Genomic DNA, 115,824 nt, shown 5'->3' on the forward strand with positions numbered 1-115,824 from the left:
CTGTGCATTATCATGCTGCAACATGACGTGATGGTTGTGTGAATGGCACAAAGGGCATCAGGATCTATTCAAAATGCAATCATTTGAGTTCATTGTCCATAACTTGCACCTGCTCATACATAACCCTATGGGCCACTCTATCCACAACACAGCAAACTCTTCACCCACACAACACCGTACACGTAGAACAAGTGTGCACCTATTCAAAGTGCCAGATGACACCAAAAGTGAGTATTTACCCACTCATAGTAGGGTTAGATATACTGTCTTTTTTACCCTAACTCTAAACTAAATATTTAGTTTACACAAACTATTCTCCCCTCTCTCTTCAGGCAGGAGACTACAGTCCATCCAGACCCACACCTCCCGCCACCTGAACAGTTTTTTCCCCTCGGCCATCAGGCACATGAACAATAACAAGATCTGATAGCTCAGTTACAGCTCATGTTATTCTATTCTGTGTTATATGTGTTTTATGTTGCATGATTGCGCCAAGTAAAAGTCCTAGTTTGTGAACCTGTTCTCAAACAATGGCAATAAAAACTCTTCTGATTCTGATCTACAAGGTCCACAACTCAGAGTAGGGTTAGAAGGCTCAAATTGAACCCATTTAGGCCCTAGAGGGGTCTGGGAAAGTCCCAAAAGAACTAAAATGGTCCCAATGATAAATGAGGTTGCACCTAAAAGGGCCCATTGCCCCAGCCCTTGACTCTTTGGTACAAAAGTTCAGTCCTTTTTGTGGTACTTTGGGACCTACAAGTCCTTTCTTCAGACTGTTTCCAGTAAAAGTCAATAGGCCCCAGAGAGGGGCCATGTCTGTTAAAAATAAAAGAAACTTGTCTTTACCACACTCAAGTCGGCGACGGACTGGAGTTGGAGACCCCCGATAAGGGTAAGAAGCATGCAGATTAGCGAACCTGAGACACTTTCATTTGTGCAAAAATGATTTGGTTATGCAAACCGATGTTTGCAGCAGGGTAGTCTCAGACATAGTGGAAGTGAACGTGCTGGATGTGGAGGTTGGATGTACTGTTGTAAACTCTTTAAAACACCTTTGGAGACGTCTTATGATAAAGCTTTGATAGACATTCCCGCGGTCCCTATTGCACACTCCCTCAACATTTGCAACCCCTGCGGTGGTGGCCAAACTCATCAGATCTTGCTGTCCAATCAGTGTCTTGCACCTGTGAAGCAGCTGATTATTTCAGCAAAGAACAAGTGCTCACTAACACAGATTTAGACAAATTTGTCAACATTTGAGAGAAAAAGGCCTTTTGTGTACATACAAACAGTTTAAAATCTTTCAGTCGTGCTCATGAAATATTAAAGCAACAGCAGGTGGTTTTGTTGAGTATAAAAAGGGCTGTAGACTTAGATGTAAGATAATACATATTATCTATACATATTGTAGTCAATAGTCATTTGGTAGATTACCTGAACCAACCAGATCCCATCTTTAGTGTCCTCCACTAGTTCATAAAAGTGCATCTCGCCACTGAAATGTGTGCTGCTGATGTCTCCTGCCTCTGTTTGCTCCTTTTCTTTCTTGATGGCAGAGTACAGCTCCCCGTGTGTCAGCTCTCCTTTAAGGATGACAAAATTATTTTGGTTTGAAAAGAAACAATTTTAAAATGTACAGTATAGGGCTGCAGTTATCGATTATTTTAATGGTGTATCAGCATAAACGTGGGGATAAGTTGATTGGCAACACTAAGTTGGCCCTAGTGTGTGTGTGTGTGTGTTTGTGTGTATGTATGTAGTCTGTCAATCTGTATTGGCCCTGCAATGAGAGCGCGACTTGTCCAGGGACGGGAGTGGAAGTGTCAAAAGATGGAGCTAACTGTTTAAATGACATTCACACTTTACTTAAATCAGTAAAGGAGCAGCATCTCCTCATCCGGAAACATGTGTCCCGTGAAAAACTGTGACCGGAACTCTAATAACTAAAGTTTCTTGGGTGAATAATGTAAACTCACGACACAGTTATACGTTTTAGCGCTTTCATGGCGAGTTTACTGACAGATATAAGTAAGAACTTTACACTACTTTATATTAGAATAGCAACAGCCGAGGATGAATGCCCCATAACAATAAGATAGAGAAAAAGTAGAAGCCTATCGACTATGTCGTCGGTACGGACTACAAAGGCAGACGCGCGCAATTTTTCAGGATTTATGAAGATCCCAAATATAGATCAGCGGGTACCAGAAGGTAAGAAAAGTTGCTTTTGCATAATATTGACAAACAAAACGCCAAATAATATATCTTACCTTAAACACACACCATAATAATACTCGTATGTTTAAAGTGCCGACAATCCACCAAGCAGAGCGGCTTCCTAGCTTACCAAAGTCGTACTAAAACATTTTGATAGATTTTTGAGCGCCGTGTGTAATGTTCTATATTTTCAATGGAACATATAAAATGTTGGTGTTGCTTACTTGAGTGATATTGCCATCATACCTCTTACCATGTATCCCTTATGTTTGACTGCCATCTACTGGTCACACTTATCATTTACACCATGCACCAAATAAAATTGCTTCGAGGTCGGTGAACAAAACCAGAATTATTCCGTACATTAGGCGCACCGGGTTATTGGGTGCACAGTTGAGTTTTGAGGGGAAAAAAATGATTTTAAGTGCGCCATATAGTCCGGAAAATACGATAATTATGCGGAGGCCAGCAAGTGCAGCTGTGCCATGTGTATGTTGGTAAACCCCAACCCTTGTGTGGTGTTCGGGTCTGTGGGACCCGTTTTCATTTTTTATTAAAAGAAAAATGATACAATTAATTATTTTTTCAAACTGAGACTCACTGGCTTTGGCTCATTTTCTGTGAAGAACATATATCAGAATACAAATGTAATGAACACACACCATACACCCCCCCCCCACCCCTACACATTTTTATTACATATAAGATGTCCGGGTCTACTGGACCTGGGGCTAATAGAAGTGTGGAAATTGATGTTCTGTGTACCACACGCACCCACACACAGCAGGCATAGATAGGAGGAGGACAGAGTGTAGGTACACAGAACATCAGAGGGTCAAATGTGCGAGAAAATGAGAGCAGACAGTGTTGACAAACAATGTTGCAACCTTGTGTGGGAACCGCAGGTGCAGAAACACAAAAGAAGAATCCCTATGGGATACAGAAACTGGCAGAGAAATTTCCATGCAACGTTCATATTGTTGTTACTCAGCCAGTGTTTGTGGGTCTGATGGACCCGTTGCATTTTGTGGCTTTTAATGCCTCACAATCAAACACTTTTATGTTAAAATACTGAACAGATGTTTATTGGGATAAGGTAAACTTCTGTTAGTATTTTAACATAAAAGTGTTTGATTGTGAGATATTAAAAGCCACAAAATGCAACGGGTCCATCAGACCCACAAACACTGGCTGAGTAACAACAATATGAACATTACACAAGGGTTTAAGAGCTGGTGTATGACACCGAGTTAACAGATCAGGCTTTTAGCTCGGTGCCTAGCACGCTAGTCTTACGAGGATCCAAATTCGAGTCCTGGGCGGAACCAGGTGGGTTGCACAAAGCTAATGAATAAAATTGTATTTCACTACCAACTCATCAGTAAACACACAATGAACTAAAGGTTTGAATAAATCATTTTTAAACTGTATTTGTAAGATATTTTGTTTTCTGAAATAAAACAACAATTCCTGCTTAAAGTTTGAAGAAGATGTGTTTTTTTTGTGGTTGTGAGAGTGATGCATGCAGATGGTGAAAATGTTTGATGTTTACCTGACTTCTCCACCAGCTGGCTTACATCTTTCTTCTCTGCCAGTCCCGTGTAGGACAGCCCTCGACATTCCAGGATGGTTTTGAGCTTTTTGTAGCTGAGAGACACTGGATCCACCAGCTGCGTGGCGAACACGCCGGTCTCATACCAAACCACAGCTTCGAATATCCGCGCTAGCATAAACAACAAGACCAAATAAAGGAGCAAAAAGAACAACTTGAGCCACATCGTACAGACGCTGAAAGCAAGATGATTCTTCCGTTAGCTTGCGTGGACTTCCAGACATGAGCTTGGGATTTTCTTCATTCGGCAGACGAATATGATGTCAAAATATGCTCGGGAGAATACCCCCTGGCAACGCTGCGACCCCCGCCCGCGACCCTGTGAGGGACAAGCGGTAGAAATGGATCGATAGCAGTCGCTGTAGCACAGAGCCTGTTAGCTGTCAACAGCTAGCCCATTAGCTTAGCGAGCTAGGTCATTTCAGGGCCTTGGTGACGTAACGAGCCAAACGGACCACTTTAGTGCCACTTGTCGGCAGCGGCAAGTGGCGAACCGCAGCAAATGATTGGGAACAAAAGCAGCCAAAGTTGAAGTCGCAGCTGTTGTCTACACACTAAGTACACTCGCTAAATCTCAGGTACGAGTCTGCATCGATCAGCTGGCCTTATGCAAGTGACGTCACATCCGCGACACGGTTGCATAAAAATGTTACAAAATAAAAGACGAGATTACAGCCATGGATTTATATCCATCCATCCATTTTTTATACCGCTTGGGGAGTTGAAAAAAAAACTATGTGTTTATTTTTATTTCATTTTGAAATACAAAAAAAAATATTGTAAAAAGAAAACTTTCTTTTTCTGTGTGTTGAAAAGCAATAACTACACTTAAAAATAGTTTCATTTCCACTAATATTTCATAACAAAAATTGTAATCAACAAAACAAAAAAACGGACCAAAAACATACCGACACCGCAACCTTATTTAAAGACGAGACTGCGACTGGTATGTTGGAAGAAACAATTCTCTCTCTCTCTCTCTCTCTCTCTCTCTCTCTCTCTCTCTCTCTCTCTCTCTCTCTCTCTCTCTCTCTCTCTCTCTCTCTCTCTCTCTCTCTCTCTCTCTCTCTCTCTCTCTCTCAATCATCAATCGATGTTTATTTGTATAGCCCTAAATCACAAGTGTCTCAAAGGGCTTCACAAGCCACAACGACATCCGCGGTACAGAGCCCACATAAGGGCAAGGAAAACTCACCCCAGTGGGACGTTGGTGTGAATGACAATGAGAAACCTTGGAGAGGACCGCCTCTAGGGGAGACCGAAAGCAATGGATGTCGAGTGGGTCTGACATAATATTGTGAAAGTCCAGTCCATAGTGGATCTAACATATTAGTGAAAGTCCAGTCCATAGTGGATCTAACACAATAATGAGAGTCCAGTCCCTAGTGGGGCCAGCAGGAAACCATTCCGAGCGGAGACGGGTCAGCAGCGCAGAGATGTCCCCAACCGATGCACAGGCGAGCGGTCCACCCCGGGTCCCGACTCTGGACAGCCAGCACATCATCCATATTTATTTATATATATATGTATATAAACATAAATATATGTGTTTATATCTGCATGTATATATATGTGTGTGTATATATATATATATATATATATATATATATATATATATATATATATATATATATATATATATATATATATATATATATATATATATATCCATTGCTTTCGGTCTCCCCTAGAGGGGGGGTTACCCACATATGCGGTTCTGTCCAAGGTTTCTCATAGTCATTCACATTGACGTCCCACTGGGGTGAGTTTTCCTTGCCCGTATGTGGGCTCTGTACCGAGGATGTCGTTGTGGCTTGTACAGCCCTTTGAGACACTTGTGATTTAGGGCTATATAAATAAACATTGATTGATATATATATATATATATATATATATATATATATATATATATATATATATATATATATATATATATACATATATATATATATATATATATACACCCCTACCAGGAGGATCGTCATACTTGTTCGAGTGACCGCCGATGACTCCACGACAGGTCTTCCGTGATCTGGATGCCCAGGAACCTGAAGTTAGATACCCTCTCCACATAGTCCACGTTGATGTACAGTGTTTGGACATTTATAGTTTTTTTCTTCCGGTAGTCCATGATCAGCTCCTTCGTCTTGGTGGTGTTAAGGACCAGGTTATTTTCCCTGCACCACCCAGCCAGCTGCTCCACTTAATTTCTGTAGGCAGACTCATTCCCCCCAGAAATGAGTCCCACTACTGTGGTGTCGTCTGCAAATTTAATAGTGATACAAGCAGTCCTGCAACGAGATAGCATCTACATAGCAGCTAAGCACACAATAGCGCACAAGCTAGAGATGCGTAATAAGTGTTCTTAATTGAACAATATTGCCGTTTAAGAACAAGTATCACATAATTATAGTTGCATATTTCTTACACATACAAAGTCTCCAAGGCAGAAGCGTATTAGAAAGTATCCAGTATCAAACATGTCCGCATCATTCAACTTATTGCGTCATGAGCTTAACTTCATGAATTATTGCGACCACTAGGTGTCACCAAAAACAATTACCACTGCATTTCAATTTAAAGACAACTTGAAACCATTGGCCAGCTAACGTTAGCTATCATGAAATGTATATTCATGACTGGAAATTGTTGGTTGTTCTCTTGGACTGTTTTTGTGTATGCACGCGCTCCCTGACAAACAAATTCCTTGGGCTAACGGGTCATTTTTATTCAACATAATGAGTAATTATGAAAATGATCAACACTTTAAAAAAGTACACGTTCTGTTAAAGCACTAATGGTAATATAAGCTAGCAGGTGGTGTTTTGTGGTTTGAAAAATTTGAACTTTGTGCAAGTTGCAAACAACCAGTTTGAATGTGTTAGATTTCTTAATAAAGTAAATACCCGTGGTTAAAGGGGACGGGGTGGCGCGGTCGGGAGAGTGGCCGTGCCAGCAACCTGAGGGTTCCTGGTTTGATCCCCAGCTTCTACCAACCTAGTCACGTCCGTTGTGTCCTTGAGCAAGACACTTCACCCTTGCTCCTGTTGGGTCGTTGTTAGCGCCTTGCATGGCAGCTCCCGCCATCAGTGTGTGAATGTGTGTGTGAATGGGTGAATGTGGAAATAGTGTCAAAGCGCTTTGAGTACTTTGAAGGTAGAAAAGCGCTATTCAAGTATAACCCGTTTACCATTTAAAGCTAAAAGAGGTCCAACTTTTTAAAAAAAAATTAAAAAAAAGAGGAGTCATTGAGCCCAGTGTGTGTGTTTGTTCTTGTATTTCTACCTTCTTGGGACATCACCAAGGAAAAGTACCTTCCATATGAGGACCGGTGAACAAGTTAGGACCGAAATCCTGGTCCCAATACGGAAAACCATTGCATCTAATAGAGAATGTCTCATTTGCACCCCAGGTGGTGAAATCTATCAACATTAGGGTGGTCCCAAAAAGGAGCAATTTGTCATAATGACCGTGTGTCGGTTTTAAAAGTGCTCCCCCTCTGGTCAACATATGAAATAACAAGTGTGTGTAAACATTTGAAGTTCTCCCCCTCTAACAAGTGTGTGTAAGAAATTGAAATGCGCCCCTTTTGGCCAAAATTCATTAATATATATATATATATACAGTATGTATATAGAGACATACTGTCATAACTTGAAATAAATAATGAATAATAAAAAAAACAATTCCAAAAAAAACAAAAAACTAAAGTCACATAGTGTCGACTTCTTTCTTATAAAATTGGGAACAATTTCTCATATTCTTTCTGTTTCTGTAATATTGCACTATTTTCTCGTAAAATTATTACTTTTTTATGTAACATTACTTTTTAATGCAAAATGGTGTAATTTTTTCATATAAAATTCTGACTTTTATCACAATATTGCCAATTTTTTTGTTGTTCTTGTAAAATAGTGACATTTTTTGAGTAAAATGATGACTTTTGTCATCATTTTTGCCAAGTAAAATGCCGATTATTATTATAATACTGCCAACATTTTTAAAGTTTTCTTATAAGATTGTGACTTTTGTCGGGTAAAATTACGACTCCTTTCATAAAATTGCCAAAATCTTAAGCTTTTCTTGTACAATTGCGACTGTTATTGAGTAAAAATCCAACTTTCATCATAACATTGCACAAATGTTCAGTTTTTCTTGTAAGATTTTGACTTGCGCTGAGTAAAATCACGACTTTTATTATTATACTGCCAAAATTCAAAGTTTTTCTTGTGAAATTGTGACCTTTTTCTTATGAAATTCCAACTCATTTTTCCACAACAAGCTTTTTTATGTTTGCATAGTTTGTATAGTGTGTATATATAACACACTATTACAATTCTTTATATATCTAGAAAGGGTGGTCCTAAAGAGGTAGGTATTATTCGGAGGTCCCAAGAAGGTAACAAATACAAGAATGTGTGTGTGTGTGTGTGTGTGTGTGTGTGTGTGTGTGCGTGTGTGTGCGTGTGTGTGTGTGTGTGTGTGTGTGTGTGTGTGTGTGTGTGTGTGTGTGTTTGTGTGTGTGTGTGTGTGCGTGTGACTGTGTGTGTGACTGTGTGTGGGTGTGACTGTGTGTGCGTGTGTGTGTGTGTGTGTGTGTGTGTATGTGAGAGAGAGCGAGAGAGAGGGAAGGAGAGAGGGAGCGGGTGTCCTCCAGCCAGTCAGACGCCACAAGTTCTCACCTTCTCTGTTTGCTTGCACATGCTGCTACTTCTCCAGTGGACCTGGCTGGACCTCTTCTACCTGTGCGGACCCCTTGAATTCACAGCATTCAACAGTTAAAAGTTTCTCTTCAGTGAGGACGCCATCATTTAGAGCTAAGTTTGTTTCTATGTTGTTAGTCTGACTGACAGTCACTGCCGGTTGTCATCACGTCTGATATTTGTCACAAAATTAGTTTGAGTTAGTTTAGTTGTTTGTTTTATGCGTGTTTTTCTTTAAAAAAAAAAAAAAAGAAATTAATCTGTGCTGTCATCTGTGCAGTTGCAGTGCAGTGTGGTGTGCACAACAGTGTGGGTTATTCACAGTGCTGCTATGCAGACTGGCTGGAGCCACGCTCTCACTTGAGTCTATATTCGCCCTGACTGGAGCATTCTCGCAGAAAGAAACAAAAGAAAGCAAGTAAGAAGTAACAAGTTGGGATAAGGGGGAGCAGAGGGTGTGTGTGGGTGTTTAATCACAGATGTTCCACAGGCTTGTGTACAAACGGGACTTATTCAGGATGCTGCAGTGCAGACCGATTGGAGCCACACAAAACCTGCTGCTAAACTTTAGGCAGTGTTCATGATGACATGATAATGTAAAACATAATATCGGGTTTCATTTTTTCTAGCTGAAGGCCTGATGTCATTTGTATCGCGTGACCTTTAAAGAGGTTGTTTGCATCTTGCTCAAAAAGTTACATAAAAAAAAACAAGAACACCACCAGCTGTCTTATATGTTACCATTAGGGGTTTTAACAGAACTTTTTTTTTTTTTTTTAAATGTTTATATTTTCAACAGTTACTAATTAGATCGAATAAAAATGTGTTTGGCTTGCACATCAACAGAAGCGGTCCAAGCAAAAGCAAGTAACAATTTTAAGTTGTTATGATAGAACGTTCAATGTTAGCTAACATTAGCTAGCTAAATCACTATCATTGCTAACAACACACAAAGCTAATATGTGTGTAGTTTGAGTCATTACATGCTAAAAGCCGAATGAAGGCGGGATATAACTAGGGGAGCTGCAAAAATTGATTTACATCCGAATCACCATTCTCATTTATTCCGAATTAAAATCAATTCACAATCTTTTTTTTAACAAACAATATTTTAAAAGACGTTTTATATGCCATCTCCAGCTTACTCGTCACGCGTTGAAGACGAGTAGCAGCCAAAATAAGTTTTTGCAATCTGAATCGAATGGTCACCCCAAGAATCGGAATTGAATTGTGTGTTGTTGTAAGATTCACATCCCTAGATATAATTCTTGCGACACATTGGAAAGTTAGCGCCCTGTAGGCATCCGCGTAAAGGTTGCAAACAGCCCTTTTAAGTCGTATTTGTCACAGTCATCAAACACACAATTCCCACTGTGTTGGGGTGCTGGGAAACAAAAATCTATTCACATCCGAATCACAATCCTTAGTTCCTATAATTCTGATTCTAATAACAATTTGAGGTTCATCACATTAAATTACTGTATTCTGTAAGATTACTGTTCATACCCTCCAGCAGACAATAGGGCTTTTGTAACCTTTTTTTAAGTTTTATTATCATTTGTAATTATAATTTTGTTGAATCGATTCAAATTTGAAACGATTTCCCAAGAATCCAAATCGAATTGAGTTGTTGTCAGACTCACATCCCTCACGCCTTGTGTTGCTGTTTTCGCCGTCCTAATTACGATAGTTGGTTGAAGAAAAATGAAGGACCCTCACCCGCTTACCAACAACTGGATCGATTCCACCAGCAAAGACCCGGTGCTTCTCTCCATGCAAAGTTCTCACAAGAAGTTCAAGAGAAAGTCTCGTGAACCTAAAAAACTTTTCAGTAGCTGCGAACCTGACAGCATGAAAAGTTACGCGGTGGACACGACAGAAAGCAACACACTGGAGGACTGTAGTGTCCGCAGGCTGGCTCCACTCCACAGACACCTCATCGTGTCCCAAGAGAGCACCGGAGCCCTTTCAGGTGTCATGGCAGTACCCCCACAGAGCGGGGCTATTGACATGAGGATCGGCAGTGCTGTCACTTCTAAACTGTCTCAGCCACCAACGTCCACCTTCTCCAACCCAGAGATTGTCCACTGGCCTTCAGCCATTTCCCAGCCACTGTCCAACAGATTCAAGCTGGGCGCTCGCTCTAACTTCCCCATAACAACATTAGCCAACCAGCACACCTTCTCCCTGGACCCAGCTGTATCACTGCCGGGTCAATCTACAGCGCCACCTCTTTCTGCAAACTCCCAAGGCCATGAATGCGTCATAGAGCATCAGGAACACACACCTGAGGTGAGCATTTTGGAAGACTCCACTCTCATTCTCCATTCTATGCCCAATTGTTTGCAGTTCTGTAAACGATGCACACAGTAACCTGAGTTGAAGCAGTCTTGGGTTTGTGACTTTGCTGACGTGATGTCGTCTTCTGGTAGGAGTCTTTGACGCAGCAAGTTGGAATGACGCCGGACGGAGCTCCTCGTTTTCCGGAAGTCAAAGCCATCCAACAGACCAGGAGGCTCCTAGCTAACGCCCGTGAGAGAACACGCGTCCACACCATCAGTGCTGCGTTTGAGGCCCTCAGGAAACAGGTCAGAGACACATTGGTAATAGCAAACATTCATACCTTCGGTCGCTGGGTGGACACCGCTTTTCAGTCCTTCCAGCTTTTTTTGTGATTGTCGCGGTCAAAAATGTCGGATTTTACGGCAGCATTTTTAAAAAGTTGCAGCAAAAGTTGCAATGTTTTAAGGCTTATTTCATTCAATAGCATTCCATCTGATTGTGATTTTACGAATTTGTAATTAGTGTTTTACATGTATTTTATAACCTTGACCACGAAGAGCACATGATTTTAACAAATCTAACAAAATCTGCTTTATTTGCAACGCTTTGGAACATTGACAGTAATTTATCAGCCTTGATCTCGTGGGCCTTTTTTGAGATGCCTAAATTTGCAGAAGTTCTTCACAAAAATTGCAATATAAAGTGCAGGGTTTTTTTAGGTGTTTGTTGCAATATAATCGCTGGAGAAAGTGAAACTTACAATAAATTGTTGTGATTTTGCCTCTGGACCAGTGTTGGGTTAGTTACTGAAAACCAGTAACTAGTTACAATTACTAGTTACTTTATTTCAAAAGTAACTCAGTTACTAACTCAGTTACTTACACCAAAAAGTAATGCGTTACTGTGAAAAGTAACTTTAGTTACTTATTTTTTTCCCCTTTTTTTTAAGGCTCCCATTAATGCCCTTTTAGCCTTCATTTCAGTACTGTTATTGCACTGGAGAATAATACCATCTGTTGATCAACTTGACATGCATTTGCATCACTGAACTCAGAAAGCAATGTGCTCTACATACAACACACAAACAATGTGGTCTACATACAAAGACAAAGATATGTTTCAAAGGGCCAATTTATTTCAGGCCAGAAAAAATTGACAAAACTATTTTAAATAGCTGCAACATAATGGCACTTTAACTTTAACTCTAAGTAGATAGGATCTTTGATCCAAGACACAACTTACATTTAACTAAAATGTTATTTTCTTTGTGCTCGACAAAAGAAAAGTATTGAGAATATCTCCATGTTAAGAAACTCGACTTGATGTCTTGTCAGTTGTTATGAGAGTAGCGTATGTGTGTGTGTGTGTGTGTGTGGCCCTTTAAGATATGACAACATGTGAGGTGAGTGACGTCAGTGAGTGAGTGGGCGAGAGAGGTGAGGGAGCGGCGACAGTGAGTGCGTGTAGGTGCTCTAGCTTGGTGGATGGCTGCATCCAATAAAGTCACAAAGTTGCAACAAACCGCCGGTCTCGTCATTCACCCTCAGCTGTAAAGACCCACTTCCGGGTAAAGTGAAGGTTGTTAGCCCCGCGGGGAGGCGTGCTTTCCCCCACCCACAGAAAGCACGCCTCTTATTTTCCACCGGAGCGCTCCAATAAAACACACTCAGATCTTCTGTTTCTAACCGATACTACATAAAAATAACGTAAAATAACGCAGTAACGCATCATGCAGTAACGGTAACTGAGTTACTGCATATAAAAAATAACGCGTTAGATTACTAGTTACCGCCGAAACTAATGGCGTTACAGTACCGCGTTACTTAGTAACGCGTTAGTCCCAACACTGCTCTGGACCCATAATGGGGACATTTGCTGAAGAAAATGTCATTAATGAAAACATTTAAACAGAAAGACAGACAAAATCTGACCAATAAGGCACACAAACATTTGCAAAATAGGATTCAATTAGCCACAACAAAGTACATGTGTGTACTAAACGATACTTTTGTCTTCACAAGAAAAAAAATACAAACTTTTACAATTAAAAATCATAAATGCTGAAGAAGAGTAAACCATTCAAATAATCTTAAAGGACATTACTATTTAAATGCCACTTTGTATATTAGCTCTGCACTGACTACTCTAAAGTATATCCAAGCTTCATTACTAGTATTCTCCTTTGAAAAATATGTACTTTAGTAAAAATGGTTAAAGGGTGTACTCACTTTTGTGAGTTACTGTATATGTACATATGCCTAACAAAGTTATTTTCAAATTATTATTTTTCATAAAGTGTAAATTTAGACTTAGTGTATTTTTTACATATCTGAAAGAACAATGTGCTTCATCTGCTAGCATGTTTATTGTTTACACAATTTACAATTTGTCGTGCTCATGCCTGCATGTTTTACGGTTGAAAGTCGATCGGAAACTTTTGTTTACTGTATGTTCCCACCCATTGCATTTAATTTATCCTCACTTTCGGTGAGAACATTGAGTAACTGTTGAGACCGATCTATAGTGATAATTTTTGTTTGTATATGAGTAGGGATGTGACGGTATAAACATCTCCCAGTACGATATTATCACGGTATTAAGGCCACGGTACGATATTGTGGTTATAAATGTTATAGTGTGTAAAATAAAGTGGCAGGAATGTGTAGGATAAACACACTTACTGTAATTGAACACAAACATAATGCTAAAATGTTCCAATCGTATTCATTGCTACAAACATGTATTTTTAAGTGCAAAGAATTGTGCAAGAACATCTATCTTTCAGGCAAATATAAAACAAACTTACAGTTGATGTCTTTGAAGTAACAATGTAAACATCCAGTGTAAAACAATAATGTTCACTTTAACGTCCTTCAACTTTTACTTTCTGAGAAGCAGTGTTCTTTACAGTAGAAATTTTTATATCAATTTGGAAAATGCTCTTTCTCAGAAAAGTGAATTAACAATTTAACTTTTAATAATGTAAATACCTCAAAAAACTATGTATGGCTTCGCTGGCTTAACATATGTTTTCTGAGACGGTGACTTGTCCAGGGTGTACGCTGCCTCCCACCAGAGTGCAGCTGGATATTTACATATATTAGCACATGAACACACACAAAAATAGCGAAAATTGGTACTTTTTTAGTTCAAATGTGAAAGTTTTAAAGTCTTCAGCTGGAAAAGCGATGAGCTGATGAAGTGTACGTTTTGTTCATCGTTCAGGAATAATTTTTTTTCATTAGGATTTTTCTATGCCATACAACAGAACATCTCTCTTGTATGTGAATAATATGTGATCAAAATGCTTGAAGTTTGAGCTAAAACTCAATACAGGTTGCAAAATGCAGGCTATTTTTTAGCTACCGTTTTTTTCGGACCACAGGGCGCACCGGATTATAAGGCGCTTTAAAAGAGTCATATTATACTTTTTTTTACATTTAAAACACTTCCTTGTGGTCTACATAACATGTAATGGTGGTTCTTTGGTCAAAACGTTGCATAGATTATGTTTTACAGATCATCTTCAAGACGCTTTCTGACCTTCTCTTCAGGATGCGCCATTTTGTGGGCTGGTCTTATTTACGTGGCTCCACTTTGACAGTGTCTTCTCCCCGTCATCTTTGTTTTACCGGTAGTTTTTAGCGCTCCCATAGCGAGTTTACTGACAGATACAAGTTAGAACTAAACGCTACTTTCTATTAGAAATGGCAACAGGGGATGATGAATGCCCTACAACAGGAGGATGGAGAAAAAGAAGGAGCTTTAGGACTATGGTGTTGGCGTAGACTGCAAGGGCGGACACGCGCAAGTTTATGCAGACTTATGCAGATCCCAAATACACATCAGCAGGAACCAATAGGTAAGAAAAGTTGGTTTTAAATAATAGGTTGAAACTAAACGCCAGATAATAGGTCTCCTAATAGGTGACATTTTAGCATGTTTGACTACGATAGCCGTAATGCGCCGACTATGCATCAAGCGGTGCGGCTTCATAGCTTACCAAAGCCGTACTAAAACATTTTGACAGATCTTTGAGCATCGTGTGTAATGTTCTATATTCTCAATGGAACATCAAAGTTTTGATCTTGCTTGCTTGAGTCATTTACTGAGCAGGCGTTTACCTGCAGTCCCCATGTATCGCTTATGTGTGACTGCCATCTACTGGTCACACTTATCATTACACCATGTACCAAATAAAATAGCTTCGAGGTCGGTGAACACAACCAGAATTAATGCGTACATTAGGCACACCGGGTAATAAGACGCACTCTCGATTTTTGACAAAATGAAAGGATTTTAAGCACGCCTTGTCGTCCATAAAATACGGTGTTTTTGTTACTTTGCTTCCCAGGAATAATGCATTCTTTGGTATGCAACATTTTTTACCATTTTTTTTTTTTTTTTCACAAATTGAGCACTTTGTTGATTCATGTGACATTTCTGAATGTAACTTGTGCCCAAAACACATAAACGATTTCCTTCTTCTAGGTGCCTTGCTATTCCTACGGGCAGAAGCTATCCAAGTTAGCCATCTTACGGATAGCTTGCAACTACATCCTGTCGCTGGCTCAGTTGGCTGAGCTGGACTACAGTTCAGACCACAACAGTCAAAGCTTCTCTCAGTGTGTGGAACAATGCACTCGGACCCTGCAGGCCGAGGGCAGAAGCAAGAAGAGGAAGGTAAGGAGGGTTCAGTCATACGCACTATAGTCTTCTTTAGTGTCACATATGTTGTGAAAACTGAAAAAATTCTCAACCTCTATTTTCGATTTTAGCTTCTCCATAAATGTGTGTTTGAAAGTCAAAAATCTCTTTGAAAGTTTATGTTGATATTGCTCTGGTGATACAGAGACTACATAGCAAATGTACAAAAGTCCTTGGAATTTCCAATGTTGAACACAATCCATTTTGGGACGCTGATTAAGATTTTGAAACATATTTCCTATAGGAAATATCAATTAACACCAACATCAGGAAAATCATCAATAACTGTATGGGCAACATTTTCATTGTTAAGTGTAAAAATTAGTTCACCAATTTAAAACATTCAAACAAGTGTCAACAGTCGTTGTCAGAACAAACAAAGAGATGGGAAGGAAAGAGCATTAGCATTCCTAAAAATCCCAAAATACGACACAGGTGGATTACAGACAAAAAACGTTCTAGAAGCTAGCAGGAGGGGTGCAACGATTCGTCGAAAATTTGTGCTTTAAAGTAAAAGAAAGCATCAGTGATTATTTGATATTCAAACTACGGCACTAGAAGCTGTCAAGTTATCAATAACTTGAGATAATTAAAATGCTACAATCCCTGGCATCAGTGGTCACATCAACAACAACTGCTAGCTAGCAATAGCTTTTGGAAAACATGAAGTCATAAAATTTGTAAAAAAATAAATAAATACATACATACATATACCTGTATATGTATATATATATATATATATATATATATATATATATATATATATATATATATATATATATATATATATATATATATATATATATATATATATATATATATATATATGCTGACTCGTAGAAGTCATTTAGAAACTGTTAAACTTTTTAATATTCAGCTCTTAATTATTCGGTATAGCTCGGTTGGTAGAGTGGCCGTGCCAGCAACTTGAGGGTTGCAGGTTCAATCCCCACTTCCACCATCCTAGTCACTACCGTTGTGTCCTTGGGCAAGACACTTTACCCACCTGCTCCCAGTGCCACCCACACTGGTTTAAATGTAACTTAGATATTGGGTTTCACTATGTAAAAGCACTTTGAGTCACTAGAGAAAAGCGCTATATAAATATAGTTCACTTCACTTCAAATGAGCTCTGTAGATCTTTTTGCATCACTTTGTTTTGTTGGGAACGGTTGAGTGTTTGTGAGGAGGTGCTCAATTTCCCTAGAAAAAAAGTTCTTCTCCTTACGAGGACAGCATTTCACTTACATTACGTCAATTTTCCACAACGTTTTGTTTTTAATAGTAGAATCCATTTGTATTGGCTAATAAGTCACTTTAGGAGGATGACGTAGGAGTGACCCTATCTGAGGAGAGCTGGACAGAGATTTTAAGTAGAGTTCATAAGTATTCTATTTGTGTTAGACACAGCCATATTCAATGCAAGCTAATACATCGTACTTATTACACCAAGGTACGGCTGGTTAAGATGTATGATGAAATATCGGTATTATGTGATTGGTGTCAACAGTCTCCAGCTGATTTAATACATATGTTTTGGCTTTGCCAATCCCTGTGCAGTTATTGGACTAACATTTTTAATACTTTGTCTTTGGTAATCCTCTAAGTGGACTATTTGGGGTAGCACCTCTTAGTAAATTCAAAAATACTTTGGTAGCATTTACTACATTTTTGGCTAGAAGACTCCATCCATCCATCCATTTTCTACTTGCTTGTCCCTTTTGGGGTCGCGGGGGGTCGCTGGAGCCTATCTCATCTACAATCGGGCGGAAGGCGGGGTACACCCTGGACAAGTCGCCACCTCATCACAGGGCCAACACAGATAGACAGACAACATTCACACTCACATTCACACACTAGGGCCAATTTAGTGTTGCCAATCAACTTGGCTAGAAGACTCATTGTGCTAAATTGGAAGGGAGCAGCGCCTCCTTGCCACACACGCTGAACTGAAGATGTTCTGTATTTTATCAAACTGCAGAAAATAAGGCTGACATTGAACGGTTGTTCTGTGAAGTTTCAGGAAGTTTGGGGTGGTTTCCTAAAATATGTGAAAGAGACTGATCTCAAGTTTAACCCCGATTGATAAATGAAAATTAAAAGGTAGATCATTGATGAGCCTTTTGTTTGCTTTTGTGTATTGCTGCACCGTGTTGCGGACATTCAGGTGCACAGTTGTCTGTGGCTTCATGTCAATATTTGCCTGTACTTAATTGACTGATGCATGTTTTTTTTTTCCAAGTTTATTATTTTTATGTTATTTTATATGTAATTTTTGTAGGTTATTTGTTTGGGGGAGAAAAAAAAGGACATGTGTTTAATTGTATTTCTGGATGGTATATATGAAAAATCCAATACACAAATGTTTGAAAAAAGATAAAAATTCTTAAAAATCGATTTAAAAAAATATCAAAAAACAAAAACGTGTAACATGTAACATTTATTAGTAGCCAGCGAGAAGGTATATTTTTTATGTGACGGATTGTAAACAGAGGTCACAATACAGGAAGTATATTACCCGAGGGGGAGTGGCTACAGGAAAGAGTTGCCAAATGGAAAACATTTATTTGCATGCATGTTATAAAATTATATGATTATAGAATTTTACATTACATTTACAAGGATAATAATGATAGTAATGTTAGTAAATTATCTACTAATGAAGCTGCAAACTCTATGTTACATTACATGGGGCATGTGTCTAAAAGACAGCCAAAGAGGTTGGTAAATGAGAATTAGTCTAAAAGTAAAACATTGTGTTCAAATTGCAAGAACTGTAGTCTAGATTTTGTAAATTTTCTTTAGGGGTTTGCATGGCAGCACTTTGTGCTGATACAAATGTTCTTTTTTTCTCAAAGAGTGCTCACTTTCCTGAACATATAAAGGTGGCTCTTTTGTCAAAATGTTGCATGGATTATGTTTTAAAGACCATCTTTAAGGCAACTTCGAACCTCCACTTCGACAGCCATCTTCTCCCCGTCATCTTTGTTGTACTTTTTAGCGCTTCCATATGGAGTCTAGTGACAGATATAAGTTAGAACTATATGCTACTTTGTATTAGAAATGGCAACAGGAGAGGGAGGATGCATGTGCATGTACGAGTCAGTCTGCCCCACAACAAGAGGATATAGGAAAAAGAAGAAACTTATTGGCTACAACGTCGGACCACAATGGCGGACTCATGCAAAGTTCTTTGGGTGAATCTCTATCATATATGGACATATCTGCTGACATGTGGGGAAAATCGTCACAAAATGGAGGCAAGTTCCAAACAGCTCGTTTAGAGGAAGTATGAAAGAAGGCTAGATTGTAGAGATGTCCGAGAATGGCTTTTTTGCCGATATCCGATATTGCGATATTGTCCAACTCTTAATTACCGATTCCGATATCAACCGATACCGATATATACAGTCGTGGAATTAACACATTATTATGCCTAATTTTGTTGTGAGGCCCCGCTGGATGCATTAAACCAGTGGTCCCCAACCTTTTTGTAACTGCGGACCGGTCAACGCTTGAAAATTTGTCCCAGGGACCGGGGGGGGGTGTTTTTTTTTTTTTTGTCATAAAAAAATACAATCATGTGTGCTTACGGACTGTATCCATGCTGACTGCATTGATCTATATTGATACACTGCAAAAACTTAAATCTAAGTAAGATGAAATATCTCAAATAAGGGTGATATTTGCTTATTTTCTGTCTGATAAGATAATTCTTCTCACTAAGCAGATTTTATGTTAGAGTGTTTTACTTGTTTTAAGGGTTTTGGTTCTAAATGATCTCAGTAAGATATTACAGCTTGTTGCTGAGATTGTATTACCTATATTGAGTAAAACATGCCTGAAACTAGAATATCAACTGTTGCAAAGCTGTGTCATTAACACTCACAAGTATAAGACTACTTTTTTAAAGTAATAATTTCTTACTTCAAGTATGAAAAAAAACTCATGATGTATGCATATCGTTATGTCAAGACAATGGCACTAGCACTTACTTAATTTAAGAATATTTTTCAACATATTGAGCAAAAAGGTCTCTTTTTTTATACCGAGAAAAATGCACTTGTTATTAGTGAGAATATACTTATTTTAAGGTATTTTGGGTTCATTGAGATTAGCTAATTTGACTGGTTTTGGAAAGTCTTGACAAGCCAAATGTTCTTGTTCTATTGGCAGATAATTTTGCTTAGTTCAAATAAAATACCCCTAATTTTTGTATTTTTTGTTCTTGTTTTTGAACACTGACTTTTTGCAGTGTATATAATGTAGGAACCAGAAATATTAATAACAGAAATAAACAACCCTTTTGTGCGAATGAGTGAATGAGTGTAAATGGGGGAGGGAGGGTTTTTGGGTTGGTGCACTAATTGTAAGTGTATCTTGTGTTTTTTATGTTGATTTAATTAAAAAAAACAAATATATATATATATGTATATATATATTTGTTTTTATTTCTTGTGCGGCCCGGTACCAATCGATCCACGGACCGGTGGGGACCACTGCATTAAACAATGTAACAAGGTTTTCCAAAATAAATCAACTCAAGTTATGGAAAAAAATGCCAACATGGCACTGCCATATTTACACTGCAGGACTGCTTATATCTGATATTATAAATGCAACAATACATATAGTTATATCACACATTTCACACGTAAGCTCATACAGTATAATTCCATTCTTGTTTTTTTTATATCAATATATCCACGTCTAATTTTTCTTTGTCATTTATGTAGTCCAAAGAAAATCAGTGGTACTAATTTACGGCTTTCTTTAAATGGATAAAAGTTTGATAGTTAATATTTTTTGTAGCAGTCAAATGAGCAGCACAGTAACAGTATTAATACATATTTATAAAGAAAGTGTTCATCTTTATTGTTAGTTAGCTAATGACATATATCAAGCTAAATTTAAAAACCGATGGCTAAATTAGAATTACTTAATGTGTACGCTTCATAATCCAATTAGTCAACTAATTGTTTTTTTTTTTTGTTTTGTTGTTTTTTTTTTGTTTTTTTTTTTAAATGTCCTGCCCATCTTCTCAGGCAAATCATATAGTAGATGTAGATGCCCATATCGGCTGTTCAGATTTACTTTACAAAAGAGAAGTGTAGGATACTTCTCTTGTTGCCTTATTTGTATTTTGACTTTATTAAATGTATTTATATTATCATTTGGTGCAGCCGGGCCGGAGCAGGAGGGGATAGAAAGAGAAAAAAAGGAAGACAGAGGGGGGTATTGTGGGGACAAGAGGGGGATTAGACAGAGAGACAAAAACAACAACAGCAAACACAACAACAACAACAACAACAGAGCAACATCAGCAAATACGACATGTACAAATATGATGGTAAAAGTAAGAGCAAATAAGCAGTTAGCGAAAATAAAAAATAATACAGAAATGACAATGAGCATTATTACACTAAAAATGGAGCAATATGAATACCAATAGAAATAGTGCTATTGATAATAAACAATACCAGTACTTTACCTTTATTATCAACAATACAATTGTTCAAATGCAACAATACATATACGTAATGATAACTTGAGATACGAAAGAATGCAGAAAAATGGAGGGGAAGAAAGAGAAGCAACCTACATTAACCTTGTAGATTGTTATAGTAACAATAGGATAAGCTTTGTCAGTGTGCCATGTGTTATACCCAGTTTACCCTAGGGCAACAACGTTAATATATGTTTGATGAAACGTGATTATGTGCATGAGTGTATGTATGCATATGTACTTGTATATGTACAGTATGTGTATATGTGTGCTTGTACAGTGAATGTATATGTACAGTATGTGTATACAGTATGTGTGTTTGTACGGTGAATGTATATGTACAGTATGTGTATAATGTATATGTATAGAATGTGTATGTGTGTGTTTGTACAGTGAATGTATATGTACAGTATGTGTATACAGTATGTGTGTTTGTACGGTGAATGTATATGTACAGTATGTGTATATGTGTGTTTGTACAGAGAATGTATATGTACAGTATGTGTATGTGTGTGTTTTTACAGTGAATATATATGTACAGTATGTGTATGTGTGTGTTTGTACAGTGAGTGCATATGTACAGTATGTGTATATGTATGTTTTTACAGTGAATGTATATGTACAGTATGTGTATACAGCATGTTTGTATAATGAGCGTGCGTGTGGATGTACGAACTTTGAGTGTGTAAATATGTACTGTATTTGTATATGTATGTGGGAGCGTAGGTACCTATGTATGTGTGTATGTATGTGTGTGAGTATATGTGAATTTGCATGAACAATACATTTGACTCCCAGTGTGTGCAGGAGCCAGAGTACGGCCCCAGTCAACTAATTGTTAAGATGGTTGATGACTAGTCGACTATCGAATTAGTCGTTAGTTGCAGCCATAATTTAAAAGTACTATATTTTCCTGAGAATGTTGGTTGAATTGTACAGGAAGAAGCAGAGCTTATTGAGTCCTACCTTTTTTCTACTTCATAGAAATTAGAGTATTAACACATACGTTCACTTCCTGTTCTTCATTTTTACATCATTCACATCATTTCATTCTGAATACAACCGTTCTTTCCATAAATAATTTAGTCAGTTATCATTCACATAATAAGATGAATATCTTATTTTCAACAAGTTCAAGACGTTTGTCATAATTCTTCGTTGTACTTTGTAAACACTTGTAGTTTGAACAGTTTTTTAAAGTGGATCGTATTAGTACACTAATTCGCTACTTTACTTAATCCATTCCATAATTTAAAGGCCTACTGAAACCCACTACTACCGACCACACAGTCTGATAGTTTATATATCAATGATGAAATCTTAACATTGCAACACATGCCAATACGGCCGGGTTAACTTATAAAGTGCAATTTTAAATTTCCCGGGAAACTTCCGGTTGAAAACATCTATGTATGATGACGGTTGCGCGTGACGTCGATGGTATTTGGACACATTGTATCACAATACAAACAGCTGTATTTTCATCGCAAAATTCCACAGTGTTCTGGACATCTGTGTTGGTGAATCTTTTGCAATTTGTTTAATGAACAATGGAGACTGCAAAGAAGAAAGCTGTAGGTGGGATCGGGGTATTAGCGGGTGGCTGCAGCAACACAACCAGGAGGACTTTGACTTGGATAGCAGACGCGCTATCCGACGCTAGCCGCCGACCGCATCGATGATCGGGTGAAGTCCTTCGTCGCGCCGTCGATCGCTGGAACGCAGGTGAGCACGGGTGTTGATGAGCAGATGAGGGCTGGCGTAGGTGGAGAGCTAATGTTTTTATCATAGCTCTGACGAGGTCCCGTAGCTAAGTTAGCTTCAATGGCGTCGTTAGCAACAGCATTGCTAGGCTTCGACAGGCGGCACAGCATTAACCGTGTGGTTACAGGTCCAGTGTTTGGTTCGGTGTCTCCTGATAGTAGTATTGTTGCTCTTCTGTCTATCCTTCCAGTCAGGGGCTTATTTCTTTTGTTTCGAATTGCATTTAAGCACAATACTATCACGTTAGCTCCGTAGCTAAAGTGCTTCACCGATGTATTGTCGTGGAGATAAAAGTCACTGTGAATGTCCATTTCGCGTTCTCGACTCTCATTTTCAAGAGGATATAGTATCCGAGGTGGTTTAAAATACAAATCCGTGATCCACAATAGAAAAAGGAGGAAGTGTGGAATCCAATGAGCCCTTTTACCTAAGTTACGGTCAGAGCGAAAAAAGATACGTCCTGCACTGCACTCTAGTCCGTCACTCTCACGTTCTTCATCCACGAATCTTTCATCCTCGCTCAAATTAATGGGGTAATCATCGCTTTCTCGGTCCAAATCGCTCTCGCTGCTGGTGTAAACAATGGGGAAATGTGAGGAGCCCTTCAACCTGCGACGTCACGCTACTTCCGGTACAGGCAAGGCTTTTTTTATCAGCGACCAAAAGTTGCAAACTTTATCGTCGATGTTCTCTACTAAATCCTTTCAGCAAAAATATGGCAATATCGCGAAATGATCAAGTATGACACATAGAATGGATCTGCTATCCCGTTTAAATAAAAAAAATTCATTTCAGCAGGCCTTTAAGTCCACATGCCTATATGCTAAAAGTTCTAAGTGTTGTACGTGCATACACATGTTTTAAGTTACATTTTTCTCTAAGGTTATATTTCTCCTATTTTGTTGAGAAGAGTTGTTGTACATTCTTGGGTAGCATGTTATAGTTTGCTTTGTGTATAATTTTAGCTGTTTGCAAAAGCACCAAATCATTGAATTTCAGTATGTTTGATTCAATAAATAAAGGTTTTGTATGTTCTCTATATCCAACAGTATGTATTATTTTAATTGATATTTTTTTGTAACACAGTTAGTGAATGAAGTGTACTTTTGTAATTATTTCCCCATATTTCTACACAATACCTCAGATATGATAACACTAGCGAGCAGTAGAGAGTATGGAGTGATTGTAGTGCAGAACATATTTTGCTTTATTCATTATAAAATTATTTCTTGCCACCCTATGTTGTATATTTTTTTCCAGTTAATTTTTTCATCTATTTTCACACCCCAAATAATTGATTTAATTTACTCTCTCAATGTCTACTCCGTCTATTTGTATGTGTGTTTGACTTTCTCTTCTACTGTTACCAAATAGCATCATGTTCGTTTTACTGAGATTCAAAGACAGACTGTTTTTGTCAAACCATCTTTTTAATTTGTTCATTTCTTCTGTTATTATTTGTATTAGCTTCTGTGTGTTCTCTCTTGAAAAAATCACAGTCGTGTCATCTGAAAATGGTACTAATTTTAAGTCTTTTGTAACTTTACAAATGACAAACGTTACAATCGTTTAAATAAAGTTTGAACAATTTTGGTCCCAGTATTGTTTCCTGAGGTACACCACAAGATGTATTTAGCGTTCTAGACGTGTGTTCGCCTGGCTTCACGTATTGCTTTCTGTTGGTTAAGTAGCTTCTTATCCAGTGTAAGACCAGCCCTCTTATTTCCATACCAATCTAGTTTGTTGATTAAGATATCATGATTGTGTCAAATACCTTGTTAGATCCATAAACACTGGTTTAAATTGGTAATCTCTTCTGTTATTTAGATTATTACCATTGATGTTGAAATGTTGGCTCTGTAACCGTATTGATTCTCTGCGAGTGATCTACTTTTGTTTATAAATTTGTCTAATCTGTTATTAAATCATTTTTCAATGATTTTAGAAAATTGTGGAAGTAAGGAAACAGGTCTGTATTTCATAAATTGATGTTTGTCTCTAGTCTTATAAATCAATACAACTTTTGCCATTTTCATTTAGTCTGGGAATGTGCCTGTTTGAAATTATGTTACTGATATACGCTAAAGGTTCTAAAATTCCTTCAATAACTCTTTTTATTGCATTCATATGTATTCTGTGGCAGTCAGATGAGGTCTTAGATTTTCATTTCTTTACAATTTTTGTCACGTTTTTGAGGAACATGGAATCGGGGTTTTTATCTATTGTGTCAACTGACCGTTTTTTCAAATGATTTGCTCTAGATTGGTTCCAATATTTACGAAGTCGTAATTAAAGCATTCTACTACTTTGTTCATATTGTCATTTTTTGTATGTCCATCTGAAAAGTATTGGCACCATTTTTTATATTGCTATTATTTAGGATGCCCCAAGTTTTTTTCATGTTGTTTTTGTTATTGTCTAATACATGACTGCAATATTGTTTTCTATTAGGATGTTTGTTGATGTGGTTGTTGTCTTGACTACAATGACAATGCAGCTATAATACAATACATGTCAAATTTCATATGTGTCGAATGTCATACCTTTTCAAATTCCAGCAAAATAATTGTCGCACAGTTTAAACATAGTTGTTTTTTTTTATGTTTATAGTAAGCAGGGCCGCCCCGGGCTAAATTGGGGCCCTAAGCAGAATTTCATTTTGAGACCCCCACCCCTTACCCATTACAAAATGTTTTCCCTTTTTTCATGTGAAATAAATGTTATACTTTGTTTTGGTTTGTACTAAAACACATAAATAGTTTGTACCAGTTCAGGGGAAATTATAAATGATATTTCTATCACTGACAGAGCAGGAAGGGGCTGAGAATACTTAATAACATTTCAAATGAAGTGCCCTGTCATTCATTAATTGACAGAGTTACACTTCTTTGTGCAAAATGAGGCCCCCATGGATGGTAGGGCCCTACGCACAACGCGTGATCTGCGTATAGGGAGGCGCCACCCTGATAATAAGCAAAGTACATGCTTACAAAGCTACTATAACAACAATAACATTGATATTGAATTGATTTTGGTTGATATACAATGCTGCAGAATTGGAATCAGTAGGGATGAATACCGAATTCGGTACTTTTTCGGATACCGATTCACGTAAAATCAGATATTTCAATACCTTTGCTGTACTCAAGCACTCAGAGCGGACTCAGTCGGATTGCAACAATTGTAACATTACAATTGTTCTTACTAACACAACAAGAAGAAGGTGCTGAAAAGTACAATAACAATCCTTTTTTTCCATAATGCGTTAGCTCAATGCTAATTTACATTGGATTTGTTATAGACATGCTACCGATTAGCATTAGCCATTTCATATGGCTATTTCAACACCTTCAAATTTGCTAATGAAAACTACAATTAATATCAAACAGCTGGGGTATAATTGGTTTTAATTTTCCTGAGGGAACTCTCCTGAAGGAATCAATAAAGTACTATCTATCTATCTAATAAATAAAATACTTACAGTATAAACATTTTTTTGGACTCATCAAAAGACAAGTGGCACATTGAACTTTATGGCAAAGATTACTTCCTGACTAAAGCAACACATCAGTCTATATATACACTACTGCCATCTAATGTCTTGGAATTGCAACTGCATGCAGGGTGTACTATATAATACAGTACAGTACTTGCAAATGAGACACAGAAGTGTAGGACAGCACAACTCAGTGTTAAATGTTGAATGGAAAAAAATAGAGATTAGAATGAACATATTTTAAAACATATGAACACACAAAAAAGTAAAAAATAAATTGGTACAGTTGACTACCGGTATTGATTTCCAGGTGCCGGGAAATGGTATACCCGTATCGATTCAAACATGAAAAGTACCCATGCCCAAGTATCAGACATGAAAAAGTGGTGTCATGCCATATTTAATAAATAGTGGTAGCAATGTATGTGGTTTACTGAACATTTTTTATTAATATTATTAATCTTTCAGAAAATAATAATTTACAAAAATGTATTTTAGTTTTTTTTTACCTACAAAATATTAATTTGGTAAAAAAAAAAAAAAACTGTATAACTGCCCCCCCGCCCATTATTCCTTCTTCTGCTGTCTTTGCAGCTGCTGCTGTCTAACAAACTGATGACGACTGTCTTTTCCTTCTTCTTTCAAAGTATGAAACAGATGGCTTGGACAGGCAGAGTGGGGGAATGTGTTGGAAAGGCTGCTGGAGAATGTGCCAAGTATGCGTGTGTGTGTGTGTGTGTGTGCATGTGTGTGTGTGTGTGCGTGTACGTGTGTTTGTGTGGTTTCAGTTCGCGTGCCTTTTCACTGCCCTCTGCCCTTCATGGCGCCAGCTCCACTTCCCCTCCACTCTAAACATCTGGTGTCTGGGACTTTGAGAACACACACACACACACACACACACACGCACACACACACACACACACACACACACACACACACGTGCACGAAGAGAGACAGTCTGCTTGAAGGGAAAAAGCCCTCGAAAGAGTTTCCATCTAAAGGAGTAATGTGTTTAATGTGAAGTTTTAAAAGCTACAGTCTTTACTAATGATTTTGGTAATAACACTGCAAGTGGTTGGCTAATATCTGACGTCAGCGATTACCTACCAGTTGTCACACTCTATGAAGGAAACTACAGGAAGAGGAACATGGTTGACAAAAAAACATTTCAAAGACTTTGCACCGAGAAAAATGATCTGAGGAAACAAGGTTGGGACAATGTGTACAGTGAAGATGATGTAAATGAAACATATGATCATTTCTTTAATACCTTCTCGATGCTGTGTGACAACATTGTCCATGGAAACTATTTAGTAAGAAACATAAGAAGAAACGTGGATGACAAAAGGGCTGACAAATACATTATAGAACATTTATGGCACAAAGATCTATAGATTCAGAAAATAAGTACAAAAAATATAAGAACAAGCTAACCTGCGTACTACGAACACAGTTTGTACGGCATCTTGAAAAAACATTTATTATCGCCTATTCTCCGTATGTCTCTGACGGAAGTCTCAAGTAAATCAAGCAATGGCTAGTTTTGGTAATGTCGACAACCACTTATGTCAGCAACCACTGATGTCGATATGAGTCTGCCGCTTTGACATAAACGTGTTTGTTTATATTTTTATTGGTTCAAACTAGTGTCTTTTATTTGCTTTAAGGTAGTAGTAATATTTAAAAGTTAAAGTTAAAGTCACAATGATTGTCACACACACACTAGGTGTGGTGAAATGATCCTCTGCATTTGACCCATCCCCATGTTCACCCCCTGGTAGGTGAGGGGAGCAGTGAGCAGCAGCGGTGGCCGCGCTCAGGAATCATTTTGGTGATTTAACCCCCAATCCCAACCCTTGGTGCTGAGTGCCAAGCGGGGAGGCAATGGGTCCCATTTTTATAGTCTTTGGTATGACTCGGTTTGAACTCACGAGCTTCTAGTCTCAGGGCAGACACTCTTACCACAAGGCCATTGAGCAGGTTAATGCCACTATCTTTGACCTGTTATTCCACTACTTACCCTTTTTTGATTGGCTGAGTAGTATCACTTTGATGGCTTAACTTGGTCGGTGGTTTTCCTGATCGGATCACAACCAGTATGGCAAAATCTATAACAGTGCAGGCCAAAATATAAGCGCCCCGTGAAAAACCTAAAATTCTTAAGTAATTCTTGAGTACTGTATATACCCAGGTCCATATAGGAGGCTGCCTAGGTTCAGACTCAGACCGCCTGTTAGTTTGAATTTGATCTAAATCTAATCCTTTGGTTTACTAGCAAAGAACTAAGCTCCTGAACAAGTGAAATAAATGAATAACATGAATACAAACAGAGCTGACAGAACACTAAGTTGCTATTTTCAACAGATTTTCTTAATTTTATAAAGCAGGTGCTAACTTGGGAAAACTGCATTTGTCCAATCACTTCTCATCTAGGACACTTAGGCAAAAATTGACATTGTCAAGAAATGAAAACAAATCAGTTGGTATGTCAGTTTTTACAATATGAACATTTCATATCACGGTTATTGTGGGCAAAATTATCACATTTATTATTACCCCAGGTATTTTTGAATGTGTACAAAAAAGTTTTTTATTAAATGTACACTAATAAAAATCTGCTCAGACAGTAATGTGTTTGTACATAGTTTAAAGATTTGGGTATGTTGTTTCTTAATGGGGAAAACTACTAATGTCTCTTGTATTAATGTTAGCCATTAGCGCACTAGTTTGCTTCCCCAAGAAATGAGCAGTATCACCAGTGCGTGAGTTTATCAAAGTGCGGTTATCCATCACGGATTTACGATCATTTTCATGTAAAACGGTAATACAAAGCGTCAGGAGTTTTACAGTAGGGAAGGGAATCATGTGGCCCCATTCCTAGGTGGATCTTGTCTGAGAGGAATTATTCATTTTACAACGCAGTCTGCTGAAAATAATGGAAAGCGCCACTATACATACTATAGCAATTGACGCTGTGGTCAATGTTGGAATTAGCCACCAAACACATTTTAAGATATTTAACACCAGGGCTGCAAAGTTTCAAAAAATGACAAGAGTGACACTTTGGTGGCATGATGCATTTGAAAAACTGTTGACCTTTTATAACACCGATTTGGCCTGCTTTAATGTCGATGTATACCGTAAGACTGATGTCCTCATTTCAGCAGCTCTCCCTGCACTTTGGTCTTCTAATGCTAGTTTTAATTAACCAGAAATTAGAAATGAAAATCATCTCCACAGTTTTCTCTTCTGGCTCTTCTGTCTCATCCTCTGCATCTGTGTTCTTCATTTGTATTTATTCTACATCTCTGTCCTCAATCTCTTCTGATCTTTCTTCATTTTCCAGTGTTGCCAAATCCTCAGTAAGTAAAGTAGCTATTATTTATCATAAAAGGATGAAATGGTATGGTATATTATTTATTTATGTATTATGTATTTGTCCACTGTTCTGTTACAGAGAACAAGGAAATTAGATAAAATTGCTAAAGTATGAAAAGGGGTAGGATTAAATAAGCCCTGCTTCTTCCTACTCCTTTTCGGACGTGCTGTAATGAAACAACTGGAAATATGTGATGCATTACATTGTATCGTATGCATGTTCGAAATAAACTGAAACTGAACTGAAAGTTGTTAGAAGTGGATAGATGACATCATTGCCTGTAGAAGAGAGGAATAACATAGTGGAGGACATAAAAAGTCAGTTAAAAATGCGAGTTATTGTTGGTTTGACCTGAGTGGGGTGGGCGTTTCAAGGGAAGGGGTGTGAAGAGTTCAATGACTTAAAAATGGTACTGTTTCGACTTGCACTGTTTTCTGTTTAATTGAAAATGTTAATAAAAAGAGTTGGGGAATAAAAAAATGCGAGTTATGATTGTAAATTAATTTTCTTTTGTTGATTCTTAGTTCAGTTATATTTTTCTTTGTTCTACATTGTTAACGGTGAGAGTATCAAATGTATTCAAAAGACTGAATCTATTGACTGGCCATAACATGAACAGTAGGTTTGTTTTTATTTGAAGCGTGACAGTGATGAAACATTTACATTAATCTCACTCTGTAAAACAAGGCCGAAACAGCGGCAATTTTGCACAGAGTAGGTGTGTGTCTCCTCTCTGCTCTGACTGGAATGGAATGGAACTTTATTGTCATTGCACTTAAAAATACAACAAAATGTGTTTTCAGTACAAACTATCTAAGAGTAGACATTCAGTAGCCAGCCATGAATTTACCATGAATTGATTAACGTGGACCCCGACTTAAACAAGTTGAAAAACTTATCCGGGTGTCACCATTTAGTGGTCAATTGTACGGAATATGTACTGTACTGTGCAATCTACTAATAAAAGTCTCAATCAATCAATCAAAAAGCCTGTGAGGAAAGGCTCAGCTGCCGCTTGTACGTTGAGGACATTAGAGTGATAAGGGCTTTCATGTCTCCAAACATCCAAAAAAGTGGCTAGATTTGTCGCTAGTCGCTTTGGAGAAAGACTTACACTAGATTTAGTTAGAAACTTGCCAAGTTGACAACACTGCGCTGTGTGTGTGAAAGGTAGAGACCCCCAAGACCTGCCTTAGGTGGCTTTTGATTGGTTGACATTGCGTGGTGCCTTTCGTGGTTGGCTAGATTTAGACACAAGAATTTATGGATTGGTCTGTGATTGGTTCTTTGTGATTGGCAACATTAAATTGGCCCTAGTGTGTGAATGTTGTCTGTCTATCTGTGTTGGCCCTGCGATGAGGTGGCGACTTGTGCAGGGTGTACTCCGCCTTCCGCCCCAATGCAGCTGGGATGGGCTCCAGCACCCCCTGCGATCCCGATAGGAACAAGCGGTAGAAAATGGATGTATGGATGGTTCTTTGTGGCAATCAATCAGTACTCAAATTACGACATGTCGCGAGGAAAAAAGTCATATTTAAAAAATATATATATTGAGTGGTGAATGGGGAAATATAAGCATGAGAAATGTCAAGTGGGACCAAGCGTTAAATTGTGTGACTGTCACACTCAAAGCTTGAGGCCTGGTAGCCCTGTTTAACACTCTACTGACATCTGGCGGCTAAAGTTGATATTGCACCCCCACCAATTCGTCACATTTCAAATTGCAACAAATGGAGCCTACTGTACCACAGATTATTTTTAATACCATTAATCGTTTTATTACATCCTGTATATTTTCCCTATGTTAATGTTTTCTTTATTGAAACAATGTGTGTATTAATGAGTGATCATTTTTCAAAAATGCTTTTATTTCAACAGGTTGGAAGGATGACGGAGGACGAGTGACATTTTAAGAGGACTGCAAACTGAAGTATATGTTCCTAATACACACTCTATTGTTATATGAGGGTTGTGGTAACAAACAACATACATTCGTATTTAACAAATGCTATGAATGAAGATATGAACAAAATGACTGAAGTGTTTTAACTACGTATAATATTTTGCTGTCTGTAACTTGTGTTATCTGCTCGCTAGCGATGAGCGGGATGATAACTAATATTCTTTTCTTTTCTGTGGAAAATGAGTTCAAACATAGTTTGCAATGACTAGACTTAAGAGTGCAGTGTAACTAAATTACAAACAAAATGTTCTCTTTCAACAAAGTACTATGATAAGAACACACCTTTTTACATTGATGATGTGACATGTATTTTGATTGTTCCTATTGTTTGGCACTTAAGAAGAGCATCCTTGGTTGGTTGCTGATACAAATTCACGAATAAATGTGAACTTTAAAAAAAATCTGAACAAATGTCAGTGTTTTTTAATACAGTGGTATCTCGGTTTAGGAGTATTTTCAGTGGAGCTGGCTAACTTGGTGAAGCAGTTGGAGCTTAGTACTGTGAGTCTACACCAAACTGAAGCAGAATGAGTCCATAACACCAGCCAAAAAATTAAGTAATATCTAAATGGGGGACATTTTTTATGAAAATATGGAAAAGCTGCTGATAGTGTGTTTGATGGAGAAACAGCTAAAAAGCCATACTGTAGAAATCCACTCTTCCAGGTAAATACAATACATTACCATTACATTACTACTGCAGTTGTTTGTACCACATTCTATTGTACTGTTTTTATACAATATTTATTATCTAAAAGTTAGTTTTTCTTTTTAAAGGTCGTGTCACGTGTTAAAATTGTGACGTTTTGGAGGGACAAGCGCCAAATACATTTATTTAAATTTATTACAATTGGCAACGCTGATTTGAGATACAAGTGTATTGAGTTTTAAGCTGGTAAGGTGAGGGACTACTATTTGAAAAAGGTAAGCAAATAATAAAATGTATATACTTGGCATTTGTTTCTCTATTCACTTTTATTCATCCATCCATCCATTTTCTACCACTTGTCCCTCTCGGGGTAGCAGGGGGGTGCTGGAGCCTATCTCAGCTGCATTCGGGTACACCCTGGACAAGTCGCCACCTCATCGCAGGGCCAACACAGATAGACAGACAACATTCACACACTAGGGCCAATTTAGTGTTGCCAATCAACCTATCCCCAGGTGCATGTCTTTGGAGGTGGGAGGAAGCCGGAGATGCAATACAAAATTCAATACAAGCTGTGCCTCCCCAGCTGCACAGCTACTTCCCAAACCCAGTGGGTCTGCAACAGACGGCGCCATCATCTCCGGTGGGCCGGCAGACGCCACCATCATCTCAGGGAGGCTAGCAGGAAACTGAACCAAAATAAGAGCGCTTACAGGAAATAAAGACCGACACAGAGGAAAAAGGGACAAGCCTGACAGTGTTTCCTCTCCTCCATAACCCTCTGAGTCCGAGCAGGTGAATGAGGGAGCGATTAGTGACACGACGCTGTGTTGGGCTTTCAAAATGAAAGCAGTATCAAATAGATTGAACTTTATTGTCATTGCATTTAAAAATTACAACCAAATTACATTGCCAGTACAAACCTGTTCAAGATCAGACATACATTTACTGGGTGGACAGAAAAAGAACACTGATCGAGTCCATAAAAAAGGAAGGCAAAATGGTAAACATGGGGGATAGAGGAGAAAAAAATCAAGTCCCAAACTAAACTCCTGGGGGGTTAGTTAGAGACTAGAATAAAACCCTCAAGCAAAGCACATATAACTACATACAACTCCAGACTTGCAGCGAGGGGGAAAATGGGGCAGGCACCTGGCCCGAAGCTGTCGCCACCTGGGGTGCTGCCCCGTTTCCTGTCTTAGCACATGGGGTGGAGCGTGGGATGTGGGGTACCTGTGTGTGTGGTGTGAATTTTCCTGGACGTGAGTGTGTGTGTGCGTGTAAGCCTGCAGAGTGGCTGTATTCCACGGTTTTGGTGCTCTCGCAAACGGGCTAACACAGCCAGTCTGAATTTTTGTCCTTCGCAGTATACTTTTTAGGTGGGACAAATGTGTTTATCTCCAATTTTGTCCACACCTGTCGCCATCTAATGACAACAGTGGGGTCTTCAACACACACTGAAACTCCACGGGAGCGAAGCCAGTGAAATGAAGTAAAACGAAGCGTTCCGCTGCAGCAACCCCAGTGAAAGTTCGATTCAAAAACGATTTTTTCCCGATTCAAAACGATTGATTCTCTATTCATTCAATACATAGGATTTCAGCAGGATCTACCCCAGTCTGCTGACATGAAAGCAGAGTAGTAGATTTTTGTAAAAAGCTTTTATAATTGTAAAGGACAATGTTTTATCAACTGATTGCAATAATGTAAATTTGTTTTAACTATTAAATGAACCAAAAATATGACTTATTTTATCTTTGTGAAAATATTGGACACAGTGTGTTGTCAAGCTTATGAGATGCGATGCAAGTGTAAGCCACTGTGACACTATTGTTCTTTTTTTCTTCTTTTTTTATAAATGTCTAATGATAATGTCAATGAGGGATTTTTAATAACTGCTATGCTATTGTAACTAATATTGATACTGTTGTTGATAATATTCATTTTTGTTTTGCTACTTTTGGTTTGTTCTGTGTCGTGTTTGTGTCTCCTCTCAATTGCTCTGTTTATTGCAGTTCTGAGTGTTGCTGGGTCGGGTTTGGTTTTGGAATTGGATTGCATTGTTATGGTATTGCTGTGTATTGTTTTGTTGGATTGATTAATTTAAAAAAAAAATATATATATATATATATATATATATATATATATATATATATATATATATATATATATATATATATATATATATATATATATATATATATATAAAATAAATACATAAATAAATAAAAAAATCGATTTTTTAAAAATGAGAATCGATTCTGAATCGCACAACGTGAGAATCGCGATTCAAATTCGAATCGATTTTTTCACACACCCCTAATGTTTATATTGTGCTCACGACAATAAACGCTTTCAACCTTAATCCTCTGGAGTGGACGGGCGTGCTTCACAGAGTTGTTCTCTGCCGCCGTGGTTGTGAAAGTGCTCGATGATATGCAGCGCCGCTTTTTAATGTTAATATCGATGAGAATCACCCTCATTTAATCGTGGCAACCAAAATTTTAAAAGTGATTAAAATTCAAAAAATTGTCAGCCCTGGTACATACTTAAATTATTTTGTAGTGTGGAATGTCATAAATGTTGTGTTTTTCATACCTACAATTGTAATTTCATTTGATCAAACCTTTTCTGACAGGTTTATGCTATTTTTCTTAGTGTAGATTGTTTTTTGATTAATGATTCATTACAGTTAACTGAATGACTCAGTAAATTGAATGATAATGATAAATGATAAATGGGTTATACTTGTATAGCGCTTTTCTACCTTCAAGGTACTCAAAGCGCTTTGACAGTATTTCCACATTCACCCATTCACACACACATTCACACACTGATGGAGGGAGCTGCCATGCAAGGCGCTAACCAGCACCCATCAGGAGCAAGGGTGAAGTGTCTTGCCCAAGGACACAACGGACGTGACTAGGATGGTAGAAGGTGGGGATTGAACCCCAGTAACCAGCAACCCTCTGATTGCTGGCAGGGCCACTCTACCATCTTCGCCACGCCGTCCCCATGATGCAGACACGTTTGTTACTGGATACTTTGTAGTACGCGCCTTGAAGACTTTGTATGCGTAATATGTAACTGTAAGTATTTAATACTTGTTTATAATGACAAATGTGCTGTTTTAGATTGCAATGTTGTTTAATTAAGGACACTTTCTACATAGGTCTAGCTTGTGTGCAAAATACAAAAAACAAGAAAAAAAATACCAACATTGTGTGCTTATTGGAGGACATTTAGATGTTAACTGGCAGCCCAGCTTTACACGAGTAAATACACTGCAGGACTGCTTGTATCGGAGATTATATTACACATTTTGCAGGCAAGCCAATATAATCCAAAAGTTGTTTTTTTTTGCTAATATTAGACCAATATCCGATATTAATATTGGCTCGGGACACCCCTAATTATAACTTACGCTGTCAAACTTTAGGATTTAACAACAGTAAAGTAAGTGTCAGAAAACAATAACAGAGGCAACAACCATTTAACAGGGGAATATAAACAATAAAAAACTTCTTACCAGGCCATAAACATATGGTGATGCTTTCAGACAACAGAATAATATGTTAAGACCAGCGTTCATTTCATAGCGATGATGTGTGTCAGCGTACCACACACACATCCAGTATACAGAATTTGGCTCTACATGTGGGACAGGGGACTACGCTGGACAACCAGGTCTCAGGTCTTTGCTGGTCTTGGCGGCTGGCAAACCACCGACCCAAACAGGACAAACACCACATGGGTCTGCAGAAACACTGCTCGCACTCTGAATGAGCTCCTACAAACACACAGTGAGTACAAAAGAGTCATACCACAACAAAAACTAGTGATGGGTTGATGAGGCGTCATGAAGCGTTTTGACACATTGCAAAACTGTATTGATACTGTGTCGATACTGTGTCACTAAATACTGACATCTGCTGGACATTAAAAATCCCTACAGGCAACCTATGGACCGACTCAACTGACACTGATTTTATGACCTAGTATATACAATAATATAAACCAAGTCATTGTATTTCATTTAGGATTATTTCATATCTTCATTTAAATCAAAATATATTTTTGTCTTTTTTAGATACAGTCAATAAATAATGTGAACATGTATCATAACATGGAAATCTAAGAGAACGTGTTGTGAATGAGGATGCTTGTGGACTGGGAATTTTTTTTTTTTACACATTTTTATTTAAAAAAAACAGTTTTTCCAACGTATTACATTTTAGAGGATTTCTCTTCTTAGTTATTATTTCTCCGGCTGTAGAAAAGACCCGCTCACAGGGCCGGATGCGGCCCGCGGGCCGCAGAATGCCCAGGTCTGATTAATGGATGCATAAAGTAACCCCAGCCTCTACTGTAGCGTCTATTATATGTGCCTTATAACGCGGTGCGCCTTATATATGAACAAAGTTTTAAAATAGGCCACTCATTGAAGGTGCGCCTTATAATCCGGTGCGCCTCATAGTGCGGAAAATACAGTAGTATCTCAGGTAACTAGGACTTTTTAGTTTTTTCTTTTTACGGAAAAAATTTTGAGATATATATCGTATATCGCCATTCAGCAAATGGAGCGGAAAACACAACCAAAAATTGTAGGCTTCTTCACGCGACGAAGCCGGCCTACTTCACCACAGTCTGTAGTCTATTGAAACCCAGGCTGTGGTGGCAGCGACGAGGTGGAGACGTGATGGCGACAGGCCGAGTTACACCAACCCTTACACCCACCCACCCCCTTCCCCAGTCTGTCCGCCGGAGAGACACTACCTTAACTAACACATTTTCTAGTTGAAACACTGCTCTACTTCTGTAAATAAGTAGTAAAAGGGCAAGCTATTGTTACATAGTTTCTGTTATGTTTTTAAGAACTTGTAACACACCTGCCTCTGATGTCCTGATAAGAGTGTGCTTTAATGTTTATCATTACTGTATCATAGTTAACTTGTTTTGCCGTAACAATGTTTAATTGCAGTACAATTGATAGCAGTTTGTTTTTATGATTACAGCAGTTTGATCCTGGAACACTTTTATTCCAATTTTGTTGTTTCCAATTCAAATAATTTCTTTGAATTGTCACTTAAAAGGTGGTTTGACCTTTAAGCTTTAGCACTCACACATATTTACCTTCTTCAGAGCAGAGTCTGATGAGCTTGGTATTTGCTTGAACCTGCATACAGCCAATACAAGGCTCCAAATCCTGTGTAAGGACAACAAATAGGGTAAGATAGCCTCTTCTTGCTTTAGACTCAGAACAGCAGCTGTACAGTAATCAGTAGCAGAAGTATTATACTGTACCTGTCCACTAGGGAGTGAGTAAGGCTGGTTGAGCTCCACCTGAGTCCGGAATGTTTCTAGGAAAAGTTCGCTAATGGTTCGGTGAATAACTACATTTGCTGAGTTCCTGATGGGAGCGTGGAGCTTCTCCCTGAGCTCTGCATACTCTGTGGAGTTCAACCTGGAGGAAAAAAACTAACTGATACAATTGGACTTTGTGTATGGTCCGTGGAGTTGTTGTCCTGACAGTGGATTGTACCTGATATCAAAGGGTCCCACAGCAGGGTTGGTGCTGTGCACCCTCAATGTTAGCAGCTGTAAGGGCGAGGATGAGTCGGGGCTCAGCTGGTGCTGAATGGACTCGGTCACAGTCACATGACAGTCACTCTGTGCAGCCATGTACACATGATAGGTGGTCACCTGCCATGCAAGTCAGATTAAATGTGACCCTTTGTCTACTATACCTATAACTTTTATGAGTTAATGTTTATACAAAACATATATATAATCCTTAGAACCAGTGTCCTCTACAGCAGTCTAAACTAAAACTACTGACTGGATCTGAAGTTAACAAGCTACAGCAACACCTTACTGACATAAATCACATTAACAAGAAAATAGGTAACTGCCAAAAAGGAGAGGACTTAAAGTGGTGCCTTGAGGAACGCCACAGTTATGTAAATCACAAGTTTGGACCCCAGTGTTCTATGTTTGCTAGCAAGGTTAAAAAGTCAATGCAAGGACCTGCCAATGTGTTTACAGTGGTCCAAGTTCCTCCACGCAACAGGAGCACTCTAGTGGTTTTAGAAATTTGCTGCAAAATGTTTTGTCTCCCAGGTGTTGAACTGAATTCGGGGGCCGGTATGGTATCATTCCCGGGCCGGATTTGGCCCCCGGGTCACCAGTTGAATAAGTTTGCACTACATAATGCAAATACAAACACACCTTTAACACCCAGCTGTCTGTGACAATAACTCTGGCTCCAGGTGCCCCAGTGGCAAACTTATCGATACGTCTGAACTCTGTGTTGATGCTTCTGGCCACTGAGCCCCAGTTTGAGTGAGGCGGCTGCACATGGGCCTGCAGAGCTCTGCTCATCGGATGGTTGTACCAGTGATGGCGGGACCAGTAGAAGATGAGCGTCCAGCTGCCCAGCAGGAGGCACACGGAGAGACTAAGGAACATTCTCCAGTTGTCACTCAACTAAAAGGACACAACACATTAGACACATTGAGATATTACCAAACAACATGACTCAACATGAATTTTTCAAAAGACAATCTAACCTGGTGAACATATGTCAGATGTTTCTCTGGAGCAGCGATACACATGCCCAGGTAGTAACCTGCAGATATGGAGAACAATACAGCATGTTTAGAAGTAGTGACACCCATTGAAGATATTTGCCATTATGTACATAAACAGTACACACACACACACACACACACACACACACACACACACACACACATATATACAGTACAGGCCAAAAGTTTGGACACACCGTCTCATTTCAATGTGTTTTCTTTATTTTCAAGACTATTTACATTGTAGATTGTTACCGAAAGCATCACAACTATGACACCTGTGAAGTGAAAACCATTTCAGGTGACTACCTCTTGTAGCTCATCCAGAGAATGCCAAGAGTGTGCACAAATGTAATCAGACCAAAGGGTGGCTATTTTGAAGAAACTAGAATATAAAACATGTTTTCAGTTATTTCACCTTTTTTTGTTAAGTACATAACTCCACGTGTGTACATTCATAGTTTTGATGCCTTCGGTGACAATCTACAATGTAAATAGTCATGAAAATAAAGAAAATGCATTGAATGAGAAGGTGTGTCCAAACTTTTGGCCTGTACTCTGTATATATATATTGTTGCAATAAAAAAATATGTGGACTCTTTGGGATTACTTGTATTTCTGCATAAATTGGGCATACAATGTGTTGTAGTCTTCATCTTAGTCACAATAATAAACAGTTTGCTTAAACTATCACTGCTCAAAAAAGTACATTTTTTCATTTTCCTATTGAACACAACATACAAACATTCACAGTGTAGGGTGGACAAAGTATGTAAACCCCTAGTTTGATTACTTTCTCCGAGAGCTAAGTGGAGCCAGTTATTATTATTTATTGAGTTTATTACATTTTATCTATTAGTATCTCTCCTCCCTGGAGAGGGGGGGCACAGATTAGTTGACGACAGACGACGCGCTAGCTGTTCAAAGTCGGGACCCGGGTTGGACCACTTATATGTGCATCAGTTGGGGACATATCTGCGCTGCTGACCTGTCTCCACTCAAAATGATCTCCTGCTGGCCCCACTATGGACTGGACTCTCACACTATTAACTAGACCCACTCGACGTCCACATCTGCGGTCCCCTCCAAGGTTTCTCATTGTAACCCCATTGAGTTGAGTTTTTCCTTGCTCTGATGTGGGATCTGAGCCTAGGATGTCGTTGTGGCTTGTGCAGCCCTTTGAGACACTCGTGATTTAGGGCTACATAAATAAACTTTGACTGATTGATGATTGATCTAAGGTTGAAGTCATCTATCTATCAGTTATCAGTGTCAGTTAGCAGGGAACCATCCAGAGGTATAAAGTAATAATAGTAATAGATGTTATTTGTAAAAGCAAAAGTGCATTTCAAAGTGCTACAGTGCATTAAAGTGTAATTACTGTAGTCAGACAGGCAACATTGTGTATTACCCACAATAATTAGTTAGATATGGGATGTTTACATGTGTTGTGTTGTCATGGAATGTGTTGATAAACAATAATGTACTGATAAACAATGTGTTCATGTATTGATATAGAATGTATTGACGAACAATATGGTGCTATAGAATGTGAAGTGTTGCTGTATATCAGTATATCACTGATATGCTCCCACTATATACGCCCTCTAGATCACTAAGATCTTCTGAGACCAATCTGTTAGCGGTTCCAAGAGTAAACTCAAATCAAGGGAGATCATCATTCAGTCACTATGCAACACATAGCTGGAATAAACTTCCTGAAGATGTCAGACTCTCCCCAACTCTCACTACTTTTAAAACTAGACTGAAGACTTTTATGTTCACCTTAGCTTTCAGCTAAATCTTTTAATCTTTTAACTTTTAACGTCTGCACTGTTTTTATTTTTATTGTCTGCATTTTAATTTTGCTTTTATTTTCTTTCATTTCACTTTGTTGTCTGTGAAGCACTTTGAGTCTGCCTTGTGTATGAAAAGCGCTATACAAATAAAGTTGCCTTGCCTTGCCTTGCCTTGCTGTAGAAGGTATAGATGAACAATGTTGATGTTAAAGAGTAAAGAGTACCTAGTGGCAGTGCCGAGTGGACCAGAAGAGTGAGGCTGCTCCTCCTGACATGATATTGTACAAATCCCACGTCCTCACTTCCTAACCAGGAAGAAAATAAGTTCTGGATCGTCAAACCTGCCGAACGGAACTCGTTGGGCGTAAAAACAAAGCAGAGAGAGAAAACAGTGTAGGCTAAAGTAAACGTTAACTCCGGACTCTCCATATTTTGTTCAGGTAAAAGATTCAAAACAAGTTGCTCTACTTCCTGCTTATATACTTATTCGTTGTGCAATTATGTGGAAACAAGCATGGAGGCCTGATTGTACTGCCCCTATCGGCACTGTTTTATAGTGCTTGGCATTGTCACCCTCTAGTCTAGTGCAGTCTTTTTCAACCACTGTGCCGCGGCACACTAGTGTGCCGTGAGATACAGTCTGGTGTGCTGTGGGAGATTATCTAATTTCACCTATTTGGATTAAAAATATTTTTTGCAAACCAATAATTATAGTCTGCAAATTATGTGGGAGCTCCACTAACCACGTTAAACCCAGATTCCGATCTATCAAAGGTCTTAACTCATTCTCCTTCTATGCCACATCAATATGGAATGCACTCCCAACAGGTGTAAAAGAAAGGGCATCTCTATCCTCCTTCAAAACCGCACTAAAAGAACACCTCAAGGCAACTTCAACCGTAAACTAACAAACTTCCTTTCACATCCTATCTCCCCGGACTGTAAATAATCAAATGTAAATAATCAAATGTAGATACTTATTCTTATTCTTATGCTCTCTGATCTCTATCTCTATGTCCACTACTTGCTGTACATATCCTACCAAGTCAGTCCTTGATATCGTGTTGATATCAACCAAACCTAACACCCCCCCCCCCCCCCCCCCCCCCCCCACACACACACACACACACACACACACACACCCCGGATTGTAAATAATGTAAATAATTCAATGAATATACTCTGATGTTTATCTTGTGTGATGACTGTATTATGATAATAGTATATATCTGTATCATGAATGGACCCCGACTTAAACAAGTTGAAAAACTTATTCGGGTGTTACCATTTAGTGGTCAATTGTACGGAATATGTACTGCACTGTGCAATCTACTAATAAAAGTTTCCATCAATCAATCAATCAATGTTGTTGTTGAGTGTCGGGGCTGTTTAGAGCTCGGCAGAGTAACCATGTTATACTTTTCCATATCAGTAGGTGGTAGCGGGTAGCTAATTGCTTTGTAGATGTCGGAGACAGCGGGAGGCCGTGTGCAGGTAAAAAGGTGTCTAATGCTTAAACCAAAAATAAACAAAAGGTGAGTGCCCCTAAGAAAAGGCATTCAAGCTTAGGGAAGGCTATGCAGAACGAAACTAAAACTGAACTGGCTACATTGTAAACAAAAACAGAATGCTGGACGACAGTAAAGACTTACTGTGGAGCAAAGACAGCGTCCACAATGTACATCCGAACATGACATGACAGTCAACTATGTCCCCACAAAGAAGGATAAAAACAACTGAAATATTCTTGATTGCTAAAACAAAGTGGATGCGGGAAATATCGCTCAAAGGAAGACATGAAACTGCTACAGGAAAATACCAAAAAAAGAGAAAAAGCCACCAAAATAGGAGCGCAAGACAAAAACTAAAACATTACACACAGGACAACAGCAAAAAACTCAAAATAAGTCACGGAGTGATGTGACAGGTCGTGACAGTACACCTACTTTGAGACAATTAAGAGCTGTAGTTATGCATGCTTGGTTATGGTTTAAAGTCATATCCAACAATTGCGACAAATTTTTACTGTCAACTGAGTTCGTTTTTTAATGATTTCTGCTGGTGGTGTGCCTCCGGATTTTTTCAACACAAAAAATGTGCCTTGGCTCAAAAAAGGTTGAAAAACACTGCCCTAGTGAACCTAACAGAGATCAACAACTGTGCTCCAAATTTGGATTATTTATGGAACTTGTGTGAGCCTATGGCTTTACGCATGTATATATTTTGCATTCTTCTTTAGTTGCTTTATTGAGTTTACAACCCCCTGGTGCTGTTTTGTTTTGTACTGTTTCTGTACTTGTTTTGAGTATTATTATGTATTTGATTGTATGTAAATGTAGAATATTATAAAGGTTTTGAAAATTAAAAAAATTAAAATAAATATCAACATCTTCGAGGCTCTTAAAATAAGTCGGTCAAGCCCCAGTGAGTATAACATATTCAAAACAAAAATGTAGGAAAAAAATAAGTTTCCATTTTGATCATAAAACTAAATGTGAAAAAATAATTACAAAACAAATATTCTGTATCAAGACAGACGTTAAATAAGCCCTTTCTGAACAATATATAAACATGGAGACAAAAAATGAGGGGTAAAAGGTGTTGCTGTTTTAAGGTGAATCAAGAGCTCAGAATTCAAGTTTTTAAACGCTAAACTCCTAAATCACAATGCTGCTATAGATCTTTCTTGTTGAAGGCCAAGGTGTCAGAATTTTCCAGTGAAATTTGGCAGCAGCCGGTCTCTGGAGGTTAATTTGTGTCTTTATTACGAAAGCTTTTTTTGGACACTGAATTTATGTAACTGAATTTTTTGTGTTTGCATTTTGTAAACTGAATTTTTTTTACATCAAATTATGCTGACAGTTTCATTGAAATTGACAATTTCAGTGTTTTAAAATTCAGTGTATAAATGGGTTATACTTGTATAGCGCTTTGACAGTATTTCCACATTCACCCATTCACACACACATTCACACACTGATGGCGGGAGCTGCCATGCAAGGCGCTAACCAGCACCCATCAGGAGCAAGGGTGAAGTGTCTTGCCCAAGGACACAACGGACGTGACTAGGATGGTAGAAAGTGGGGATTGAACCCCAGTATCCAGCAACTCTCCGATTGCTGGCACGGCCACTCTACCAACTTCGCCCCGCCGTATAAAAATTATATATTTTAAAATTCACTGTATAAAAATAATGTTAAAAAAATCTATGTATAAAAGTTCAAAATGCGGTTTTGTAAGACCCGTGTCACATGTCTTCAAACTTGACACCTCATTGGCTGGTTCTGAAACAAGATCGATTGCTTCAGTCTTAATTTACCAGAAGTGAGTCTTGCTTTTTGAATCAGGGAATATTTTTAGTCACTGAATTAATATTTTTATTTTTTTTAATTTAATTTTTATTGACATCCAGCATCAGACATTCCTATCCTTTACATCATATTTACATACATCATACATCTGTTGTCTGCCCTAAATGTCCAAATATTTTTTTCTTTATATCCCAACGATGCCACGCCTCCTCCCCAAGAAAGAGACAGCAAGAAAACAAAATAATATTATTTACAGATAAATCAATTAATTAAAGAAAAAAGAAATAATAATAATAATAAATTAATAACAATAATAGGACAAAAATACAAAAATATAAACAGATAATAAATAATAATTTAAAAACAAATATATAGACATTATAATCCTTTTTTTTTTAACAGTACAATAACTAAATCGAGAAATTAAAATCAGGCTTATGGGGCGTGAGATTATTGACCCAGTTTTCCTAGTATGAAGTAAATTTCTGCAATTTATAATTAATAAAAGCCGTTATCTTCTCCATTGTATATATGACCATTGTGATTTCCATCCATTGATTCAAAGTTGGGCTCTCTTGGGATATCCATTTCCTAGTAATGGTCTTTTTACAGGCCACTAGTAGGATATTCATTAAGTGTTTATCTTTTTTTTAGCCAATCCTGAGGTACATGTCCGAAAAACAGAGTCTTACGTTCAAGGGTTATTTCACATTTGAAAATATCCTGTAGAGCTTGGTGTATCTCTTTCCAATAATACTTTATGGCAATTTTTATACACTGAATTATTTTTACACTGAATTTTAAAACACTGATTTTTTTTCTTTAGTTAAATTGTCAGCATAATTTGATGTAAAAAAAAATTCCATCCATCCATCTTCTTCCGCTTATCCGAGGTCGGGTCGCGGGGGCAGCAGCCTAAGCAGGGAAGCCCAGACTTCCCTCTCCCCAGCCACTTCAAAAAAAATTAATTTCACAAAATTCAAACGCAAAAATTAAGTTTCAAAAAAAGGCTTTTGTAATAAAAACACAAATTAATCTCCATACCGGTCAATCATTAACAACTAGTGTCTATTATTCCAGTAAAAAAAATACTAAAAACAGTACTTGATGTGGAAAAGCGCCATAAAGCAGGGATGAAACAGAGCGGAAACAGCTGGAGAAATGACTGAAACGCTTCCTGCTCTCCAAAGTAAAAAGGCAGCTTCACAAAAGACTAGGAGGATGATTTCATAATTTGCACACAGCGCTTCAGTTTTTCATTTGTAAAACGAAATGTATCATTTTATATGTACTTCACAATTTTGTGTTGACAGTCTTTTACATGAAATCCCAATACAATGTTTGTAGCCAGGAAAAATTCAAAGGACAAAAATAGTTATTTCATCCATATTTAGTTATTAGTGCTGTCAAAGGCCAGCGCATTAACTCGTGATTAATCACAAAACATTATCACATGAATCATGTACAAATTAATTGCCCAATTTATTTTGAGGGCACATGCTTCTTTACAATACCCGCGGATGGCTACCTGAAAGTTGCAGCAGGAGCAGGTTGTTGTTTGGTCAGGGATCAGATCAAGAATCCTGGTGTGCTCGCTGGAAAATGTCACTTCACATAAACCCAGTTGGGACTTTGTTTGAAACTGTTAGCAAGTTTTCAAAAAATACAAGTAAATTACATGCATTCAAGTAAAAATAAACCTTTTTTTTTTATTTTTTTTTTACGACATTCTGATAACATTACGATTAATCATGATTAATTAAAATGCGAAAGTTGGATTATTAAAAAAATAACATACTCCTTTGACAGCATGAGTAATTATATCAGTCCTGTCCAACAATTAATCTTCAAATCAGAGTAATCACACTTTTGAATTTTGATTATTCAAGTAAATTACTTGCATGCATTATTTAAATTAACCTAAAAGAATGATACAAAATGTTATATATTTAAATCAGTGGTTCTTAACCTTGTTGGAGGTACCGACCCCCACCAGTTTCATATGCGCATTCACCGAACCCTCCTTTTTTTTTTCAAATTCAAGACAAAGTTATTATATGTTTTTGGTAACACTTTAGTATGGGGAACATATTCTAAGTAACAAAGACTTAATTTAGAGTTTTTTTGGACACTAGGGGAACATATTCTAAGTAACAAAGACTTAAATTAGAGTTATTTGGTTAGGGTTAGGGTTCGGGTTAGGGTTAGGGTGGTAAGAGGGTTAGGGCCAGGGTTAGAGGGTTAGGGTTATAATAAGGTCTTGCCGAATAAGGTATTAATAAGTACTTAATAATGACTAGTTAAGAGCCAATATGTTACTAATTTGCATGTTAATAAGCAACTAATTAATGGTGAATATTTTCCCCATACTAAAGTGTTACCATGTTTTTTTACTGGTGCACAAAATGAACCGTGCATGAACATCACCTTGTTCAAACAAAACCAACACAGTGCATAAAATCACAACAAATTACACACCTGCAAATCAGTCTGACTTTTGCTGTTGCCGTATCCGTAATACGCCGATAGGGAGAAGTTTTTATTTACATGATGAGTCGGGTGTGTTTTGACCTCCGTCGAACCCCTAGGGTTCGATCAAACCCAGGTTAAGAACCACTGACTTAAATAAATATATTTTTATTTTGCTTCAAAATGGACTCTGACTGGACTTTAGATAAAACTGTTAGCATGTTTTAAACAAATAAATGACATATTTAAAAAAAAATTATGTATGACATTCTGACAATACAATTGCATTTGTGTCAAAATATGAACATTTTTCTATTTTTATTTAAGACATGCCTACAAGTAATTTATTGTGATTACCATGAATTGATTTACATGGACCCCGACTTAAACAAGTTGAAAAACGTATTCGGGTGTTACCATTTAGTGGTTAGTTGTACGGAATATGTACTGTACTGTGCAATCTACTAATAAAAGTTTCAATCAATCAATCAACATTTTTGAGGTACTTTTTTTGGTTATAACTTTGGTTGTTACTCCAAATGGCATGATGTTTTAGTTTTTCTTAATGTTTAATTTTACTATCTTTATTTTAAACATTTAAATATATCAACGATGTACTGGGAAACATTTTTAGCCCAATAGTAGCAGGGAGTAGCAAAAGGAAGAAAAGGTCATAAGGGAATTGAGTGTAGAAAATAATTTTGGAGTCAAAAATGCATTCAACTTTTTTTTGCTCATATCTCTTAATCAACTTTATTACTAAATAAAAACTGCCAACATGTGATGTTTTTACAACCCTTTAAATGCCCAGTTGATGCAATTATGTCAGATTTGTTATTTTTCAAAAAATTTGATAAAATGAGTTAACCATGTAGTAAATTTTTAAGGACTGAGGTGCAAAGATCAGGCATAAATATGTGTAAGATTAGTAATAAAATAACATTTGATGCATTGTTACATATTTCTAGGACCTATTTCAAACTTTACCGCAGTTTAGTATCACAGGGAGAAAAAAAAATCCCCTTTGATTACCATTATAACAACAATTTCTAACTGTACAGTCATTACACAATATAACCATGCATTTTCTAATTTCAGGGTTTCATTTTGGAGAAAGAGAGTACACTGTCATATTTACGGTTTGGAATTAGATAGGACTATTTTGGTCAAGTGTTTCTCACAGGACTTCAGGTGGTAGGTGGTGTGTACATAAAGACATGATGACGGCCATGACGCTTTAAGAATGCAATGAGAAGCAAAGCAAATAATTAGGACATCGAACAAAGTTTCGTCTGTTGGTTTATTTATAGCTTGCAAAAATGTTTGTCCTGCACCTGTGGAGACTGGCACTGCAAATAAATGTTTATTAAAAAAAATACAAAAAAATAACCTTGGCTACTGAAATTGTGCTCTTTTGGAATAGAATAGTTAAAAAAAACAAAAAAAACCTATGAGGCACTTAATTACAATTATCTTGCAGAAACTATTTAATCATACATTGAAACCAACATGAACGTATTACACTGCAGTTATACTCAGTATGTGACCATAACATTACTGCTTTATTTGACAGCTGAAAATTCAAAATTTCCTGCATTGCTGACAACTCTTAGATTTGTGTACTGCATACATCATCAGCTGTAGCTAACGACACAATTTATGACATGTAATCCACAACTGTGGATATCATACATGTTTGACAGTACTCAGAGGTACTGTATAAAACATGAGCATGAAGTCATCGCATGCTACTATTGTGTTCATATTTTGGTCAAATCTAGTTTCCAATCATATGTGTAAATCGCACAACATTAAGTCTGTTGTATTTCCAAAAGTATGTTCTTTTTTCTATTCTTTGTTATTTCTTTTGTATACTAAGTAGCCACAGGCCCTGCAATGAGGTGGTGACTTGTCCTGGGATAGGCTCCAGCGCCTAGTGGTAGAAAATGGATGGATGGAAGTAGCCACACATTTTTGAGCAAAGTCTCCTTTTGTGAGAAAAACACCCTACAGAAATTAAGATCAGGTTATAAAATTAGGTCACTTATTTGCCATATTTGTTGATTGCTCCTTCTGTCACACACAAACAAAGAGGACAGCCAAGGTTTTGTGTGTTAATAACCTCACCGCAAACCCCTTTGTGTGTCTCGAAAAGCGCTTTAAAAATCTAAACCATTATTATAATTATTATAAACACATCATCACGCTAACATTTTTGGCTGCATGGTGTAGAAGACAAAACATGTCTTCCAGTACCAACATGACAATATTCTTGTACTAAATAAAGGGCACTTTAGGGACATAAGCTCAGCACTGAGAACAGGAGAGGGAGGTTGATCAGTTCTAAGTCATCAAAAAGCTGGAAAATAAGACATAAGTTTAAGAATATGATTTAAACAAATGTCAGATATTTGAAGTGAAAATGTTACCCACCTGTATGGGTAGCCATGATACTTTGCTCTGAAAATGGACAATAACCAGCTGAAGAAGAGCATCACCAAAGCGATACCTGCGACACACATAACTGACACACATACAATTACAAATATGTAGGATGATAAAAACACTGTTGCTTCAGGAACAACCATGTCAAAATTATATATTTGTTTATCATGGGTTTCATGGGTCATTTATGCTTTATTGCTCAAGGTTTTTACCGTATTTGAATGTTTGTGCTTTTTCATACTTTTTACAGAATTGTTCTAGTTTTGCTAGCTCAGTATGAGTCCAAAAAAAGCAATAAACAAGGGATGTGTGGTCTGAAACATTCAGGAAGTATCCACAGTGTTGTCAACACTGATGCTAATAAATAGATGCTAATGGTCAAAAGAATGTGTACATACTCTTCCTCTTTCCAATGTCGATGTCAGAGCAAGCAGCCTCACACAGCAGCACTATTCCCATGGTAATAGCAGCATCTTATCAGCAGGTCAAGGTCCAAACACTAATCGTAATTCCACAGTCAAACCTCCATCTTCTTTTGTCTTGTTGTATTTACCAGACGTCAGGTCTGGCTCATTAACTATGCAAGTTTTGAGGTGGTGGGCCAGTAAGCGTTTCTTGTCATAGCGTTCTGGGCGGCATTATGCCTTTCTCAAAGAAAAATGTCCTACGCTTGCTTTGTTTTCGTCTGTTCAAACCATTCAAATCACGAAAAGGATAAATGTTTATTCATAGTTCCTCAAGAGGTAATTAAGAAGGGTGAAAGACGATGACAAAAGTGGCACACACTCCAGTCCAAGAAGGCAGAGTCGAAGAAAGCACAAGTTTACATTGATCATTTCGTAAAGGATTGTTTGATATACTTTTCACGTTTACTATTTCCCATTTACTATTATCGTTTACTATTATCTTGATTTTATTTGTATTTTATCTTGTTTTGGAGTTCTTAAAACACATTTTTGCCACAACTGTTTCGTAAGGCACCAACTCAGCGAGTCTAAATAAGAAAAATCGAATGTGAGCAAAACTTAAAATGTTAAGCTTTTACCAAAGGTAACAATCATATATGAAGCTTTCAGTACATACACAACGTTGAGGTCTATAGTTATATTGTAATAAAGATGGGGAAAAACATGCATACTCGTAACGGCGCGTGCAACAACAACAAAGCAACTAACATGGCTGTATACGCATAGGCAAATCATGAAATGCAACCTTAAAGGCCTACTGAAATGAATTGTTTTTTATTTAAACGGGGATAGCAGATCCATTCTATGTGTAATAGTTGATCATTTTGCGATATTGCCATATTTTTGCTGAAAGGATTTAGTAGAGAACGACGACGATAAAGTTTGCAACTTTTGGTCGCTGATAAAAAAAAGCCTTGCCTATACCGGAAGAAGCGTGACGTCAGAGGAGGAAGGGCTGCTCACATTTCCCCATTGTTTACAATGCAGCGAGAGAGATTCGGACCAAGAAAGCGACGATTACCCCATTAATTTGAGCGAGGATGAAATATTTGTGGATGAGGAACTTTAGTGTGAAGGATTACAGTGCAGTGCAGGACCTATCTTTTTTCGCTCTGACTGTAACTTAGGTAGAAGGGTTCATTGGATTCCACACTTTCTCCTTTTTCTATTGTGGATCACGGATTTGTATTTTAAACCACCTCGGATACTATATACTCTTGAAAATGAGAGTCGAGAACGCGAAATGGACATTCACAGTGACTTTTATCTCCACGACAATACATCGGTGAAGCACTTTAGCTACTGAGCTAACGTGATAGCATCGGGCTTAACTGCATATAAAAACAAAACAAATAAGCCCCTGACTGGAAGGATAGACAGAAGATCAACAATACTACCAAACTCTGGACATGTAACTACACGGTTAATGCTTTCCAGCTTGGTGAAGCTTAGCAATGCTGTTGCTAACGATGCCATTGAATCTAACTTAGCTACGGAACCTCGACAGAGCTATGCTAAAAACATTAGCTCTGCACCTACGCCAGCTCTCATCTGCTCAACACGACCCGTGCTCACCTGCGTTCCAGCGATCGACGGTACGACGAAGGACTTCACCCGATCACCGATGCGGCCTGGAGACGGAGGAAGTCAAGGTGAGGTCGGCGGCTAGCGCGTCTGCTATCCATCTCAAAGTCCTCCTGGTTGTGTTGCTGTAGTCCGCCGCTAATACACTGATCCCACCTACAACTTTCTTCTTTGCAGTCTCCATTGTTCATTAAACAAATTGCAAAAGATTCACCAACACAGATGTCCAGAATACTGTGGAATTTTGAGATGAAAACAGAGCTTTTTGTATTGGATTCAATGGGCTCTGAATACTTCCGTTTCATATCGAAACGTTTTCAGCCGGAAGTTTGCCGGGAAATTTAAAATTGCAGTTTATAAGTTAACCCGGCCGTATTGGCATGTGTTGCAATGTTAAGATTTCATCATTGATATATAAACTATCAGACTGCGCGGTCGGTAGTAGTGGGTTTCAGTAGCCCTTTAACCATGCAAAAATGGTGCATATTTATACGGGAGAGTTTTGATTCCAATATCCTTGACCGACCCACACACAAAGAAGTTGTAGGACTCCATGCTATTCAAGTTTCCATCTGTTTTGCTGTGTAGAATGAATCTGGAGCACAACATACTTTGACATGTCTGGCAACGCAACCGACGGAAAATCATTTTTTGATAGAGTATAAGGATCTATTCCATTGCATGATTTGTATTTTTTGCTCGTAATTGCATTTAGCGGTTGCATCTAGGCCCCTTGCGTACTCAGATAGTTCGCAGTCTGTTTTCTGCACAGTCACCATGTTGGTTTGGTGGCCCACCACTTCGTTTACAAATGTCATGTGACTGAATACAACCCATTACAAGACTATACTATCAAACAGAACTTTAGTAGCAAACATCTGTAAAAGTCAAGAGTACAGTATGCACAAAGGATACTGAAAAGTAGTACAATGTGCGTCTCAGCCACAAACTGAGCCTGACTACTGCCATGGATGTAACTCTGGAAAAAAACAAAACAACATAATTAGTTGATGCAGAATTGATACAGGTATAGAGTAAGTCTTACAATTTGGCCAGTGTTAGGGTTCTTGTGTGCATATGGTGGTCCTCTGATGTGGTTCCACATCTGGCCAGAGGTCATGATCAGGACAAAGCACTGAAATCAAAGGAAAAAAACATCAAATAAGAAAGACAGATAATAGGATTTTTACTCCATCTGAGCCTGGATCCCTTTTGAAGGAATCTTTCACGCGAGTACAATCTTTAATCGCGTAAACACCGAGACGCAACTGTGTTAAAGATCAGCTAGGCTCGGCAGCTCACCCGCCATTGCCGATCATTTAAAAAAGGCAAACATCTTTAGCATCAAGCTTGCGCATTTGTTTTAATGCATTTCTTGAATGTTAGAATGTCACAGAGTAGTTATTTTGTATCTCATGTAAGTCTAACTGAATTTTTTTTTTTTTTTTTATGTTAAAAAAAAAATTGAAGTAAAAGTCTCTAAAAAGGCTCCCAAATCGAGACAATCTTTCAGCTAAGTCAGCATGAAGAGACATTATTGCCAGCAGAAAATACTGCTTGTATCAGAGTTCTTACTGTAATAGGATGTTTTAGATGCAGGCCAATATAATTCAGTATATGTTTTATTTCTGTTTGATATTTGATCAGGACAACCTCCAAAGGGGTTGTATTGTTGTGTTGATTCCACATTAACATCCCTAGCCTCGATTGAAATTTAAATGTATTTTTTAAAGGACTATAAAAAAAGAGCAAAGGACTGTACTAAGCGCCAAAATATAAAGTACAGTACATTAGTACCTAAATTCTTTATACGCCTTGCTTAAGGTAAATAAAAATAAAAATATATGTATTCATATAAACAGGACTCTGTTTTTCCTGCACTCTCTCAGTTATTCTGCATGGAAAACTGTTACTATTCTACATGTTAAACTGTATTTATTCTCTATAAAATGTGTTTTTTGTTTATATTGTTGCTGTCTGAAATTAATTAACTGAATTTGGATTATTTCTTTTGAGAAAAATGTTTTCAGTGATTGTACAATTTTGTCTTTGTCAGAACATTTTGAAGGTAGTAATAATACAAACTAAAGTAGTAATTTATGTGTATCACAGAGCTCATAAGAGTAAAAAAATACTCCATTTGCTCAATGTTCACTCTATGAATGAGTAGATCCATAGACACTTCTTCGCTCTACTTGTGGAGGAGTGTGTGTTTGTTTTGCGAATTCAAGTACTGTGAAACATCTTTTTTATGAAGGCGTTGTTCTCTAATGAGCTCTTATGTAGCTTACCAGTGCAGAGAAGGCCCAGACGTTGTTGTTAAAAAGAAACTCTAAATTGTTCCTCCGCAGATATGCCAGTCCTCCAATAACAGCCAGGAGGAAGCCGAGTAGGAGAGGCCCAGCATAGTTCGGAGGACGAATGACTCGTATCTAACAAACAAAGAAGTCAACACTTAAATAAAGACACAAAGTAAACAAGCAGATAAATAGGGCAATAGTTAAGATTGGAATAAAACAAAAAATCACAATTTGGTAAAGTTTTTTTTAGGGACTGTTTGAGTCGGAGGACTTCAACAGGGTGTTTGCAACCCCCACGAGGTCCGCAGTGGTATGTGGTCGTGAAAATTTGGACGATCAGACTTTGAAAAAAATATATATTTAACCTCTACAATTTTCCCCCAAATTCAAATGTCTTTAAATACATGTTATCTAACAGACCTTAGTGTAGTAAGAAGTGAAAGCGTCATCACAACACTACTTACTGTACCTGGCAGGTTTAAAATAAGAACATTTTTTGTATTCATGTCAGCATTTATGACAGGTAACAATTAGCACTCTAATTGCCAGCTAGTGATTAGTGACGCAAGCTGCCAGCTAACTATTAGGCCGCCAGTTATCAACTAGCGATTAGTATGCCAGTTGCCAGCTAGTGATTAAAACAGAATACAGAATACAAAACAACTTAATTGTCATTCCACTTAAAAAGGACGGTAGTTGTCAGCTAGTGATTAAGGCGCTAGTTGTCAGCAATTAACATGTCAGTTGCCAGCTAGTAATTAGTACCCTGTCAGCTAACAATGAAGGCGCTAGTTGCCAGCTAATGATTAGCACGCCAGTAACCGGTTAGGAATTAGGGAGGTAGTTGTTAGCTAGCATTTAACGGAGTAAGCTGCTAGCTTACTGTTAGGGCCTTAATTGTCAGCGAGGGATTGACATGCCAGTTTTCAGCTAGCAATTACAGCGCCAGTTGTCAGCTAGCGCTTAGCAAACTGCCAGCTAACAATTAAGGTGGTAGTTGACAGCTAGCGATTAGCGACTCTAGTTGCCGGCCAGCTATTGATGGCGTCATAGTGTATTATTTGAATAATAGTATTGCACAATAACACCAGTTTAATTCAAAACACAATTTTATGAAATATATACAAGTACTTATCTGAATCAGTTTGAGGGTACTTGGCCTGACAAGGTTGAAACTCCTGATTTAAGGTGTAACAGGTACCTGCACATCAGTCCTGTCTGCTACCCATCTTGCCAGCTGCTCAGCTGCAAAGCCTTTGACCTGAATCTCATAGGTATCAGGCGCGCGGGGTTTTCCTTTGGCAGGGAAGTGGATAAATGTCGGAGCAGAGTTCATATTGAGCTGCAACAAAAACAAATACAGCCTTCAAAAAATGTGCAGAAAAAGGTTCCATTCAAACTGATTTCAAGTTCAAAGTACCCAATATACCTTTGTTGTCACCTTATACAACAAGTTTTTGGTGGGCCTTGTGCGCCAGTAGAGCTTTGTGTGAGAATGTGGCTCACGGCAGCACCACTTGTACGTTGAGGACATTAGAGTGATACGCACTTTTATGTCTCCAAACATCCCAAAAAGTCGCTAGATTTGTCAATAGTCTTTTTTGGAAAAGAAAGTCACTAACAGGAGTTGGAAAGATACTAGATTGAGCGAGAAAGTCGCCAAGTTAACCACATTGCGAAAGATAGAGACGCCAAGATGCACCTTACATTGCTTCTGATTGGTTTACATTGTAGGGACTTTTAATCCAGCAGATGACCAATATGAATCACTAACAGTATCAGTGCAATAACAACACAACTAGCGAGTGTGCCATACACTCACTGTGGCGTCATTTACCCGTCACAATCGGATGGTCGTTTTTACTTTTGTTGTGTTAGTTTACTGTTTACTTTGTTTTTATCAAACAAGTGTATGTAATAAAATAAAACAAGGACCTAATTTAAATATTGTCTTGATATTTGCACACTGTCAGTAGCCCTCACTATAAAACCATTTAAAAAATATACAGTTACATGTGATTGGTATCAGCCGATCTCAGTCATGGCTGATTAGTATTGGTTTAGGGAGCATAAAACGTTAATCGGAACATCCTTCCTTTTAACTTGTCATGTCTCACCATCTGAAAGACGTCTGATCCTTCATCAAAATCCACAGTTGCGAAGAAGACCTTGTTCGTAAACGCAGAGGAGTAACGCCAGGAGTTAGCCAGGACCTGAAACTCTTCATCAGCTTGCCTGAAATGAAAACATGTAAGTTGTGAGCAAAAAGTATTGGGAGTGACATAGTGAGAGTTCAGTGTGTCAACAACTCTGCAGTCTCAATCTTTTAACGTCTGCTACAGTATAATGTTAAGAAAATAATGTTTTTGTGGAGAACAAAGCAACCAAGTTATTGAAGCACAACATTTAGGTTACTCCCAAAACTTTTGACAATGGCTGTAGAAAATAATTTATTTCATTGTGTCTTTCGCAATTGTCCAGCTATGTTAATAATTGTGTAACTAATACATGTAAACTTTATAAGCCATGCTAACAACAACATGAGATCACTTTTAGGGGATTTCCGATACCATATACTGATATCGGTCCATTATCAATATCAGAAAAAAAAACAAAAAACTAAGTATGGAATGATATGTGCTTGCATGTAAAATGTGTGCTATAATCTGTGATAGAAGCAGTCCTGCAGCATGTTTACTTGTGCAAAGCTGGACAGCCAGTTAACATCTAAGTGTCCTCCAATAAGCACACAAGGTTGATCTTTTCTTGCATTTTAGTCAAGTATTTTATAAAAGGTAAACATAGTAGGCAACAGACTACCATGTAAACCTAATATTTGGGTCTAAAACACCACATTTGTCAATATTAACCAGTATCAAATAATTAAAGTTACATATTAGGGCTGCGCAATTAATCAACATCGAATTGACGTTGAGGTTTTAATTACTGCAATTATAAATTGCAAGAAGTGGTGGTTTTATATTTTTTTCTTTCCTGCATTTTACAATTGAATCAAAATTGTTGATCCTTGCATCCTTGGCCTGCTGACCAATCAAAAGTGATTACAGAAAACTGCAATGTGTGTGCTGCAGCCAATGTGCTAATAAACACCAGTTGTATTACTGTACAGTATCTGAAAAAGGTTTTAAGTGTGACAGTGTAAAACAGCTAAAGGAACTTCTCCAGTGAAAGCAGTACGAAGTCTGTCAATTGAACAACAATGACGCTACGACCAAGGAGAGTGTAAGCAAGCATGGGCGTCGTATACGTAAACCCAGATAATTTTGTAAGTAGATTATTGAATTTTGTTCTGTGTGGCAACTTGAGACAAGAAAGTTAATAGACAGTCTAAAAGTGACATGACTTCCCTCACTCATCATTCTAGCAGTTATGTGCATTTAAATGAATAGCATCTAGAAATTGCAAATTGAGTTGCAATTTTAAATTTTAAAATCTAATTTTTTTTTCCTCAAAATTGTGCAACCCTATTTCATGTTACTTACACATACAAAGTCTCAATGGCAGAAGCATTTTAGAAAGTACCTTGTCACAACAAGTCTGCATCATTCAGTTTACTGCATCATAATCTTAAATTATTGAATTATTGTGGCCATAAGGAGTTACCATAACACAATTACCACCCCACTTCAATTTAAACAGCATAAGTCCATTTCAGACGAATAATAATGAATAGGTTGGTGTTTCTCAGCTGCATTCGGGCGGAAGGCGGGGTGCACCCTGGACAAGTCGCCACCTCATCCCAGGGCCAACACAGATAGACAGACAACATTCACACTCACATTCACACACTAGGGCCAGTTTTAGTGTTACCAATCAACTAATGTACAAACTAATGTCTGTTTGACTAATTTCACTTAATGAAACAAACCTTTTTTAACATTCAACACTACAAAATAATAAAGGTATGCATGATTATTTGTGCTGGTATCGTATTGGAATAATTTTGTTTATGGCCAATACATACATGGGTATCGCACAGGAAGTGAAAAGTTATATTGAGACACCCCTATTCACTTTGTTTTGCTTTACCTTCACATACTCTACTGTAGACCTCCTTTCCCTGGAGTAATACACACAATTATTTTTAAAAGAAAATATTGTTCCATGTGCACAAATATTATGTCATGTATGTTATTCGTAGCAGGGTGCATGAAACAAAGCTATGTTCCAAAGGGTACGTTAAGTCTTTTGCTTCTCACTTGCAGATGCCACACTGCCTCTGTGGCTGCAGCGCCGTAAACATGATGACCACCGAGTAATTTCTGGGGGGAGCCTTCACAAAGCGGCGGAACTTATCCCCGTTCATTCTGATGACAGAACGCTTGTTGGTCCACTCCATCATTTGACTCACCCTCTCTGACAGGAGAGTCTAAACAGGACATAGACAGATGTTTAGTCCAAAATTGCTCTTATCTTTCAAATATCATCAGACATATTATAATACAATTCAAAGTAAATAAATTACATTGCTTTTATCTTTCTAATATTATCAGACATATTATAATACAATTCAAAGTAAATACAGTTGGGGTCGGAAAATTATGATTGTTAATGACAGGGCAGAATTGCATGTATCATCTTCATCAGTCTTTTGCTAGAGTATTGATCATCTAATATGTGCTGTGGTGTCAAATCATGTTAAGCTGCCAAAAACGGCACTAAACGATGATTATAGCGAAGTTATTGGGTATTGGGCTTGCCAAGTTAAAATACATTCTGGAACCTTCGGCATCACTTATCATAAGTAATATTAAATAAACGTATAGGTGATTATATATTTTGATCCGACATGCATGATTCTGAGACGATCTCAAATACATTTGAAATTGTGCACCCAAGGTAAACGTTGTATTATCATTCCATGATCTAGGCAAAATAAACGATTGAATAAACAAAGAGAACAAGACATTCATTTGCATGGTGATATCTGACTATCCTGTTTCCATTGGGCTTTGATCGTATTTTCCACGAGCAGCCTAAGTCCAGTCCAATTACAGTACACATGACTGAAAACTCACAACAAAAAGGGGCTTCTAGCAGCGAATAACAAACCCAATATATGAAGAAATAATCGTATTTACACAAATAATCCACATTAGCTTTGATTGAGTTAGCTTAGCAACTGCTGAATACAGGAAGACCGTCATAAAAGTTTAAAAGACCACGAAATTGTCATGTATATTGTCTGAACGTTCCCCACCGAGTACCAATATAAAATACCTCCTTTTTCTTCTGTGCGTCAATAAGGTCATAATGATATATAAAAAGGAGAAAGAGAGAAAACAAAAGTTTCCGAAACATTCTGCAACACTTGTCGACAGTCGGAACCCGGCAGCCTTCTGTCAATTTCCTATTGGTGGATGTTCTGTGAGCTCGACCAATCGTCTGCTTCTTTATCTTCTTCGGTCTCCTGGCAGTTTGCAACCATGGTTTAGAACATCTATACCGCCATCTACTTGTACTACACTGTAAAGCATGCACCAGCAGCTACAGAAGATGCTGATTTTATTGACATAAAATAAAATATATTAAAATAAAATAAAATAAAATAAAATAAAATAACAATTACAATTTTAACACAAATTAATTGTTTACAAAAAATATTCACCTCAGTGAATACGCCCTGAGACAATGCAGGGCTTTTGGAGGGGAAAAATCATATGATTTTTTTGACTTTATTTTACTCTAACAATTGTTTGGAATCGATGGGAATAAGGAAAACATTTATTATGACATTGGCATTGTTACATATTTTCTTAAATTGTTCACAAATACGTTTGTTGATAATAAAGTTTACATTTATTATTTTTTCCTGTGTTTTATTTATAATAATTATGTTTTTAATTTATTTTGTTGATTTATAATAAGTATGATCATGATCAACAAATCAAAATGTAAAACCCCAAATTGCAACATTTTCAATGATATATAACATGTTTAATGTAAAACTATGTACGTGTATTGGCAATACTGTCTCTGTACGGCATTTGCTTAGTATCCCATCGATCTGCCTTCTGCTTGGTTTTAGCCCACAGCTCATGCTCCGTATACATACTGCAGGCTGACGTATGCACTACATTATTTTGTGTCGTTCGAGAATAGGATCTTGCCCCAAGTGGAGGAGTTCAAGTACTTCTGACTCTTGTTCACGAGTGAGGGAAGAGTGAATCGTGAGGTAGACAGGCGGATCGGTGCGGCGTCTTCAGTAATGCGGACGCTGTATCGATCCGTTGTGGTGAAGAAGGAGCTGAGCCGGAAGGTAAAGCTCTCAATTTACCGGTCGATCTACGTTCCCATCCTCACCTATGGTCATGAGCTTTGGGTTATGACTGAAAGGACAAGATCACGGGTACAAGCGGCCGAAATGAGCTTCCTCCGCCGGGTGGCGGGGCTCTCCCTTAGAGATAGGGTGAGAAGCTCTGTCATCTGGGAGGAACTCAAACTAAAGCCGCTGCTCCTCCACATCGAGAGGAGCCAGATGAGGGCATCTAGTCAGGATGCCACCCGAGCGCCTCCCTAGGTAGGTGTTTCGGGTACGTCCGACCGGTAGGAGGCCACAGGGAAGACCCAGGACACGTTGGGAAGACTATGTCTCCCGGCTGGCCTGGGAATGCCTCGGGATCCCCCGGGAGGAGCTGGACGAAATGGCTGCGGAGAGGGAAGTCTGGGCTTCCCTGCTTAGACTGCTGCCCCCGCGACCCGACCTCGGATAAGCATATGGCATCTGTCGTTTCTTCCTGGACAACATGACAAATGTGTGCTTTGTTTTAAAGATGTGCTATTTGGTTTTACACAGTATGAGAAAAAAAATAGAAAACACATTTTACCTTTGCAACCTCATTATACTATTGGCTAAGTTTTATATTCATAAATGTAAGCTTCTCAATACCCGACCTGTTTTTTGTGCCTTTAAAAATTATTAGAACTTTACTTTAAAACGCTTTCTACCTCTAACAACCAAAAAGCTGTGAAAACTATGATGCTTTGCTCCAAATGTGGATTATTTATGGAGCTTGTGTGAGCCTATGGCTTTACACACACACACACACACACACACACACACACACACACACACACACACACACACACACACACACACACACACACACACACACACACACACACACATATATATATTGTATTATTCTTTGGTTGCTTTATTGAGTTTACAACCCCCTGACGCTGTTTTGTTTTGTACTGTTTCTGCACTTGTTTTGATTATTATTATTTCTTTGCTTGTATGTAAATGTTGAATATTATAAATAAAGGTTTTAAAAATTCTAATAAATAAATAAATGCATAAAAAATAAGATACTGTATGGACAGATAACTTATTTTCTCAATGTGGACAAGATATACGTTTAAGGATCAAATCGAAATGTCGATTGGTCAGATGTGTGCCTTTCTCCCTTTTACCCGGACTTGACCGGTGAGGGGCGGGGCCTGTCGAGCCCCACGTGACACACATACAGGAAGTGACAACCGGCCTAGCCCAAGTAGTAGCATGGGAAGATAAGTTGTGCATGAATCCAGCCAGTGGTGATAACAGTATATCTCATGTGTCAAGTATCTCTGATATGCCATTCCACAGAATGGATCAAAACAAAACAGGTATGTCATCAAAACATTTAAATGTGATACAGGTCAACTTTGTTGTATCTGTGTGTACATTTCTTAGCTGCGGGTGTGCTAACTAGTAGTAAGCTAGCTTTGACAAAGACGTGGGCCGATTTGGGGTTCATAACAATAATAACATGACCTGGAACTTCTCCGTGTTGTTCCCTGCATTGTACGTCGACGTTGGCTATGACGTGTATTTCTACCTAATGGTCGCGTCGCTATTGTTGGATAGACTTGGTGAGGCATAGCTCAGCTGTGTTTGGAACGTGTTTACGTGTGGTCTCGCTCTTTCACCGTCGGCTCCAGCCTATCAATGTCAGCATTTAAACAAAAACATCGATGACTTATTTTGTCAAGGCTCCAAACCCTCATCATGTTTATTTACAAGCAGCGACTGTGTCTTCTGTGTTGATTTGAGAAATAACACACATTCTCTTCTCTTATTAATCAGGTATTCATTAGAAATGTCACATTGGTGTCTTTAAAATGAATCCACTGACTTTGACATTCTATATATGTGTTTTCCAATTAATTAAAGGGACTGTTAAAGTCTGCTACCTTTACGCAGATGCACAGAGGGCGCGGTCACTGCAAGCTACTGAATTGCCCAGTCTATTTGCGCACGCACAACAACATGACTGCAAATTGTTAGTTTCTTCTCTGGGACTGATCTTGTGTGTATACACACGCTCCCTACGTCTACGCGTGTACGAGACAGCAGTGAGTAAAAAGCCTTAAGTGCAATGCCACTTTTTGGGGGGAATTATGAAGTGAAGTTAAAGGCCTACTGAAATGAGATTTTCTTATTTAAACGGGGATAGCAGATCCATTCTATGTGTCATACTTGATCATTTCGCGATATTGCCATATTTTTTTGCTGAAAGGATTTAGTAGAGAACATCGTCAATAAAGTTCGCAACTTTTGGTCGCTGATGAAAAAAGCCTTGCCTGTACCGGAAGTAGCGTGACGTCACAGGTTGAAGGGCTCCTCACATCTGCACATTGTTTTCAATCATGGACGCCAGCAGCGTGAGCGATTCGGACTGAGAAAGCGACGATTACCCCATTAATTTGAGCGAGGATGAAAGATTTGTGGATGAGGAAAGTGAAAGTGAAGGATTAGAGAGCAGTGGAAGCGATAGGGAAGATGCTGTGAGAGGCGGGTGGGACCTAATATTCAGCTAGGAATGACTAAAACGGTAAATAAACACAAGACATACTGTATATATACTCTATTAGCCACAACACAACCAGGCTTATATTTAATATGCCACAAATTAATCGCGCATAACAAACACCTCCCCCCTCCCGTCCATATAACCCGCCAATACAACTCAAACACCTGCACAACACACTCAATCCCACAGCCCAAAGTACCGTTTACTTCCGCAAAGTTCATACAGCACATATATTTCCCCAAAGTTATGTACGTGACATGCACAGAGCGGCACGCACGGACGGGCAAGCGATCAAATGTTTGGAAGAAAGCTGCGTACTCACGGTAGCGCGTCTGCTATCCAACTCAAAGTCCTCCTGGTTGTGCTGCTGTAGCCAGCCGCTAATACACCGATCCCACCTACAGCTTTCTTCTTTGCTGTCTTCATTGTCCATTAAACAAATTGCAAAAGATTCACCAACACAGATGTCCAGAATACTGTGGAATTTTGCGATGAAAACAGAGCTGTTTGTATTGGGACACAATGGTGTCCCAATATTTCCGCAAACTCTGTGACGTCATGCACAAACGTCATCATACCGAGACGTTTTCAGCCTGATATTTACCGGGAAATTTAAAATTGCACTTTATAAGTTAACCTGGCCGTATTGGCATGTTAAGATTTCATCATTGATATATAAACTATCAGACTGCATGGTCGGTAGTAGTGGGTTTCAGTAGGCCTTTAATTATATTTATATAGCGCTTTTACATAGTGAAACCCAACTGGTGGCACTGGGAGCTGGTGGGTAAAGTGTCTTGCCCAAGGACACAACGGCAGTGACTAGGATGGCGGAAGCGGGGATCGAACCTGGAACCCTCAAGTTGCTGGCATGGCCACTCTATCAATGAGCTATACCGTCCCACAATTGTGCCTATCTTTGCATTCTATAGATTAAAAAAATGCTCATAAGATTCTGCCAAAAATGGGAGCAGCCCATTTGGCCTCTAAATCACTTTAAAAATGCATTCAAAAACCACCAACGGTACTTCATTTATGGTTTGTAACCTGTGTAATGTGAATGTGAGTGTGAATGTTGTCTGTCTATCTGTGTTGGCCCTGTGATGAGGTGGCGACTTGTCCAGGGTGTACCCCGCCTTCCGCACGAATGCAGCTGAGATAGGCTCCAGCACCCCCCGCTGATACAAGCAGTAGAAAATGGATGGAAATGGAACCTGTATAATAACCAAGCTGTAGCAACATTGTAATTGTAAGAGTGAACACAGAGGAATTGTTTCTTGGTATTGTAACATGACGGCATGCTACGGCTTTAGCTAGACTTAAGCTATATTCTGCGTCAACAGCTGAATGGCTTTTGAGTTTGTAATACACAACACAATGCAATATGACACCAATCTTACTGAGTGACAAAACATGAACAATCATGGTATCTGTAAAGTATTAGCCCACATTTAATGTTTTCTTTTTACACAGCTAGCTCGACAATGTATGTAGTTGTATTAACAAGCATGATGTGGTGCATTTATCATGATCAATATTACTGTGATTTACTTGATGGACATTTGTCCGTTTAATCAAGCTGGCCAGGCACGTTTCCAGTTGATTTTGGGTACAGTGGTGTAAAAAGGTTTGAGTTTGAGTTTATTTCGAACATGCAAACATACAACATGATACATCACAATTTCCAGTTTCTCTTTTCAACATGTTCGAAAAGGAGTAGGAAGAAGCAGAGCTTATTTAATCCTACCCTTTTTCTTTTACATAACAGTTGCTAAAACTTTTGTTCACTTCCTGTTCTCAATTTATTCACAATATACTGCATAAGTAATCACAATAAAAATAAATAAATAAATGATTATTGGTGAAGTAAGTTATATTTCATATGATGAGATGACTAAGATTATTTTGAGACTGGATGAAATAAATTCAGAATGTTTATCATGGTTCTTCTTTGTACTTTGTAAACACTTTAAGTTTGAAGAGTTTCTTGAAGTGGATCATATTAGTACATTGTTTGATTGCTTTGCTTAATCCATTCCATAATTGAATTCCACATACTGATATACTGAAGGTCTTAAGTGTTGTACGTGCATACAAATGTTTTAAATTCCATTTTTCTCTAAGATTATATTTATCCTCTTTTTTTGAGAATAATTGTTGTATATTCTTGGGTAGCAGGTTATAGTTTGCTTTGTGTATAATTTTAGCTGTTTGCAAATTCACTATGTTGTGGAATTTCAGTATTTTTGATTCTATAAATAAAGGGTTTGTATGTTCTCTATATCCAACATTACATATTATTCTAACTGATCTTTTTTGTAACACCGTTAATGAATGAAGTGTACTTTTGTAGTTATTTCCCCATATTTCTACACAATAACTCAGATATGGTAACACTAGCGAGCAGTAGAGTAGTGGTTTCTACCACTGCAGGTTTTGTTAGTGCAAGCAGAATGTCTTCTGTTTTGATGTAGTTTCTTTGAGCAGTGTCTTCCTCGCCACATACAAGAAGCCTCCATCGATAAAAAACATTGTGTGCCTCTCAGTGCACCAGAAGCAAATTTCTGTTGAAAATACTGTAGTTTAGCAAGCTTCACATTTACGCCACCGAGTCATGACGTTCCTAACTCTCTCAGCTCCCGTCTCACCAGTGTTTCAGCCTAACTTCGTGCTCGTCCGTATATTTAGGTTCAAAAGATAAGGTTAGGAATCCTCACTTGTCCAAAAGATTAGCAAACACAAGTTTGTTGCCAGAAGTGGGAACACTCGCCTTTGTAGCCGGAAGTACAAGTGTGTTGTTATGGGCTTGAAATCAATGCGCCCAGGAAAATGAGTTCCTGTAATGCTTAACATGACCAATTAAGGTAAATATTGTACATATTACACATTGTTATGAATATGTCTGTTACTACATTATTTAGACACATACTTACAGCATATATACAGTATATACAATGTTGATGCAGGTTTTTGAAGATGTTTTAAAGAGCTTTGAAGGTTAAACAGGGGACTCCCATTAGTTGCATCTTACATTATGTTTTTTTTTAATCTTTAGAATGCCAAAAAAATACATCTGTGGTTTTGTCTCTGATAATGATTGTGATTGATAGGCAACGTTAAAAAATAAAGTGCAGTTCCCCTTTAACGCCAAAACATGTCTTGGCTTGAAGAGCAACATTTATTCAATATGATTAGTAAATTGGGCAGCACGGTGGTACAGGCGTTAGTGCATGTGCCTCACAATACAAAGGTCCTGGGTTCGGGGTCTTTTTGTGTGGAGTTTGCATGTCCTACCCGTGACTGCGTGGGTTCCCTCCGGGTACTCCGGCTTTCTCCCACCTCCAAAGGTATGCACCTGGGGATAGGTTGATTGGCAACACTAAATTGGCCCTAGTGTGTGAATGTGAGTGTGAATGTTGTCTATCTATCTGTGTTGGTCCTGCGATGAGGTGGCGACTTGTCCAGGGTGTACCCTGCCTTCTGCCTTAGGCTTCAGCACACCCCGCAACCCCGAAAGGGACAAGCGGTAGAAAATGGATGGATGGATGGATTAGTAAATGTGGAAAAATATAGACACTTTAAAAAATACACATGTTCTGTTAAACCACTAATGGTCACATACGTTATATAAATACAATTTCATTGATTGATAAATCCCAATCATATCCTTCTGTCTCTCAGCTGGTGGAAGTTAATAGCCGTCCAATGTTGAGTCTCTCAGTGGTTTCGTTGCACCAAAGGGATGAAAGAAATTAAAATTAAATCACCTTAATCTGTTCTACTTTCACACATAATGTTAGATTGAAAACCAAATCCCTCTTGCATGTTTTCATCCACTTCCACTTATCGATCATTGTATTCAAGGGACATTGTTGTCATGATACAAGCACACATGATAGCAGCATTTAGTACCCTAGGACCCAGATTTAGCCCAATAATTACCACAAGAACAATAGTATGTACATAATGATGAAATAAAATAGTATTTTGATAGAGTATGCTTGACATGCACATTTCCACACAGGCACAAAAAACGCAGAACCGTAAGGCGTATTTTGTAGGGATGCACCATTTTTTTTATACCAATACAGATAATTTTCTGCTTCTCAAGACCACAACCGATAACTTATTTATATCTATTATTTATTAAATGTAGATATAAGAGTAGTTTGTGCACACATGGAAGTAAGAAATGTCAAACAGTGGATTTGTCCTAACTAAATATGTGATAGGATAGACTTTATTTATCCCATTATTTTAGCAATACAGAACATAGAGAATGGGTTAAGTATCGTGCGCCCCTAGTATTGTGCCGAGCGGCCTGGTATTTTACCGCATACATTTGTATCCCTGGTGCATGTCGTAAAACTATTCTCACAAATTTCAATGAGTTGGGATAAGTTTTCCATCTGTTTCACCTTAACACATTTGCTTTGGTGTTTAGAACTTGGAGTCATGCCTGAGAAATAATCTCCAGGATGTGGAAAGAAGAAAATTAGATGCATTTGAGACTTACCAGTAGCGTGGAAGATATGGGTCCAAGGAGGAAGGCCTCTAAACTCCAAATTTTTGGAGGTACTGATGGAGGGGATGTTGGACAGAGGCCTATTGACCCTAAAGACTGCATCAACGAACTGTCCCATGAAGTTCTCTGTCATATATTCAGGTATGATAATATCAGTTCCATTTTCTTTTTTTTTTCAGATGTTAATGTTAGCTTCTATGACATGTACAGAGCTCCCTCTGCTTATGAGTTGGATTGGTTCTGTGACGCAGAGCATGCCCCAAAATACTCATATCTCAAATCAATGTCGAACATTGAAATTATTCTAAATCTAATTATTCCATCCTGGGCACCCCAAAACACCACAATTTTAACATATAGGATGCTTTTTAATAAGAAAAAACTAACTTTTAGACAACTATTGTATCAAAAACAAGTACAGTAGTTTTCTGAAGTAATGTAATAATAATGTACAATACGACTTGTCCAGGGTTTACCCCGCCTTCCGCCCGAGTTCAGCTGGGATAGGCTCCAGCACCCCCAAGCTCCAAGCGGTAGAAAAAGGATGGATGGATATTTAGCTTGGACATCTATAGTATTTCCTTCCAGCTGCTTCTCCATTAAACCCTATCAGCAGCATCTCCATATGTTCATAGACAAATGTCTGCGGTTTAGATAATATTTTAACATCCTTGGCTGGCGTAATCGACTTATTCTGCTTCAATATGGTGTAGATTTGCATTTTTACGCTCAAACTGCTTCACTAAGTTAGCCTGCTACACGCTCCGTCGTGTTTTTGAGGATTTTTGAATAATATCCACCTCTTCTCAGCACTGTCCTTCACACTCCCTTTCTTCCTTTCCAACCTTGAAAAAATGTTATGTCTTGCCAGCTATTAACTAACGAGCTATTGAGTGATACATTGAATATTTTGGTCAGATCTTACAGGGTTTATTGTGACATTGGCTACACCAACAAGTGGCTCGGAGCCCCAATTTTTGTTCATAACCTAAAGTTTAACATTTAGCTAAGAGGCAGCTTGTATCCCAAAAACTCGTAAGCCAAGGTACCACTGTAAGTTCCTCTCTTGCTGTAAATGCTCCATTACATACACTGAAGTTTATGTTGATTGGTTGGTTGTGTAAAAATGTTGAACTCAAACATTTGTTTACATAAACTTCAACTTGTCAGTGCAGGCTGGTTTAAATAAGTGCTTCATTGTAAGTTCAATACACAAACCAAATTGTTATTTGTGGGGTGTACACCTGTACAATGTACTTTTTACATACATAAATGTTGTATAAGTTTGAAAATAATGTACATGTTCATACAACTTAAAAATAAGAATACTTTGATGTGTCTTAGGTAATGTGACCGAAGTACAGTTTAATATTACTAGGGCTGTAACAATATGAACATTTCATATCATGTTTATTGTGACCAAAATTATCATGGTTAACATTATCATCACCATATTTTTGAATGGGCTAAAAAAAAGTATTTATACACACACCCAAATATTTTAACCAAGATTTAAAAAATTAAAAAAAAGTAGACACACAATATACTTTATTGGTAAAAGAAACATTAAATATTGTTCTGGCTTATTAAAGAACCATATTATTTTCATTTGTGTGTTTAAATATGTTTATCTTCTTTTGTTGTAATTTGTAAAGATTTTAGAGTAGTTGTTTTTTTGATGAAGAAAAAAAAAAACAGGTGTTGGGGCGCTTCACTCCCAGTTTGTGACTTTACGTGAGTTTATTTCTTGTCATTGTTGCTTCAAGTATACATTGATCACTATGTCGAATTGAGCACAGCCTGTAAGTTAAATGTGCACAATTCAATAGCTTAGTTGCTTAGACTGCAGTTTATATGTTTGTTTGTATGTTTATATTCCTTTAGATTGGGGTATGTCGTTTTTAATGGGGAACAAGGTTAATGTCTCTAGTATTCATGTTTGCATTTAGACTAGCTAGCGTGTGTCTCTGGTAAATGAGCAGTGTTAACAATCCGTGAGTTTATCAAAGTGTGGTTATCAAGCATGGTTTTACGATAATTTTAATTCGGAAAGGTAATACTCACCGTTGGGAGTTTTACCACAGTTTATCATTATACGGTTTATTGTTACATCCCTACCTGTATATATTACCAAATATTACCTTTTTTTATAGAGACTTGACGTGAAGTTGAAATAGGTCTTTTTTTGCAGGTATCTTCCTATGAAGGACATCATATGTATGGAGTGTCTTTCCAGAAAGCTCAGAGAAGCTGTAACTCTTTACCTGCGAGTGATCAAAGTGGTGGATCTTTGTGCTGGTCGTTGGTGGGAATACATGCCTTCAGGTAAATAATAACCATCATTGTCAAATTTAATGAATTGTAAAGGTCTATTTCATGGCACTCACTCTCATGCTACACAACTAAAACAGCACAAGTATCTCACATTTGAATTATTGTATATGAAATGTTATTAATGTAATCTTAACACTCATTCAGCAAAAAATGTATGTGAAAGAGTGGATAAGAAAGAGGGACGCGTGTAGTATTTTTCGCTCAATTTTTATACACGCCTAAAGGTTTATTCTCTGTTCGTGTGTGGGGTGAAACCACCTAAATATTGCATTAATGCAAAGAAAGAACTCTTGCTCTCAGAACATTCTAAGCTTGTCACTGCGTCAAGAATGTTCAATCAGTACATGTGAGCATTATGTAAGGAAACTTGCTGCTCAGCCACCTAAATGTTGATTTCTTGTTGGAAAAATCCAGTGTGACCTGTTTATCCAGTCTAGTCCAGTTCAGAGTTGTTGCTGTACTTTGCGTTGTGTAGTTGTGCACCAACGGTCTTGGCCTGTCAGTGACAATGAATCCTTCAATCATGTTTTAAATTTAGGCTCTTGTACTAAACTAGTGTGTGTGTGTTTGTTCCACACATGGCTAGTACTTATCAGCCATAAGTATTGACAATAATACCTGTCTTATTACATAGTATTGGATTAATACCTCCTGGTGGTCTGATGAAGAGAAGAGAGTGTGGAAAAGTATATTTTGGGGTTTTCGCGATACAAACCCAGATCAATACCTCCTGGTGGTCTGATTAAGAGAAGAGAGTGTGGAAAAGTATATTCTGGGGTTTTCACGATACAAACCCACAATGACTTTCTGTAAACGCCAATGCCGTCTGTCAGAAAGCAATTTCCTAAGAAAGTAGATGCCGGAATGCAGAAAATGGTTCCAAAATAACTTTAAATAAATGCTTCACCATGTTTATGAATGTGAGTTGCAACAGGGAGCCAAACTTCAGGTAATGGTAATGGTTTTATAATGTTCCCTTGTGGTAAACACATTTTTGTGAAGTATAGAATTAATAAATCAAATATATTCATAGTTGGACCTTAAAAAACTTTTTATGACCTTAACAGATAAATATTTTTAAACATAATTAGAGTTTTCTTAACATGAAATAACACCCATATAGTAACCTTTACACTAGTTTCACCCAATATAGTAGTAGCCTTGAGTGTGTTGTACTTCCCAGTACCGGGAGGATCCTCCAAGTGTCATTACTGTTGAATACACCTTTTGTGTCATAACCATCTAAGTATACTGTAGATCTGTCACTCTGTTTTAAGAGAGCACACCCTGTAGGTTCCCAATGTGCAATATTGAATATCTTAGTTGCTCCAACAGTAATGTGTTATTACAATTTTAGATTGTTGTATGTCATTTCTTAATGGGGAAAGGTGTTTGTAATGCTCTTTCCCTTGTGGGTTCTTTTGGACCAATATAACTGATGCAGGGCCGCTGTCAGGGTGTACAAGTCTCTTTTATTTTGCTCTTTCGTGCAATCGTCGTCTTTTCTCTTCCTCTTCCTCCTCTGAGTGTCACCGCGCTCCCCTCATGGTCTCCGACGCTGCTACTAAAGAGACAGGTGATTAGATAACTAGTTCCAGCTGAGGTATCTGCTCCTGCACACGTCCTGTCCGCAGGGGATGCGTGGACCATGCCCCTTCCACAGTGTTAATGTCTCGTATTCATGTTAGCATTTAAGGTTGCTGGTCGGCCATTAGTGCGATAGCTTGCTTCACCAGTAAATGAACAGTATCACCAGCCTGTGAGTTTATCAAAGTGTGGTTATCGATTAGGGTTTACAAATAATTTTAATTTAAAACGAAAATACTAACCGTCGGGAGTTTTACCGCAGTTTATTGTTAATATTGTGTAGCGTTACATCCCTAGTAGGTACTAAAGAATGATATAAACACATCTATAAAACTCATTACTAAAACTCAAAACTAATGAAAAAAATAACAAAGTTGCAGCAGCATGAGAAAAGATGTATATTTTTTCTGCTTTAGGTTTTACAGATAGCAGCTTTTTGTTACTTTTGAAGAAGATGCCTGACCTAGAGCAACTATATGGCCTCCACCCCCGACATCTTGAAAGGAGACGAGTCCGAGGCTATGAAGCTTTCAGTATACCTGGTGTCCTGGAGGCATTACAAGCCTGTCCAAGTCTTCTGGTCAGTAATGACGATAACTGACGTCTAGTAAGACACTGAAAAGTCGTTTTGATATTTTTCAAAACAAAAACATTTGTCATCTGTCAGAACTGCATTGGATAATACCTAGTTTTGTTAGTAAGGGAAAAATAAAAAGTTTTTATTTGACTTGATTTATGTTTAAATAGTTGATGAACTGAAGGTTTTTAAACATAATGATGCTAAGAAAAATCCGAAGTCATGAGCAAAACAAGCAAGATTGTACAATGCACTGGCAACATGCGAAGTAAAAGCTGTTGTGAAATGGTCCCACTTGACTGTATTTCAGGGAGTTGAGACATCCCACCTCGAGCTGGTAGAAGCAGTTTGGAACTATATGCCCCAGGTTCATATACTTGGAAAGTTCCGAAACCGTAATGGGGCTTTCCCAATTCCTGCTGAGAACAAACTAACCATTCCCATCACTGCAAAAATCCAGACGCTACACCTTGTGGGTAAGTAAGGTGTCCCAGTAATTTTTTTTGCATTACAGCTAAAATGAAATTGTTAGCACTTAGGTCCAAACTTGTGACTCCTCAAGGCACCACTTTAAGTCCTTCCCTTTTTGGCAGATACACATTTTTTGTAATGTGATTTATCTAAGTAATGTTATGCTGTAGCTTGTTAACTTCAGATGCAGTCAGTACCCAGGTGTTCAACTTTTACTAGCAGTGTTTCATTTTATGTTCTCTCTTTTTCTTCAATTGGTCTATTCAACTGGTGGCCCGCGAGTTCAGTTAAAAAACTAACATTATGCAAGAGATTCTTAAAAACATTAGAGTGCTGTCATTTAGATGATCTTTGAGTAGTTTTTTTTTGCAGAAGGTCCTTTAAAAACCGCAGAGCACTCCTGGAACTAAAAAATAAATAGACCAAAATCTAATGTATACTGTTGCGCAGTGGTCCCCAACCTTTTTGTAACTGCGGACTTGTCAACGCTTGAAAATTTGTCCCACGGACCAGGGGGGGATGTTTTTTTATTTTTTATTTTTTTTGGCATGAAAAAATACAATCATGCGTGCTTACGGACTGTATCCCTGCAGACTGTATTGATCTATATTGATATATAATATAGGAACCAGAAATATTAATAACAGAAAGAAACAACCCTTTTGTGCGACTGAGTGTGAATGAGTGTAAATGGGGGAGAGAGGTTTTTTGGGTTGGTGCACTAATTGTAAGTGTATCTTGTGTTTTTTATGTTGATTGTGGGGACCACTGCTGTAGCGGACAGTGATTCTACGGATTATACAAAACAAGACTAGTAGTAATGGAATAAGTCAGACCCCCTGTCTTTAGCTGTGTGGAAATGTGACCCCAAAACAGTTTATCTGTGATTTATAACATTGGTTCACAATTTGACTTGTATATAGTTGTGTAAAACAAAATAGGCCACAGCTTCAGTTCTACACATTTACACACAGCTGGAGAAGCTTTGGAAACACATCCTCATGGTCAACCATTGTTGTTGTTTATATATTACAATGTTTTATTTTTGTGTGAAAATAAAACAAAAATAAAAACATAAATGTTAAGTTTGGGGAAAAGACAACCACCATAAAGAAGGCTATACTGTTTCACCTGTCATATTACAAATCCCATTGTTTAATTAGTGTTTTGGTTTGATATTTTCTTTGCTTGTTCCAGGTGTAAATGTCCCAGAGATCCCTTGTGTGTCTATGCTGCGCCACCTTTACCTAAAGTGGGTCCGTCTCACCAAACCTCAGCCATTTAAAGATTTCCTCTGTGTGAGCTTGAGATCCTTTGTCATGCGGAACTGTGCAGGTCCAACCAACTCCCTCAAATATGTACCCCTGGTTACTGGTCTAGCTTCAGCACGAAATCTAGAGCAGCTCGAGCTAGTGAGAGTTCCCTTTCTTGGAGGACTCATTCAACATGTGGTGGAGGACAGCTGGAGATCAGGTGAGAAAAAGAGGTTTGTGGAACATGATTCTTTCTTTACTCAATTATAAGGTTGTTTTCTCAGTATTTGAGTTTGGTAAAGCCAGTTGTATTGAGCAACTTTTATTATACCTGTAAGTATGGCTCGGGCGAATCGTCGACACCACATACCTTCCGTCGAGAAAAGATGCCACTATCGGTGTTCCAATCAGTCAATCGGCCACCAATCATTGTTGCCCAATTTCCATGGAAAAGCATGTGATCGCCAAAAGCTTTGTAGCTTACCAAAGTCGTACTAAAACATTTAGATATATTTTTTTAAGTGCCGTGTGTATTGTTCTATATTCCTCATGAAATATCAAAGTTTTGGTGTTGCTTGCTTACGGGTATTTGCTATTTTTTATTGAACAGGCGTCAGTCAACTTACAGTCCACACGTACTGTATCACTTATGTGTGACTACCATCTACTGGCCACACTTATCATTACACCATGTACCAAAGATAATTGCTTCGAGGTCGATTTGCACAACCAGAATTAATACGTACATTAGGCACTCCGGGTTATAAGGCGCACTGTGGATTTTTGAGAAAGTTATAAGATTTTAAGTGCCCCTTATAGTATGAAAAATACGAGAGAGTGAAGTCTGGGCTTCTCTGCTTAGGCTGATACCGACATATCAAAACAACACTAAATTAAAGTGCACTTTTTGTACAGAACGCCACTACAATAGTTTAAAACAAATAAAGTGCACTTTTGGGCATGATGTCACACAAGATATTTCAATAACTGTCAAATAAAAATGAGCTGCATAATAGGAAATCAAATAGTGTATGTCCTTCGCTATGTGGTAGGTTCCTGCGGATGTTATCTCCTTTTGTTGTTGACTTTTTTTTTTCATACGGTGTTTATGTGGAAATGGTTGCCTCTGCATTTTGTTGGTGCGGCACCGAACGTAGATGTTGACATGCGGAGTTTCAAGCACTCTTCATTCTCTAGCGGGTGACTTTTCAATTTATGCTACATATTAGCAGTAATGCTACTTTTTGTAGCAACCCTTTTGCCCCACACTTGACAAATTACGGTTGTCTGTTCAACATATTTCCGCCTGAAGCCAAACCACCGCCAGACGATGGACCCGTGCTGTTTTTCTTGGGAATTAATTCTTCCTTCATTCGTTACCAGATTCGCACCTTCTTTCTCTTGTATTATCACTCGCACCACAGCTAACGTTACCCATGCTGCTACCTCTCTGCTCCGCGAGGGCGTATACGTATGTGACGTATGTAAGAAGGTGCGCTTGTTTTATGTCTCTGTGAGAAGGAGAGACAACAAAGAGTGAGAAGAGCCTGTAGTGTAATGCCCGCAGCTAAAAGCAACTGCGTGAGAACGTATACTCGAATATCACGACATAGTAATTTTCTATATCGCACAGAGACAAACCCGCGATATATCGAGTATATCGATATATCGCCTAGCCCTAATATGAAGCATGTTGCACTTTCTGCAAGAAAACTTTAAAACATTAAACATAAAGGCTTTGAAGGAGTTCACTGGAAAATCAGACAAATAGCCATTGCAATATTTGGCATAACACACACAAACATTTTGTTTTTCAATGTGAAAGAGCAGTAAATTAATTCATATTTAGTCGTTGCAATTTGTTCTGGGTTTCTGATTTTTGTTCATGCCTCTGTACTTTTTTGTCGGTATTGGTGTGAAATGGTTTTGAATTGTATTCATTATGGTCTTTAAAAAAGTTTAAAATCTTAAATTTGACTTATTGCAACCTGCACAGACCGTGTTGTTGTATGTAATAAGATCTACTTGTTAAATTTATAGTTGCAAATCAGACTATTGTTACCAGCTCAAACGATTTGTCTTTTATTTGTTAACATTTATTAGGCCATTAGCTGCAAATCGGTCAACTTAAAATTCAAAATTTAATTTTCTGAATCTGAAATCTGTAATTTGTTCATACCTTTCAACATGTTGTTTTTCAGTTAGACCAATTACGACAACTTCAAATGTTTTTTTTTGTTTTACGTTGGCCCAAAATAGAACAAGCAACTTCTGAAAATGTACATATTGCAAATAATTCTCTTGACAAAAAGTTAGTTCAAAATTCTGAGGAAAAAGTTGGTGCGCTTTCAAAAACATGAAGAACACAATAAACTTAGACTTAATCTCAGCATATCTACAAAGCAATTCAACTTTAAGTCACAGCCCATATAGGATTGAAGAAATTACAAAATGAGGTAGAAACTATCCAAGAGGGTTGAATTACTCTCTGCCTTCTAGGCATCCCTGTGTATTGATAGAAAGATAAAAGCTGTGCAATGTGTGAACAACTTTAACAAACCAAAACCTGTTCACTTTCTTTAAGTTTGCACAGAAGACAATCATTTTCACAGAACTATATCAATTTGCAGTGTCTCATGCAGCATTTTAAAGAGTTTCCAATAATTTATTTTACTCCTGTTTGTTTTACGTTGGGTCAAAAGGGGGAGTCGCAGCCCCGCGTTACACTGTACCTCTTGCTTGGTATACTTGCTTGCCCCAAAAACTTGCTTGCCCCGGTATAAACTATCTGCTTTCCTAACAGAATTGCTATTGCCATATCCAGTGGACACATTTAGAACAGCGGTTTCTTTGATTTAAAAATACAGCTCAATTTTACACCTAGCAAACTCATTTTACGGGCCGGATTGAACCTGATCGGAATTTTACGGGCTTCACTGTGACATTCGCTCCGCCAACCAGCGTTGTATGTGTATGTTTTTTCATCCTCTTTATTGTATGTTATGGATTCACTGTTTGTAGTGTTGTCCTAGAAGAGTGTGTTCTGACATTCAGTACTTCGACAGGAAAGCTGATTCCTTTGTCATTGCAGGAGGATTTCGGAACCTGCATACCATTGTGTTTGGAGCCTGTAAAAATGCCTTGGAAGTGGACTTGGGTTACCTTGTCATCACTGCTGCTCGCAGGTGCTTTGTCACACCTTCAAAGTCGAGACTTTTCTAATATAACGTTTTTATAATTCATCAGCAGTGCAACACAAACACTCATAATCTCAAATATATGTAAGCTGCAATGTGAGATCCCTTGTTACACCCCTTTAAAAAAAATGTATTCCTTTAAGTACAGACACAACAGGTCAGATGAAAATATTGTGTTTCCATAGGCTTCATGAGCTCCGCATTCAGCCGTCACTGACCAAAGATGGAGTCTTCTCAGCTCTCAAGATGGCTGAACTAGAGTTTCCTCAGTTTGACACCCTTCATCTTGGATATGTGGATGAGTTTCTGCTACAATGTTAGTGCACACTCTCGTCCTGTAAAATCCATGCTGAGAAATTAGATTATTTAACTACTTCATAAGCATGAAATGAATGTAAGAACACATTTTACATCCTGCCAAAGATAAAATGGAAAAACAAATTATATGAATTTTGTACATTACATAACATTAATAAACATACCTGCAGGTCAACATTAATGTTATGTTTGTGTGTTCCAATGTAGGTAAGATGACTCATTCGGAGCTGGTGAAGTATGGTCTTGCTGATGTGGTGGAGAACCCAGGAATTATCACTGATATTGGGATCAAAGTGGTGAATGAGGTGTTTTCTAATGTAAAATACCTGCTCATCTACAACTGTCCTCACCTTCATAACCCCCTCCATTGGATTACAGGTGATCAATGGGACTTGGCACACTTCACTTATCAGTCCTTGCAGGAATGTGCAATGTTACGATCGCACCAATTCACACACATTTAACCAATTCACACACATTTAACCAATTCATGCAAATCATTTGCAGCATTGGAACTTTGTCCAATGCCTACAACTTCCCAATCAGCATAAAATTCACCAATTAAATTTTTATGTACGTCAACTGTCTAATCAAAACTTGTTTATTGTGTATATGAAGCTGGAACAGCAACAGTTAACAATATACCAACTCTTTATTGCTCAAACGACACAATTGTCATCCTCCCACGTAGCTGAGATCTAATTCCTGTTCCTGTCTACAGCTTTAAGCCTTCTGGGTAATAAATACCGTATTTTCCGCACTATAAGGCGCACCTAAAAACCTCCAATTTCCTCAAAAGCTGACAGTGCGCCTTATATATGGACCAATATTGCGCCACAACAGGTCTCGCAACTACGGTAACTACGCCAACTTCATTTTCCCCCTTCTACGGCTGATTACCGTAGAAGAAGAAGTTCTTCTACGGGGGAAAATGAAGCCGGCGGCTGATTACCGTAGTTGCGAGACCTAAACTTTATGTAAAGACCCAAAAATGGCTCATATTAAGAGACACGCTTACGACGCAGAGTTTAAACTCAAGGCGATCAGTCACGCAGTAGAACACGGGAATAGAGCAGCAGCGAGAGAATTTAACATTAACGAATCAATGGTGCGGAAGTGGAGGAAGCAACATGATGACCTGCGCCAAGTAAAGAATACTAAACAGAGTTTTCGAGGGAACAAAGCGAGATGGCTACAGTTGGAGGACAAACTCGAACAGTGGGTTGTTGAACAGAGAGCAGCAAATAGAAGTGTCAGTACAGTCACTATTTGTTTTGTTGACATTCCCTTTAGCGCAGCTCCATCTAATGGATGCATAACGTAAAAAAATGGTAAATGGGTCGTACTTGTATAGCGCTTTTCTACCTTTTTAAGGAACTCAAAGCGCTTTGACACTATTTTCCACATTCACCCATTCACACACACACATTCACACATTCACACACTGATGGCGGGAGCTGCCATGCACGGCGCTAACCAGGCCCATCAGGAGCAAGGGTGAAGTGTCTTGCTCAAGAACACAACGGACGTGACTAGGATGGTAGAAGGTGGGGATGGAACCAGTAACCCTCAGATTGCTGGCACGGCCACTCTCCCAAATTCGCCACGCCGTCCCCTCGTAACCCCAGCCCCTACTGTAGCGTCTATTCTATGCACCTTATAATGCGGTGCGCCTTATATATGAACAACGTTTTAAAATAGGCCATTCATTGAAGGTGCGCCTTATAGTGTGGAAAATACGGTAGTATAGTATATAGTAGTATATAAACATTTACTTCCTAGTTTACATGTTTTGACATATTTAAAATTTATTTAGCCAGGGTAAGACAATTAAGAATATATTTTCATTTGCAATGCTGACTTTACAAATAGGCAGCATTTACATGACAGATATTGAAGTGTGATGATAATCTCTCTTAGTCTCTCATTTACCAACAAAAATTGGTACTATAGATCGCTCTCAACAATTCACAAAAGCTCTTAACGTGCGGGGGTAAATGTGCTGGATCTAAAATGAATTGTTGAAATGGACAAACTCTTTTCAAGCATAAAACATAAACAAAATGTCTGTAACTTGTGGACAACAGAGCAGACAGCGACCAAAGAGGAAGCCTCTGGTGGTGTTTCTTTTTATAATTATAATAATTACCATTGTTAGTTATAGTGAGTTAAAACTTTACAGTAATTTGGCAATGCGCTCTGAGTATGTTACTGCCATTTAGTGTCTACTCTTAAGTTTGTGGTATAAAACGAGTAAAACATCAATACTGTTTGTTTTCCAATATTTGTTTAAATCTTGTACTTTTTGAGTTTAAGGTTACAAAGACCACCTAAAACATTGATAGCAAATTATAAAATCACAAGTTGATTCAATGTTATTTAAAAGAATAATCTACAAAACAATGCAACTTTTGCATCAACTTTCTAAAAAAGCTGCTGCAAATTCAGGCAATTTAGGCTGCAACACGAAACCTAGCAAAATCCCAGAGGGACTGTCTTACATACAAGTGTATGTTGTTAAATTGATATCCATTAGTTTGTGTGAGTAAACCGTTTTACATTTTGTGTTGTCAGATCAGTCCAGATGGAGCCGACTGGTTGATCTGACACTGGTTCGCTGTCACGCCATCAAATTGGAGTCATTTGCCCAGTTTATAGAAGCACTTCCCAGTTTAGAGTTCATATGTCTGGACCAGATGTTTCGAGAACCACCCAAGGTAACCAGTTTTCTCAAAAGAAGACAGATTTTGTTCACTTACTTGTAGAGATGGGAAGTGAAAAGTTGAGAAATGGTTTTCAGTGTTTGAATGTCTTCGAACTATTTGCCAATTGTGCAAACAATTTCCTTTTTGATTCCAGTGAGTGCAAATTACATCACAACACACGGAGCCCAAGCAGTACAAAGGCTGAAATGATTGGTTACGTTTAACGGGAAAGTAAAGCGACAGGGCAACTTTCATACCACCTGTCATGTTAGTGTCTCATTGTAAAACCTGAATAAATAACTGTAAACATGAAATTAATTATTCTCGTGCATTACATTTGAATGACCATGTTGAGTCTGCCTGGCTCACGGGATCGCAGCTTTCACCCTGCCTCAGAGGTGTTCTCCACAGCGGGAGACACTGTAAGTCTACGGACCTATGCAAATATGCTTACTTTTCTGCAAAATAATAGTTAGTTTCAATAGATGGTGGTTAATTAATTGCACAGTAGGGCCGCAACCATTAATTTGATTTTAAAAAAGCTTTCATTTATATTATGTTACTTAGATTAATGGTTTAACTAGTGCAACTAATAAAAAATGTATCAATTTCAAATTTCATGGTGTGCCCGGAACTTTAAATACGCTGACATAGTTTCCGCACGGCTGCTGCATTACTGTGTACATGAAAGTGTTAGTGGGTGGGTGCCATGATCTATGTGGCAGCAAATAGTGGAGTTTAAAAAAATAAAAAATCTACGACGCGCACATTTTTAAAGTGCAATCTCAATGGTGACAATGTGCATTTATTAGAAAAAAAGAATCAATCAGTCAAACTTTATTTGTATAGCACTTTTTATACATATAAAATATAGCACAAAGTGCTTTTCTTTTAAAAACATTTGAAAAACAGTGCCTCCCAGGTTGAAACTGTCAGCCACCCCCACCCTAAACCCACTTTTCCCTATACCACTACACATAATAAAACGTATGTAAAAACATGTGGCCAAGCACGGAAGAACAAGGTGAGAAAAGACTATCTTAAGGAGCCGATTGCACCAGGAGCTGTATGATGGGGGGCCGCGGCTGCAAGGGCTTTGAAAGATTGTAATTTACAAGATTTTGCCATGTAAAACCTTTCTGCAAGAACAAACAAACGGGCAAGTAAATAAAATTAACCTCCTGTCTTTGTTAAAAATATCACTGCATGGTAAATCTAATTTGTGAATTTTTGGGGGAAATAACATATTAGGTATTCTTATTAATGGTTTCCTTGACCATATGTTTTTCTGTCAGGGCTGTGCCAGAGTGGGCCTGAGTGCAGGAACTGGTATTGGTGTGTCCTCTGCACTGGTCAGCAACCAGAACGCCAACAATGACAACAACAACAACAACAACCACCACCACAATAATGAGGCCAATCTTCCTCCTTCTCCTCCCCTTCCACCTGTTAACAACAACCAAAGGCAGCAGCAGCATAATGGTAAGTTTAATCTGCATCCACATAGTTAGCGGAGTATATATAATTTGTTCCAGATATATCTTTATATATATTTCTCATCAGAAATAATTCAACAGAAAAAATTGTTTTGCCATCAGAAGTCTTCTAAATAGCGGTGTCCCGATCTGATATTAATATCAGATATTGGTTACATATCATGGAAAAAACAAGTATGGGAAGATCTCGGATTGCATGTCAAATGTGTGATATAATTTTAGATGCAAGTAGTCCTGCAGCGTGTTCACTTGTGCAAAGCTGGACAGCCAGTTAACATCTAAATGTCCTCCAATAAGCACACAAGGTTGTTGTTTTTTCTTGTATTTTAGTCAAGTCATTTACAAAAGGTAAACATGGTAGGCTACATAGTCTATTAGGAACCATCAGATACACAGCAGTTTAGCACACACGCAAGACATATATAATTAATAGGGATGATGTTTGATAAGAAATTATCGAGTTTGAGCCCATTATCGAATCCCATTATCGAATCCTCTTATCGAACCGATTCCTTATCGATTCTCTTATCGAATCCAGATAGGTTGTTGTATGTGGAAAAAAACACACAATATTTGGTTTAACAAAAGCTCACTTTTATTTTATAAGAAAAAAATAAAATAAAATAAATAAATAAATATTGACTGTTGTTACCCCCCTAAAAAAATAAAATAAAATAAAATAATATTGACTGTTGTTACCCAAAGTATATTAAGTGGGATTTTTCAGAAAAACAAATATTTACAGTAACACAAAAACAACCTGTGTCTGTGATCACTATGGGTGTATAAATAATACTATAGTGTTAAATAAAATCAGTCCCTTGGGCACTAAACTGAAAATAATACAGCTCTCCAAAAAGTTCACTTTTGTTGCTATTGGAACATCCTTCTGGGGTTCATCAGTGTGGCCTCCTCCAGGAATGACTGCACGTCCTTGTCCTGGAGGGAAAATGAGGGACAGACATAGCATAGAATTAGGGGGGAAGTTAGCTGAATGTGAAGACTAGGGTGTCTGTTATTAAGTCTGTAGCAAATCTGTATGTGGAATTAAATGATGGAATGGATTAAGTAATGAAGTTAAACATTGTACTGATATGATCTACTTTAAGAGGTTGTTCAAATTAATAGTGCTTACAAAGTACAAAGAAGAATTATGAGAAATACTTTCAACCTTATTGAAAATAAGATATTCTTCATCTCAGTATATTAATAATGACTGAATTAATTAATTACATATTACAAAACTGTTGTATATACTATTTCACAGATGTTATTTTATTATAAAAAGGTCAGTAAATGATGTATATATTTGTAAACGCTCTGAAGTGGGAAAGGGGTAGGATTAAATAAGCTTTACTTCTTCCTACTCCTTTTCAGACATGATGTAAAGTGAAATTATATGAAACTGTGATGTGTTATGCTGTAAGTGTGTTCATGCACAAAATAAACTAAATAAAGAAAGAAAGCACTAGTTTATTAGACAGACCTGCAAACTCTGGAGTGGTGTAGGCTACAAGATAACGTTAACGTTATCAGACACATACAAAAAGTTAGCCACTGACTATGCTTAGGTAACGTTAGTCTAGCTAACATTACTGCAGTCCTGGTTGACATAAGAGGTAACCTTATTTTAGCCTAAAGGCTACGAGTAAGCAGATATGGAAATTACCTGGCAACAGTTAACGTTAGTTACTCACCAGCACTCTCATTGGAATTGGCGCTGCAGCTTGAAGTAGAGGAAGAGGGGCTTGCTTCGTCATCTCTGTCGCTGCTTCTCCACGACACCTTTCTCGAACGTTCAGGTTATGTACGGCCTGAACATGTTTCATCATGCTTGTTGTGCTTACCCCCTTACATGAGAACGAAGCCTGGCAATAATTGCAGATAGCCGTTTCCTCGTCATATTTTTTTGTAAAAGGAAGCCATGCCTTGAGGCGTTTTTTCCAGTTGCTTCTTTTTTTTTTCTTCTTTTTTTTTAAACCTTTATTTATAAATTTCATTTACAAACAGACGAGAAACAAAAACAGTACAAAACAGCGCCAGGGGTTGAAAATTCAAAGTAACTAAAATAGAATACAAAAAAGTATATATATAATAAACCTTGTTGCTGGTTCTGTATCTGCCGCCTAATGACAGAGCAGCGTCATTTTCTGGGACGTGCCACTGGGCATTTCCTGTGAGGCGGGATTCGTTCCCAGGGATTCGAATAAAGAACCAACTCTTTTTCTTTACTATAGTGGTCTCGATAACGGGAACCGGTTCTCAAAAAGTGATTTGAGTCCATGGAATCGGTTCTTTTCTTATCGAACAACCGGGAGAACCGGTTTCGAACATCATCCCTAATAATTAATATCCTTAATTGAACAATGTTGAAGTCTAAAACAACAGATTTGTCAATATAAACAAGTATCAAATAATTATAGTTGTATATTACAGGAGCGTATTATCTAGTAACAAATGTGTCCGCATCACACAACTTACTGTGTACCTATGATTATTTTAATCTACATTTGAAACATTCCCTTGATAACATGTAAGTTTTGGCATATATTTTGCTTAAATTTTGCTCCACTGTCACATTTATAAAGTAATTTATGCGTATGTCTGCAAAATGTTTGTTTGTGGAGACGATCCCTATAGATTGCTATTCAAACCCTCCGCTACCTGCCCCTCCAAAACTATCAGAATGTATATTTTAAAATAAACAATGTTTAAATACCTTGAAGATGAACATCACCTGTATTTTCCCCCAGATATGATCAAAAACTTAATAAACAGCATATAGATTTACCTGTCACAACATTAGGTACACCTGCCTACTTTCGAGTCGATACAGAGCTGCATTAAAAAAAGCTGCTTTTAGCAAATTTATGTCACTGCCAATTTCACGTCAGTGTTATTGTGCACATGCCACAATTATATAAAAATAATACTTTATCTTCTCTTTTAGTCCCTCAAAGTAGAAAAGTCATGATGGTGCTTGCTGTTTTTTCCCATCAGAGTTTAGCGGCTAATCCAATTTTATCTGGCTCAGCTTGACAAAAAGCAGTCCTATGTATAATAAACAAATACACATTGAAATATTTTTAGACATCAGAACAGGTGGAAGGTCTTTAAATGAGAATAGATAACTCGCAAAGCTCCAGGCACCAGCTTCTAAACCCTCACAGCCTGAATCAGAGGGCTCCTTCCCCTCTGGCAGATAGCTTTACTAAATGTCCAAACAAGTGCGGTACGTCCACACTGTGACATAACACTGTAGCTACTGTTGCAAACACAGCGTTCACAGACATCCAAAATGCATGAAACCTATGATACTGACAAGTATCCAACATTGTAACAACATTTATCAGTCAGAAAAGTAGAAACTCATTAAAGGTCCCCTTTAACTTTATGAGTTATTGTGACCACTAGGAGTCGCCAAAAGCGATTACCACTCCATCCATCCATCCATCCATCCATCCATCCATCCATCCATCCATCCATCTATTTTCTACAGCTTGTCCCTCTCGGGGTCGCGCCTTAATTTAAAGACAACATAAGCTCATTCCAGACAGTTACTAATAAATAGGTTATAGTTTTTCATACCTACCATTGTTCAATGTTTGACTAGTTTCACTTGATCAAACATTTTCTAGCTTTAAACACGACAAAAATACAAAATATGAATGATTCCTTGTGGTGTCGTAACGGATCTATATCAGTATTAGCCAATACTCAAGGCTCAAAGTATTGTTCTGGAAGTGAAAAAGTTGTATCGGACACCCCTACTTTTGAATACTGTACATCTACATGTGTACATGTTGTAATGTTCATTACAGTATAGTTGATCATTATGTAAATCCAAAGGCATAGAGTGTCTTGGTGGGGCTACTCAGCTGATGGCAAGCCCTCTAATCTTGCCTCAGTTGTGTTCTGGATTCTACTTAGATTTTTGGGATATTTTCCCTTAAAACTATTACCGTAATTTCCGGACTATAAGCCGCACCTGACTATAAGCCGCACCAGCTAAATTTAGGGGAAAATACAGATTGCTCCATATATAAGCCGCACCCGACTATAAGCCGCAGGGTTTTGATGTGTAATTAGCGTAGTATATAGGGGTTCCTGCTACCACGGAGGGGATTGTCGGGACAGAGATGACTGTTTGGGAACGCAAAGCGTCCCATTTATTAACAATAAATCTTTCAATCATTCAATCAAACTTTCACATCTTTGACATGGCGAACAGCATTCGTGCAGAGTACAAATAATACAACGCTGCAAAGTAATACAAAGTGCTCGCCTGTACGTTATCAAAATAACCAGCCTGCCGGTATATGAAAAGTCAGTCTTTAATCATTGTGTCATCGTCTTCCTCCTGCGTACTAAAACCACCGAAATCCTCTTCGTCGGCGTCGGAGAAGAACAGGCCGTAAATAAGCCGCACCCTTGTATAAGCCGCAGGGACCAGAACGAGGGGGAAAAGTAGCGGCTTATAGTCCGGAAATTACGGTACATTTTCAAGTTGTTCTTGTTGAAAATGTTTTCATCGTTAGATTGAATAAAGAAACACTGTTCTGTATTCATTCAAACTATTGTTATGTACTTAGCAAAGTTCCAATAAAAGTGAGAATTGAGTATTGGAGAATTGGGTGTGTTTTCACAGCACCAGCAGAGGTCAATGGAATAGAAGATGAAGAGGAGGAAGTTGGGGCAGAGCAAGAAATTGAAGTGAAAGTAGCAGAAAAGGATGTCGTTACACGTCCAAGTTGTCCCAATGGTTCATCTCAACATCCTGAGGATGATGAGGAGCAAGCAGGTTTGCTTTTTTTAGTTAATTAGCATTAACAAACTATTATGTTTACATGTAATGTATAGTCGTATTTGATTACTGTTCATGTTATTTCCATAACATTTATTTTACTATTAATTTCCATGAGCACATTTATTGTTTTATATCTTTTATTAGGTCCCAGTGGTTTGGTTCAGCAGTGTGGACCTACTGGTGTTGCCATTCCAAAGCCTGCACTGGTCCACTCTGATTCGGAGAGTGAGGAAGAGGAAGGTCTTACTTCAAGACATTGTCCAGCTTCCTGTTCACAGCAACCCGTTTCTTTTACAGAAGGTAACATCTTTGTACTTGGCTTAAAATTCTGAGTCGCTACGACAGATTTCCGTCAACAGCAAATGAACTTATTTATTATTAACTCCGCCAGGTAAAAACGTAATCGCTGGGGGTTATCTGTCTCTTTGGCAATGTTCGCACTGCTGGGTATGATGTTTAATTCAGATTTTTTGCTTAATCTGATCTTTTTATGTAGTCTTTCACATTACTAAAAAAATATGATTTTCTAAATGTGTTCCTGGAGTGACCCCCATGTGCAAATGACGTCGCATACACTGCATGCAACATTTACTTCTGTAAACATGGCTCTAATTCTAGTAGGATTTATTCTTGGCACATTTGTGGCAATTTTTAAGGATTTTGTTCAACCGGAGTCAACATTTTCAGAATTATTTTGCATGAATCAGGAAAAGGGCAGGCATTTTGGCTCTTTCCAAAATGTGGTGCATTTTTGTTGATGCGTGTTATAAAGAGCTTGTGCTTGAGCAGTGGAAGCCAGAAGTGTTGGAACACTGAGTTCTAAAAAATCTTCATATCGCCTGTTTTCTGCTTATTCTTCCAATATTTATTTTCACAACTGTGTATTTTGGCAACAAATTATGATATTGTTTGCCCTTTCTGAAATGCGTGTTGAATGAACACGATCCGATCGTTCAGACTGCAGTAGCATCAGGTACATATCGGATGTATATCCACTTATGAAAGAGGCCTGGAATTGATTTTTTAAAAATTAGAATTGTGCTGTTCACATTGATATAAAAAATGTGATACTTGTCAAATTAGGCCTGGGTGACACATTGATTTTATTGATAAATTTGAGTTTTTTGTTGCAGACGATTTAAAAAATTACAAAATAGATGTATTTTCTTCTCTTGCTTCAGCATATTTTTTTGCCCCCCCTGGAGCTTCCACCCTTCTCCTTATTTCCTTAGCGGCACACCGAGAGCGAGACGTTTTGTTTCAGAGAAAAGTGTTGTCAGTAGTTTGGTTTTGCGGAAACAGGCCTGGACTGCACACTGCAAAGTTTATTTCAAAAAAGGCATCAGCACAACAAACTTTCTCCAGTATCTGAAACCAAACCCTCTAGTTGAGTGCGGGAAATGCAACTGTGTACGAGGCAAGCAAGACCGCAACAACAAACAAACTCTGGCTAAAAAGCATCTTACTGTAGTGTAATCATTTAAACCAGGTATGTATGATGATACCATGTATGATGAGAAAGAAGCGCATTGGAAAACGATCACTAAAGCAGTCGCTCTGCGCACTGCCAAGATGTTTAATGAAAAAGGCTATGTTTATTCACATACTGAAACTATAGTCCTCTCAATTTTTTACGTGAATAGTTATTTGCATACAACGTATAATACTACATATTTATTTACAGAAGTATTTTATTTAAGACAGAAGTTTTAAGTTTGCACTTTATTAATCTTAATGTTTGAGATTTTTATGTATTTGCATGCAATGTGCAATGTTATTAAAGATTAAAGTACCAATGATTGTCACACACACACTAGATGTGGTGAAATTTGTCCTCTGCATTTGTCCCATCCCCTTGGGGAGCAGTGGGCAGCAGCGGCGCCGTGCCCGGGAATCATTTTGGTGATTTAACCCCCAACTCCAACCCTTTGTTGCTGAGTGCCAAGCAGGGAGGTTATGGGTCCCATTTTTATAGTCTTTGGTATGTTTTTGTTAACATAAGTATTTTATTCAAGACAAAAGTATTGCTTCTTAAAAGAAGCTCTTAATTTAGTTCTTTGAAAATTATTGCATAAAAAGGTTGTCTGTTCTAAAAAGAACAACATTATTAAAATTAGAATTTGTCTAAGTGTAAGATGCAGTGTATGCAGTGTTATTTCAAACTACTAGTTTTTGATTAAAAAAAATAAAAACTTGTTTTAAATTATTACATTGAAAGTAACAAAAGCCATCAAGGAATGTAGTATTGTTGTATAAATAATACAAAGAAGTGATTTTTGTCATATATTTTTACCAAGTAAAACGGCTTATACATTTGACATGTTAAATAGTATTATCACTCAATTCTCGTCCCGAGAAGACAACAATTCCACATAAGCAATAAAAACAGTTAAAACATACATGACAAACGTATGAAACCTTTCACAGGGAATTACATGTGGACTGACTTGCTTTTAAAACACCTTTAAATTCATATCTAAAATGAACTTGGTGTGAATTCAGTTTGAGTTCAGGACTTAAAGCGCTCACTGTAAAGTGCTTTGAGTGTCTACAAAAGCGATATATAAGTCTAAATCCTTATTATTTTCTTATTATTATTATTAAGGACTTTGACAAGTTAGAGCCATGGACAGAAAAGGTTGACTGTCCATAGAATGTTTTTCCTCAGAGTCTCTTTATTAACGTTTCTACTTTCTACTGAAAGCTCCTTGTGTGATTGAGGCTTCTGCTCTGAGTGGAACTACAAGCGTGCTGAGAACCGGAAAGGCTTGTTGGTACAAACACGTTTATGTTACAGTGTGGTAAATATTGATTTGATCCCCCACTAGTTTTGTAAATTTGCCTTCTGACAAAAAAATGAACGGTCTATACTTTAATGGTCTGGTTTATTTTTGCAGGGGAAACCATAAATGTACTATTAATCTCAGCTTTTACCTGTATGAAAAACAACCGTTTCAACTTTTTACCTGTCTTGTATAAAAGACACCTGTCCACAGAACCAATAAGTAAGATTATTTTGTCCCCTGCTAATTACGTAAAACTACCCTCTTATAAATATATACACATTCTCACACTTTTATGCTAGTTTTATAGTAACTAATATGGGGGGAGTGTTAAAAAAAATAAGATAAATTGTGCCAATGTAAAGCCCACTAATTATTCCTGCCCCTTTGGCAAAGTAATCCTACCAAGTTAAACTTCATCTGTGGTGATGTCTATCACAGATACGGTCTTTCCATTTAAACCTCTGCACCGCTGTGAATAAGACGTCATAGCTCTCAAAGGACCTCACAAACAAGATTGTAGACCTGCACAAGACTGGAATGGGCTTACAGGGGCATCAACTTAGGGAGTGTCACAGTGAATGAACCTCACTTTGGAGCTCCATGCAAGATTTCACCTCATGGAATAAAATGATGACACTTTTGAAAAATAAAACCTTTCACCCAAATATGCGTTAAAACATGAGATATTATTGCACATTTCTCATGACCCAAACACAAAAGCTCATTTTTAACCATCACACACAAACACTGATCAAAGCCAGTTTTTAAGGAAAAAATTATACTCTGCGTGTGGACAAGATTCCAAGATGCATAACAATTAAGCCTTTTTTTAAATGTCCATGTTTGTGTGGATGTGATATCCAGCAAACCTTTTCAGCTATTTATCCATGTTTGTCACTGCTACATTTCCCCAACACACCATTAATTCAAAAATCAATAATTATATTGTGTGATGAACAAGGTCCTTATCTACCTGCTGCCATTTTGTGGAAGATTATTGAACTGCGTTTCAATGCAAGCACAAGTGGTCAACACAAACTCAAGATTTTTATTGGACTATCTAGATCATGGGTGTCAAACTCTGTCCCGCGGGCCAAAATTGGCCCCTCCGTGTAATTTCACTTGGCCCTTGAGGCGATATCAAATTAACACTAGAGCTTGCCCGCCGATTATATACAGCGGCGGTGCCGCGGTAACACCGCATTCACCGCTAATTCTCATACTTGCCAACCCTCCCGGGAGACTCCCAAATTTCAGTGCCCCTCCCGAAAATCGTCACGTCCGCTTTTCATCCAGTCCAACAAGTGCTGGCCCGGTCACATAATATGTGCGGCTTCTGCATGCACACACAAGTGAATGCAATTCATACTTGATCAACAGCGATACAGGTTACACTGAGGGTAGCCGTATAAACAACTTTAACACTGTTAGAAATATACTGTGAATGACAAACACATTTCGGGAGAACATCCGCACCGTAACACAACATAAACACAAAAGAACAAATACCTAGAACACCTTGCAGCCCTAACTCTTCCGGGCTGCAATACACACCCCCGCTACCACCCAGCTTCGCCCACCTCAACCGACGCACGGAGGGGGAGGGCGTGGTTTGGTGGCAGCGGGGGTGTGTATTGCAGCCCGGAAGAGTTAGGGCTGCAAGGTGTTCTAGGTATTTGTTCTTTTGTGTTTATGTTGTGTTACGGTGCGGATGTTCTCCCGAAATGTGTTTGTCATTCTTGTTTGGTGTGGATTCACAGTGTGGCGCATATTTCTAACAGTGTTAAAGTTGTTTATACGCCTACCCTCAGTGTAACCTGTATCGCTGTTGATCAAGTATGAATTGCATTCACGTGTGTGTGCGTACAGAAGCCGCACATATCTTGTGACTGGGCCGGCACGTTGTTGGAATGGATGAAAAGCGGACGTGACGACAGCTCGTAGAGGACGTTAAAGGCAGTGCCTTTAAGGCACGCCCCCAAGACTGTGGTCCGAGTGGAATACAAGATATAATGACTGATGAACACCTTTGTTCGATAATGAAGGTTGCCTCAGCTCAAAGCCTGAGCCCCGACATTAATGAACTAGCATCCAAGAAAAGATGGCAGGTATCTGGCTTGGGCACATCAGATTAGATCAGTGTGTTGCAAACTGAGCAGTTTAAAGTCCTGAATGGTTGGTTTATTCATTGTTATTTTATTTTCAAATGTATTAGCCTGTGGAAAAAGTTAATGTTGATATTTACCTCAGAAGGCTGCAAATAGAAAAGAGGCATTCAATTTGTATTTAAATTGTATTTGATATGCCATTGATATTTTTTTATTATTATTATTATTATAAACTCGATTTTGCATGTCACTATAAAGTTATATAAGCCTTGCTTGTTCAATATTCAATGCAAAACTTGTTTGGGTCCCTATTAAAAGGTTAATTTGTTCAACCTTGGCCCGCGACTCTATTCAGTTTTAAATTTTGGCCCTGTGTAACTATGAGAAGCCTAGAAAAATACTGCTCTATCAGAGTGTTTATTTGTTGTTGAACATTATTCATGCCAAGTGCAGCAGTTTATAATCTTTTCAGATGCACAAAAGACAAAGTGATGAAAGTGAATTATATTATTAGTTTCTGTTCATTTGACTGAATTGTATTAATCTGTTCTGTCTAGCACTACTGTATACAACTAGTATGTAATTAAGATAACGTTGCTCAGCTTTGATGTGCTTTTTTTCGCAAACAGTGCTATATCAATTAAATTAGTTGTGTTGATGCAATGATGTGATCTATTAATTTGGTAAATGCATACCCCTAAAGCAGGGGTGTCAAACTAAATCACACTTAGTGCTAAAATTCAAAGCACACTTATGATGGAGAGCTGAACAGAATAAAAAAGGGGTGTCAAACTAATTTTAGTTTGGGGGAGGTTGGGGGCCACATGGAGAAAAATCTACTCCCAAGTGGGCCGGACTGGTAAAATCACGGCACGATAACTTAAAAATAAAGACAACTTCAGATTGTTTTCTTTGTTTAAAAATAGAACAAGCACATTCTGAAAATGTTCAAATCATAATGTTCTTGTTGTTGTTTTTTACACTTACATGTTGCGGTTAATAGTATTATATCTTTATTTGTCGTTATTTATACTTCCTGAATACATTATGTGATAATGTTCATCAGTTAACTCATTGGTGTTAATTTTCAATCTATCATGATAAAAAAATAATATCAAAATCAGATTACAGGATGTTATTTATGCAGTTTGCTCATTTTCCTCGACTGGTCATCCCGCGGGCCGGATAAAACCTGTATCAGGCCCGCGGGCCGTACGTTTGACTACCCTGGTCTATATAGTGATTGTTGAAAGGATGACAAAACTGTATTTTATATACACACAAAAACATCAAAATCTGGTAAGTGTGTGATTCAGCTCAGTCTTGATGACGTTTGAGAAGCGCAATTTCCGAGGAGTATTTTGCAGAACCTAGAGGAGTTTGCAAGTCTGAAGAGGAACCGTTTCCCAGCATGCTCTGTTGGAATCAAAACAATCAGTTTTGACATTATTATCATTAGGGATATCACGATACATTTTTTGACTTTCAATGCGATACTGATATTGAAGCCTTAGGTTTTGGCCAATAATATCTATATCAGCACAAATCACCATCCATCCATCCATTTTCTACCGTTTATTCCCTTCGGGGTCGCGGGGGGGCGCTGGAGCCTATCTCAGCTACAATCGGGCATACTTACTTTTATTATTTTGTAGTGTGCAATGTTAGAAAAGGATTGATCAAGTGAAATGAGTCAAACTGAGAAAATGGAAGGTATGAAAAACAAGAATCTATTGACAACCTTATGTTGTCTTTAAGTTGAAATCTAGTGGTAATTTGTTTTTGGTGACACTAAGTGGCCACAATAATTTGTCAACTTAAGCTTGCGAGTCAGTAAATTGATTGATGTGGACACATCTGTTACTGAATACTTTCGAATACACTTCTTGTCTTGGAGGCATTGTACGTATGTGTAAGTAATATGTAACTATAATTATTTGATACCTGTTTATATTGACAAATGTACTGTTTTGTACTGCAATATTGTACAATTAAGGACACTTAATACATACTGTATGTCTAGATTGTCTGCTATTGTGTGCTTAGCTTTTGTGTAGCTGTTAACTCCTAGTTGCCTATAGCATTCCATGTTTACATTTTGTAATGACTTGAATAAAATACACAAAAAGACCAACCCTCTGTGTTAATTGGAGGACATTTACATGTTGACTGGCTGTCCATCTTTGCACTAGTAAACATGGTGCAGGACTGCATGTATCGGCGCCTGCATTGGACATTTTACATGCAAGCCGATATCATCGGATACTTTTTTTTTTTTTGGTGGTATCGCACCGATATTGGATTGGGAAACTCCTAATTATCATGCATCTTTATAGTTGTATTTTGTGGTCATGTGCATTTAAATTATTGCTATTTTTGGTGGGAGAGAAGGTTAGAGAAATGCATCTTATTGATACCACTGTGTCCTCTTTCCTAAATTGATAACCAAAGATAGAGTTGTTAATGCTAAATGAGAGGGATGTTGAGGCTAACTATTTCACTTAATTTGTAAAAGCACATTTTTTTGTATGTTAATTTTCATAACGTCCTTCAGAAAGAAATACATTTGACACCTGTGCCATATAAACATAGCCTACAATTGTTATGGTAGGTTTATTTAACAGAAAACGACAGAATATTAACACAAAATTTTGGGAAAGAAAAAAACATTTAAAAAATTGTTATATATTCATTTCTATTTGGTTGCCTGATTAAATTTTTTTATTTTTTTTTTATTTTTTTATGAATCAATCAACAAAACAATACACAACAATACCACAACAATGCAATCCAATTCCAAAACCAAACCCGTCCCACCAATGTTAGGAATAACAACAAACAGAGCAATTGAGAGCAATTGAGGACACACAAACATGACACGGAACAATACAAATGTAGTGAAACAAAAATGAACATTATCGACAACAGCATCAATATTGGTAATAATTTCAAAATAGCAGTGATTAAAAAAAACAACCCTCATTGATATTATCATTAAAAACATTAATAAAAAATAATTACAAAAATTAGAAATGAACAATAGTGTCACAGTGGCCCACACCTGCAACACATCTCACAAGCTTGACAACACACTGTGTCCAATATTTTCCACAAAGATATAATAAGTCATATTTTGGTTCATTTAATAGTTGAAACAAATTTAAATAATGGATCCCATATTCCAATATATGACTCATTATTATCTAAACTAAATGCAGTTTGTTCTACTGATATCATCTCCATAGCTTGTGTATACCAGTCAGTATGAGTTGGACTATCAACAGCTATCCATTTTTTAAATATTACCCTTTTTGTTTTTATGCATATTGAAAGAAAATCATTTTTACTCTTTGATGACACATTACTAAATTGATGGAGATCCCCAAGAATACAAGTTTGCAGTGTCATTGGGATGTTTATATTAAGGAATGTGATTGCTTCTTTTGTTGTTTTCAACCATAACTTTTTTATTCTCTGACATTCCCACAATAAATGAACAAGAGTTCCCTCAGCTGCCCGACACTTCATTCATAACTTGCTATCTACTACACCAATTTTAAACAGCTGAAAAGATGTAAAATACAATCTATTCAATATCTTAAATTGAGTCAGTTTATCTTTAATGCTTCTAAAGGGCTTATTGGCATTTTTCCAAATATCATTCCATGATATGTCTCTTTCATCGAAAATGTTTAAGTCCATCATCCATTTCCGAACACATGCATCATTTGCATTTCTAGTGTGGTGTTCATTTATTATTCCATAAAATAGTTTAATTAATTTCTTAATTGTATCTTGATTAAAAAGTGCATCTTCCAGTTCATGGCTATTTAAAGACATACTTTCAGAGGATATGCATTTATTTACAGTGTGTTTTAATGAGATAAAATTTAAAAAATGATTTCTGGGTACATTATATTGTTCAACTAAATCATTGAACAGTTTAAAAGAGTTTTTATTAATAATATGATGAGGTTTAGTAATACCTCTGTCTTTCCATGTTGTCCATTTAACCACATTTTTATTAATTATGATATTAGGATTGTCATTGGGTTGATTCCTAGTATTTTCTGGCACAGTTTTAGAATGTTAAAGGTGGCTTCTATTGGGCTCTGCCTCAATTCATTAGGTATTTTTTTAATATAATATAAGCTCCCCACATCAATGTCCAAATTCATTAACATATTTTTTTCTATGTTGATCCAATCTTTATCCGCAGAAGAATGAAATAAGTGGCTTGCTTGTTCACAAACGAAGGAGATATAATAATGTAATAAGTTTGGTAATTGTAGTCCTCCTTTATCTTGTGTACAAGACAACCTTAAGTATGAGCATCTGGCCTTCTTTCCACACCATATAATTAATATTTGATATTCAAGTTCCTGCTCCACATCTGTAGGATTAAGGTTCAGAGGCTGCTTCCTTATAAACCCTCTTTGTTGCGCTGTAGAAATAAAATATAATGTAATGGTAACAAAAATGATGTCTTTGTCAGACTGTAATATACAAAATGAGCAGGTGATTGAATAATTATTTCTCTCACTGTGTGAAAGGTAAATTGATCATAGAACATAATTTACCCTGACTTTAATCGATGTGTGTTTCCAGGTAAAGGGAAGACTCCTCTGCGAAAGAGCACCAATGTGCCTTCATCAGCGACAGTCTCATTGAATTGTGATCGGAAGCCTCCTGCATCAGAGGGCAGCTGTGAAAAGAGTTGTCAGGTGACCAGTGAACAGATCAAGGCAGACATGAAGGCTGCGTCTGAGAACAGCCGGAAGACTAGCAGTAAAGGAGTCAACACGGTGGGAGCAGAGACCTCAGCAAGGCCAGCATCAAACAGTAACAACACTGTGCAGGGTTCTGGTGTCAGTGGGACAGCACAGAGGCCGATGAATGAATGTGTGGGCCGGGTTGGACCTGGACATGAGGATGTGGGTACTGGGAGTACACACAGAGGAATCACATCCAATGACAGCACCACAGGAAGGGGTAGGACTAATGAAGGCAAAGAAAGCCACCTTGCAACACGGACAGATGACAGTAGCACAAGGGAAGCTGATTTAAGGCAGACCTCTGGTAATGCTGGTGTGGAACATCCAAGCATCAATTCCGCTTCAAATCAGACTTCACATCAACTGTCTGGTCAGGGCGACAGAAGACCGCTGCCTGTTGCTCATCGTTCAAGTTCTAAGCGAGGTCTGGACAAAAATGAGGATGCCGTTCCCAGACGACCTTTGACCCGATCTTGCACTCGCATGTCCTCTGTGTCCCTGGTACCTGAGACAGGTAATGTCAATTTATAAATGATTGGGGAACATCCTTTATTTTCTCGAAAGTAGGGATGCCCTGATCCGATATTGATATTGGTTTGATATCAGCAAAAAAACAAGTATGTGATGTGAAAGGCTTGCTTGTAAAATGGCTAATACGAGAAGTCCTGCAGTGTGTTTACTTGTGCAAAGCTGGACAGCCGGTTAACATCTAAATGTCCTCCAATAAGCATACAAGTATTTTTTGTATCTTAGTCAAGTTATTTACAAAAGGTACACATAGTAGGCTATAAGCTAGCATGAGCTAGCAGCTACATAACAGCTAAACACACAATAGCACACGAGCTAGACATACAGTGCATCCGGAAAGTATTCACAGCGATTCACTTTTTCCGCATTTTGTTGTGTTATAGCATTATTCTGAAATGGAATAAATTCATTTTTGCCCCCATTAAATTCTACAGACAATACCCCATAATGACAATGTGAAAAGGCTTTTTTGTTTTATTGTTTGCAAATGTATTATAAATGAAAAAATTGCATGTAAATAAGTATTTGCATCCTTTGCACAATACTTTGTTGATACACCTTTGGCAGCAATTACTGCCTCAAGTCTTTTTGAATACAATGCCACAAGCTTGGCACACCTATCTTTGGGCAGTTTCGCCCATTCCTCTTTGCAGCACCTCTCAAGCTCCATCAGGTTGGATGAGAAGCATTGGTTTTCATCCAGAATGTCTCTGTACATGGCTACATTCATCTCGCCGGGGAGGTGACCAAGAACCCCCTGGTCACTCTGTCAGGGTGACAGCATTCCTCTGTGGAGAGAGAAGAACATTCCAGAAGGACAACCATCTCTGCAGCAATCCACCAATCAGGCCTGTATGGCCAGACAGAAGCCATTTATTAGTAAATTGTTTGTCAAAATGCACCGGAAAGATTCTCAGACCATGAGAAACAAACTTTTCTGGTCTGATGTGACAAAGATTGAACTCTTTCGCGTGAATGCCAGCCGTCATGTTTGTAGGAAACCAAGCACAGCTCATGATCAGGCCAATATCATCCCTATAGTGAAGCATGGTGGTGGCAGCATCATGCAGTGGGGATGTGTTTCATAGACAAGAACTGAGAGACGAGTGAGGATAGAAGAAAAGATGAACGCAACAATGTACAGACCAACCAACGCTTCCCATCCGACCTGATGGCGCTTTAGAGGTGCTGCAAAGAGGAATGGGCAAAACTGTTTAAGCTTCTGGCATCGTATTCAAAAAGACTTGAGGCTATATTTTCTGCCAAAGGTGCATCAAGCATTAAGCACAGACTGTGTGTTGTGTAAATTAAATTTTTTTAATACATTTCCAAAAATGTAAAACAAAAAAACGTTTCACATTGTCATTATTGTCTGTTATTGTCTGTAGAATTTTAAGGTCAAACATAAATGTGTTCCATATTGGAAAAAGGCTGCAATATAACAAAATGTGGAAAAGGCTCTGAATACTTTCCGGATGCACTGTATGTAATAAGCGTCCTTAATTGAACAATATTAATTAAAGTCTAAAGCAGCACATTTGTCAATATGAACAAGTATAGAATAACTATAGTTACAGTATACAAAGTATCCAAGGCAGAGTCATATTAGAAATAATCCAGTAACAAGCATATCAGCATCATTCAATTTACTGCATCATGAGCTTAACCTAATGAATTGTGGCCACTAAGTGTCGCCCAAAAAAACTATCCCTCCAAATCAACTTAAAGACAAGTCCTTTCCAGACTATTATTAATAAATAGATTGTTTTTCATATCTACAATCGTACTTTAAAATAATTCGACTTAATGAACCCTTTTCTAACATTATGTACTACAAAATAAAGTTTGTACAAGCTGGTATCTTATCTGGCTAATATTGTTATCGACCAATACTCAAGGCTCCAATATTTGAGTTTGAGTTTATTTCGAACATGCAAGCATACAACATGATACATCACAATTTCCAGTTTCTCTTTTCAACATGTTCGAAAAGGAGTAGGAAGAAGCAGAGCTTATTTAATCCTACCCCTTTTCTTTTACATAACAGTTGCTAAAACTTTTGTTCACTTCCTGTTCTCAATTTATTCACAATATACTCCATAAGTAATAACAATAAAAATAAATAAATAATACTTGGTGAAGTAAGTTGCATTTCATATGGTGAGATGAGTAAGATTATTTTGAAAATGAACGGAATGAATATTGGTATCGTATCGTAAGTGAAAAGTTGTTTCAGGTCACTGTGAGAACTGAAGTTGTCAAAATGAAACCAATAATGAAGCTCTTATCGTAGTATAACTATAAAGGCACAATTAACATCCAAAATGACATTCATGCACATAATTTTAACTGGAAAAGTGGTATACTGTATTTTTCGGGCAATAAGACGGACTTAAAATCCTTTCATTTTCTCAAAAATCGAGCGTGCCTAATTTACGGAATAATTCTGGTTGTGCTAACCTACCTCGAAGCAATTATATTTGGTACGTAGTGTAATGATAAGTGTGACCAGTAGATGGCCGTCACACAAAGAGATACGTGTAGACTGCATGATGCCAGTAAACAACACCAAAACTTTAAATGTTCCATTGAGAATCTAAAACAATATACATGGCGCTCAAAATCTGTCAAAATGTTTTAGTTTGACTTCGGTAAGATATGAAGCCGCACTGCTTGATGGATTGTCGGTACTATGCTTCAACATATGGGTATTTCTAATATAAAGTACCATAAAGTTCTAATTTATATCTGTCAGTAGACTTGCAATAGAAGCGCTAAAAACTACCGGTGTAGTGGGTTTAAATAATTCACTCACGGAACTTTAGCTATTAGAGAGTTCCGGTCAGATGGTTTTTCACGGGACACATTTCCGGCGTTGTTGTTGAGCCACGAATGAGAAGATGCTGCTCCATTATTGATTTAAGTAATCTGAATGTCATTAAAACAGTTAGCTCCATCTTTTGACCCTTCTTCGACTCCCGTCCTTGCACGCTATACCGCTACAACAAAGAGGACGGGGAGAAGACGCTGTCAAAGGTGAGCCACGTAAATAAGACCACCCAAAAAACGGCGCATCCTGAAACAACGGTCAGAAAGCGCCTTGAAGATGATCTGTAAAACATAATCTATGCAACATTTTGACCAAAGAACCGCCATTACATGTTATGTAGACCACAAGCAAGTGTTTTAAATTGAGAAAAAAAATCATAATATAAGCCCTTTATTGCACCTTATAATCCGGTGCGCCTTTTGTATGAAAATAGACCTACTCATCGGCAGTGTGCTTTATAATCCCGTGCCCCCAATGGTAAGAAAAATACGGTAAATGTGCTCTATTGGAACAAATTGTAATAGTTCCCAAGTAAACAATGAAGACAATGATTTCTGTGAGTAAAAAGATTAATGTTAACACTTATGTTTACATGTACAGTTGATCTTCCAAAAGCCAGGCCTCGTTTAACGTCGAGGAGGAAAAGAATGGCTGACAAATCAACCAGTACTTCAGACCCAGTAACAGAAGATGACCATGTACAGGTAACCACACTTACAGAACTTAACTTGTTTGTTACCTCCGCCAGAAGGTAATGTAATTGCCGGGGTTTGTTTGTCAAGTATTTAGTTAATTAACAACATAACCCAAAAAGCTGTGGCCAGATGTTGATAAAACATTCAAGAAATGTCAGAAATGGGTTAAGAGACAATATCTACTGTACAATAGAATAAAAAAACAACAAGCTGCTTCTCCGTCAAACATACCATGAGCAGCTTTTTCATATTTTTCGTGGATTAATGTTCACCGTTACATATTATTGTAACATCCTTGACTGGCGTTATTGACTCATTCTGCTTCAGCATGGTTCAGGCTAGTAGTGCTTTGCGCCAACTACTTTACCAAGTTAGCTAGCTACACGCTCTGTTGTGTTTTTGACTATTTCTCCAATTCAATGAATAGCATCCCCTTCTTCTTCTCAGTCTCTGTCCTTTACACTTGCTTTCTTCCTTCTCATGCTTGGAAAAAACAAAGATATGTCTATCTCTAGCTAATGCTTGCAAGTAAGACTGGGATGTTTTGGCCGGATTTTACTGAGTTCACTGTGACATTCACTATGGCAACCAGCAGTGGTGAGGCTTGTAATACGCAAAATATAGTATATTAATTAGCGGAGAGACAGGTCATATTCCCAAAAAGTTGTTAGTTGGGGGCCTGGGGCACTCATTTTCTGAGGTACCACATTGATGTCAGGCAATATGCTTATATATATATATATATATATATATATATATATATATATATATATATATATATATATATATATATATATATATATATATATATATATATATATATATATATATATATATATATATATGTATGTATGTATGTATGTATGTATGTATATTTGTATATGAATATGTATGTATATATATGTACATATATATATATATATATATATATATGTATATATGTATATGTATATATATATATATGTATATGTGTATACGTATATATATATATATATATGTATATATATATACACATACGTGTGTTTATATATACTATATATATATATATATACATACATAAATATTTATATATATATACATATGTATATATATATATATATATATATATATACATATGTATATATATATAAATATTTATGTATGTATATATATATATAGTATATATAAATACACGTATGTATATATATATATATATATATATATATATATATATATATATATATATATATATGATCTCCTGTTTTCAACATGATTTAGTAACATCAAAATACACTATGTAATTGTTATGGAATATGCAGCCGACTCGATATTTATTAATACAAGTCAACTTAGTTAATGAAAACACAAATCCATTCTGTGTCCTCTTTTCATACAGAAAACTACTAATTTGTTAGTAAATGGAGAATCAAAAAAATTAAAAATAATAAATTGATACAGGCATTGTCAATGTGTTTATTGCAAACCCCATCTTGTTAGCCCAGGTCCACTCTACAAGAGCGAAAGCTTTAACACAGCAGCAACCTTTCTGTGTTTTCCCTAGTTTAAAGTATAAAAAGATACAATACGCACAATGCAACCAGGTGTTTTACCTATAACATGTTTTTAATACAACCTTTTCAGGTTTTGTCGCTGAAAAGTAAGAACCTGGTGGGCATCACTCTGACCAACTGTGGAATCACCGACCTGATCCTGAAAGACTGTCCAAAGATGATGTTCATTCATGGTAAAGCACACACACGTTGAATTTTAAATATGTTGTAAGACTTTCATTAAAGCTGTAAAATTAGGGTCACTTGTTTTTTGCTCTTATTTTTTGTTTGTTTTATTCCTGCCTGAGTGACAGATTAAATTATTGTGCATCCATTTTATAGAGCTCATCGCCGTCACCGCTTTAAACAGAGGGCTAAGACGTAGTGGTGGAAAACTAGTGCTGTCAAGAGATTTAAAAAATTGCTATAAATTAATCTTTTTTTAATCTCACCTAAAAATGCTGAGAAAAGACCTGAGGTTTAGATATTTCAGGCATTTGAAATGTCTGCAAAAAGGCAGAAATCGGCATCAAAATATCACTTTCGCGTTTAATGAAATATTGTAGCGTGTAAGGATGGGAATAGAAGGTGGAATGTCAAAATATCGAGCTAATTATTTTAATGATATTCAGACTTTGTTTTCTTATCAACAATCGACCAATCTCTATACATCTGTGGCTGCTCAGCGCAATAAAACACAACACCTGAAATGTGTCCCGTGAAAACCTGTCCGATTGGAACTCTCTAACGATAACAAAAGTTCCGTGGGTGATTTATGTAAACCCACTACAATATCAAACAAATAGGATTGAAACAAAATAGCACTTATAGTGTTGATAGAAATGTTCCTCTTTCTTTTCCTCAAAGGGTGCTCACGTGGAATGCCTGATATTTTCATTTAAAAACTTTATTATTAATATTGGTATTCAAACAACAAAATGTGTCTTTATAATAAAATATTTTATCATTCTTAAACTCATTTGAAGAGATAGTCTGTATTATTACTAAAATAATACATCAGTTATGTATAAAATGTTGGAGCTAATACGTCAAAAAACAGTAAGAACAATTTTCTGACCAATAAGTAATTCATGTTGAAATTGTCAAATAATAATAATAATAATAATAATGGATTCGATTTATATCGCGCTTTTCTATTGTTAGATACTCAAAGCGCTCACAGAGAAGTGGGAACCCATCATTCATTCACACCTGGTGGTGGTAAGCTACATTTGTAGCCACAGCTGCCCTGGGGTAGACTGACGGAAGCGAGGCTGCCAGTTTGCGCCTACGGCCCCTCCGACCACCACCTACCATTCATTCATCATTCATTTCACCGGTGTGAGCGGCACCGGGGGCAAAGGGTGAAATGTCCTGCCCAAGGACACAACGGAAGCGATTTTTGGATGGTAAGAGGCGGGGAGCAAACCTGCAACCCTCAGGTTTCTGGCACGGTTGCTCTACCCACTACGCCACGCCGTCCCATCATTTACTGTGCCAGAATATATAACCAATATTGGTTTAAGAAAACACATTTAACAAATGAATGTTTGTAATTGTAACAATTGCATGTTAAACTCAGTAAAAGGGATCAGAGCAAATGTCGGCTTTCCTGACTGTCCGTCACATATGTCTCATACACGTACATTAATGTGCAACATTATTTAATTGTTTAGACCTTATTTAACGTGAAGTTATTTACTTAAGAGTTTTGGTTTCATTTCATCCACGGGCAGACACGCAAGCGTGCAATTTTTGACACGCATGGGCGATTACAACTAAATTATACTCCATGTAAGTGTTCTGTGATTAACTTAAGTATAATATAAACATTAATTAATTTGTAATATATCACTATATTGACAGCTATTGACATATGGAGTCTGTGAGCTACTGCATCCCCTCTGAGTTCGTAAAAGTTAATACTAAATTATAAATCATGCCTCTCACTAGTACAGTAGAAAGTTGTGGCCATAAACCAAAAAGTTGGTCAACTTTGGCATCCAACTTAAACCTGGAGATGGTGCGAAAGACACGAAAAGACGCTCGTCTGCGTTATTTTTATTTATTTAAAACATTTTTACCTGCAGGAGAATTATGATTAATCCTTCATCTAAATGGGAAAATATGAACATCCCATCAGTCAGCATTCTAGTGAGAACAGACATTAGCTCATCCTCTGTATATTTAGGAAAAATATAAGGTTCTCGATCATCATTTGTTCCAAAGTAGTCGTCGTCGTCTGTCATGAAGTCTGCCATGATTTGTGGTAGTTATTGCTGAAGAAAATAACGAACCTTGTGATGTGCTTTTTGAAATCAGCGTGCCACCAAAATGTTACGGTAATGATAAAAATACGTAAATATTACCTGTTATTATGAATGTGCCTGTTACTACAGTACTTATTGTATATAATTAAAGTATGTATATAAAACATTGTTGAGGCTTTTGGATGTTTTTACAGCACTTTATAGGCGGAATAGAGCAAATCCCATTGCCCTCTTGTTAGCTGACTTTAGCTAGCGTCTATTTATGAGTTAGAATGCATAAAAAAGAAAAACATATGTGTGCTTATCTCACATTAGGATTGTGAATGATAGGCAATTAAAAAAAAAGTACAGTTCCCCTTTAACCTTACAAAATAATTGGTACCCCACTTGCTTTACGTGAACGTGCAAAACAGAGGGCAAAGGGGCTAAGACAAGGTGTAAAGGGGAAATTGTGATTAAGCCTTAGATAGGTCTGACTAATCAGACTAGGTCTGTTCTAAAACAGATTCGGTCCAGTCCAGTTACTATCAATTCTGTGCCCTATGTATCCATTTTCTATAATAGTGTTATTATTCAATTGGGTATATGTTCAAAGTCTACTTTTACAAATGTTCTTTACTTGTTCTGACCTGTTTAAAAGCTTTGCCTTACTATTTTTGTTTGTTCACATAGTTGTTGTAAACAGTACACTGTAGGTGACCACTGAATACAAAGAAGAAGCCTTCTCACAATTTACTGCTGTCATTTTAAATGTCTTACAAAAGTAGGGATTAACATACCGGTATTTCATATTGTGGTCCTCTGAATATTTTCAATGTAGCCAGCCTGATTGATTGTGTCATGTTTATTCGCTCTTCTTTCTTTCTCTACCTCGTTTAAAGCTACCAGATGTCGGGTGTTAAAGCAGCTGCGAGTGGAAACTGCGCCCATTGTAAATAGGTTTGACTATGCACAATGTAAGAAGCTGAACATGGAACAGGTCCTGGATCAGATACTGAGAATCCCTCCTGAGCGCAACCGCATCATCTATATGCGTCCTATGCACCAGGTTGGTACAGTGTTTTTATTTTTTTCTAAAGAAATAAATTAAAAGACAATGAAGTATGTGCCTTAGCTCAAAGGTTGGGAAACACTGTTTTAGAATGCTATATTGTACTTCAACCTATACTTGATTAAGTTTCTCTTCTACTTTAGATTGACTCTGTAGCGTTGGAACGTCAGCTCTTCCAGGGTCCCTATCCCTATCACATCGCCATCGTGCACGAATTCAGCAACCCTCCAAATATACGCAACAAGGTCCGCATTCGAAGCTGGATGGACACCATAGCCAACATCAGCCAGTGAGTAGTGTCCCTTAGCAGTTTGAAACTCTAAGCTAGAGTGTGTCAATGTCTTGTTTGTTAAGGAAGCCTTTGCATTTGGTACATAGCTCAAGGGCACTTGGACTGTAATCGAGAAGCAAATTACATCTGTCTGACCAATTGTACTACTCCCACTCTTTTATATTTTGTGGCATTTTAAGCAGAGAATTGAGAAAAGCATTTAGAGTAGACATATTATTTGAGAAGCATTAACACCCCAAGTGTTTTGAAAATATCTCGGAACACAACACATTCCAAAATAAATCTTTACAGAGGATGCCCAAATGGTGTGCTGCATACTGAAAATAATTATGTGTCAGTAGGGATATAACAATTACTGATATAAATGAAGGGTTAGTAATAGTATTAAAATGTGTACATCCATGCATGAATGTAGCAGCACACTGACCTATTCATGCAATAATGAGATGAATATAGCTGTTGATCTCATCTACACCTAGTCTATTTGAGCCAATGCAGTATTTTTTAAACAGGTGTAATGAGGGCCCACCTTCTGGACTTCATCGTGCAGCTGAATTTGGAGTAGTAGTAAGGGTGCAATTCTCTTTTTGAGGAAGACCAGAAAGAAGAGCATTACAATTCTATACGGCACCCATAAGAGCATGCAATAGTGTCTCTGTGTTTCCCTGAAAGAGAATAGGGCGAACTCTGGTTATGTTCTTAAGATGATTAAAAAAACATTTTTGTTATGTTTTTAATATGTGGTGTAAAAAAACTAAGTTCAGAGTCTAACAACGACAACATTTTTTGCTTGAGGTGATGGAGTCAAAGACTATGCTTGTAGTTTAGTTGTTTCTCTAACAGGGCCTCAGGTCCAACGACTAAAACTTCCGTTTTGTTCCTAGTTAAGGGGTAAAAAGCTATCTGCCATTCAGGATTTAATATCTGAAATTTTTTTTAAAAATAGTACCATTTGTTTTTGTGTCATTATCATTGCATTTGTTCATCTACTGTTGTTAGATTTACCGTTTCATTGTATCCACCGTAGTCATAAATTGTAGGAACTGTTTCCGTGATCGAATGTAGTTTTTGGTAAATCCCTCTGTATATTGTCGTTGGGCCAAGCTGGTGTTCTTAGCCAGGCTGTGTGCTTTCATGTCCTGCTGCAATCCTCGCTGGGCACGTGTCAGATACTCCGAGTATGTACATTGTCGCAAAACACAAAAGTAAGGTATTTCATAATTTGTCAGTTGAGGCTGGAAGTTTGTGTAGTGACCTGTGCTGGTTAATATAACCAATAACAACATTTAAGCTCATGGTTTAGACATTTTTTCTTTTGGACTAAAAACATGCTACGTAAAATAAACATGGCCGACTCTCACAGGTGTCTTCCAGTAAACCTCTATCATGTATGGAGATATCTCCATATCTGCTTACATAACGAAGGCAAGCTTCGTCACAATTGCCACAAATTCCAAATGGCTCGCCAGGAACAAATCAAAATTATTTCATAAAATCTTCGGCAAGCCTCCATGGTTTGAATTCACATTTTCAAGACTTATTAGGATCCCAAATACACAAAAACTGCTGCCAACACGTATGCCTTTTTTTTTTTTTGTGCATAATATGACTCCTTTAAAACAATTAGAATTTTTTTGGGGGGCTACCAAATTTCTGTGCTTAAAAAGACATCAAAATGCTTGATCAATTGTGACGGTTCCCCCCCCCTCCCTTGTCAGGCAATGCACTATTCTATGTTACTGCACATGTGTATACTTTATTCAGGAAATGTATTGTTTCTTTTGCCAAGGAAACCGTATTATGTCTATTTATTTTAAGGGGTCATATCATGATTTTTTTCCTACATTTTAAAGACTTATGCGTGGTCTACATAACATGTAATAGTTTTTTTTTGAGTGAAAAATGTACATAGATTTTGTTTTACAGACCTATATTCAAGCCATTATTTTGCTCCCTTATATAACGGTTCGTTTTGAAAGGCGGAGTATTCAGATGCAAATGAACCTCTCTTCACCACGCCCACTCACGCTGAGTGCGCATCCACCCCCGCCAGGCAGAAATGTTTTGTAGTTTGTTTTTTTGTAGCTCTCTTGCTTTTATTGTGCACTTTAGACATTGATAACTGCCACCAGCCATCTGTTTTGAGCGACTTTCATCGCAACATTCCGGATGATATAGCGAGACAAAGCGACTCACCGTGTTTTGTTGTTTGCAATAAGGAAGGAGGCGATGCTGGCGAAAAAGTTGGAACTATAGGCTGGCTAGGGTTAAACTTCTACCGAGTCTGTAACTTTCTAATACTAAAACATAGAATAGAATGGAATGGACTTTATTGTCATTATATTTGCATATAACGAGATTAAGGACTCCAACTTAAGGTGCGGTAGTGGGAACAAATATGGGGTAATAGTAACCTGAACGTATACATACATTTGTATAATGACAATAAAAGGCTCTATTATTCTATATAATGTAAATAACTCCGCTTCACAGCTGCTTTCAGTTGGCTATGAACTAAACTACGAGCTACATCGAGAATGTAAAACCGGATTATATAAATGTCTCGTTTATTGCCAAACACAGTAGACACTGATCCAATTAAATGTAGTTTTTTAGGAAAATCATTCTTTATTTTGCTGGAGGACGATGACGCTATTTTCTTACAGTGGAAGGTTAAGCTAGCTACACAACAATGCAAGCTAACATTGCTAACATCCTTCACACATTTCTAACCTACTGTTATTACTTACCGTTTCATTGTCTTCTCCATTGCCATAAATAGTGGTCACCGAGCACTAGGGATGATGAGTTTGAGCCTATTATCGAATCCTCTTATCGAACCGATTCCTTATCGATTCTCTTATCCAGTCCAGATAGGTTGTTGTATATGGAAAAAAAACCACAATATTTGGTTTAACAAAAGCTCACTTTTATTATATAAGAAAAAAATGTAATCTAATAAATAAATAAATAAATATTGACTGTTACCCCACTAAAAAAATGAAATAAAATAAATAAATATTGATTGTTGTTACCCAAAGTATATTAAGTGGGATTTTTCAGAAAAACAAATATATACAGTAACACAAAAACAACCTGTCTCTGTGATCACTATAGGTGTATACATAAATAAATAAAATCAGTCCCTTGGGCACAAAACTGAAAATAACACAGCTCTCCAAAAAGTGCAATTCTGCTGCTATTTGACATAAATGTTTGTTATGATGCTTTGACATTTTTGCACTTTATTTCTTTATTGAAAGAAAATTCTATGAAGAGAAAAGTTGTTTGCAAATGTGGTTACAATGCTAAAAAATGAAAAGTTAAAGCTAAAAAAATAAATACACTTTATTGAGTTAACAATATTTCTTTATAGGGGGAAAGATGTTATAAGCTAGGGAATACAACAACTACACTACCCAGCATGCAACGAGAGTGACGAGCATGCGCTGTAGCCCCGAAAAGTGTTGTTGCATGTCGTCACCCGGCAGCTAAGAATGAGGTTATGAGCACGCTGTGAAAGTAAACGTCAAGAACTCAGCCAACACGCCTCGTCTGCATTATTTATAATTAGACAGACAACACATATACAGTGGGATTTTGTTTTGTTTACAAGGAAAGAAAAACAAAAGTTAAAAAAGGGAGATCATGTCATATATGTTGTATATATATGTATGTGCTGCGGTTGCTTTAAGAACGTTGCGGCAGCTGCCGTAAAGGAGGTGCGTTGCTAGCCTGGTTGCTATGTTTCCGGTTGGTCGTAAAAGTGTTCGTCATGTGTTTGTACCCTGCTCAAATCTCTCAGTAAAGTTATTCATTGGCTTATACCTTTTGTTTTTAACTTTATTACACCTTGGAGCGCTTTTTCCGGTCCATTTTTTTCCTGCTTTCGCTATCTGCGCCTAATGACTGAGCTACGTGATGTCATTTCTCGTGATGTTAGACACGGAGCATTTCTGGTCGGGACGGGATTCGTTCCGAGGGATTCGAATAAAGAACCAACTCTTTTTCTTTACTATATTGGTCTCGATAACGGGTACCGGTTCTCAAAAAGGGATTCGAGTCCGAGGACTCGGTTCTTTTCTTATCGAACAACCGGGAAAACCGGTTTTGAGTATCATCCCTACCGAGCACGCCATTAAAGGTAGTTTATTGAAAAATCCATCTTCATACTGGCGTAGGTTTCTTAAGCAGAACTCTTCGAAGTGCATTGCACACACAAAGAGAGACTTCTGCTGAGTTGGAGGTGCATTGCCACAAATCATAAAAGTTAAAAGTCTTTCTCGAGATGAGGCTGAAAGTTTGTGTAGTGACTTGTGCTGGTTAAAACAAACAGAGCATTTTCTTTCATTGGGTTTCGTCTTTGACACGATGTTGTAGCAAAGCCGATTTTACATAAAATGTACTTGGCTGAGTCACGCAAGGATGTTTGGGTAAATGTCTACCATATATGACTAATCCACTGACATCACATATGGCAAAAACATCACAAGAGAGGCAAATTTCAAGCGGACCCTTTGGAGGAAGTGAGAAAGAAAGCAATATTTTTTTTATACATAAAACGCTGCAATGCTTTGACGGTTTGATTTGTAATTTTTGGGACTTATGCAGATCCCAAAGACACATAAGCAGGTGCCATCATGTAAAACAGTTGGTTTTGCATAATAGGGCCCATTTAAATAAAATATAGTTAAATGATTTCAGTGTTTGTATACATACTTTTAACAATAGAGTGATAATTTTGATCGCAATAACCGTGATAGGAAATATGATTCTTACGTCCTTTTTCACAGTATGTGGCATCCAGTTTTATTTTATCCTTTTTTTTGTTTACTTAATTACATGCCAAACACCAGTGAAATGGCAGTCAAATGTGGTTAAATATGTTCCAGACACATGGATATATTAAGACAAAACAGAGTTCATAGAGAAAAATTATAGTTTTACATGCAGAAACCAATGTGAATTACATGTAATTATCATAACATTTCCGGGCGCGGCCACCGCTGTTGCTCACTGCTCTCCTCACCTCCCAGGGGGTGATCAAGGGTGATGGGTCAAATGCAGAGAATTATTTCGCCACACCTCGTGTGTGTGTGACAATCATTGGTACTTTAACTTTAACTTATTTATAATATGATACAATTCAAACTTGAAATAGGTATATTCTCGAATTGTGTCTTGCAGGGAGTTGATCAAGTATGAGTTCTTCCCAGAGTCCACCAGGACAGAAGAGGATGTGAAGAAGTATCCTAAATACCCATGGGGTCGAGACATTTATACACTAGAAGGTAAAACATTCACATTGCTTCATGTTTACATGCTTACATTAATTATTAATGCATAATGTTGATGTTGCAGCGTGAAAGCTGCAGGTGGAGCTAACTTAAAACTTCTGCCATTGTCAGGATTGTTAGATGGCGCCCCCTACAGCATGATAACAGACTTCCCTTGGCTCAGAACTCTGAGAGCAGCAGAGCCCAACAGCTACGCCCGGTACGACTTTGAGGACGACGAAAGCAGTAAGTGTTTCTATATGTAAACATTCGGGCTGTCAAATATAACAAGTTATCTCATGTGATTTATCACACAAAATAATTGTATTAATCATGTATATACGCAGATTAATCATGCGATTTATTTTGACCTTACATGCTCTTTTACCTTAACTTCAAATTGTTACCTCTAAGGCTGAGGGTTGTCATTTAGTCAGTGATCAAGTCAAGTATTCACAGCGCTTCACTTTTTTCCACATTTGGTCAGGCAACAGCCTTATTCCGCAATGGAATACATTCATTTTTGTCCTCAAAATTCTACACACAATACCCCATAATGACAATGTAAATTTGTTTGTTTTTTCGGCCTTTTTGCAAATGTATTAAACATTACAATAATAAGAAATCTCATGCACATAGGTATTCACAGCTTTTGCCATGAAGCTCAAAAGTGAACTCAGGTGCATTCTGAACAACTATATACATATACATATACCCTTGAGATGTTCCTACAGCTTAATTGAAGTCCACCTGTGGTCATTTCAGTTGATTGGACATGATTTGGAAAGGCACACGTGTCGATGCTTCTCATCCAACCTGATGGAGTTTGGGAGGTGCTGCAAAGTTCAATGGGGGAAACTGACTAAAAATAGGTGTGCCAAGCTTGTGGCATCTTATTAAAAAATACTTGAGGCTGTAATTGCTGTCAAAGGTGCATTAAATGAAGTATTGAGCATAGGCTGTGAATACTTATGTACATGTGATTTATTGGTTTTTTCTTTTATCAAATTTGCAAAAAGCTCTAAAAAAAGGTTTTCACATTGTCATTAAGAGGTATTGTGTGTAGAATTCTGAGGACAAAAATGGATGAATTCAACTATGGAATAAGGCTGTAACATAACAAAATGTGGAAAAAGTGAAGCACTGTGAATACTTTCCGGAAGCACTGTACATCAGTGTAAAAATAAGTGAAGAGAATCCCGACTGTTGTGCTTGCTGGCAAACTTTGCTTCAAAATAAACCCTGACTGGACTTTATAAACAGTAAGTTTTGTGCAAATATTTGTAAAGCATTCAAGTAAAACGCTTAACAATGTTTCCTGTGTGACATTCTGACAACAAAATTGCATTTGTGTCCAAATATTGGGCTCTTTTTTTTTTCTTTTTCTTTTATGCAAGTGTTTAATAGCCAGTTTTTAATCATGATCAATCCAAACTCAGAAATTCACTGTGATCAATCTGATTTAAGAAATAATCATTCGACAGCACTACTAAACATATAAACTACATTTAATGAATAACTAGAACCTTCTCTTGTTTTGTTTCGTCAGCCACCATTTATGCTCCGCGCCGCAAAGGTCAGCTGTCAGCCGACATCTGCATGGAGACCATTGGCGAAGAGATTTCTGAGCGCCGTCAGGGCAAAAGAGGAGTGTTCCAGAGAGTGGTGGTGGTCTTCCTGCATCACTGTGACACACCTGGAGAACCTGTGGATGACGACTACATTTGAGGTACTAAGTCTCTTTTCAGTGGACTATTTTTTGGACTCAGTAGCTTTGGATTGGTTGCACAAGAACAGATTGTATTTTTTTTTAACTTCTATTTTCAAACAGTTCAAGTCTCAACACTTAACATATGTTTACATACATGTATTATAATCATGGCTTCCATATGTTGAAATATACTACATGTGTGTATTTTTTACAGCCAGTAAATACACATGGGAATATCCTAACTTGACATTTTTTTGGTTTGGCTTGAGTGCCAGAGGAGTATTTGAATGAAGGTTTGTATCACATCATATATCGATACAGTCAGCATTCATTCAGATACTTGCTTTTTGGTGCCTGTAAGACTTGTTTGTTGTCAGTGTGCAAGTTGTTTTTAGCGAGGATGAACAAGTAAAACATTTGTCGTTGAACGGCTTAGGTGTAAAAGAAAAAGCGCTCCAAACCTTTTGTTAATCAACAGTTGTACAGATGTTCTGATTCCATGCTGTTTATATGTTTATAAGAAGACTATTTCACATTATGGAAAATAAAACTCAGCAGGAAATGTCTTCTGTCACATTATTTCTTGGCATGTCCCGATCAGGGTTTTATGCTGTTGATTCCGTTACCGATCATCCATGATTGAGAATGGCCGATACCAATACCGATACCAATCATATGTATTAACTGTACATTTTTCAATTTATTTTTGGTTTAACATCATCCACATAATATTTATGCTTGTTCCTTATTTCCACTGTGTGCTATATGTTCAGCCTCATCCTTCATTGATAATGACACTTGATTATGATACTTAAGATATTAAGAAATGCAGTGTACAGTGCATCCGGAAAGTATTCACAGCGCTTCACTTTTTCCACATTTTGTTATGTTATAGTCTTATTCCAAAATGGAATAAATACAATGTTTTCCTCAAAACTCTACAGACAATATACAGAGACATCCTGGGTGAAAACCAATGCTTCCCATTCAACCTGATGGAACTTGGCAGGTGCTGCAAAGAGGAATGGGAAAAACTGCTGAGATAGATGTGCCACGCTTGTGGCATGTCTTTCAAAAATACTTGAGGCTATAATTTCTGCCAAAGGTGCATCAACAAAGTATTGAGCAAAGGCTGGGAATACATGTGATGTTTTATTTATTTAATGTTTAATACATTTACAAACTTAAAAAACAAAACCATTTTCACATTGTCATTAAAATTATAGTGTCTGTAAAATGTTGAGGACAAAAATGTATTAATTCAATTTTGGAATTAGGCTGTAACATAACAAAATGTGGAAAAGGTGAAGAGCTGTGAATATTTTCCGTATGCACTGTATTTGCCATAATGGAGGTGATTATTATTAGCTTAGAGGAGCAGCTCCACACTGTGTATGGAGACGCATAATCAGCTGCTAGCTGCTTGTAAGCAAGGGGGCTAAAAATAAATACAGTGTCAGCCAGAAGGTATGGCCGTTTGTGGTCGGCAATAAACTGCATTTATCGTCAATGACGATTACATACTGTACACTTCATGAAAATTGTCCGATACTGATCAGTGGCCGATCGATCGGCACAGTCCTAATTATTTCATTTTACTTCCCTGTAAAAGTATATAGTTCATGTACACTTATTAAAAAAGTGAGTATTTTGTTTTCAAGTACAGAAATATCAGCTTGTGTTGAACCATTGGTTGGTGATATCAATTTACATTATATATCATGAGGAAGGATATGGTTTATTTTAGACAAAAATTAGGGAAGATTACATTTACAGTTCGTAATTCAACATTTTCAAAGAGGAGTAGGAAGAGGCAGAGCTTATTTGAATTAATTTGATTTGTTGACACTTGACTGTTTCATTTTTGTTTGATTAAGGTGTAATAATTTTCCAAGTAAAGATTAAGTAAAAGAGAAGGTGCAGCAATATGCAGAAAAGAAAAAACTGTGGGGAAAAAAAATACTAATTAAGTAAAATGGGTATGAAAAGGGAAACGAATGACATGACGGTAAGCAGCAAGGTTAAAGGAAAACCAAGAAGTATGCTAAAAAAGAACATACACAACATTTATGCGCCATTGAATAAAACGCATTAAGATGTTCACCCTAAATTAGCCTTTTGAGAAAATAAATATATGATAAATCTGCTATGTCAATTGGGTATTGGTAATTAGACATTTGCAGTTTAACTGTACAGCTCAATGTGCTGCTTAATAAAAAGATTGATTGTGTGTCAGTGTGTGTATTTCTCCTTGCCAACAAACGGGATATCGTGGGATTACATGATTATCACTGTCCGAGTTCAACAGTCTAACTAACAGCTTCCGCAAATAAGTTATTCGACAGTCCGGTGGTCCTACTGTGGATGCTCCGCAGCCTCCTGTCTTATGAGAGGGGGTCAAAGTGGGTGGGTGGGATCCTTGAAGATGGAGAGCTTCTTTCTACATCTGCTGATGAAGATGGTGTTGGTGGGAAGGCCTCTTCCCACCATCTTCTGAGCAACTTTCACTACCCTCTGCAGTGCCTACCTCTCTTTAGCTGTGCTGTGCCACACCCTTATGCTGGTGCTGAGGGTGCTCTCCACCACACATCTGGAGCAACTCACTGGTCCAGCATGCCGCAGAGATGCTGGTGTGCCTTCTTAAGCAGACAGGTTTTGGCTCCAGAAGAGGTCCCCCGGAGTCAATATATTCAGATGTATGTTCACTGTGTCGCATAAATGCATACAAATATTGAATTAATAAAGAGTTCATATCTGATATGTGATTTGAACATTCTAGATTTATTATTGACAGTTATAGAAGAATCATCTTAAATCTCTAACGTTATAAACTGTCCTATAATCTTTCTGCCATAATTTCTCCTTCCCAGCCACAGTTGCGCACCTAATTGCGTGGTCTGCGATGAGGTCTACTTCAGACATGCGGCCAGCGTTGTCAAGTCCGCTTATCAGCAAGTTGTTTTTTTTTCCAAAGTTGCTTGATGATTTTTTTAGTCTTATTTTACAATGCCCTACCAGCAAGAGTTTGAGGTCCTACCCCAGAAGTATTCAAGTCCCGCCTTAAAACGTGTGTGTGTGTGTGTATGTTTGGAAACCTTACAAAAGCACATTTCTAGTCAAACTCACAAATATACATTAATACTTAATACAGGCACTATTAGACATATTGCATGTGTGGTTTAGGAAATGTGGTTTACATTTTGTATTGCTTTTTTCGCATTATCTCAGGATTATAAGAACATTACTGTCATATTGAGTAAAAAACTAAACTTTTGCGCACAATGCTTTTCAAATGGACACTTGTGTCTCCACCGACTCATATTGATTGATTGATTGAGACTTTTATTAGTGGGTTGCACAGTGAAGTACATATTCCGTACAATTGACCACTAAATGGTAACACCCGAATAAGTTTTTCAACTTGTTTAAGTCGGGGTCCACTTAAATTGATTCATGATACAGATATATACTATCATATATACTATCATCATAATACAGTCATCACACAAGATAATCACATTGAATTATTTACATTATTTACAATCAGGGGTTTGGAGGGGGGGATGGGGGGGGGTATGGACATCAAGTAGTGGACATAGAGAGAGAGAGATCAGAAGGCATAAGAAAAAGAAAAAGTATCTGCATTTGATTGTTTACATTTGATTATTAGCAATCCGGGGAGGGTGTTAGTTTAGGGTTGTAGCTGCCTGGAGGTGAACTTTTATTGCGGTTTTGAAGGAGGATAGAGATGCCCTTTCTTTTATACCTGTTGGGAGCGCATTCCACATTGATGTGGCATAGAAAGAGAATGAGTTAAGACCTTTGTTAGTTCGGAATCTGGGTTTAACGTTGTTAGTGGAGCACCCCCTGGTGTTGTGGTTATGGCGGTCATTTACATTAAGGAAGTAGTTTGACATGTACTTCGGTATCAGGGAGGTGTAGCGGATTTTATAGACTAGGCATAACAGTTGGGCACTGGACGTTTTGCCGGTTTGACAATTGGAGAAGCTTAGATTCTCACAGAAAGGATCTGTGACATCTTTCCATAAGACTTGGGGCCCCCTCCTCTGCCTTATTGGGGACAAGCTTACCGTCACCGCAGCCGAGTGACACATTTTAGACAGAGTTCACCACTGAGGAGATTCCCACACCGCCAACCTCTCCTTGTGTTTTTATTTTATTAGTTTATTGATATGTATTTTTTAATTTTATATTTGCATGTATTTCTTGTGTGTTTATATCTGTGACCTGGGAAAGTTGGAGTTGGGAGGGCAATTGAGGGCATGTTATTTTGATTTTGGTTGTATTTTTTGTAAATTGGCCCAAGTATGTGAATGTGAGTGTGGATGTTGTATATCTGTGTTGGCCCTGCAATGAGGTGGTGACTTGTCCACGGTGTACCCCGCCTTCAGCCCGAATGCAGCTGGGATAGGCTCCAGCACCCACCGTGACTCGGAGAGGGACAAAATGGATGGATGAAAATATGCAGATGCTTCAACTTGCTGCTATGAAAGTTTATTTATATAGCCCTTAATCACAAGTGTCTCAAAGGGCTGCACAAGCCACAACGACATCCTCGGCTCAGAACCCACATCAGGGCAAGAAAAAACTCAACCCAATAATGGGATACAATGAGAAAC

At 37.7% G+C, this 115,824-nt stretch overlaps 5 protein-coding genes across 8 annotated transcripts in view; 2 read left to right on the forward strand and 3 right to left on the reverse strand.

Moving 5' to 3' along the window:
- Positions 1 to 4,462, reverse strand: part of rnf103 (ring finger protein 103) — a 14,584-nt gene extending 10,122 nt beyond the window's left edge. Inside the window, exons 1-2 of one of the 2 annotated variants that reach the window (XM_062045328.1) lie at positions 3,770 to 4,462; positions 1,435 to 1,583 (exon numbers count right to left, since the gene is read on the reverse strand). In XM_062045328.1, the coding sequence (XP_061901312.1) occupies positions 1,435 to 1,583; positions 3,770 to 3,995 (375 nt within the window). In that variant the 5' untranslated portion in view covers positions 3,996 to 4,462. The remainder of the gene's footprint in view (positions 1 to 1,434; positions 1,584 to 3,769) is intronic. The other variant, XM_062045327.1, reaches the window with a different exon arrangement.
- A 3,970-nt stretch (positions 4,463 to 8,432) lies between these two features.
- On the forward strand, positions 8,433 to 32,013 carry atoh8 (atonal bHLH transcription factor 8). 3 transcript variants are annotated; one of them, XM_062043678.1, is made up of 5 exons: positions 8,433 to 8,950; positions 9,023 to 10,824; positions 10,965 to 11,120; positions 15,307 to 15,498; positions 31,546 to 32,013. In XM_062043678.1, exons 2-5 carry the CDS (start codon positions 10,237 to 10,239, stop codon positions 31,570 to 31,572), a joined length of 963 nt encoding a protein of 320 aa, XP_061899662.1. In that variant the 5' UTR covers positions 8,433 to 8,950; positions 9,023 to 10,236; the 3' UTR covers positions 31,573 to 32,013. The 3 variants fall into 3 exon arrangements, with proteins under 3 accessions (XP_061899662.1, XP_061899663.1, XP_061899660.1); XM_062043679.1 differs by having other exon boundaries at positions 10,223 to 10,824; XM_062043676.1 differs by having other exon boundaries at positions 8,433 to 10,824.
- Positions 32,014 to 35,756: 3,743 nt separating this feature from the next.
- On the reverse strand, positions 35,757 to 41,175 carry tmem129 (transmembrane protein 129, E3 ubiquitin protein ligase). Its single transcript, XM_062043680.1, has 7 exons — positions 40,893 to 41,175; positions 38,849 to 38,907; positions 38,508 to 38,765; positions 37,822 to 37,982; positions 37,584 to 37,743; positions 37,413 to 37,485; positions 35,757 to 36,069 (listed from the first exon to the last, which is right to left on the reverse strand). The coding sequence occupies exons 1-7, from the start codon at positions 41,095 to 41,097 to the stop codon at positions 35,891 to 35,893; spliced, it is 1,095 nt and encodes a 364-aa protein (XP_061899664.1). The 5' UTR covers positions 41,098 to 41,175; the 3' UTR covers positions 35,757 to 35,890.
- Positions 41,176 to 47,729: 6,554 nt separating this feature from the next.
- Positions 47,730 to 58,642, reverse strand: magt1 (magnesium transporter 1). Its single transcript, XM_062043681.1, has 10 exons — positions 58,486 to 58,642; positions 57,465 to 57,634; positions 55,362 to 55,479; positions 54,446 to 54,586; positions 53,236 to 53,376; positions 51,990 to 52,079; positions 51,860 to 51,923; positions 49,292 to 49,366; positions 48,882 to 48,972; positions 47,730 to 48,807 (listed from the first exon to the last, which is right to left on the reverse strand). The coding sequence occupies exons 1-10, from the start codon at positions 58,564 to 58,566 to the stop codon at positions 48,792 to 48,794; spliced, it is 987 nt and encodes a 328-aa protein (XP_061899665.1). The 5' UTR covers positions 58,567 to 58,642; the 3' UTR covers positions 47,730 to 48,791.
- A 2,079-nt stretch (positions 58,643 to 60,721) lies between these two features.
- fbxo38 (F-box protein 38) lies at positions 60,722 to 111,737 on the forward strand. The gene is made up of 21 exons (XM_062045329.1): positions 60,722 to 60,876; positions 66,508 to 66,729; positions 68,780 to 68,913; positions 70,926 to 71,089; positions 71,397 to 71,562; positions 72,755 to 73,030; positions 75,902 to 75,995; positions 76,193 to 76,323; positions 76,533 to 76,703; positions 78,900 to 79,042; positions 80,326 to 80,512; positions 85,175 to 85,327; positions 85,478 to 85,633; positions 94,836 to 95,516; positions 98,961 to 99,064; positions 100,676 to 100,778; positions 103,736 to 103,902; positions 104,049 to 104,194; positions 109,385 to 109,488; positions 109,606 to 109,719; positions 111,023 to 111,737. The coding sequence occupies exons 2-21, from the start codon at positions 66,563 to 66,565 to the stop codon at positions 111,199 to 111,201; spliced, it is 3,540 nt and encodes a 1,179-aa protein (XP_061901313.1). The 5' UTR covers positions 60,722 to 60,876; positions 66,508 to 66,562; the 3' UTR covers positions 111,202 to 111,737.
- Positions 111,738 to 115,824: the final 4,087 nt, after the last annotated feature.

This window comes from Entelurus aequoreus, linkage group LG04 (assembly GCF_033978785.1).
Source record: "Entelurus aequoreus isolate RoL-2023_Sb linkage group LG04, RoL_Eaeq_v1.1, whole genome shotgun sequence".
Taxonomy (NCBI): Eukaryota; Metazoa; Chordata; class Actinopteri; order Syngnathiformes; family Syngnathidae; genus Entelurus; species Entelurus aequoreus.

Bases quoted from the DNA above. Each gene is read 5' to 3' on its own strand.
- atoh8 (XM_062043676.1), top strand. From the start codon at position 10,237: ATGAAGGACCCTCACCCGCTTACCAACAACTGGATCGATTCCACCAGC. The intron at 11,121-15,306 runs GTCAGAGACACA...TCCTTCTTCTAG, and splicing joins TTGAGGCCCTCAGGAAACAG to GTGCCTTGCTATTCCTACGG. The intron at 15,499-31,545 runs GTAAGGAGGGTT...TTATTTCAACAG, and splicing joins GCAGAAGCAAGAAGAGGAAG to GTTGGAAGGATGACGGAGGA.
- tmem129 (XM_062043680.1), bottom strand. From the start codon at position 41,097: ATGGAGAGTCCGGAGTTAACGTTTACTTTAGCCTACACTGTTTTCTCT. The intron at 37,486-37,583 runs GTACAGTATAAT...GTCCTTACACAG, and splicing joins ACTCACTCCCTAGTGGACAG to GATTTGGAGCCTTGTATTGG. The intron at 36,070-37,412 runs GTAAATATGTGT...GTGTGTTTGTAG, and splicing joins CAGACTCTGCTCTGAAGAAG to GAGCTCATTCAGAGTGCGAG.
- magt1 (XM_062043681.1), bottom strand. From the start codon at position 58,566: ATGTTTCGGAAACTTTTGTTTTCTCTCTTTCTCCTTTTTATATATCAT. The intron at 54,587-55,361 runs GTGAGACATGAC...TTTTTGTTGCAG, and splicing joins GATCAGACGTCTTTCAGATG to CTCAATATGAACTCTGCTCC. The intron at 52,080-53,235 runs GTAAGCTACATA...CTTTGATTTCAG, and splicing joins TCTGGGCCTTCTCTGCACTG to TGCTTTGTCCTGATCATGAC.
- fbxo38 (XM_062045329.1), top strand. From the start codon at position 66,563: ATGCATTTGAGACTTACCAGTAGCGTGGAAGATATGGGTCCAAGGAGG. The intron at 73,031-75,901 runs GTGAGAAAAAGA...TTGTCATTGCAG, and splicing joins GGAGGACAGCTGGAGATCAG to GAGGATTTCGGAACCTGCAT. The intron at 85,634-94,835 runs GTAACATCTTTG...GTGTGTTTCCAG, and splicing joins ACCCGTTTCTTTTACAGAAG to GTAAAGGGAAGACTCCTCTG.